Here is a 101,640-nt window from a genome sequence, read left to right as displayed (position 1 = left end):
TATGTTGTTTTTGGTCATATGTTGGTCATATTTTGGACCACATACTAAACTATGACGTTTTTGGTCACATTTTGGACGACATACTAAACTATGACGTTTTGGTGAAATTGTGGGCGACATACTAAACTACAACGTTTTGGTGACATTTTGGACGACATACTAAACTATGGCGTTTTGGTGAAATTGTGGACATACTAAACTATGACGTTTTGTAATATTCTGGTAATATTTTGGATGACATACTAAACTATGACATTTTGGTGACATTTTGGACAACTTACTAAACTTTGACGTGATGGTGAAATTTTGGACGACATACTAAACTATGACGTGTTGGTGAAATTTTGGACGACATACTAATCTAAGTCATTTTGGTGAAATTGTGGACAACATACTAAAATATGACGCTTTGGTGACATTTTGGATGACATACTAAACTATGACGTTTTGGTGAAATTGTGGACATACTAATCTATGATGTTTTTGGTCATATGTTGGTCATATTTTGGACCACATACTAAACTATGACGTTTTATAATATTCTGGTAATATTTTGGACGACATACTAAACTATGACGTTTTATAATATTCTGGTAATATTTTGGACAGCATACTAAACTATGACGTTTTTGGCCATATTTCTTACTACATACTAATCTAAGACATTTTGGTGAAATTGTGGACGAAATACTAAACTATGACGTTTTTGTCATTCTGGTCATATTTCGGATGACATACTAATCTAAGATGTTTTGGTGAAATTGTTGACGATATACAGCCATGGCCATAAGTTTGGACACAGCATGACTTACTATGTCTGTTTTGATGTCTATGACAGAACATAACTAATATTTTTTGACAGCACCAGTTTAATTAGTCAACAAATCAACAAGGGATATAATATTATCAATAAATTCCAACAATTGGAACAACTTTGTTCCCAAAACATAATATTAGAAGAAAATAACAAAAAAAAATGCTGTACTTTCACAACCGAATTTGGTAAGAATAACAACATGACACCAAAGTCTTTTGATATTTTTTTTAAATATGAAACTTAATATAGTTCTCAGGAGTTGTGTACTGTACTGTAAGTGACAATGTTGTGGTATTTCCTAAGATTCACAAGCGTCATGGTACTTGTGTCCAAACTTATGGCCATGGCTATACTAAACTATGATGTTTTGGTGACATTTTGGACGACATACTAAATTATGACGTTTTTTTCATATTCTAGTCATATTTTGGACGACATACTAAACTATGATGTTTTTGGTCATAGTTTGGACGACATACTAAAGTGTGACTTTTTGTTATATTTAGGACGACATACTAAACTACGATGTTTTTGTCATTCTGGTCATATTTGGGACAACATACTAAACTATGACGTTTTTGGTCATATTTTGGACGACATACTAAACTGTAATGTTTTTTTTGGCTTTACTTGTCAGGAGAGACAGAGGAGACAGGAAATGCGGAGAAGAGTTGGGGCAAGACATGCAGCAAAGGCCCGGGACTGGGAATCGAACCCAGGCCGCTGCGTCAGAGAATAGCAATATACACAATTCGCCTACTTAACCCATTGAGCTATACAGGCATCCCCAAAAATTATGATGTTTTTGGTCATATTTTAGACGACATGCTAAACTATGATATTTTTGTCACATTTTAGACGACATGCTAAAGTAAGAAGTTTTGGTGAAATTGTGGACCACATACTAAACTATGACGTTTTGGTGACATTTTGGACGACAAACTAAATTATGACGTTTTGGTGACATTTTGGACGACATAATAAACTATGACGTTTTTGGTCATATTTTGGACGACATACTAAACTATGACGTTTTTGTCATATTCTGGTCACATTTTGGACGGCATACAAAACTATGAAGTTTTTGTCATATTCTGTTCAGATTTTGGATGACATAATAAACTGTGTCATATTTTGGATGACATACTAAACTATGACGTTTTTCGTCATATTTTGGAGGACATACTAAACTATGATGTTTTTGTCACATTCTGGTCACATTTTGGACGGCATACAAAACTATGAAGTTTTTGTCATATTCTGTTCAGATTTTGGACGACATAATAAACTGTCATATTTTGGATGACATACTAAACTATGACGTTTTTGTCATATTTTGGAGGACATACTAAACTATGACGTTTTTGGTCATATTTTGGACGACATACTAAACTGTAACATTGTTTTTGGCTTTATTTGATAGGAGAGATAGAGGAGACAGGAAATGCGGAGAGAAGTTGGGGCAAGACATGCAGCGACCGGGAATCAAACCCAGGCCGCTGCGTCGGAGACCAGCCCCTATACGTGATTCACTTACTTAACCCATTGAGCTATACAGGCATCCCCGAAAACCATGATGTTTTTGTCACATTTTGGACAACATACTAAACTATGACGTTTTTGTCATATTCTGGTCACATTTTGGACGGCATACAAAACTATGAAGTTTTTGTCATATTCTGTTCAGATTTTGGATGACATAATAAACTGTGTCATATTTTGGATGACATACTAAATTATGACGTTTTTGTCATATTTTGGACGACATACTAAACTATGACGTTTTTGGTCATATTCTGGTTGACATACTAAACTATGATGTTTTGGTCATATTTTGGACGACATACTAAACTATGACGTTTTGGTCACATTTTAGACGACATGCTAAAGTAAGAAGTTTTGGTGAAATTGTGGATGACATACTAATCTATGACGTTTTGGTGAAATTGTGGACCACATACTAAACTATGACATTTTGGACGACATAATAAACTATGACGTTTTTGGTCATATTTTGGATGACATACGAAACTGTAACATTGTTTTTGGCCTTTTCGGCCTTACTTGATAGGAGAGATAGAGGAGAAAAGTTGGGGCAAGACATGGAGCAACAGGCCACAACCAGGAATCGAACCCAGGCCGCTGCGTCGGAGACCGACCCCTGCACATGATTTACATACTTAACCCACTGAGCTATACAGGCATCCCCAAAAACCATGAAGTTTTTGTCACATTTTGGACAACATACAAAACTATGACGTTTTTGTCACATTTTGGACGACATACTAAACTGTGATGTTTTTGTCACATTTTGGATGACATACTAAATTATGACGTTTTTGTCATATTCTGGTCATATTTTGGACGACACACTAAACTATGACATTTTTGGTCATATTTTGTACATCATACTAAACTATGACATTTTTGGTCATATTTTGGACGACATACTAAACTATGACGTTTTTGTCACATTTTGGATGACATACTAAATTATGACGTTTTTGTCATCTTCTGGTCATATTTTGGACGACATACTAAACTATGTCGTTTTTGGTCATATTTCGGATGACATACTAATCTAAGACGTGTTGGTGAAATTTTGGAGGACATACTAAACTATGACATTTTGGTGAAATTGTGGGCAACATACTAAACTATGACGTTTTGGTGAAATTGTGGGCGACATACTAAACTACGACGTTTTGGTGACATTTTGGACGACATACTAAACTATGATGTTTTTGTCATATTCTGGTCATATTTTAGATGACATACAAAACGATGACATTTTTGATCATATCTTGGACGACATGCTAAACTATGACGTTTTTGTCACATTTTGGACGACATGCTAAACTATGACATTTTGGTAACATTTTGGACGACATACTAAACTATGACGTTTTGTAATATTCTGGTAATATTTTGGATGACATACTAAACTATGACATTTTGGTGAAATTGTGGACGACATACTAAACTATGACGTTTTGGTGAAATTGTGGATGACATACTAATCTAAGTCATTTTGGTTAAATTTTCGACGACATAGTAAACTATTACGTTTTTGGTCATATTTTGGATGACATACTAAACTATGACATTTTGGTGAAATTGTGGAGAACATACTAAAATATGACGCTTTGGTGACATTTTGGATGACATACTAAACTATGATGTTTTGGTGAAATTGTGGACATACTAAACTATGATGTTTTTGGTCATATATTGGTCATATTTTGGACGACATACTAAACTATGACGTTTTTGGTCATATATTGGTCATATTTTGGACGACATACTAAACTATGACGTTTTATAATATTCTGGTAATATTTTGGACGACATACTAAACTATGACGTTTTTGGTTGCATTTTGGACGACATACTAAACTATGACGTTTTGGTGAAATTTTGGACGACATACTAATCTAAGTCATTTTGGTGAAATTGTGGACAACATACTAAAATATGACGCTTTGGTGACATTTTGGATGACATACTAAACTATGACGTTTTGGTGAAATTGTGGACATACTAAACTATGATGTTTTTGGTCATGTGTTGGTCATATTTTGGACGACATACTAAACTATGACGTTTTATAATATTCTGGTAATATTTTGGACGACATACTAAACTATGATGTTTTATAATATTCTGGTAATATTTTGGACAGCATACTAAACTATGACATTTTGGTGAAATTGTGGACGACATACTAAACTATGACGTTTTGGTGAAATTGTGGATGACATACTAATCTAAGTCATTTTGGTTAAATTTTTGACGACATAGTAAACTATTACGTTTTTGGTCATATTTTGGATGACATACTAAACTATGACATTTTGGTGAAATTGTGGACAACATACTAAAATATGACGCTTTGGTGACATTTTAGACGACATGCTAAAGTAAGAAGTTTTGGTGAAATTGTGGACGACATACTAATCTATGACGTTTTGGTGAAATTGTGGACATACTAAACTATGATGTTTTTGGTCATATATTGGTCATATTTTGGACGACATACAAAACTATGAAGTTTTTGTCATATTCTGTTCAGATTTTGGATGACATAATAAACTGTGTCATATTTTGGATGACATACTAAACTATGACGTTTTTGTCATATTTTGGACCACATACTAAACTATGACGTTTTTGTCATATTCTGGTCATATTTTGGACGACATACTAAACTATGACGTTTTTGGTCATATTCTGGTTGACATACTAAACTATGATGTTTTGGTCATATTTTGGACGACATACTAAACTATGACGTTTTGGTCACATTTTAGACGACATGCTAAAGTAAGAAGTTTTGGTGAAATTGTGGACGACATACTAATCTATGACGTTTTGGTGAAATTGTGGACCACATACTAAACTATGACATTTTGGACGACATAATAAACTATGACGTTTTTGGTCATATTTTGGATGACATACTAAACTGTAACGTTGTTTTTGGCCTTTTCGGCCTTACTTGATAGGAGAGATAGAGGAGAAAAGTTGGGGCAAGACATGGAGCAACAGGCCACAACCAGGAATCGAACCCAGGCCGCTGCGTCGGAGACCGACCCCTGCACATGATTTACATACTTAACCCACTGAGCTATACAGGCATCCCCAAAAACCATGAAGTTTTTGTCACATTTTGGACAACATACAAAACTATGACGTTTTTGTCACATTTTGGACGACATACTAAACTGTGATGTTTTTGTCACATTTTGGATGACATACTAAATTATGACGTTTTTGTCATATTCTGGTCATATTTTGGAGGACACACTAAACTATGACATTTTTGGTCATATTTTGTACATCATACTAAACTATGACATTTTTGGTCATATTTTGGACGACATACTAAACTATGACGTTTTTGTCACACTTTGGATGACATACTAAATTATGACGTTTTTGTCATCTTCTGGTCATATTTTGGACGACATACTAAACTATGTCGTTTTTGGTCATATTTCGGATGACATACTAATCTAAGACGTGTTGGTGAAATTTTGGAGGACATACTAAACTATGACATTTTGGTGAAATTGTGGGTAACATACTAAACTATGACGTTTTGGTGAAATTGTGGGCGACATACTAAACTACGACGTTTTGGTGACATTTTGGACGACATACTAAACTATGATGTTTTTGTCATATTCTGGTCATATTTTAGATGACATACAAAACGATGACATTTTTGATCATATCTTGGACGACATGCTAAACTATGACGTTTTTGTCACATTTTGGACGACATGCTAAACTATGACATTTTGGTAACATTTTGGACGACATACTAAACTATGATGTTTTGTAATATTCTGGTAATATTTTGGATGACATACTAAACTATGACATTTTGGTGAAATTGTGGACGACATACTAAACTATGACGTTTTGGTGAAATTGTGGATGGCATACTAATCTAAGTCATTTTGGTTAAATTTTTGACGACATAGTAAACTATTACGTTTTTGGTCATATTTTGGATGACATACTAAACTATGACATTTTGGTGAAATTGTGGAGAACATACTAAAATATGACGCTTTGGTGACATTTTGGATGACATACTAAACTATGACGTTTTGGTGAAATTGTGGACATACTAAACTATGATGTTTTTGGTCATATATTGGTCATATTTTGGACGACATACTAAACTATGACGTTTTATAATATTCTGGTAATATTTTGGACGACATACTAAACTATGACGTTTTTGGTCGCATTTTGGACGACATACTAAACTATGACGTTTTGGTGAAATTTTGGACGACATACTAAACTATGACGTTTTGGTGAAATTGTGGATGACATACTAATCTAAGTAATTTTGGTTAAATTTTCGACGACATACTAAAATATGACGCTTTGGTGACATTTTGAATGACATACTAAACTATGACGTTTCGGTGAAATTGTGGACATACTAAACTATGATGTTTTTGGTCATATGTTGGTCATATTTTGGACCACATACTAAACTATGACGTTTTATAATATTCTGGTAATATTTTGGACGACATACTAAACTATGACGTTTTATAATATTCTGGTAATATTTTGGACAGCATACTAAACTATGACATTTTGGTGAAATTGTGGACGACATACTAAACTATGACATTTTGGTGAAATTGTGGATGACATACTAATCTAAGTCATTTTGGTTAAATTTTTGACGACATAGTAAACTATTACGTTTTTGGTCATATTTTGGATGACATACTAAACTATGATGTTTTTGGTCGCATTTTGGACGACATACTAAACTATGACGTTTTGGTGAAATTTTGGACGACATACTAAACTATGACGTTTTGGTGAAATTGTGGATGACATACTAATCTAAGTCATTTTGGTGAAATTGTGGACAACATACTAAAATATGACGCTTTGGTGACATTTTGGATGACATACTAAACTATGACGTTTTGGTGAAATTGTGGACATACTAAACTATGATGTTTTTGGTCATATGTTGGTCATATTTTGGACCACATACTGACGTTTTATAATATTCTGGTAATATTTTGGACGACATACTAAACTATGACGTTTTTGGTCGCATTTTGGACGACATACTAAACTATGACGTTTTGGTGAAATTGTGGATGACATACTAATCTAAGTCATTTTGGTTAAATTTTCGACGACATACTAAAATATGACGCTTTGGTGACATTTTGAATGACATACTAAACTATGACGTTTTTGTCACATTTTGGACGACATGCTAAACTATGACATTTTGGTAACATTTTGGACGACATACTAAACTATGATGTTTTTGTCATATTCTGGTCATATTTTAGATGACATACAAAACGATGACATTTTTGATCATATCTTGGACGACATGCTAAACTATGACGTTTTTGTCACATTTTGGACGACATGCTAAACTATGACATTTTGGTAACATTTTGGACGACATACTAAACTATGATGTTTTGTAATATTCTGGTAATATTTTGGATGACATACTAAACTATGACATTTTGGTGAAATTGTGGACGACATACTAAACTATGACGTTTTGGTGAAATTGTGGATGACATACTAATCTAAGTCATTTTGGTTAAATTTTTGACGACATAGTAAACTATTACGTTTTTGGTCATATTTTGGATGACATACTAAACTATGACATTTTGGTGAAATTGTGGAGAACATACTAAAATATGACGCTTTGGTGACATTTTGGATGACATACTAAACTATGACGTTTTGGTGAAATTGTGGACATACTAAACTATGATGTTTTTGGTCATATATTGGTCATATTTTGGACGACATACTAAACTATGACGTTTTATAATATTCTGGTAATATTTTGGACGACATACTAAACTATGACGTTTTTGGTCGCATTTTGGACGACATACTAAACTATGACGTTTTGGTGAAATTTTGGACGACATACTAAACTATGACGTTTTGGTGAAATTGTGGATGACATACTAATCTAAGTCATTTTGGTTAAATTTTCAACGACATACTAAAATATGACGCTTTGGTGACATTTTGAATGACATACTAAACTATGACGTTTTGGTGAAATTGTGGACATACTAAACTATGATGTTTTTGGTCATATGTTGGTCATATTTTGGACCACATACTAAACTATGACGTTTTATAATATTCTGGTAATATTTTGGACGACATACTAAACTATGACGTTTTATAATATTCTGGTAATATTTTGGACAGCATACTAAACTATGACATTTTGGTGAAATTGTGGACGACATACTAAACTATGACGTTTTGGTGAAATTGTGGATGACATACTAATCTAAGTCATTTTGGTTAAATTTTTGACGACATAGTAAACTATTACGTTTTTGGTCATATTTTGGATGACATACTAAACTATGACGTTTTTGGTCGCATTTTGGACGACATACTAAACTATGACGTTTTGGTGAAATTTTGGACGACATACTAAACTATGACGTTTTGGTGAAATTGTGGATGACATACTAATCTAAGTCATTTTGGTGAAATTGTGGACAACATACTAAAATATGACGCTTTGGTGACATTTTGGATGACATACTAAACTATGACGTTTTGGTGAAATTGTGGACATACTAAACTATGATGTTTTTGGTCATATGTTGGTCATATTTTGGACCACATACTAAACTATGACGTTTTATAATATTCTGGTAATATTTTGGACGACATACTAAACTATGACGTTTTATAATATTCTGGTAATATTTTGGACAGCATACTAAACTATGACGTTTTTGGCCATATTTCTTACTACATACTAATCTAAGACATTTTGGTGAAATTGTGGACGAAATACTAAACTATGACGTTTTTTTCATTCTGGTCATATTTCGGATGACATACTAATCTAAGATGTTTTGGTGAAATTGTTGACGATATACAGCCATGGCCATAAGTTTGGACACAGCATGACTTACTATGTCTGTTTTGATGTCTATGACAGAACATAACTAATATTTTTTGACAGCACCAGTTTAATTAGTCAACAAATCAACAAGGGATATAATATTATCAATAAATTCCAACAATTGGAACAACTTTGTTCCCAAAACATAATATTAGAAGAAAATAACAAAAAAAATGCTGTACTTTCACAACCGAATTTGGTAAGAATAACAACATGACACCAAAGTCTTTTGATATTTTTTTTAAATATGAAACTTAATATAGTTCTCAGGAGTTGTGTACTGTACTGTAAGTGACAATGTTGTGGTATTTCCTAAGATTCACAAGCGTCATGGTTCTTGTGTCCAAACTTATGGCCATGGCTATACTAAACTATGATGTTTTGGTGACATTTTGGACGACATACTAAATTATGACGTTTTTTTCATATTCTAGTCATATTTTGGACGACATACTAAACTACGATGTTTTTGGTCATAGTTTGGACGACATACTAAAGTGTGACTTTTTGTCATATTTTGGTCATATTTAGGATGACATACTAAACTATGATGTTTTTGTCATTCTGGTCATATTTGGGACAACATACTAAACTATGACGTTTTTGGTCATATTTTGGACGACATACTAAACTGTAACGTTTTTTTTGGCTTTACTTGTTTGGAGAGACAGAGGAGACAGGAAATGCAGAGAAGAGTTGGGGCAAGACATGCAGCAAAGGCCCGGGAATCGAACCCAGGCCGCTGCATCAGAGAATAGCAATATACACAATTCACCTACTTAACCCATTGAGCTATACAGGCATCCCCAAAAATTATGATGTTTTTGGTCATATTTTGGACGACATACTAAACTATGATGTTTTTGTCACATTTTAGACGACATGCTAAAGTAAGAAGTTTTGGTGAAATTGTGGATGACATACTAATGTATGACGTTTTGGTGAAATTGTGGACCACATACTAAACTATGACGTTTTGGTGACATTTTGGACGACAAACTAAATTATGACGTTTTGGTGACATTTTGGACGACATAATAAACTATGACGTTTTTGGTCATATTTTGGACGACATACTAAACTGTAACATTGTTTTTGGCCTTTTCGGCTTTATTTGATAGGAGAGATAGAGGAGACAGGAAATGCAGTGAAAAGTTGGGGCAAGACATGCAGCAACCGGGAATCAAACCCAGGCCGCTGCGTCGGAGACCAGCCCCTATACGTGATTCACTTACTTAACCCATTGAGCTATACAGGCATCCCCGAAAACCACGATGTTTTTGTCACATTTTGGACGACATACTAAACTATGACGTTTTTGGTCATATTCTGGTTGACATACTAAACTATGATGTTTTGGTCATATTTTGGACGACATACTAAACTATGACGTTTTGGTCACATTTTAGACGACATGCTAAAGTAAGAAGTTTTGGTGAAATTGTGGACGACATACTAATCTATGACGTTTTGGTGAAATTGTGGACCACATACTAAACTATGACATTTTGGACGACATAATAAACTATGACGTTTTTGGTCATATTTTGGATGACATACTAAACTGTAACATTGTTTTTGGCCTTTTCGGCTTTACTTGATAGGAGAGATAGAGGAGAAAAGTTGGGGCAGGACATGGAGCAACAGGCCACAACCAGGAATCAAACCCAGGCCGCTGCGTCGGAGACCGACCCCTGCACATGATTTACATACTTAACCCACTGAGCTATACAGGCACCCCCAAAAACCATGAAGTTTTTGTCACATTTTGGACAACATACAAAACTATGACGTTTTTGTCACATTTTGGACGACATACTAAACTGTGATGTTTTTGTCACATTTTGGATGACATACTAAATTATGACGTTTTTGTCATATTCTGGTCATATTTTGGACGACACACTAAACTATGACATTTTTGGTCATATTTTGTACATCATACTAAACTATGACGTCTTTGGTCATATTTTGTACATCATACTAAACTATGACGTTTTTGTCACATTTTGGATGACATACTAAATTATGACGTTCTTGTCATATTCTGATCATATATTGGATGACACACTAAACTATGATGTTTTTGGTCATATTTTGGACAGCATATTAAACTATGACATTTTTGGTCATGTTTTAGACGACAAACTAAACTATGACATTTTTGTCATATTCTGGTCATATTTTGGACAGCATACGTATGTCGAAAAAAATGCCATTTTTTTCAAGATGTCGTAAAAACATGCCATGTGATGAAATAACGTAAAGTCGGCCGTGAAAAACACTATAGAGCAGTTTCTTTGAAAAAAGAATCATCATGAATTTTGTCCAAAAAAAAAAAAAAAACCATAGTTTTGTATGTCGAAAAAATGGAATGCTCCTTTAAGGTGGATGTGTGAGGACTGTGTAGGTGGAATACTTCCTTAAACCAACCTTTTAGGTCAACATTCAAAGATTTAATGCGGAATATTCCTTTAAACCATCTTAAATTTCATGTTTTGATCATTATCAAGTGAGAAACCTCAATCCAGACTCCTCATAATGACGTTTGAGATTTATGCTGCTGTTATTTGTTTAGTCCAGACTAAATGACAGAAATCCACAACTGTAATTTTATTTCAGGACTCAGTTATTAAATGTCAAAACAATCCATGTAACTAAAAACTCAACAGCTTTACAAACTCTAAGATTAAACTCTCCACAAGGATCCAAAATAAGTTGGACTTCTCCGTGAGAGCTTTAATTATTCTTCATCTGTTCCTGAAAAGTTTGGTCAATAAAAAAAGACAAAAACTAATATTTTCAGCTGAACTAAAGACAGATTTTTCTGCTGCGATGTGGTGTTGTTGTAACCTTACTCTTTCAAATAAATAGCCTCCTAACCCCCTGGAAACCAGCGTTTGTCCTGTTTTTGTGTCGCTCCTCGGTGACCCTAGACAGCCGGTTGTAATGTTTTTTTAAGCAACACACCATACTATGACGTTTTTACAGTGAAGGTTCTACTACAGAACCAGCTTGACATGTTCAGGTGTTCTTTGTGTGAAAGCTCAGATATTTCAGGTATCAGAAGGTGGTTTTCAACTTTCTTTGATAACTTTCTGCTTCAACTTTAATCTAAATTTACTTCACTAAGCCAGCCCTCTGGACTTCCAGTAAGCTGTGTTCCTATTGGCTGTCCAGGTGGCTGCTTGGTGTTATCACGAACACCTGAGCAGCTCAGTGTCTTCCTGCTTTATGTCTGCAGTCAAACATTTCCTCTGCTTCTCTTCACTGAACCGGGTTTGGCTCCAATGCTTTAGTTTGTTCTTTAGACGTTGGCTTGCAGCTTCCAGCAGTAAAATCCTCTTTAATGTGTTTCTTGGTGAGTTTTAGGGCTTTGTACTGGATAGTTGTCTTGGTAAATGTGGTTCTTTAGCCACAGTTAGCAAATGGTGCTAATGTGTGCAGTGATTAGTGGATTTGGTACAGCTGAGTTGTCTTTATCTTGGCTGTAGTGAGTCTTTAGAGGTTTTTGGTCAGACACATTCTGTATTCTTGTTTGTGAACCAACATTGGTTGTCCAGAAGGTAAGAGTTCCTGTCCTGATTCTCTGTTTAAAGAGCTTCTCTGGTAGGTTGCAGGAGACTTCAGCGTTTGAGTTTTGCTAGTTTGGTTTTTTTGTACGGTTTCATTTGGACAACTATCTTGAGGCCCCTCCATGTGGTTTAGTGAGGTTTTCTGGAACAGTTCTACAAAGCAACCTGCAGCAGAAGAGACTTTGAGAGTTTTTAGGAAGTTCTGGAGACCAGACTTTAGAGCAGCAGAAACATTTGTCAGTAGTTTGAGCAGGAGAAGGTGAGCATCAGAGTAGAAATGAGAAGGAAACCTTCTTGATCCGTGTGGTGAGGTCCTGTACCAAGAGTTTGAGCAGGTTGTGAAGAGTCTGTAGTTGTTTAGTCTGAAAGCACCAGAAGAGCCGACTCATTAAAGGAGAAAACGAGATATTGTTGGTTCTTCTGTCGCTCTGCAGTTTCCTTAGACTGAATATCAAATTTGTATTATAAATGATTTACTGTGCGAGTCCAAGAAGACTAAAATAAACTCCCTCCATCCCCTGAACATAACATATTTTCTTACCATGTTAAATCTCTTTTTTTTATGTTTTTGAGTTTTAAGCATAGTTTTTTCTTTGCTTGCTTATTTTTGTCATCTGTGTGAAAGGTGCTAAACAAATAGTTTTATTGACAAACTGAATAACTGACAACAGAAGGATTTTCATTGTGATTTAAGGGTTTGTTTCATTTGAAAGGTTGGGGTTAAAATCTTGACAGAACAAAAGATTGAAGAAATAAACTACATTAAAAAAGCAATTAAATCAAAGGAAAAAAGCATTTAATAAAGTAAAACTTTAAAAAAGAAAATTAAACATTAAATTATACTAAACAGACAAAATATATAATTAGATCATTAAACAGAAGATACAAAACATGTAATTATTAAACAAAATATTAAACATTAAAGATGAAATATTTTAGATAAACATTTAAAAAATACAATTAAACATTTAAAAAATACAATTAAACAAGAATATTAAACATAAAAAATACAAAACATTTACTTAGATTATTAAACCTTTAAAAAGAGAAAACATTTAATTAGAAAATTAAATCTTAAAGACAGTAAAACTTTAAACAAATACAATGAAGCATTTAAAAAGAAAATTAAACATTAAAAGGTGGTAAAACATTTAAAAAGAAAAACCCAAACAAAGATTTAATCTAAAAATTAAACATTGGGAAAGAAAAAGAAACTTTTTAAACAAGCCGATAAAACATTTGAAAACACAACAATTAAACATTAAAAAGACAAAACATTTTAAAATCAAATCAGACATTACAAAAGAATAAAAGGTGAGAAAAGAGCAAAACTGAACATTTAAGAAGAATCAAACTAAAGACAAAACATTTGAAAAGACACCAGTTAAATTTTAGAAGATCAAATTAAACAGAAGAGACGATAAAACGATCAAAAAGAGTAAAAACAGATAAAGGTCTTAAAGCGTTTTCTCGTCTGAAATAAAAACAAGTTGTTTCTTCAAACATTTCCTCTTTCTATGTTCTTGGTTTAACTGTGGACAGATTTATTAAGAACTCATTTCAGAAAACTGCTTTCCAGATAAAGTCTACTAGTAGTTGAAGGCATCGATCAAACTAATGTTACCTTCTGATCTCCTCAAACTTTATTGTTCAGTGAAGAGAATCAAAGTTTGTTCAGGATTTCTAAAGAACCCACAGGTGAAGGTCTGAGAAGAACTCAGATGGATGGTCTAAATGTGAAATCAAGACTCATGGTCACAAGTTTTAAGGCTTCTGTTAACCAGAAAGTTCACACTAACAGAGGAGTCCTGAGAAACTTTTAAAACTTCAGTCCTCAGACTGTCGAACAGTTCAAACCAACAGAAATCTGCTGTGGGACTTAGAAAATTTCAGCCCTCAGACTGTGTGAAAGCTCAGGTCCTGAGGACTCGGGAGGTCTCTAGGCTTTGGAAAGTCTTGGAACTGAGGGTTCAACCCTCCAGCACAAAGGCTGAAGTCCAACCTCCTGAGAAAAACGGTCAAGTCGAGACTCGAGTTGAAAAAAAAAACCTTGAAAACCACAAAAAATAAATGATAAATGCGCAAAAAAAGAAGTATCTGAGCAGATAGCTCAGGGGGATAAGAGGAGAGACTACCAAGTGGAAGGTAGCAGGTTCAAGACCCACCACTAGCACTTACCTTTGTCTAAGTTTTTCAAAAAATTAAAGAAGGGTCTGGTCTTGAACCAACAACCTGCAGCTCCATAGGCAAACCCTTAACTCACTGAGCTACAGATCAGATAAAAATATTATAAATTTGGCATCCCTTTGTCATCGTAGTTTCCAAGTGACCACATGGGTAGAGTCAAGGCAGAGAGCAGGATGGGAGGTGGGTGGCAGCCTCCCACCTCCCCCTCACTGCCACCCTCTACTCCCCCACTGCTCACCACACCTTCCCCCGCCCGACAAGTATTTTGAGTCTCCACGAGTTCTTCGAGTCTAAGATCTCCAGGCTGCTTGTTCGTGGTCTTTCTGCTCCAGAACACCTTCATCAACTACGTCTTCTTTTGAAGAGGCCCTCAGATGCTGCAATCTGTGACCTTAAGGAGGAACTGCTACTTTCACTCTGTAACGAGACAGCGGTTATTTTAAAGACCCAGCTCCTGGTGGCTTTGAGTGAAAATTTAATATCCATCAAAACAGAACTGCAGACAGTTAAATCTGAGCAGTCGGTCAGTATTTCAAACATCAAGTCCGACCCGGGTGTCCTAAAGCACGCTGTGGGTGAAACGGAAACTTCAGTCTCCACATCACCGATGACATCGTCACACTCCAAAGCAGAGCACCTGTCTGCTGAACTTTTAAAAGTGGACTATAAAGGTGAAGAATGTGAGCAGCAGAACAGATGTGATCAGAAAGAAGTCATTTTCTTTTTCTTTTCTGTCTGGTTGACTTGATGCTGTCTGATGTAGATGTTGGAGCTGATTCTGATCTTTCAGGAGAAAAAGCTGCTTTTCCTTCATAGACTTTTCAGGAAATTATTCTCTCAGGTTTTCTATTTTTATTTTTTATTATCTGGGATTATTTCATTATTGTGAAATAAAGTTGGAGGCATAAAGACTCATTTAGTTATTTTATTCCTGAAATCTTTAACGTAGCAGAACTAAACTTCCGTTTTCCTTCTTGTGCTTCTGATATTAGAACTAAATGTGTCTTCAACACGGATCATCTGGTTTTAATGAATCAGCAGCAACATCACAACAACGAATGAGACCATTTTCAACAAATTACTGAAACTGATGTCATTTAAAACTATCAGAGTCTGTTTTAGTGTCAAATTAAAGCTGATTACTGACAACTAGAACATTAACGTTACTGTTTTAATCACATTTAAGTTTCCTGAATGTCAACCAGCCACAGTTTTATCAACTTAATGAACCACATTACAGGAACAACACAAACACCGTTAGCTTGATGCTACATTTAGCTGCTAACCGGGACTGGTCAGCTAGCTCTGTTAGCATCGCTAATTCACATTAAAGCTAATATTTACTGGATGCTAACTCTCTTCTCTGGTCAACACACACACAAATAAACTCCACCAACTCCTGGGGTTCACTGCTCACATTATATCTGACTCTGAAGTTGAACATCGGTGTATTTTTATTTTAGAAATATTAATATTTCATTGCATCGTAGATTTCAGGCCAGTCAGAGACGATATGGAGCTGAAAGTCCGCTTTAATCCGTGTCTTTTTGCAGTGATCGTTTCTGCGTCAGTGCGGCTCATGTCGAGCGAGCCCATTGGTTCACGGAGACGTTGCGCTGATGACGCACCGTCTTACCTCTTCCTTGTGCCTGTGAGTCGCTTCGGTTTGACGTGGCTGTCGAGCTTCCTCCGTTTACTATTGCCAGGTATATTCCGACGCGGTCGCTGCATTTCTGGGCTATATTAGTGGCGCGTCTGATGCGCTTTCTGCTTTTTTAGCAGAGTCGGCCGGTATCTTGGCCGAAAGTTGGGAGCCGTGCGTAATAATCAACGCGCTGCGTTGGATTCACGACATAAGCTGGTTTGCTTCTGTCTGGCGTTTCTAAGCGCTTTTGTGGGCTGCACATGAAATGTGTCTCTGGTTTCTGTTGGCAGTTATCAAGCTGCGTTCTGCTGCCTCACTTGTGGCCTGGGAAGCTGCGTCGTCATTTACGGGCGGCTCCATCCCTGAAGCGGGCCGCTGCGCTGCTGCTGTTCTGTCTGGGTTTACCTCGGCAAGCGCACTGCTCGTCTGCAATTGTTTGACTGTTAAAGTGTTTTTTAAAAGACCAATCATTGTGTGTGCGCGTGCCTGCTGCCTGGCACACCTGGGGTAAATTCCCGATATTGGAGGGTAGGATTGAAAGCTGCACCTGGCAGACCTCATCAGCCAACCTGTTAACATTTAGTTATTCTTCTTTTGGTATTATTATTATTAGTAGTAGTAGTAGTAGTATGATGCAGAGGATACATCAGTATGTTTTTATCCTTGTTCCTGAGTTGTTTCCCAGTCTGTTTACACTGCTGGTCCTGCAGTTGATAGAACACAGATTAGAAAATGGATTATTCCGTTGGTATTTATCTCTGAGCATATTTAGTCAGTAACATTAATTCCACTTTTATTCGGCCCAAGAAAGATAAGATATTTCTACGTCTCCTTCATTACACTTCTTCAATATCACATGTATATAAATTAAGTTTATATACAAGTGTACAGCAGTCACATTAGAAATAAGTGCTTTATTGAAGGTCACTGAGCAGGACAATGCATACAGTAACTTCCAGCATTACCAGTTTTCTAGCAGCATTCCTGTCTTGAATCACCTGCAGTAGAATTTTTATATTCTCTTTATTCTCTTTTTCCATGTCTGTTTTCTGTGCAAGTTGATTTGTATCAGTTTAAAGTGAAATTGAAAAGAGCTGAAAGTCAACTATTGAGCTGAAGTCTGTCCTCTGTGTTGGCTGATGAACTTACAGGACATTGACACTTGCAGATAGAGTGGTATCCTAATTAAGATGTGTTTGATGTCACAGGTGATTGGGAGGAGGAGAGTCTGACGGAGGAGCAGAGGAATGTTGTCAGCATTGTCTGAGCTCAACAACGGAGGAAAAATGGATTCTTCACAAAAAGTGAGAAACATATCGCTGTGCTATCATCATTAATTTATTTGGAGAGATGGAGTTCTGCAGAAGCAGCTCAACTGAGGATAAAATGGTGGACAGCTAGGAAGTTGTTTATTTTTTGTCTAAGGCCAAACTAACAGCTTGTAAAACATTCTGCAAATGTGTTGCATGGTGACGTAGATAAGTAACGCAGGAAAGTCTTGTTTTTCAAGCCAGGTGTTCAGGAAGGAAAGGATCAGTGTTTTCTTTGGTAGAGAATAATACTTTTGGGCATTGTAAGTTTGCAGGCCTTTTTCCTTCTCAAGAAATTTAGACAGTTGAAACCAGAAGTTTACTTGCACTGTATAAAATGACACCTAACCTTTTTTTTTTTTTTTAACAATGTCTGACATTAAATCATACAACGCGTCTCCTGTTTTAGGTCATTTAGGATTGCCAAAGTTATCTCTATCTGCTAAATGCCAGAATAAGGAAAGAGTAATGCCATCCTTCTAGAAATCGACCGCCGCGGACTTAGCGGGAATTATCCGTCGGAAAGAGAACAAAGAACAGCTGATTAAATTGTGAGGGTGTTTCCGAGTCCCATCAATTCCTGCTGTCCGCTACATTTACGTCATGCGATTCAGTATCCGTGCATAATGTACACATGCACAACCCACGCCTGTGGTAAATTTTTATTAAAAATTTCATCTGTCGGAAATGATACGACTGAGCAGCCTTGGTGAAGTACTGCGCTCCCTGAGTGCTTTTCTTGTTTCACAATTGCACTTAAATCACTGCCTTTGTTTGTGTCTTTGTCTGTTGCTACAGAAACATGAAAACGGCAATGAAGTGAGACATCAGAAATCTGAGGAGGAAACCAACGGTTCCCCAACAGCATCAAACAGAGATGAATCGCTCGGTTGTGAACAATGTGGCAAGACTTTTATCACAGTAATGAAGCTAAGAATTCACCAGCGTAGTCACACTGTGGACAAACCGTTCAGCTGTGATCAGTGTGGGAAGACTTTTACTCAGAAGGGTCATTTGACAACCCATCAACTCATTCACAGTGGAGTTAGACCATTCATCTGTGATCAGTGTGGGGATGCTTTTACTAATAAGTGCACTTTAACAACCCATCAACTCATTCACAGTGGAGTTAGACCATTCAGTTGTGATCATTGTGGGAAGACTTTTACTCAAAAGTGTAATTTAACAAGACATCAACTCGTTCACAGTGGAGTTAGACCATTCAGCTGCGATCAGTGCGGGGAGACTTTTACTCAGAAGACCAATCTAAGAACCCATCAAGTCCTTCACAGTGGACTTAGACCATTCAGCTGTGATCAGTGTGGGAAAACATTTACTTCCAAGGGTAATTTAGCATCCCATCAAGTCATTCACAGGGGAATTAGACCATTCATCTGTGGTCAGTGTGGGAAGACATTTACTTTTAAGGGTAATTTAGCAAGCCATCAACTCATTCACAGTGGAGTTAGACCATTCATCTGTGGTCAGTGTGGGAAGGCTTTTAGTCTGATATCCAACCTAAGAACCCATCAACTCATTCACAGTGGAGTCAGAGCATTCAGCTGTGATCAGTGTGGGAGGGCTTTTACTACCAAGAGTTATTTAACAAGACACCAAGTCGTCCACAGCGGAGGTGAACCCTTCAACTGTGATCAGTGTGTGAAAGCCGTCACTGGACATGAACAGTTATTGATCCATCAATGCCCCCATTCTGGTAAAAAGCGGTACCACTGTGACTGCTGTGAAAAAACTTTCAAGCGTCCAGAGAGCCTAAAACGTCACAAACGCATCCACACTGGACAAGATGTGTACGTATGTGATTACTGTGGCAAAACATTTGTGAACCTCTCACAGTTCAAAGCTCATGCAGTTACCCACACCAAGGTTAAACCGTACCGCTGTGACCAGTATGGGAAAGGCTTCAACAACACTGGAGTCGCTCACCAATTTGACGACGCTGGAGACAGACCCTACAGATGTGACGAGCATAATGAGACTTTTACAACTTTGGGTTGCCTAAAACAACACCAGCAGATCCACACCAGAAAGAAAACATTCAAGCAGGGTCACAGAAAGGTACGTAAAGGTTGTCCCAGCAACAGTGCACACACTATTCTGCGTTGGATATTTTGGATATTGTTGTGAAATTTAGTGTGATACTATTTTGAACAACTGTGGCCAGTCTTGACACAGAAACTTGGTCCAGTTTAATCTTGGGGTGTACGCAAGATTGGAAATTCTGATGTGATCAGCGTTGGCACAAACTTGTCACCACACAATGTTGAAAAGACATGACATCAGTGTTAAATACTGGGATGTTGGATATTTAACGAATATAAATCCAGCTTAACTCGTCAGTTGCTTGCTGGCCTCATGTCAGTGAGCCTCGTATAAGTCTCTGTTACAGCGCTCCTTTATTAGCTAAGGTTCCACAATGATCTGTACTGTCCAACACAGAACGGTCTTTAAGGTCTGGCAAGAAGCTCCACCTTGTGGTGCAACTAGGTACTGCAGCTCAGCTACAATAGCTGATGTGTCTATTATGGACGGCTATGTTATCAGCAGATGCTAAGTATTTAATGACTCACCTTGGATCGTCGGCCAAAAGTACTTTATCGAGGCATCCTTTGTTTAAACCCCTGCAGCCAATTTCTTTCTATGCAAGTGTTAATCTTTCTGGAAGCTCAGACAACTGAATGTTAAATTACAACAGGTCAAAGTGTCTTCAGATGTCCAGGAAACCTTGACTTCCACTGTGTTTGTGTGTTTGTTTTCCAAGCAGAACGACACAGATATGCACACTGGACACAAACTGAATGCCTGCCAAGAAGACTTCCCCATGCCGGGTTCAGTACAAGGTCCTGAAGTCGTCCACAAACTTAAAGTCCTTGAGATCAGGCTCCACAGAATTCAGGTATAATCTCTTGTTTAGTGTCTTTGTTAAAGTTGCACTTGATCATATTTTAATCATCTCTCATCTTTCTATTTTCTGATGAGATTTCCTTAATTTCTACTACAAAGTAAAAATAAAGGATCAGCAAGTACAGTACATGTAAAGAGTATTCACCCCACTTAGAAGTTTCTCCCCTGTTACTGTTTTTAATCCAGTAAAGAATGAGTGACCAAGGACGAAAGAAGTGAGAGAGGCCACCAAGACACCTAATAATCCTCTGAAGGAGTTCCAAGCTTCAGCAGCTGAGATGGGAGAGACTGTTCAAACAACAACCGTTGTCTGTTCTTCACCAGTCAAAGCTTTATGGGAAGCAAAGAGAAAGACTCTGTCGAGAAAAGTTCTTATTAAATCTGGACTAGTGTTCAACAGAAGACATGTGGAGACTCTGAAGTCAACGGAAGAAGGTTCTTTGATTTGATTTTCTCTTCATACTTTGGTGCACTGCTGTAGGGAGCAAGCTGAAAATCCTGGTTTGAGCTTAAACACCATGAACTTAAAAAAAAACAACTAAATTGTAGCTTATGCACTGTTAAGTGTTGTCTTGTTCGATTGTTTTAAATGCTCATTCACTAAATTTTACTTCAGTTGCTTGATTTAAACCCACATCCATGAGTTCTTTAGCACAGTATATGAAATGGTCTATCAAACAACCAACCAATTCACCAAACAACCAACAGACCAATCAGCCAACTGACCGACCAACAAAACAAACAGATTAAGCAAACAACCAACGAACCAAAACAAGCCAATAGACCAAACAAACAAGCAAACAACAGACCAAACAACCAATTGACCGACCAACCAACAGACCAAAGAAATGAGCAAACAACAGAACAAACAGGCCAAGCAAACAACCAGTAATTCGTTAATACAAATTCGTGATAATCAACTCTGAACCCTTCAGATTCATCTTTTATGAAATGTAGTAAAATAGTTAAAAGTCGCTCTCTCAACCACCTGCAATGACAAAACTAACAAACAATAATATGCCACACGGGCTGTTTCTTCTTTGATAATGGATCAGACTACTTCTTCCATCACTGTGCATTGGTGTCTTTTCCAAACATATGTAAAAATGAATAAATCCAAAACAACATCAGCATGAAACCAAAGGCAGTCGTTGGTCTTTTTCTTTGTTACCTGCTGGTGTGCGAGTTGTTGTCCATGTACATGGCCCAGGCCTTGTCGTCCTTCAGCACATCGGCCCGGGTGATGCCCAGCGCTGGGTCGGGGTGGTTGTCATAGCGATCGATGGTCATCTCCCAGTAATGGAGAAGGCGGAGTTCCCCATGACCACCCGCTCGTCGTAGGTATTGCAGATCACTGTCAGGTTGTCGTTGGAGAAGATGATGTCTGGGTGGGTGGAGGGTGAACCAGGCAACTGTACACAAGAGGAGGTTAATCCACACCGTTGTTTAGTGTAAATACACAACCACACCAAGACCTGATGCAGTGGTGATGACTTTACAAACACAACATGATACTGGAGGTTAAAAGTTCAATGAGGTGGAGTTACAATTTGCTCATTTAAATACATATTTATCATTTCTTACAAGTAAAATATAGTAATAATTATCAAGAAAACTCAGTTCACCTAAAACACAAAACCAAAGTATGTAAAGGAAGAACAAATAGTGAACTCACACTTGGCAGATTGACAGAAAAACAAATGTTGCACAACACATAAGTTTAAGTTGATTGTATGTGATAAATCACTGTCAGTCTGTAGTAGGATCGCCATCATATGATTGTCAGAGGGTAACTGACAGTGTTCACGTCATGGTTACAGCTTCGCCGTGTCGGCAGCTATATCTCCCAATGGGAAATCCTTAAAGCTGTGAATCCAGATTATAAACTGCATCACTGTGAACATTTAATGAGGTGTTCCTTGTGTCAATTCTGACCTCTGAAAATTTAATCCAAATCTGTTAGTCCATTTTTGAGTAATGTTGCACACAGATAGACAGATTCGCAAACAAACGATCACATAACTCCGCCGTTCCTTGGCAGAGTAACTATGATGTTTTGGTGACGTTTTTGTGACTTTTCGGACAGCGTACTAAACTATCATGTTTTGGTGACATTTTGGATGACATCCTGAACTAATACGTTTTGGTGACTTTTCGGACAATACACTATGACTTCTTCAAATTTTGGACGAAATAATAAACTAAAGTTTTGGTGACAGTTTGGATGACTAAACTTTGACGTTTTGGGTATTTTTCAGATGACGACTATAATGTTTTGGTTAGTTTTTGGACGATATACCGAATTGTGACTTTTTTCAAATTTGGGACGACATACAAAACTATATTTGGTGAAATTTTGGATGACGTACCGAACTATGACGTTTTGGTGAGTTTCCCGCTGACATACTAAACTATGCCTTTTTAAAATTTTGAACGACATAATAAGCTATGAGGTTTTGGTGACATTTTGGACAATATACTAAATTTTGTTGTTTTGGTGATTTTTCGGACGACTACTATAATGTTGTGAGTTTTTGGACAACATACTAAATTGTGACTTCTTTTTCATATTTGGGACGACATACCAAACTATGACGTTTTGGGGACTTTTGGGACAACTTATTAAAGTATGACATTTTCATTTTGGACATCATACAAGAAGTCAAAAATGACATCTGTCATTTTTGACTACATCCTATGCTAAGGTGTTCTTCTGACACTGAACTTGAAGAATATAGCTGGTCAAATCTGGTTGTCTTCAGCTACCAACAATGAACTTTAGCTGCTATTGGTCACAGCTAAGAATATCAGGTCAGAGAGAAGCTGATTTTTTGAAGTTGGAAGCAGTACATCTAGGTATTTCAGTAATGCAATCCTGGAAGGTGGAACCTACCCCGTCAGCAGCTGATCCAATATCAGCTGACCCTCCTTGGTTCTGCTGGGTCAAGTCCAGACGTCCAGTAGGGAAACAAATCAGATCCAGATCCAGATCAAGAGTCGCTGGTGACACTGGTTTCCTTTCACGAGCCTGAAGATCAGAGACAGAAAAAGACTTCAAACCTCTAACTGACTGATGAAGACAAACTGCTGAGGTTGTTAAACTCACCTTTTCCACAAAGTCAGCTGGTTTCAGAACATTCAGGCCAAACATTTAGACCACCACCAGATATAGCATCCTATGAATGTTGTCCCAGATCAGGGATCACATATTGGACACAAGTCAATATATTTTTCTGAAGAAATCTTGAAACTGTTTCAGTCAAAACAACTTTTTACAGCATGTTCCTCCGATGTTTACAGTGACATATTTAAGACATACTCCCCTATGTGATGACATACATTAAACTGTTCGTTGACAATCTTGGAACTTTTGGACTAAATCTTGTCTTGTTTCAGTCAGAAGAAAACTAAAGAAACTGAATGTGATGACCTGTTTGTACAAGGTCCATATTTTTTCTGAAAACAGGTTGGTTTTTAAAGGAATATGAAAAATAAATATAATCTGATTTAAAACAATCAATAAAATGTCTGTTAATAGATGGAAATTATCAGCAAATAAGATTAAAAACAAAAAATGACAGAAAAAATGAAATATATATTCTTTTGCAAACACAACATAGTGAAATGAAATAACTTCAAATACCAGTAATTTCTTTTATACCATTTTATTGCATAAAAATGTAAAGTGAGTCATTTATTTTACACTTAAATGTAATCATTTCTTCACAATCATGCTGCCAAAAATTGCACAATGTTTTAAAAAAAGCTTCATGAAACATCAGAACTACATTTCTTTTGTCAGACGTTTCCAGTATGTAGATCTTTATCTATACATAAACAGACCTTTGAAACATTTGATCAGAGCTCAGTAAACGTCATGTGAACAACACGGACATGAACAGTGTCGGCAGGTTTTCGTTACTCAGTGCGGGACAAAAACATTCAATATTACAGGTTTTTCTTCGTTGGCACATTAAAAAAAATATTGATGAAAATTCTCCTTTCAGTTAGTTTTTTTAAATTACCAAGATTTAAATTCTCCGACTGAAGCTAACTGGCTGAATTTGAAATGAGTTCTGTAGCTCAGAGAAGTAAACGGTGAATAAACGCAGCCAGAAGAAGCCGAGAACAGCCGCTGTTTCCTCAAGAAACTTTTTCTGATATCGTTTAGAAAAGAAAAATGATCTTTTCTGGAGCTTGTTTACGTTCCGAGTAAAAAGATCCAACTCAAGACCAAAGAGAGATAGTTTCTATCGATACAGAACCTTGAAACTGATTGCATCATCTCCAAAGTTGTAGTATCTGAACCTCAAATCTAAGAAAATTCACCAAAATCCCAACTTAATTTACCTCCAAACTTTTAATCTGATTCAAACTCATAATCTTTTCCCTCCACAACATTTTAGACCTGATGCATCTTTGGTCCAAGTCTTGATTGGGGAACCAAATCTGCATTGATTATCTCTAGAGTTCTAGACTTCATCCCATTTCCGCGACCTTGAATCTAAAGAAAATAAATCCATAATCTTGACTGAAACCATCTCCATTTGATCCAAGCTTGGATTTTTTACACCTGATCTGACTTTGTTTGTAGTTTAGATTTGGTTACAAGATCTTCCACCAGATCAAAAACAACAAGCTCATGTTTCCCGCTTAAATTAAGTCTCAATTTTTGGATCCAGTCAAAACAATTTATCTTGCTTTCCAAGATAATTTCAGTATATGATTTTTGACTTTTTTTGTCTACAAAACTTCAGACCTAGTCAAACTTTTCATTTAGGTTGAGTTTAATAAACTCTTAATGAGCGACCGAGTCCGGTATAAAGGATCATTCAGGTTTATTTCAGCTGCTGTCTCCATTTATCTGTCCAATAAGTTCCTATTGATTTAAATATTTATCATTTATTGGACCAACTTTGTTCCATTAAGGACAAGTTTCAAATCACGGTGGACAATTTAGGGGGATTTTGGGCAAGTTTTCAATCATTTTGGAAAACATTTTTAACATATTTTCCATATTTTTGGTGAATTTGAGCAGGTTTCAGCTAATTTTAGATTTGGAAGTTTTTCATCACAGTGGACAATTTTTCAACAAATTTTCAGGAATTTTGGACGATTTTTTGTCATCTTGGGCGATCAATAATCAAACTGAAAGCACCTCTGACTATTTTTTAATGATTCATGAAAGAATCAGGGAGCTTTTGTCTTTTGGTGAAACACAGCAGGTAGAAATAAAGCAGAACGAGCCTTTAAGTGATTTAAGCGACAGACCCAGTCAAAGTTTCCATTTTGTCTTGAGACGATTTAATAAAAATCAACCAGCGACATCTCGGTTTCAAACTTTAGAGATTATTTCAGAGTTTGGAAGAAAATGCTGCCGTTTAAAACCTCACAGAAAACCAATAAAACACGACAACACCACAAACCGACGAGGAAAGTCATCGAGTCCTCACATTTTGTTCAGATACAAAAACGTTTCCACCAGTCACGGACAATCTGTCAAAGTCATTCCATAAAAACATTATCAAATGTGTAGATTTCTAGATTTATATATGTCATCTATCGATAGCACCAGAATAAAAAGAGGACAGTTTGACATTATTGTAGATTCACGTACAAAAAGACGACAAACACCAAAACAGACGACGTAAAAACAGCAGTGAAATTTAAAAAACAGCTACGAGTTCAGCGTTTGAGATGTTCCAAGTTCTGTTTAAAACACCTTCGAGTTCTCAAGTTTAAACACCAGATTTTAAGCCTTCAGACAACAAACATTCAGATTAGATTCATGTGGAAACAGGAAAAACTAAACCGAAGAAAATTCAGACATGACAAGAACCAAAAAAGTCAGCACAGTGAGTCAGAATGATTCAATTATTAGACATCGGTCGGTAAAAACAAACTTTTTTTGCATTACTGGGGTAATATGTAGAGACAAAAAAATAATTATATAAAATTCTGTAACACTCAACATGATAAATTCCAAAATATTTTAGTAATTTCGGCCAGTCTTTATCATTTACAAATTTTGAGTTCTTTAACATTTTTTTTGTAATTTTAGACGATTTTTGAGTGACTGTGGAGCATCTTTTGAAAAAAAAAAAAAACCTGACACGTTTTAAAGTCATTTTTGAAATTTTTTTTTATCACTGCAGACAATCTCTGAGTCACTTTGGATGATTTTTTGTCATTTTGGACAAGTTTTGACTAACTTTTTAAGTTATTGTTGCAAATTTTTTGTGATTCTTTTCAAGTCATCTTGAACCATTTTTAAAGTCATTTTTGCCATTTTATTTGTAATTTTTGACTATTTTTGAGTCACTTTGGTCCACATTTTTGTCATATAGGACAATTTTGGGGTCATTGTAAGTATTTTTTTTCACTGCAGACAACTTTTGGGGAACTTTAGATCATTTTTTGTGATTTTGGACCATTTGTTGGTTAATTTTTTAGCCATTTCAGAACAATTTATTGTCATTTTCTGAGCGTAACTTTAGCCATTTTTGGCAACTTGAGTATTTTTTGCACAGATTTGACATTCTCTGTACCTTACTATGCTAAGCACTGTGAGATGACATGCTGTGAATCTGCGCTATATAAAAAAATTGAATTCTTTTGGTTAACTAAAAAATGAAAACAGTTAAAGTCAAAATTACCAAATAAAATATGCTCAGAACAAAATCAAGAGGTAAGTTTACATTTCAGTGAGTTATTCTGACTAAGTCAACATTTTAGGTTTAGTTTTTCATCCGTTTTCTCTGTAAATCTGGTATTTTTACTTCCTAACAAACACCAACATTCACTGCTGTGTACAGTTAATTCAGTTTAATACAAAACTTCACAGACGGACTTTTCATTTTTCCACTTTTGACTCACCGACAAACCTTCACTACATTTCATCCACTAAAGCACATTAAATATATGTTTGTATAATAATGTAAAGTTTGAAATGGATTTATTTTTTATCTCCACAGTTGTGAATAAATCAACTTTATTAGTTTGTTAAACATCTGTTTTGCTAAATTAGACTTTTTTAGAATCTGATCATCTTCATTTGTAAATCAAATATAATCTTTCTACTGTTTGAAATAATCTGTTACATCAAATTAAACCCTTTTGTTTTCACACTTTTAAAAGCTAAAACTTCTTTTCATTCCTTTAAAAATTTTTGTGAGGTATCAATAGTTAGTAAATGAAAGATTCTTGTAGCTGCTGAACTGTTAAACTGGATTTATTTCAGTTTAATAAACTCTTAACGAACGACTGAATCAGCTTTAGAGGATCGTTCAGGTTTATTTCAGCTGCTGTTTCCATTTATCTGTCCAATGAGTTTATTGGCCCAACTTTGTTCCATTATGGACAATTTTCACAAATACACAAGTTTCAAATCATGTTGGACAATTTGGTGGGAAGTTTTTATGGCAAGTTTTCAGTCATTTTGGAAAACATTTTGAATATATTTTCACATATTTTCCACACCGAATGAAAGAATGAATTTGAGCAGGTTTCAGCTAATTTTGGACTTGGAAGAGAGGAACAGAAGCACATCATCTACATAAAAGCAGGTATTTTTGAATAATTTTTGACCAATTTTGAGTCATTCCAGAAAGATTTTTGTCATTTTGAACATTTCTTTTTAATTTGGGGTTTTTGGCAAGTTTTCAGTCATTTTGGAAAACATTTTAACATATTTTCTTTTATTTTCCACATTTTTGGTGAATTTGAGCAGGTTTTAGCTAATTTTGGACTTGGAAGTTTTGCATCCCAGTAGACAATTTTTCAACAACTTTTCGGTCATTCTGGACAATTAATCATCAAATTGAAACCATTTTTTAATTATTCATGTCAGAACCAGGGAGCTTTTGTCTTTTCGTGAAACACAGCAGGTAGAAATAAAGCAGAACGAGCCTTTAAGTGATTCAGGAAAACATTCTGATAAAACACCTTCAACCAAACTTCTCTCACATTTATGTGATTTTAAGCTTTCTATCAAATTCTCTGCTGAACTCCAACCATCTGAATTTCAGCTTCACACCTTCAACTCTGATATCAGAAACCAGGAAGTGAAAGACGAGCTGCCATGGCTCTGATTGGCTGGTTTTTCTCTCCATGGCATCCTGATGCTTCATCATCCAATCACACTCACACAAGTTTCTCTCATTTTGGACAAGTTTCAAGCCATTTGGGACATTTTTTTTGTTCATCTTGCACCATTTTTTACTCACGTTGTACAACTTTTGTGTCTTTCTGGACCAAACTGTTGCCATTTTAGACAATTCTCAAGTCATCTTGGATGACTTTCAAGACATTCTTTGAAGTTTTTTTTGTCATTTCAGACATTTGTCTGTCATTCTATGCATTTTTTCCACCATTTTGGTCAACTTTAGGGTCATTTTGGACCAATTTTTTGCATTTTGGACAATTTATGTCGTATTTTTTGTCGTTTTGGACATTAACTCAAACTTGAATTTCAGCCTCACGTCTCAAGTCTCTGAAGCTGAAACTGAAGTGAAAATCGAGCTGCCAAGGCTACCGTTGCTGGTTTTTCTCTCCGTGGCATCTTGATGCTTTGTCATCATTCACACTTGAACACAAACACACAGTGTTTTTAAATGAATTCATCGTGACGTCACAGTTTCACTTTAATCGCAGTTCTGACCTTCGAACACGAACACGGGTCGAGATCTTCGCGTTGAAGAACAGAAAAGTTTCTTGTGGTTTTTTTCCTGCTAATCCCAGAAGAAGAGCAAATTTGCTTCTTCAGCTTCTTTTTTTTTGGCTGTTGTTCTGTTTTTTGCTCTCAGGAAATGAACAGACAGAGTGAAACTGTTTGTGTCACAGTAGACAGACAAAGAAAGATGGATGAATCCTACTGAAACTGAGCAGAAGATCCGTTGGCTTCTGTTTCCGTCCTCTGAGCATCCGAACCTCCAACGTTCTCCTCCTTCACCTGAGAACCTGCAGGAACAAACAGGACCAGAACATTCATTAACACCACGATCCCTCTGCACAGTCCTAACAACAGAACACTAACTGCACAACCTGGTTTACCTGCCCCCTGGTTCCTTTCCCATTGGTTAATTCAATTCAATTCACTTCAGTTTTATTTATATAGCTCCAATTACAGTCAAATTGTCTCAACATGCTTTACAGAACCCATATGCCTGAACCCCCAGAGCAAGCCCTAAGGCGACAATGGCAAGAAAAAACTCCTTTTTAACAGGAAGAAACCTTGAGCAGAGCCCGACTCTTTATGTGGTGGGACCCATCTGTCTGCTGGTCAGTTGAGAGGGACAGAAGAGTTACCAGCCCCACCCCACTGACTTGCCCCCAGTTTACCTGCCCCCTGGTCATCGGCCCTACACCGCCTCTGTTACCTACCCACCTGGTTACCTGCCCCAACCCAGGTTACCTACGCTCCGGTTACTTGCCCCCTGGTTACCGACCCCACCCCGGTTACGAGCCCCCGGTTTACCTGCCCCGCCCTCGGTGCTGCTGTCCTGGTCGGTGGTGGTCGGTTGGGTTGCTGAGGCTGGAGGAGGGGGTGATGGGTAGTCGGGCGGAGTCTCATTCTCGTCTCCTGATAGGCTCCTGGGAACACCGGTTACCACGGCGCCCGAGAGGCTGACGGGGCGCTTAGCGACGGGCAACTTCCTCTCTGAGAGACAGGAACACGTTTAAATAGTAATCTGATTACATCTGACCGAACACAGAGCAGAGGAACATGGACACGATTATTCCAGGTTTATTTATTCCTGCCATTCTAACTGTGTAACTCTTCACGGCTGTTCCGTTTTCCTTTATATTGCGGGAGGAAATGAGTTCGCCAAAAGCACCCAGAAAATGCTGCTTGGAGTTCAGAGGGGTAAGCAACATCACAAACATCAGCTCAGCAAAACCGACTTCCTTCTGGGTTAAATTTGGGGTTTTATTACAGAACTTCACAGATTTTGTTATATCCAACATCTGTAACATCCAAAAACTATAGAAGCATATCATCTGTACAGAAGCGAACATAAGGAATTCATTCATTTTAGACCTTTTTTTTTTTTTTTTTTTTACTAATTTTTGACAACTTTAGAGTCACTCTGGTGAGTTTTTGAATAATTTTAGACCAGTTTTGAGACACTCTGGAAAGATTTTTGTCATTTTGAACAGCTTTTTTGTAATTTTGGACGCTAACTTGAATGGGAATTTCAGTTTCACACCTTGAGTCTCTGAGATGCAGCTAAAACTGAAGTGGAAGACGAGCTGTCATGGCTCTTGTTGGCTGGATCTAAGGAATTAAGAGGCAGCATGCAGATGGAAATGAAATGTTGACTAACATTTTGTTCTTAAATTTTCCAGTACTGAGAAAGTCGTACTTTATCTGTCGTAAAGAAATCCTTAAAGGACCTACTTTTCTTCTGTCCTTTGTACTGCTGAGATTTCTTCCTCTGTTTGTTTGCTGCTGACTGCAGATCTCTGGAGCCTGAAGACACAAACAAACACTTGTATAAAAGCTGATTACCTGCTCACAGCTCTGAAGCTCACCTGTCACTCAGGTGAGTTACCTGTGTTCACAGCGGGCGGCTGCAGCTGGTATCCGGTCACCTGACACCAGCCCACTGGGTACAGGTCAGGTGACTCGCAGTCCACCCATTGGTCGTACTCGTCCTCCCACCCGTCGAAGTGTATCCGTAGCAACCGGTGGACGATGCGGGTCACGGTGGCGACACACACGAGGCGGGGCTCCATGAGGTCAACAGCCTCCAGCTTCATGCCCGGACGGAAGCCGTGATTGGGGACGTTCTGATGGAGGATGGAGGTCAGGTTAACATCCACAGGAAAACATCTACAGGTAAACATCTACAGGTAAATATCTACAGGTAAACATCTACAGGTAAACATCTACAGGTAAACATCTACAGGTAAACGTCTACAGGTAAACGTCTACAGGTAAACATCTACAGGTAAACGTCTACAGGTAAACGTCTACAGGTAAACATCTACAGGTAAATATCTACAGGTAAATATCTACAGGTAAACGTCTACAGGTAAACGTCTACAGGTAAACGTCTACAGGTAAATGTCTACAGGTAAACGTCTACAGGTAAACGTCTACAGGTAAACGTCTACAGGTAAACATCTACAGGTAAACGTCTACAGGTAAACATCTACAGGTAAACATCTACAGGCAAACATCTACAGGCAAACATCTACAGGTAAACATCTACAGGTAAACGTCTACAGGTAAACATCTACAGGTAAACATCTACAGGTAAATATCTACAGGTAAACGTCTACAGGTAAATATCTACAGGCAAACATCTACAGGTAAACGTCTACAGGTAAATATCTATAGGAAAACATCCACAGGCAAACATCTACAGGTAAACATCTACAGGAAAATGTCTACAGGTAAACATCTACAGGTAAACATCTACAGGCAAACATCTACAGGAAAATGTCTACAGGTAAACATCTACAGGTAAACATCTACAGGTAAACATCTACAGGCAAACATCTACAGGCAAACATCTACAGGTAAACGTCTACAGGTAAATATCTACAGGCAAACATCTACAGGTAAACGTCTACAGGTAAACGTCTACAGGTAAACATCTACAGGAAAATGTCTACAGGTAAACATCTACAGGTAAACATCTACAGGTAAACATCTACAGGCAAACATCTACAGGAAAATGTCTACAGGTAAACATCTACAGGTAAACATCTACAGGTAAACATCGACAGGTAAACGTCTACAGGTAAACGTCTACAGGTAAATATCTACAGGCAAACATCTACAGGTAAACGTCTACAGGTAAATATCTATAGGAAAACATCCACAGGCAAACATCTACAGGCAAACATTTACAGGTAAATATCTACAGGTAAATATCAGCATAATTCAGTCTCTGCTGCTGAACTCAACAGAACGATTTTGGTGTTCTACAGTTTTTCAAACGTTTTGAAGAATAAAACAACGCACGCAGAAAATAAAATCTGATTTTTAAAGATTTCCAGCTGCATCATTTCTGTATCCAATACTATACTAGTTAACTAGTACCAGCTTACAATCAAGATAAATCCTCACAGACGTCTGTTGGCTGTTTCCAGCTGCTCTCACCTTGTTGAAGAGGTTCACTGGAGCTGCCACAGACTTGGTCTCCTTTAGATACTCAAACCATCTGAAGGGAAGGTTGGTGTAACCTGAGAAACAGAAGAAGCTTCGTTAAACAGGAGCCTCGACATGATTCCAGAGCAGGAGAACCAGTGTTGCAGGAACACTGAGAGCAGAGCATCACTGCAGAGACTTCAACAAGGATGGGGCTCCGATCTGAATCAGGTTTTAAATTTCTACAGTATCTATCTGAAAACGTCTTGATCACACCTTGCATACAATTGTAAGGATTCCAAAGACATCAGGTGAAGCTCAGGGCATATGTAGAGGCAATTTTTACGATTGTTTTTTTTAAATAGACTTTACAAAGGAAACCAGTGCTTTAAAAACATCCAACTTTTCATCCCAAGAACAGCAGAACTTTTTACAAATGTCTCACTTGTCTGAAGATGTCCCAACTTTCTAAGGCTGTCACACATTTCGAAAAAAGTACCCAACTTTCTAAAAACATCCAATTTTTTAAGGACATCTCAACTTTTTAAAATTTCCCAACTTCCTCAAGACGTCCAAACGTTAAGATGTGTTTCTTAGAACATCCCAACTTCTTAAGAATGACACAACTTCCTGAAAATGTCACCATCTTCTTGTGTAACTTTATAAAAAGTTCTTAACTTTCTTAAGATGTCCAAACTTTATAAAAAAAATAAACGTCCAAACCTTCTAAAGACGTCTTAACTTTCAAAAACTGTTCCACCTTTTTAAAAACGTCACAATTTTCGAAAAATGACCCAGCTTTCTCCAAATTTGCTAAATACTTCCAACTTTTTAAAAATTTCCCGACTTTCTAAAACAATTCCCAATATTCTAAAGACATCCCAACTTCTCAAAATGTCTCATTCCTCTAAAATGTTCCAACTTTCCACAAACATCTTCCTTGACCTTGCTGGTTGTGTATCTGTTTTAAGGTGGTCGTGTGTCTGTTGTACCTCTAGGGGGCGTCAGCTCGATGTTATTAATCTCACAGAAACCGGCAGGGAAGATGGAGGGGGAGGTGGAGTGATAGCAGAACCAGTCGGAACCGTCTGCTGCCTCCGATCCGTCGATGCCGATCATCAGGTATCCGTCTGCCAGCACCTGGCGGAGGAAGCAGCAGGTTACATGGAGCCAGCAGCGGACCGAGTCACAGCAGAACCTCAGCTCACCTTCCTGACTGTGGCCACGCAGATGGCTGACAGGTTCAGAGGGTCGATGGCCTCCAGCTTCATCCCGTCTTCAAACCAGGAGCCGCTCTGGTCCACCTCCTTTACCTGCAGGACGACAGCAACCACCAGAGAACTTTAGAGAACATTACGGGAACGTTTCCGTAGCTCAGATGGGGTTAAACCTGATAACCAGCCAGGAGACTAGTGATGACACAGTCAGGAGTTGTCATCTACAGCCCTCCTGTGGTGACAACAGGGAACTAACATACCGAGTCCGATGGAGCAAAACCATCCCACCTCAATAAATATCCCCCAACTTTTTACAAATGTCCCAACTTTCTAAAAAAAGAAGTCCTAGCCTTTTCAATACATCCCAACTTTATACCGATGTTTCAACATTCTAAAAGTGTTGCAACTTTCTAAAGACTTCCCCACTTCTTCGCCAACTTTCTCAAAAAAAGTCTCACCTTTCAAAAACATCTTGGCATTCTCAAAGTGTCCCAACTTTCTAAAAATGGCTCAACTTTGTCCCAACTTTCTTAAAGAATGCCACCTTTCAAAAAACATCCCAACTTTTTCAGAATGTCTCAGAATTGTTGGGATGTTTAACCTAAAACTTAAAAAAAAACAGCCAGGTGATGAAAGACGACTCAGAAACTACAGGTGAGAACAAAGTGAGCGGAGGAGCACAGTCAGGAGTTCTACCGCCCTCCTGTGGCGACAACAGGGAACCAACAATAACACAGTGAGGAGGACAGATTTGGAACTGTGAGGACAAAAACTGTGAATAACTGATAGACTGTTGGAATACTGGGGCTGAAATTTTTAATCATTCTGTGCGCAACTCTTATAAATTTATTCTTAGGATATACATTGCTCTTTAACATTTATAATGTTCATTTTTGTGGTTTGTGGTCATGGCCTGTTCCCATTTTGTCATTAATGCTCCATGTAAACTTGATATTGTCTATTATGAAAAAACTATCATGAAACAAACATTACATTTTACTCAAAATATGTGTTTTTTAGTACGTAGAAATACACTCAGATCTTGTTTTTTATACTCAGTTTATGAGTCATTTCAGAAGACAAGGTTTCATATTTTAAATCTTTGTAAATTTGGTATCGTTGCTTTTAAAAATGTCTTTTAATGCAGCTTTCTTTCATTCTCTATCTACATTCTGAGACAAAAATCAGAGGAACAACACAAATGTGAAGTAATAAGGACATCAGGTGACATCACCTTAGCGAACAGCTGTCCAGGTGCATCCATCTGACCGCTCAGCTTCTTTGACACATCTGGAAACAAACACACACTGCTGTCATATTTCACCTTCACCCTCATTAACCTGCTGCTGCTGGTTTAAATTCAATGTTTTTCAAATGGAGTCTTGTGCAGAGTTTGACCCACCGGAGCGTTTGAATCGGTGTCCGATGGATCGAGACCAGCCGATGCTGTGGATCAGAGGACTGTACATGTGACACCAGAAGTCGTCTGTTCCGTCGTCGCATTCCTCGTATACGAGCCGCAAGCGACCGCCGATCACCTGCAACAAGACAACATCCACACCTAAAAACACCTGGACACACGGTCAGCGGTAAAATCTTCACTTTTCTGTCACTGTCATAGGACCTCTGGTTGAACAGCAACTCAGTTTTAGCCTTACAGCTAACCTGACAGTTAGCCTCACAGTTGGCAGTTAACATTACAACTTGTTTGAAAGTAAGTCCGACAGTGAGCCTGACCTGGACCAGTTTAGTTTCCCAACACTAGCTTCCGGAGTAACAGGAACTGTGTCAGATTTCATTCCAGGATCCAAAACAACCTGACAGTAAGTCAGACAGAAGACTGGATTATTTCGTAAACTCGCTTTATGGAATAAAAACCTGGACACAAACACACCCACCTGTTCAACCAGAGCCACTCTGGTCCGACACAGGTGAGTCTTGTCCACCACCTCCACCCTCATCTGCTTCTTGAAGGGGAACTGCATGCTCTCCTGCACCTGCACCAAAGGACACATTCATCAAAGATCTGAGCGCAGTGTGAGGTTAAGGATTGTGGAACATACACGTTATCAATGTTGTATGTCCTCTGTGTGTGTGTTGTATCGTGTGTTTTGTGACCTTGGTGGAAAAGTCCGGCGGCAGAGTTTTGGATCCCGTCAGTCTTTTAATCAGGAAAGTTTTCCAGTTGGTGAACCTGTGAAGGATGGCTGTAAGACACGCACATAAATTCACATTAAACATTTGCAACCTGGTGATAAACATCCAGCCAATCATGTTACTGTCCTCTGGTCAGGTGACACCTGAAGCGACAGGTGGACTCCACTAGCTAACTAACCGGTTTACTTCACCAACATAAACAGTCGACAAACAGTAACTCTTCAGGTTAAGGGTTTTAAAGTTCGGCTACATACTCAGACGAGTGATGTTCGGCCATGTTTGTGTCACCATGGAAACACAGGTGAGAGTCCTTACTCTGAGGGGGGACCAGAGGTTTCCCACCAGCTGCACACCAGCCGACTGGATGGATGTCAGGAACACACAGGTTCAACCAGAAGTCTCTGGTGGAATCGCTGTCGAAGCCCTCGTAGCGAAGCAATGCCTTAAAGCCTGCACACACACAACAGAAAACATAAAGTAGAACACAAACAGGTCAGGTTTTAAGGGCACATTTAAATCTATTTAACATCTGTTACTCTGTGTGTGTGTGTGTTTACCAGCCAGTTTGATGATCCCAGCAATCCAGTAAACTTTCATCGGCAGACCACTGTCAGTGTTTGGAACCTCAACTCGGACTCCTTCCCCGATGTCGCCCCACGACTTCCCCATTGGCACCTTGGCAACAAAGACACACAAGTTATGTTTATTCCGTTTTCATTTCCACAAAAGACTCTATGGTTTATCAATATCAGGTTTACTGTGCTCATTTTAATACAGAACGCCAAAAGACATTTATGGAATGAAGCATTTTTAATTAGGCAACTCTTAATTTGCATACAAAAATTTTTTTTTTTGAAAAACTGTGATATCATAAAGAGCTGTTAATCAGCTTGACAGGTTTTATGGTGATATCTGTGTGTGTCTTTGTATACTGATGGTTGTTTCCTATCGTGTCTTGTCTTGTTTTGTCCTCTCGTGTCATGCCGTGTTGTGCTCACATGTTTGAAGCAGCTGACTGGAGCTCCCGTCACGTCTCCACCTCCAAGATAACGGCCCCAGTCGAACACCTCCACAGATACTGCAGCAAACAAACAAACAAAGGGAATGTCATGACAAACTGTCCGTGATTAAACCTGCATTCAGGACAGCATTTGACATGTGATTGGAAGACTCTCTCCTTCATTTAGGCCCAAACACACCTTTACCTGCATGTTCACCGCGGCTGCAGCAGACGATAAAACCGACAAGTTTTATCGTCTTTTATCTCTACCTTTACCGTAGGGATTGACCAGTTACCAGCCTACAGACTGTTAACGCTGACATTATATATTAATGGTATCGATGATATCTTTATCAACAAACTATGGTGAAACACATTAAATGTTCTCCTTTGGCTCAGATGCAGCTCCTCTCTATCTGCAGTCACTCTGTGGTCCCAGCAGTGTCCCGCCCACCACTCTGTCTGATTGGCTGTTACACGTCATGAGCGATTGTTTACACAGAGAGACAGAGGAGCACATTAAATGAAACTCATGAAGGCTTTTAATAAACACAATAGTATGACACAAACATTCCTGATGTTACACAGAATGACCAACTCACAGATGCACATCACCTGCAATCGACTCTGCTGACAGTGCTAGGCTAATGCTAACACTGAGACATTAGCTGTGCCTCGTAGCCTGCAGCTAACATCTCATCTGGAGCTCATTAACATCTTTTTTGAAGTCAGATTAACTTTTACTCTGTTCTAACTGACAGAAGAACAACCTGCAAAAACTAAAAGAGAAGCACAAACATCAACAAAAATGAGGACATCAGATGCTTTGACAGTGGCTGATGCTACGCTAACTGCTAGCAGCCACAGATTAGACTGAAACAAAGTCTTGAAAACACTATTCATGCTCAAAGGTCTGGACTTTAGTGGAAAATAAAAGTGACTGAACAGTGCTTACTGCTGCATCCACGACAGTTTTAACATTCAGACTTGTTTGCTTGTTTTTTTAACCTTTAACTTGTTTTAAACTCACCGCTCTTTTTGACGCCGCCCTGCTGGCTGGCTTGATGCTGAGCGTAGGCGGCCAGTTTGGTCATCAGAGGCTGCTTCTGGAGAACCTTGGCCTTCTTGGTGGGAGGCTTCCCCTTTAAAAAAATGCATTGGAAACAAGTGAGACAAAGAAAATTAGCATTTCTAGACACAAGACTCAGAATCTCAACAACAGCCCAGATTCCTCATATCTCAAGATGCACACCAGTAACTGTAAAAACAGAAAGAATCATCAGATTTTCAGTTTCCTCTGAATTGCTCATTTTTCACACAGTGTTCCTTCAGGAAAATCAATCAAATCTGAGATTAAAATCATCATCAAAATCAATTTATTCTACATTTCATTACAAAATTGCCAAAAACAAACCATTTGCTCAAATAAGATACTGTGAAAATCACAAATTCTTCCCTCCTCGACACAACTGTGAAACCAAAGTTGACTCAGCTGTTGCCAACAGTCACAGAATGACCATTCAGAGAATTTCAGCTGAACTGCAGGATGTAGAAACTAAACACAAAGTAAACAGTTAGACATCCTTACTATGTGGAACCTCCATTATTTCTAGTGTTGCTAACATCAGTGGACACTTGGAAACGTGTTGATTCCAGGTTTCTTACATTTTCTGGAAAATAAATAATGTAAGAACTTTTTTTCCTCTTTTCATTCTAACTGGTTTTCGCATAAAGTTATCCTCCAGTTCATCCAGTGAGTCTCTACCTGCAGCCTGGCGAGGATACTGGCCTTCTTGGAGTTGGAGGAGTAACTTCTGGAGCAGGAAACGCTGCAGAAACGTTTGGTTTTACTGTAGAAAGCATCTCTGACGCCGACCATCCCGCACATCTCACAGGTGGCTGAGGACAGCAGATGCACAAACGTTTCAATAATGTTGTTTTCTGGATGAACTGATCACCTGTTTGGTTTATAAAATGGTGAAAAATGTGGATCAGTTTCCTCAAATGTCTTATTTAGTCCAAAGATCTTCAATTTACTGATGCACAGGAAAGAAACCAGAAAATATTCACACTGAAGAAGCTACAGACAGAATATAATGTTTAAGAAATGACTGAAACTGATTATCAAAATGGTTGGTGATTCATGTTATCATTGACAGCTGATGGATAAATTCCTGCACCTCCAGTTCATTCCTTCCCCTCAACGATCGCACAAAACCTCCAGCTGAAGGTCACATGACAACCGACACAACTTCATCCTGATTCTAAAATCTTCTGGAGGCGACCAAACCAGAGCGAAAAATCAGGATTCATTCATCTGTCGGGCTTTAAATTTTCAAAAAGTAGTTTGATTAAAGTACATTCAACAGTTGCAACTAATAATTATTTTAACTTATCAGCTGGTTTCAGGATTAACTGTTAAGCTGTTTGGATTTTAGGATCAGAGTTTCCTCAAATGTCTTCTTTTATCCAAAGAAGCTGCAATCACAGAATTTAGGCTGTTTTAATAAAAAATTATTCAAACTGATTGATTCCTGGCTGATTCACTAACCCATGCCGGCCTTGCCGTCAGGATAGGTGTACACCTGTCCGTTGGTCTTGATGAGCGTCAGGGAGGACGAGGAGGACGGAGTCAGTTGCGTTACTCCTCCTAAGTCTTCGTCCTCGCTGTCCTCAGGGCTGGACGCTCCGCTGCCGCCGCTGGACTCGGTGCTGCAGCTGCTGCGGTCCTCATCCAGGCCATCCAGCATCCCGAAGGAGTCCCGCCGCTTCCTGGAGGGACGCTCCACCTGAGGAGGAGCTCAGTGGTTAAACAGACCTCATAGTAAAGCACCTGAATGTCACAGGGAATGACCTGAACCTCACCATGAAGTATCTGAACCTCACAACGAAACATCTCAACACCATAGTAACTCTCCTGAACAGGTCAGAGGATCACAATTGCAATATCTCATTTTTATGTCATCAAAAATGTATTTGATGCACAGAATGCACATTTATTGCAGTATTCTAATACAACCTGAATAACATCAGGTCGTCATTCTAAACATCTGTCTGTGAATGTGTTCTTCTGCTCTGATTTCATGTGACTTTGAAGCAGCAGCTGATCAAGATATTCTCCCTCCATACTCAGCGTCCTGACAGCTGTTGCATTCAGTGTCTGGGCTCAGTGAGTTTGCAGGTCGGTAACCTGCAGCACTGCAGTGCGGTGCAGACGGAGGCAGAGAGACGCTGACTGACAGCGGAGAGAGAGAGACTCTGCAGCCGCAGCTGGCGCCTGACAGAGCGGCCAGATGACCTCCACGATTCTGGAGATTTCAGCTTCCTTTCAGTCCTGACAGCATCATGCAGCCCGGCTAACACAACCCCCTGCAGGGACTCACTCTGTTGCAGCCTCCGTTAAATTCGGCTCTCAGGAACAACATGTACCGACACAGTGTGTTTCTGAAATCTTTTTTTTTTTTTCGTGCGGAGCAACCGTGACGCTCCGCGCCGTGAATGTAGATGACAACATAGCGGGAAAACAAGACAACGATAAAGAAAGTGAAATTTCACTAAATTTAAATATTTTATTTAGAGTTTATGTAAACCGAATAAACGGTAATACCACCTGATTTATCAAATAATTTAAAATACTGTCCACTGAGGTGTGTTTTTTTAGGAATCATAAAGGAAACCTAATATCGGCTGATTTTCAGCGGAGTTTCGACAGGAGACTTTGTGTACAACAGATGTACATGTTATGTTTTGTCACATTTTAAAAGTGCTTTTAGCAAAATGCACACGCCGAACCAGAACTCATCTTGGTTTCGTTGATAATTTGTTTAAATGTCTTCATAATTTTCACACTTATTTTGTCAAAGAGCGAAATAAATGTAAAGTAGCGGATTTCTCAACGGGGGTTTGCTATGACTTTCTATCGGCTCTGAAGCAGCCGCTGCCAGCCACAATAACAAAGCTCCGTACGGGCTGCTGGCGGTGAGACAGGCTGCAGGACTCACCAGGTCTCTGGGGTTCTCCATGAAGCGGGTTGTGCCGGACGGTCGGTGGTCTGAAGCTCCAGAACCCGCAGAAAAATTCATTAAAGCCCAGCAGCAGACATATCAACACGGCCAATACTGCTGCACTGCGCATGTGTGAGAACAGCATAAACGATCGCTGATTGGCTGCTGGTTCTGCTTCGTGTATTAAGATCAGATGAGCCGTTGAGTCCTGCAGCGACTCCTGCAGGTCAGCGGGAGAACAGCAGCTCAGGTTATCTGAGGTGACTGCAGCAGCAAGACTCTTTCATCTGTTCAATCAGCCTCAGTCTGCTGTTTCTGTAAAATATTAATGAAAGCCAGACATTAGACACTTGAAACCAAACTGGAAGAGAAAAAGAAGATTTAAACTGGTTTATTATCTTGTCAGATGTGATTTAGTGACACACTCTGATTCTGTTTACAGCTAATCTAAAACCAGTGCAAAACCAGTTTAAAACAGTACTTAACCCAGTCTAAATCAGTACAAAACCAGTCTAAACCAGTACAGAAAAAGGTTTTAAACCAGTACAAAACTGGTCTAAAATCAATACAAAAAAGGTTTAAAACCAGTACAAAACCAGTATGAAGCCAGTCCATAGCCAACATAAAAACCAGTCCAAATGAGTCCAAAACTAGTACGAAACCAGTCTAAGACCAGTTTAAAACTTGTGTAAAATGGTACAAAAGAAAACCTGTTAGGAATCTACAAAAGAACCAAAATGCATGATTATTTGTTGTAAGATGTCTTGTGTTTCAGTTGATTCCAGTTTTAGGAGTCATTGGAAATAAGACTGACACGATGAACCATCTTTACAGATGGAAGGACACTTTTGTTCACAACTGTGCAACCAGTTGAAAACTAACTTTAAAATCAAGTTCAAATCCAAATCTTACTCAGTCCAAAACCAATCTGGAACCCTTCTTACAACCAAGTCCAAAACCATTTTTAAACCCAATTCAGAATCAAGCCCAAATATGTTCAAAAATAGTACAAAAATATTTGGAAACCCAGTTAATTAACCTCATTAACCAAACCCAGCCTAACAACTAAGTTGAAAACCATGGATAAACTATTTCTAAATCAGTTCCAATCCCAGTTTCAACTGCGTATAAAACCAGTATGAACAGCAAAGTCTAAAATTAATCTTGACAATCAAGCCCAAATTCAAGTTTAGAACCAGTCCTAGAGGCCAGTGGGCAAAACAGTGAGGAAGGTTCCTGTCTGGGATCAGCTGTTTTCTCTCACGTTTGGTTTCTGTGTTTTCTTCTGTTGGTCTTGGCTGGATGAACCTGTGATAAAGTATAAAAGACTTGCTAATGAGGGGGATACACGGAAAGAAACAGAGAAATGCTGTAGAGTCACAGCTGACCTTTAAAGGTTTAACTGGCTTTTGTAGCTTCTCACAGAACGTTTGGCCTCCAGCTACAGGACTCAGTGATCCACAACAAACCAAAGGGCAAATTAAAGTAAAACACCAACTAGACCAGCCCTCAGTAGATGGCAGAACCACGCCCAGATATCTGAACGGACATACACACATACATATTACCCAGCCAGCCAGATACCGAAGCGAATGCAGTAACCCCGCTGGCGAGTACGTCAGGCGTGGTTAATAACATCAATTCAAAACCAATCTTAAACAAGTTCAGACCTGGTTTGATATCAGTTTAAACCCCATATCAAATCAGCCTGCAACCAATCTAAAAACCAAGGGGAAAAAAAATGTCCAGAGTAACCAAAATCCAAGTTTGACACTGGCATAAAACCAGTCTATAACCATCCCAAAACCAACTTTAAAACCAAGTCCAAATCCAATTCAGAATCAGTCCAAAGTCAAGTTTAAAATCTGGCCAAGGCCAAAATTAGTCCAAAACCAGTCTATAGTCAATTTTGAAACCAGTTCAAACCAGTATCAACACAAACTAAAATCAAGTTAAAAACCAAAGAACAGAATCAGTCAAAACCAGTCTAAAACCAGCTTAAAACCAGTCTAAAGCAGTCTAAAGCCAGTCTAAAACCAGTCCAAATGTCCATCCTGAGCAGGAGGACCAGTTCCAGCCAATAGAACCAGTTCCAGACAGTAACATCCATTTCCACGGACACTGTGGGGGGTTTGAAGCAGTGAATGTATGTGAGTGAAACAGTGAAGAAGGTTTCTGTCTGGATCACGTTTGGTTCTGTGTTTTCTTCTGTCTGGCCGGATGAACTGTGACAAAAAAAAAAAGCTGCTAATGAGGCCGATTACAGGAAAGAAAACAGAGAAATGCTGCAGAGTCACTGTTGACCTTTAAAGGTTTAACTGGCTTTTGTTTCCCAGCTTCTTGCTGAGCATTTTGGCCTCCAGCTACAGGACTCAGTGATCCAAAACACCTGAAGAACAAGTGACAACCTGACGGGCTGTATTGTGCTGAGAGCGTCATATTCACAGTCTGCAGGGCAGGGCTGCTGTCCTGCTCAAACCTGTTCTAAATAACGCGATTTAAAGGTTAAAATAAATTAAAGCTCAGCAGCATCAAGCCCAGACACACCTGAGACAGAAAACACCTGCAGGGCTGCGAGTCTCAGCTACTGGAGGATGAAGGTAGGAAGAGCAAGAGCCTGAAGAACCTGCGTTGGTGGTCGAATAAGACTCTAAAGCAGCAATTTGTGTTTAAATCTGCAGCAGGACGGTGGAGCAGCGATGAAAAGTCAACCATAGGGCAGCAGAGATGTCCCCGTGGCAGCTTCTTCGAGGGAGCAGAGCGAGCCAGGCGGCTCTGGGTTACCGAGTCCAGCATGGAGCTGCAGCCTCGGTGCATTACAGCATCGCTGCTGCTGCTGCTGCAGCTCCGGACCGCAGCCGCAGCTTCTGTTTGTCCAGTGAGAAACAAACGATGCAGCAGCTGAACGGGAGGCTGGCGTCATACCTGCAGCAGGTAGGACGAAGAGGAAACAAAGCAAAGAAAATGCGCTCAGTATTGATTCTAGAGCAAAAAAAAACACAACATTTCTTGATGGAGGTTTGAATTAACTGAGTGCAGGATTGTTTCAAATAAGAGCAAAGAAACACAAAAAATGTTGGATTTCACATGTGTGTCCGTTTTGCATTGACAGAGAGATCTGTTTTTTTCTGAATTATTATTACAAATATTTATTAAGGATGATTTATTATAGTTTTAAGACCATTACAACAAAAAAAGAGCAGATTTTTCTGATACACAATCCATCTGCGCATGAGGTAGTAACACAGCAACCTTCCTACGATGGATCCAGCAGCAGCGCACAAGCAAAGAAAATTTAATAGAAAATAAAGATAAAAAACGCAACATTTCTCAATGGAGTTTTGAATAGACATGAGCACAGTATCTGTTCTATGATTCTGAAATTAAACTGTCCTTCAAAGAGCAATAGAACACAAAATATGTTGGACAGATTTTTGTTTTGTCAGAAAACCCAGTTTGTTTTCTGATTCATTGATGATGGAGAGATTTATTAGGGATGATTTATTGTGGTTTGAGACCAAGAGAACACTAAAACATCCAACTTTTCAGTGGAGTTCTGCACAAATTGAAACACTCACAATCTGCGCATGAAGTGGAAAACCTTAAATCTTCCAAACTGAGAACAAATTGTCAAAATACAACATTTCTCGATGGAGCTTGATTTTTAAATTGAACTGAAAATCATACATGACCATTAATTATCCTTTAAAGACCAACAGAGCATAAAACATGTTGAATTTCTGAACAGAGTTTTGAATTGACTACAGGGCTTGTTTCTGACTAAAACTGAAGATTAATTAAAGATGATTATTTTATGATAAAACTTTAAAGTCACAGATTTCTTGTAGGAGTTTTAAATGGACTTGGTGTTTGTTTTGTTTTTTGCAGTTGTTTTATTTTTTTTACATTTGAGAAAAACATCTAAAAATGGTTTCACTTGTCTAACTGAAGGATCCAATAGCTGCACAGAAAAACACAATTATCATGAAATTCATCTGACAAGCAATTCTTGCTTTCAGGGTCAGAGAACATAAAAATACCTGATCTGTGAGTTTCAGGAACTTTACATGTTCAGATCAGCGTCAGGGAGGTGTCTCATAATTCACCTCCAGTTCAAAACCAGCTCAAAACCAAAATGTGACACTTCAAACTTAAATTAAACAGCTCAAAACCAGTTCAAATTATATGAAGCCATTCCAAAACCATTATAAAATCAGTTCAAAACGAATGCAAAATTGGTCCAAAACCATTATAAAACCAGTTCAAACCAGTATCAAAATGACCACTTCAAACTTACAGTATATGAAACCAGTACAAACCAGTTCAAAACAATATGAAAGTACAAAACATTGCAAAATTGGTCCAAAGCTGATCCAAAAATCCAAAATCAGTACAGAACCAGTATCAAACCAGTGTAAAACCAGTCCAAAACCAGACCAAAACCACTGTAAACCAGTACAGATCCCAACAATCTAAAACACCAGTCTAAAGACGATTAGAAAACCAGTATGGCACCAGCCTAAAAGTTAAAAATGAAACCAGTCAGAAACCAATCAGTAACCACAAAGCTGATTCAAACCAATCAACAAGTCCAAAACCAGTGTAAAACCAATATAAACACCAATACTAAACCAGTGTAAAACCAGATTAAAATTTAAAACTCACCCTGAGTTCTGTACTGACTAACAGTGTTTAACTGGTTAAAACTTGTTGGTTAAAGAACCAGAGGACATTAAAACAGCTGATCAGTGAGTTCTGTACTGAGGACTGTCTCCCTTTGGTGGATACAGGTGCAGCGTCTGGAAGCAGCCAATCAGAGGCTGGAGCTTCAGATCCAGGAAGAGCTGAACAGGAAGTGTCCTGGAGAGCTGAGGCAGCTGGACAGACACCTGAGGAGGGCGTCTCAGCTGCAGAACCAGGTGAGGTGGAATCAGAGCCAATCAGAGGCTGAGCCTGCAGCCGCCATGTTGGATTTTCCTCCAGGTGATCTGGTGGTTTTGTAGAACACAAAGAAGAAGCTCTCTGTAACTAACAGCAATTAATGAAAAAAGTGTATAATGCTAGCCTAGCCGCGCTAGACAACCCACGGCAACAAATTTAATTCTCTGCCAGGGTGGGTCTAGTTACCCTCCATAAGGCTCGAGGCTGGATTCTCCTAAAACTGGCCGGACCAATCACCATGAAGTGTAGAGTCAGAAGGCGGGCATAACTAAGTGACAACAGAGGCGCAACGATTCTGACAGAAACAACCGGCGCACAATAAAGAGTTATCTTTCGACTCGGCTTTGGCCACAGCCCTTAAAAACTTAAAGCTAAAATTCAACTTGAAAGATAAACAAAGGATGGCACTGAAGTGTTTCATTGAGAAGAAAGACGTATTTGGACTTATGCCAACGGGATATCCCAGAGGAAAAGAGAGATCTCAAAAATGTTTCATTTACTTCTCCTAGACAACTTTGAGATCTGTGTGACACCAAACTGAGACTAAGGCTTATTTCTCCTGTGTCATTTTTTTCTCCTGAGCAATAAGATGCACTAAATCTCAGTTTAGTCTCCTTTAAAGTTTCAGAAGAGATCTCAACAAGCTCTTGTATAATTCTCAGAGTTTCTCAACTTTTGTGTCTCTTTGTGATCTCAGGCTGAGAAATCAGAGAGCTCTCTCTAAGAACTCAATCTATTCTCATCCCAGCTTCAGTTCATGCATCTCATACTAAGCTCAGAGAGAACAAATGAAGAGATCTCCACAAGCGCTCATTGAATTCTCAGACTCAGATCAATGTTTTGGTTGTTTTTAATCATCTAGCATGTTGACTTTATTGTAATCCACATGATATTTTTTTTAATTAATTAATAAAGATTCAGATTACTTTATTCATCCCAAACTGGAAATTCATTTGTCTGTCAGCTCATCTGCTATTTGCTATAGAATTATAAAGCCTGATCACTGTGGGTACAAAGATCTTCTATATCTCTCCGTCCTGCAGTCCAGAGAGAGGCTCATCACGATATTATGAGTGGATGATCCGTGGTGTTTAGAATGATAAATCCAGTCAAGTGGGAGGAGAGGGTGACATGATTGAAGTCACCATATATTATTATAAGTGCCTCAAGATGTTTAGGCTGTATCCTGGCAACTTCTTATTTGTTGCAGCATTTGTAAGGTGTGTGTGTGCAGATTAATATATGCATAGGGTGGCATAGCTCAGTGGGTAGAGTGGCTGTCTCACACCCAGAAGGTTGTGGTTTGATTCCAAGTCTGTCGTGCTCATGTGGAGGTGTGAGTGAGTCTCACATATTGCTCCGTAGGAGCTCCACTATGTTCATTTTCTTTTCCAGAGGAGAAATAAAGGAGCCATTAAAAACACTGTATTGAGATTAGCAAGGTATCTCCCACAAGTCTCAAGTATGACTCCCTCTAATTATCCTGTCTCACCTATTTCTCCTAGTGAATTTTAGGAGAAACGTATGAGAAACCTTTAGACAAAATAGAAACTAAAATGAGGCTGACATGAGAATCTCAAATTTGTCTCCTGAGCTGTAGAAGAGCAAGCTTTGAGCAGTAAAATTTTCCTCTGGAATGGCAAATCCTTAATATGCCAGTTGGCTCCGCTGGTTGGGAAGCTAATGGGACTTAGCCACAATCCGGCGCTCTAGGAACTACGTCAGCCTATTCGTTGCGCTGATTGGTTGTATACCTACCCAATTGCTGCAGAGTGATTTGAAAGAAAACCTTTTAGCCCGCCTCCCTCTCTGTCGAGCATGCCTAGACCCTTGTGTCTTCAGAACATGGGTCTAGCGCGGCTAGGCTAGTATAATACTGTATTCAAATGTAAACATCCTCTTGCTCCTTATTTCATATAGTCCATCATTCAGCCCTTCCTTCCTTGTTTCCTTCCTTCATTTCATCTTTGTTTCTCTTCTTTGTTTTCATCTTTCCTTCTTTCTGTCTTTTTGCCATGTTACCTTTTAATTTATTTTCGTGACAGTATGAATATCCCACTTTATATACAGGTGTACTTCTACAGTTCTACAATATCATTTAGCAGATGCTTTTATCCAAAGAGTAGATACAACACCAACACCAGCAAGGATCTAGTCAGGTGAAAACAACCTGGATAAGAGCCATAAAACAAGTTCATGAGTGATAATAGGACTGTGGTGCCTTGAGGCATTGTAGACGTAATAGGAATTTATTTTAATTTATTAATTGTTGTTGCTTTCTGTCAAGTGCAAATGTGTTCACTTCAGCTGGGTTGTTAGTCTTTTCATAATACTTCCAGGTGTATCTCCAGGTGAAACCGCTCTAAAACCTCGTCCAGGTAACTCTCTCTCTCTGATTTCCAGATCGGTGATTGTCTCTCAGCCCAGGCTCAGGTGAAGCTTCAGCTGCTCGGAGCTCAGCTCGACGCCTTCAACCTCAATGTCAGGTAGATCCACACACTAACATCTGAGCATCACAGACACACACAGGTACGTGTATCCCATGATCCTCTGCTGTGTGACAAGGTGTGAGAATGAGCGTGAGCGGCGTGACAAGGTGGAGGCGGAGCTTAACGACCTGAAGGAACTGGAGGCAGAGCTAAAAGTTCACAAGCTGCCGGAGTTGCAGAGTTTGCTGGACAACCAAATGCAGAATCTGGTACAGCTGCAGACACAACACCAGCAGGTAAAACACCAACAAGTAAATACCAGCAGGTAAATTACTAGCAGATAGAGCAAGAACAAGTAAAACACCAACAGGCAGAAGATTAAGATGTAAAACATTTCAAGTAAAACACCGACAGGTAAAACACCAACAAATAAATACCAGCAGGTAAATTACTAGCAGATAGTGCAACAATAAGTAAAACACCAACAGGCAGAAGATTAAGATGTAAAACATGTCAAGTAAAACACCAACAGGTAAAAATGACAATAGGTAAAACCCAATGAATAAAGCATTCAAAAGGTAAACCATCAACACTCATCTGGATCTGGCATGAACAAACCATGTCGTGTTCCTGTCTACCTGTCCAGAATGTGCAAGTGCTTGTAGCTCAGGGTCTGGGGGTGTTAGCTGTGGAGATGCAGACTGCTGAGTCATCAGATCTGCTCCAACAGCTGGAACACCTGAGAACAAGGAGTGTGATGGCTGCTCGACAGAAACCCCAATGAGTCCTGGTTCAAGACTCAGGTAGACCCAACTCCAAGTGAACAGGGAAACATTGGTGGGAGTGGATTGGATTTGAGTGGATTTCAATCCAATAAACAACCTTTCACCAGGTGTGTTGTGTTCAGGTGCCCACAATGAGTTCTCCAGAGGTGACCTTTGACTCTGCCATGGGTTCAGATTTGGACCAGGTCGAGGTGAAGGAGCTGAGGAGGACAGCAACCACTCTGACAGAAGAACTGATCCGACTGCAGACTCTGGTGAGGTTAACCACTGTTCCTGATCTCTGAATGTTTACCTGCTGTGATGTTCCAAGATATAAGATCTGTCCCAGGAAAAGTCCATGGTCTGACCCAAGGTCCAACACAGGACTCAAACAATTCCATGTCAAAACTAATGAGTCCCAAAATCTAAATCCTAAGACTAGTTCCAGGTCTCCCAAGTCAAGACCAAAAAGTCTTCAGATATAAGCATAAACCAACAAGTTTCAAGAAATTACCAAAAACTGCAAAAACTACACTCAGTCACAGGTAAAGTCCTTGTCCGGATCAGCAAGTCAAGAGTCAGAACCAAGTCTTAACCTCTAACTAAAAACTAACAAGTCAAGACCAACATGCCCCAGGCCAAGTCTCAGTTCAGACTAATAAGATCTATAACAAAAATACAAACCAACCAGTCCAATGCTAGACGAGGAAGTTTTAAAATCAAGACCAAGTCCAGATTGCTCAATCCTAATATCTAAATATAAATCAGTGAGCCCCAGGTCAAGTCCAAGTCCCAGACCAGCAGGTCCCCACGTCAAGACCAAGTGTTAAGATCAAAGTGTAAGCAGACTACCAGATCCCATGTGAATTATAAAAACACCAAAAACTACAGTCAGCCCCAGGACCAAGTCCATGCCAATAAATCCCGATTCAAGACCAGCAAGTCCCAAATCAAAATAATGAAGTCCTAAGTTATATATATATATATATATATATATATGGTGTGTGTGTGTGTGTGGTGTGTGGTGTGGTGTGTGTGTGTGTGTGTGTGGTGTGTGTATATATATTATATATATATATATATAGCAAGAAGTCTCAAGACAAGACAAACTCCAGAGTCAAGACTGATAAGTCTCAAGACAAGCCTCAAGTCAAGACTAACAATTCTCAAGATCTTAGCCAAGAATTACAAGACAAAGCCAAGACGAATAATTCTCAGATTTAAGCAGAAACTAAAAGGGCCCAAGACAAGGCCAAAAAGGCAATGTCTTGACTCAACACCCAAATCTCGATCAGGTAAGTCATATGCCAGTTCCAACGTTATCAAAAAATTCCTGTAAGTTCGCAAGAAGAAATACAAGTCATGACTAAAAACTTCCAAGATCTAAGCTCAGACTACTAAGTCCAATTCAAGACTAATACATCTAGATCTAAATCTGAATCAACAAGTTCCATGTCATGACTAAAACTAGAAAACAAGCAAACCAAAGTCAAGACCAAGAAGCCCAAGATTGTAACTATGAAGCAACAATCTCAAAACCAGTTCAGACCAACAAATCCTAAGACAAATCCAAGTCAAAACTTACAAATCCCAAGATCTAAATCAAGACTAATAGTGACTGAAGTACAAGCCATCATTCTCATATCAAGGTCAAGTCAAAACTAACAGGACCAAAGACCTAAAACAAAGCCAGCCAAGCTCAAGTCAAAACCCAAAAGTTCCAAGACCAAGTCAATGATTTATTTTTACATTTTAAAATTTGAAAAAAAAAATCAGAACATTCAGAAGTATCATTTGTCTTGTTGTCGGTGCAGATCTCAGTTTTGGAGGTCTCTGGTCAGGGGCAGACTGAGTCATTTGTCCTCCAGCTGGAAGCCCTGCAGCAGAAAGCGACGGCCTTTGCAGAGACCTGGACTCGGTGCTCCAAGCTGCAGCTCAGCAGACAGCAGACTATGATGCCCTGCTGGACATCAAGAGCCGGCTGGAAGCCGAGATCCAGGACTACAAGAGGCTCCTGGATGAAATGAACACCAGAGGTACATGATAATGGAAATCCAATAGAGAGACCCAGCACTTTTCAATGACAAACTACATCACAGTAGTCAGGAGTTTCACATCATTTGCCTTTTTACTACAACTCTAACATGCTTTACCTCACAATAATTCTTCTGCTGTGTGTAAAATATATATTTTTGCCAAGCATTTGGTAGTTTTTAACCAACATAAGCATTCTTCAGTGAATAATCAACTGATAAAACTAAATTTATCAACATTTCCAGAATGTGTTCAAGCTAAATATTAAGAAATTTCAAGCCCATTGTACATGTCTTTGTTTATAATCTCAACATTGTTCTTTTTTTGTATTTTTAATATCCCAACAGGGTTTCAAGTGTCCACTTAAACTCCCAGCCTGTGACCACATCTCCCTGCATTACAACCAGTCCTTCTACATTCAGGAGAAATGTCACAGTGGACAAAACAGTCAGAGTTCTAAAGGGAAATCTCAGGACCCCAGAGGTTCAGACAGGCTCTAAAGTTGTATCCGCACTGTTGAATTGACACCACAATCAGAAAAAGTAGCCACAGTCCAGGTAATGAGGGACCAAAGCAAACATCTAAAGAACTCACCAGTAAGATCCATTAACACTGCTAATGTGACACACTCCTTCTCCCAGAGTGTAGGAGCTCTTCCAGAACGTACTGGGACAGAATCCTTGATAGTTAAAACCACAGTTGAGAAAGAGAGCAACCCAATGGGATCTAAAGTCCATGCTAAAGATTGTGATCTGCCAAACACTTTGATTGTCAAGGCTCAAATTAGCCAAGGCTTAGGCAAAGAAGTTTCTGTCAAGACTTCTCAAACAGAGACAGTCACCACTCTGGTTCATGACAGTAGTGCTGCCATCCAAACCAAAATAGAGATTAGTTCAGGAATGACTAAAACAGAGACAAAGAATGAAATAGACATGATCCAAATCAGTCCTTGTGTCAAGCCTGAAGTAAAGCCAGAACCTGATTTTGAAATATCTGATCCTGGCAAATCTACGGCTGCAGAGGAGACAGAAACTGTGACTTTAGCTCAGATGGCATCTAATGAAGACCCTGTCCATGCAAAGAACAAAACACCTGTACAGATAAGTACTTATGAGTTGGAAACTACATCAGAAGCTGCCCAGACATCCAGCGAGGAGTCTGGATCTCACATTCATAGGCCAGCATCAGTTCAGGATAAGGTCTTTGATGAGGTAACTCTAATGGAGGACAAAGGTCAAGTAAAACAAGGAGAGAAGGAAGAGAAAGTAGCAGAAGTAGAAGGTGTCCCAGGATTGGGTCAGAGTTTTGTATTGTCCAAGAAATTTGAGATTGAAGTGGAGGAAGTGGAGATAATCAGTGACACCACTGAGGTAAAGGTGCAACCTATCGAGTTGGGTAATGAGTTGGTTGGCTTAGCAGGTAAAGAGGCCTCAATGTCCACAAATCTAACAGATTCTGAGGTTGCTTTGAGTTCCTCTGGCTCTGAAGAGGTTCTGAGTCCAAAAGAAGCTGATGTATTGACCAACCCAAGTCCAGAATATGTCTGAGTCAAGTTGAGAACAGTCAAATAGAGACGATCAAAATCAGTCCTTATGCTGAGCCTGAGATAAAGCCAGAACCACATTTTGAAATATCTGATCCTGGCAAACCTACAACTACAGAGGAGACAGAAACTGTGATTTTACCTCAGATGGATCCTAATGGAGACTCTGTCCATGCTAAGATGTCCCAGACATTCACTGAGGAGTCTGGATCTCATACTCATGAGCCAGCGTCAGTTCAGGTTGAAGTGTTTCATGAGGTAACCCTGATAGATGACAAGGATGTAGAAATGCAAGGACAAAACCAAGTGGAAGTAGTAGAGACAGAAGGTGTCCCATGGCTGGGTCAGAATTTGGCATTGTCCAAGAAAATCGAGATAGAAGTGGAGGTAATCAATGATGCTGTTGAGGTAAAGGTGGACTCTACAGAGCTGGGCAATGAGTTGGTTGGTTTGGCAGGTAAAGAAGCCTCAATGTCCACAAGTCTAACAGATTCTGGAGTTGCTTTTAGTTCCTCCAGTCCTGAGGAGGTTCTAAATCCAAGAGAAGCTGATGTATTGACCAGCCCAAGTCCAGAAATATGTTTGAGTCCAGATGAGACAGATGTGGTAATGAGCATAACTGATGATCAACTGTTTTTCCCAGTTGACCTGGATGACCATGTTGGGATTCCTGATTTGCTTCTGAATCCGAATGACCCAGAAATGTTTGCCAGCCCAGATGACTGTGACACATGTTTGAGTCCAGTCGAGACTGAGACTTGTCTGAATCTAAATGATGAAGAAGAAGATGAGGACGCGTGTCTTGGTCTAACTGAGGCAAATGTACATGTCAGACCTGTTGAGAAGTACATTCTGTCAACAAAAGAAGAAGGCCAGTCATTATCATTTGATGGAGATCAAGAAGGGGACAGAAATACCAAAGTCATTAAGTCAGGCAGAGAGGGTTTGGTTATTAGACCATTTGAATGTAACAAAGAAAAAGAAGTCACTTCGAGTGGAACAAACATTGGTTCTAGCACTCAAAGGAGCAGGAGTCCGAGAGGCGTGGAGTTTGTAGATCCAGGTGTTCAGAGCATCATAGCAGAGAAAGAGGAACAGCTTGGTTTCGGAGGTCTGTATCAAAAAAGTGTAAGAGATGTAGAAAGTGGTGTCGCAAGTGAAGATAAGAAAGAGAGTATGGAAGGTGATGAGATGGCACAGAGAAAACATGATAGGCAAGTTGTGAATAAGCCAGGTAATAGTGACAGCTTTGGAAGCTCAAATGAACATGCCACCTTAAGTAGTGTGGCTAGTAAGTCAAAGGCAATGATTGTTAGCAGCAATGATAACGTACAAGCTGTTACAACAGGAGGAAGATTTGTACGTGGTAGTGGGGAATGGATAGTTAATGGTGGAAGTTTGGGACGTACAAGTACCAGCAACACAGGGGGTGAAAAAAAACAGTCAGTGTCCATGGTCCCTGAAACAAGCCAACCAGATACAGGAAGGTTTGGCAGTAGAGGAAGTGGGGAGTGGATGGTTTATGGTGGCAGTCTTAGACGTAAGAGTAGCCTGGATGGTAGATCCAGTAAGCAGAATGAAGAAATATTATCAGTGGACTCAAAGCTTGCAACAAGTGCATCAGAAACAGGGAGATTTGGCAAGAGGGGAAGTGGGGAGTGGATAGTTTATGCAGGTAGTCTTGGACGAAAGACCAGCCTGGATGGTGACAGTACCTTATCCAGCAAAGGGAACGAAGGAAACCCATCAGTAGACTCAAAGCTTGCAATGAGCCCACCAGAGAGAGGAAGGTTTGGTAGCAGAGGAAGTGGAGAGTGGATGGCTTATGGAGGACATAAAAGCAGCCTGGCAGGCAGTAATAGCTTACCCAACACAGAGGCCAAAGAATACCAATCAACAGCTATGAACCTGTCAACAAGCACATCAAAAACAGGGAGGTTTAGCAGCACAGGGAGCGGAGAGTGGAGAGTTTATGGTGGACGTATAAGTAGGCGGGCTAGCAGCGATGGTCCACCCAGTGCAGAGAGGGAAGGAAGCCCATCAGTGGCCATGCAACGAGCATTCAGCCCACCAGGAGGAGGGAGGTTCGGCAGTGAAGGGAGTGGGGAATGGAGGGTTTATGGTGGGAGTACTGGACGTGTGAGCACTGCTAGAGGCAACAACGGTGTGATCAGTCCACCAAGCAGCTACACAACAAGTGGATCAAGACGTAGCAGTGCTGGTAGTGGCAGCAAGCTGAGCTCCAGCTGTGTTGTTAAGCGCAGCAGCAGTGTGGGAAGTGGTGGTAGGTTAAGCAGCTCAAGTAGTGGCAGCATGCTCAGCACTTCAACCACGAGCTACAGGATTAGTGGCTCTGGGAGATACACTAGCACTGGCAGTGGCGAATGGAAGCCGGTTTACAGCTCAGTTAGTGGACGGAAGAGCAGTGCGGGAAGCACAGGGTGGCCGACCACCAGCCAAAGAGCCCCAAGTCCTGGTGGGAGGATGGGGTCCAGTGGGGGCAGCGGTGGGTGGCTGAACAGTTCAGCAGCTGGTGGGAATCGAATTAGCGGCACTGGGAGTGGGTCTAAACTCAGCAGTCAGAGTCCAGGGAGCAATGATAGAATCAGCAGCATAGGTGGAGGAAGAATCAGCAGCTCCTCAGGGTCAGGGAGGACAAATAGCACGGGGGGCCGAGTCATCAGCAGCAGCGAACGGCCAATCAGGAGCACTGGCAGTGGAGCCGGAGGCCACAAGGAGAGAATCAGCGTTTGTAAGATGGCTGCGCTGACGATATCAGCAGCTGTAAGGAAGAAGAGTAAGGAGAAACAAAAAGATGAACAGAGATCACAACAGCAACCCCAACAGGCTGCAGGTAAGAGCTTTAAATTCACAACTACTACAACAAAAACATGAGAACAAAACATCCGAGGACACATACAGACCAAATGTTTTTTCAGGACTGATATTAATACCCATGATTAGTGAAGATACCAATAACTGACATTTAGAACCTGAGTATTACCACGCAAAAGTATCAATAACCACAATTTTAACTCACAAAATGTCAATAATCTGGATATTAATGCACAAAAGTGTCAAAAACCTGGACATAAACACACAAAAGTATCAATAATCTGAGTGTTACAACTGACAGTGACCTCTAGTCGTGAAACAATCAACAAACTGTAAAACATGAATACAGATTTGCAATGAAACAACTCATTCAGACAAACTGAAACTTGAAGTGATGACAGTATAAAAAATAAAGAATCATGTTTTTTCTTGTTTGCAGTTTCCTCTCCTCTCCTCCAGCGATGGCTGACCTCAGCTGACCCCTAGGGCCTCCATGACGTCATGGTTCTCCAACTGGCTAACGGGGCGGCGTTAAATTGACCACATTCGCAATATAATCTGTCTGAAGACAAACCTGCTCTAATGAACACAGAACATGTATCAGTTTTACTAATACAAAGACATATCTGAAAAACAACTACAGTTATCAGGTAAATGTAGTGCAGGAAAATGTCCCCATGAAAGTTAACAGAAATCAGCTAGATTGTAGAAAGTGTACTTTCCACTACTGACAAACACAGTAAAAAAAAAAAAACAACAAACAAAAAAACATTCTGAATGTGTTTCTGATATTCACTTGTTATTGCAAAGAATCTGGAATCATTTTAGCATCATAATCAGCAATTGGATTGTATTTAACCCACAGTTTTACCTGGTGTATTTTTCTGAGCTGTTTTGCATCTTAACTGGTGTGTTTCTGGTTTACAGAGATGTTTTGGTGTCACCACCTTCAGCATTCAACCCTGAATATGTTTCATTTTGATTTAAAAACCTGAAACTGAATTTTGTTGGATGACTTTCCATTTTACAGAGTATGCAGGTGTTGCTTATAATCTATCACTGTGCTGGTGGACTCTGATCTATTCTGTACATCTAAATCTGAAAATAAAGCTGATATATAACCTGTGTCCATGTTGACTCATGTTAAATTGAAATACATAATTAATGCATATGTATGTGAATACGAATAATCTGATATTAACTCACTACAGTGTCAGTAACCTGAATATTAAAGAACTAATCTATCAACAACATGGACATGAAAGCATTGAACTATCAGTAACCTGAATATTAAAGCTGCAAGTTTGAATCGCAGCGTCTCCCAAAACACTGTTGGTTCCACCCTCCCTCTGATTTCGCCCCTTTATTTGTGCACGCGCGCAGTACATGAGAGAAGTGCCCGGAGTGCTGCAGCATCTTGCCTGTTTTGCTGTTTTCCCCTCTTCTACATTTAGTACATTTAGTAAATAATAAAGGAATTACGTTAGAATGCTGTATTGAGTCTAACTTGTCCTAATACCAAAATAACATGAATCTGCTAGGACGAACGAGTAAAGTTTCAATATGTGATTACACTCGTGTATCCCTCTCGATGACGTTGTTTATCAAACTTAGTGCATTTACGCGTGTATATGTGTTACATTGTTTATTTATTTCTATCTAGAGTTCAGAATTGCATGACTCCTCTGACAAAGAGTATGTCCCAGACGCCCCAACATTTTCCTCCAGAGGTCGGGCATCTAAACGAAGCCGTCAGGCGGGCTATGGAGGCCGTGGTCGGGGAGCGACGCGAGCACCCCGAGCCAAAAAACGTCCTGCAGTCTCTTGGCCTGAGAAGCCGTGGGACTGGTAACTTTTCTGGAAGTTGCTGATCCCTGATGCTCTCTCCTCCACAAGCAAAACAAATGTGCGTGCGGTTGCGTAGTGCGTAGCTCGCCCACCTCTGCATGGGCTTGCTTGCTGTGCGCGTAACCGTTGATTGACAGCATGACAAAGCTGAAGCTCGAACTTGATTGGTCGGCAGCAACCGGCGCTTTTTGGAATAACATGGGGGTCTATGAGAGGAAGGCGGAGCTCAGGAATAAATTTTCATATCGCGTTATACTAACTTTATATTATAGTATCGAACTAGACTAACACATTTAAGCTTTGTTAAAAAATGATATATAAATTGAAAACAAACGGAAACTCCGGACAGCAGCTTTAAAGCAGTAAATTACCAATAACATGGATATTAATGCATTAAGCCATCAATAACATGGATAGTAAAGGATTAAACTATCAACATCATGGATGTTAAAGTATTAAAGTATCAATATCTTGGATATTAAAGCATTAAACTATCAATTACTTGAATATTAAAGTCTTAAGCTATCAAAAACCTAAATATTAAAGCATTAAACTATCAATAACTTGAATATTAAAGCATAAAACTACCAATAACCTGAATATGAAAGCAATAAACTACCAATAACCTGAATATGAAAGCATTAAACTATCAATAACCTGGATATTAATGCACAAAGGTGTCAAAAACCTGATAAATTAACACACTAAAGTAACAATAACTTGGATATTAATGCACATAATGATACATAATGTAAATATTAAAGCATTAAAGTATCCTAGATCTCAATATTAATGTACAAAAGCATCAATAAAATGGATATTAACACAGAAAATATCTTTTTAACCTATTACATTACAGCAGGTGTTCGTGGAGTTTGCTGACATAAACTAAATGCTGTGCAGCAGATGGTCAGCAGGGGGCAGTAAAAACCACCACGTCTTCATATGAACCTGACTTTCCCCAGATGAAAGAGAAGCTGCTGCCTCACCTGTGCAGGTAAACGAGATCCAGGTGCGTGTTGACTTCCAGTTTGACCAGTGGGGGGCAGCAGAGACCCAGAGCTCAGTCCAATTACCACTTCTTCAGAGATATGACTCTGTATATATGAGAATACTTTACACATGCATATATACAGTAGATAAATACAGATACATTAGATACTGCATGGATACTGTATACTGGAGCCATTTAAAGGTTGTTTATCTCCAAAAATAAAAACAACAGCCATGAAATGTGTTGGAGACTCAGAATAGTTTCATCGGATCAGAATCACTGAATGGATCCAGCAAAGAACACATTTGATAGCCTAGCCGCGCTAGACAACCCACGGCAACGAATTTAATTCTCTGCCAGGGTGGGTCTAGTTACCCTCCATAAGGCTCGAGGCTGGATTCTCCTAAAACTGGCCGGACCAATCACCATGAAGTGTAGAGTCAGAGTCAGTTAGGCGTAACTAAGTGACATCAGAGGCGCAACGATTCTGACAGAAACAACCGGCGCACAATAAACAGTTATCTTTCGACTCGGCTTTGGCCACAGCCCTTAAAGATTTGAAGCTAAAATTCAACTTGAAAGATAAACAAAGGACGGCACTGAAGTGTTTCATTGAGAAGAAAGACGTATTTGGACTTATGCCGACAGGATATGGCAAATTCTTAATATACCAGTTGGCTCCGCTGGTTGGGAAGCTAATGGGACTTAGCCACAATCCGGCGCTCTAGGAACTACGTCAGCCTATTCGTTGCGCTGATTGGTTGTATACCTACCCAATTGCTGCAGAGTGATTTGAAAGACAACCTTTTAGCCCGCCTCCCTCCCTGTCGAGCGTTCCTAGACCCTTGTGTCTTAAGAGCTGGGTCTAGCGCGGCGAGGCTACACATTTGAGTTACTGGACCTTGAAATAGAAAAGTGTGCAGAATGTTCAGTTGATGCTGGTATTATGTACCCAGAAAGTGTTTATGTATGGATGGGTCCATACTTCTACTCAAATACAGTCTTTGGTCAACATTTTGCCAAAGATGTGAAATCTTTGGTGAATTGATTCGCATCTGTTTCTCCTTATTATCAGGTTGTCCCAATCTCAAAAATCTACAGCTGATCCGAAATGCTGCAGCCAGAGTTCTGACGGAAGTTAACAAGAGAGATCATATTTCTTTTCTACTGGTTTCTCATCATTGGCTTCCTGTAAACTCTAGAACTGAATTCAAAATCCTTCTTCTAACATATAAAGCTCTCAACAACCAACCACCATCATATCTTAAAGACCTGATAGTACCATATTATCCTAGCAGAACTCTTCGCTCTCAGACTGCAGGCTTACTTGTTCCTATAATTTCTAAAAGTAGAATGGGAGGCAGAGCCTTCAGTTATCAGCTCCTCTTCTGTGGAACCAGCTCCCAGTTTGGGTTTAGGAGGTGGACACCCTCTCTATTTTTAAGACCAGGCTTAAAACCTTCCTTTTTGACAAATCTTAAAGTTAGGGCTGACTGACTGACCCTGAGGGGGTCAGTTGGAGTTTTCATTTGCTCAACTGACTTCTTCATTGTCCCTTAGTTCTGTCCCTAGTTATGCTGCTATAGGCCTAAGCTGCTGGGGGACCTCTCTTCATGCACTGAGCCTTTATCTATCTACCGTTATATTTAATACATATACCGTTATGGCATTACTAATGTAGCCGCAAGGGGACACAAGCCAGTGTCTTATTGTGCCAGTCCCAAGCCCGGATAAATACAGAGGGTTGTGTCAGGAAGGGCATCCCACGTAAAACTTTGGCCAAATCAAACATGCAAATCAAATGTATGACTTCCATACCGGATCGGTCGACGCCCGGGTTAACAACGACCGCCATCGGTGCTGTCGACCTACAGGGTGCCGGTGGAAAATGGACGACTGTTGGTCGAAGAAGGAGGGGAGGAAGGTGTGTTCATAGGTAAAGAGGACATGAAGGTAGTTGGTGTGAGAGAAGAGGATGCAGCAGACAGGGTTAGATGGAGGCAATTGATTCGCTGTGGCGACTCCTGAAGGGAAAAGCCGAAAGGAAAAGAAGAAGACTGTTATGGCACTACACTCACTCTGTTTCCCCCTGTGTCCTTTCTCCGAGTGTCCCTGGTCTCAGAGCTGGATGCTTCTGATCTGTGGCTGATGTCCCACCAACTGGTCTAGTCTCCATCATGTCCACTGCAGGATGCTGCTGCTGACCTTCCTCCAGTCCACTGCTTCCAGCTGCCCATTTCTACCAGTCTACTCTGCATCACCCTCACTATACTTGATATGCTCATCACATACTGTTTGAATTTTACTAGAATCAGAATCAGAATCAGAATCACTTTTATTTGCCAAGTATATGAGCACATGCAAGGAATTTGACTCCGCTATTTTAGAGTACCCTCTTGTACTAGACAAATAGAAAATTAAATGATAAATATAAATTATGTAACAAAAAATACTAACATAACTTTAACATTACGTAATAAGAAAAATTAACATAACGTAACATAACATAACGTAACGTAACGTAACGTAACATAGCGTATCAACATAACATAACATAACATAACAACATAAAATAACTTAGTTTAAAGCTGTATATGTAGTATATTTAATGTCAGAGCCGTACATCATAACAGTAAACTCTGAATCAACTTCAATGTCAGCTTGTACTTTGTATGTATCATCTATCTTATCATACATGTATCCCACTGTCTGTTAGATGTTCCTTGTTCCCCACCCTCCTCTCCTCCCATCCCTCTACCTCTTCTGTCCCTCTCAACCCAAACGGCAGCAGATGGATCCCTCCATATGATCCGGGTTCTGCTCAAGGTTTCTTCCCATTAAAATGGAGTTTTTTCTTGCCACTGTCGCCTTAGGGCTGCTCTGGGGGTTCAGGCATATGGGTTCTGTGGCTGTTAGTTTTATTTATGGAGACAAAGAATTCTGAGAATGACTTCTTGGTTTTTTCAAGGGTGAAACTGGATGCCGCAGCCTTCAGGGTCTCTCAGGTTGGTTTGCTTTACAGTAAAGGGAGGAGGCGTTCAGTGACAGGAACATTTTAAGGCTCTGTTGTTGCAGCAGCAGTGAAGCTGTCAGAGCTGCAGGTGTGTGCAGGTATTTCAATGTACGCAGGAGATTCTCTGACAGATAGGCGTGTTGTGACTGACAGGAGCTGGCAGCAGAGCAATAAAAGTCCTGCAGGATAATTAGACTAAAGCTGGTCCATCCAGTCTTCAGTCCACCTCCAACTCCCAAACATCAAAACTTGATGAACAAACTGGTGGAAAGACATAGATCATTAAATGCAAACAGACCAGAAATTCTCTCTAATTGTTTTATATTTGTCTGTGTCAGTTTTACATTCAGATTTAGTCAGTTTGTTGTGTTCACTGTGCATTTGTTTCTTTCATTTTGCATCTCTTGGTCATTGGTTTTGGTCTCTTTCTGGTTGTTTTCTGTCTCTAGCAGAGGTTTTATGTGCCTTAGATGCTGCTTTGTCTTAGTTTTGTGTTTACTCTATCATCTCTTTTCATCAGTTTGCATCTGGTCATTTGTGTGTCTCTCTGGCTGTTTTGTGTGTCTTTGTCATTGCTGTGCACTGGTTTCTGGTCATTTTGTGTGTCTGTGTGTTCACTGTGCATTCATTTCTTTTCATTTTGCATCTCTTTTTCCGTCTTTGCAGTCCGTTGACATCTCTTTGCTGAGGTTGCGAATCTCTTTTTCCTTAGGTTGCAACTCTTTCTTGTTTTTTGTGTCTATTTGTGTCACTTTTGGATTTATTTGTGTTCATTTTGGCTGTTTTGTGTCTCTTTGCAGGTGTTACAGTTGTTTCTTTGCGCCTCCTTGCTGCTCTTTTTAGTGTTATCCATCAACGTTTTATTGCTGGTTCTGTATCTCACTGATCTGTTAGCATCTGTCTTGTGTTTCTCTGCGTCTGTTGTGATTGTTTTTTGTGTCTTTGTGTTCATTTTCAATTCCTTTCTCATTGGTTTGTGTCATCTTGTTGTTTGTGTGTCTTTGCTGTTATTTTGCACTGGTTTTCTGCTGATTTCACATCTCTTTTAGAATCTCTTTGTTGTCATTTTTGTCTGTTTGTTTGCAGTTTAATGAACTTCAGCATGTCACAGACTTCAATTCTTTGATGAATATTTTTGTTTCACTCCCTGCTAGGCAATTCAAGTAGAATGTAAACTAAAGCGTGTGCTAATAACTCATCCATCTGCAGGAAAGCGCAATAAAACTGTTCTGAAAATCTGAAATAAGCTTGAGAACAAACCGATTTCTGAATGTATGTGTTCCACAACGAGGACAGACTGCAGATCTCTTTCTGCTCATCAGCTGCCAACGTTCTGTCTTTTTAATCATCATTTAGCTTTACTCTTCCTCTGTTCGCTTCATCAGCTCAGAGGATTACTGCACTGACAGATGTACAAAACCACACAGAAATATGTTCAGACGTGCCCAGCTTTACAACTTTCCACTGAACTTCATTCAGTTTTCACCCAATTTCAGTGATCTGTTCAGACACAGACATGTATAGCAGAAATTTTCCTCTTTCATTGCTTTTCAACATGAAATCATGGTTATTATAATTTGGCCTCTTGGACAAGTCAGTAAATGGATCATCTGAGGCCAGTGAATGCATCTCAATGATTCTAGTACAAAGACTCCATTATGTGGAAGGTCCAGTCACTGGTGGATCAGCACTAATGGATAGAACTACACCATGAAGACTAAAGAACACTCCAAGAAACTCTGAGAAAAGGTTGTTGAAAAGCATCAGTCAGGAGATGATACAAGAAAATCTCAAAGTTACTGAATATCTCTTGGAGTCCAGTTAAATCCATCATTAAGAAATAGAAGAAATATGGAACATGAGTAAATCTGACAAGAGCAGGACGTCCTCAAAAACTGAGACACCGAGCAAGAAAGAGGCTAGTGAGGGAGGAAACCAAGACACCTATGAGTCCTCTGAAGGAGTTCCAAGTTTCAGCAGCTGAGATGGAGAGACTGTTCATGAAACAACTGTTGTCTGTTTTTCACCAGTCAAAGCTTTGAAGGGGGCAAAGAGAAAGACTCTGTTGAAAAAAAGTTCACATTAAATCTGGACCAAAAGACATGTAGAGACTCTGAAGTCAACTGGAAGAAGATTCATCAGATTAGATGCTATGTTTGGCAAACACCAAACACTGAACATCGTCACAAACACACTGCCCCCACTGTGAAGCATGTTGGTGATGGTATCATGATGTGGGGATCCTTCTCAGCAGCAGGTCCTGAAAGTCTTGCAGACTGCTAGTCTGAAGAGAACTGAGACTTGGAGAAGATTTTTTTTCCATCCAGCCCGATCTCACGGGGATTCGTGAAACTGTCACGTAAGTTTTAGTTTCGGTTTCGTGCGCACCAACACGATTTCGTCATGTTTTTCGTGCCGCTCACCACGAAATGCGCACCAATGTATTTTAAACGGCGGACTTTTCGTGCCACTCAAAACGTATTTCAAAAGAATGTGTATATTATATTTTTAATGTAAAACCGTGGCGAATCCAACGCTATATTTTGCATGACATCGTCCCTAAACATAACCCTAACCATAACCCTAACCATAACCTAACCATAACCTAACCATAAGCCGGTGGTACACTTACCAATTTGCATAGGAATTTCAAGAATGTCCGGCGGCCGGCGGCCGCAAACGCGATCACACAAGCAGTATATGCCGATGGACAGCTTAGATCGTCATGAATCCGCCGGTATAAACCACTTTCAGATGTGATTACCACAGCGAAAAACATTTCGTGGTGAGCGGCACGAAAAACATGACGAAATCGTGTTGGTGTGCACGAAACCGAAACTAAAACTTACGTGACAGTTTCACGAATCCCCGTGAGACCGGGTTGTTCCATCAAGACAATGAGCCGAAGCAAACAGCTGAAGATCAACAGAAACAGTTTAAAGACTACAAGGAGAAAGTTCTGGAGGCCGAGTCAGAGTCCAGACCAGAATCCAACTGAAATAAGTTCTGTTCACTCATGATCCCTGTGGAACCTGACAAAGCTTGAACAGTTTTATAAAGAATGTGGTAAAATTTCAGCATCCAGATGTTCAGATTGATTGAGAATTCCAAAAGGGTTAGAATATGTTTTATAGATGCTGTATATTAGTCATGTATTTGGTTTATTAAAATCACCCTGCTTTACTCCATGTCCTCTTCCTCATACTGAACCGAGGCTTTAATGTTCCAGCAGGTTAATAATTTGTGGCTGTAAAACTCTTTGTGGAGATTTGTTTTCACGCTAAATGGACTTTTCGTTATCTGTCCAGCAGCTTTATTTAATCTAGTTTAATCCCAAACCTGTGTTAGCACTGAGTCACCTGCGCGTTAAGCCTTTATTTTCTTTAGTGATCCAGCAGAAACACTTCTGGGTGTTTGGTGTTGATCCAGGTCCAGTTGTTCAGGTGTGTCGCAGCCTCATTATCGGAGGGAGGAACCAATCAGTTGACATGAGAAAAAACTCTGCGATTAAAGAAGAAACAAAAGAGATCAATGGAGAGATTAAAGACAGGCATGTGATTTATGTTGCAGGCCTCTGGGAAATACCTGCAATAACAGCCGTCAGGCTCATACATGCAGGAACACACCCCACACTTACATAACCTCATTATACGTTCTACTTATGTTCAGTGTTCCTGAACAAGTTTGTGGTTTAATGGAACAGAAAGGTGCAGAAGCAGTTATAAAATACACAAAATGAACAGAAATGAATGATAATAGATGCAAAATCAACTAAAAAGACTTCTTGCATGAACACAAATGAATGCAAAATAAACACAAAAACTATAGAGGATGACTGTAAAGAGATCAAAACTGATGAGAAGAGACAAAAAATAAGCATAAATAGATGCTAATTCGATGCAGAGATGAAACAATGTCTAAACCACAGAAAAACCACTGCAAGATGTAAAAACGATGCTGACCCATAAAAAAGATAATATAGAGCTAGAAAAGCCCTCAGAAAGTGCAGTACTTCACCAAGCCTGTTCATGCCCCCCATATGGGATCATCAGAAATGCAGTATTTTGAAAAGAAATACAGCATTTGTTTATTAGTTATCGATGATCAGAAATCACAGCAACATAGAATGTGGTCATTAAATATAGATGGTCCCACAAACACAATGAGCTTGCTTTGAGCACAGGCGTGTGTTCTACATGTTTACGTTATGTACGGATACCGAACTGCATGACCTAAATATGTAGCCGTGGATGGAATTGATGGGACTCAGAAACACCCCCACAATTAAATCAATTGTTCTTTGTATCATTTCCACAGGATAAGTCCCAGTAAGTCCACAACGGTCAATTTGTAGTAGGACTGCAATCATGTGATCATCATCAGGCAGCTGGGAGTGTTCACTTGTTGTCATAGTTACAGTGATGTCATGTCGCTATCTTGAAATAATACAGAAATCTTTAACAAATCCGTAGATCCAGACTATAAGCTGCATCACTGCCAAAATCTAATCACTTGGTCCTTGTGTCATTTCTGACCTTCCCTGAAAATTTAATCCAAATCTGTTTGTCTGTTTTTGAGTAATGTTGCTAACAGACAGACAGACAAACAAATTCATGCAAAAGAACAGAAAGACCCACAAAAATATGATCATAAAGACTAAAGTTCATGAAAAGAGACACAAAAAGAGCACAAATAAACACTAATTCAAGGGAAACGGACATAAAACCACCTTTAAGACACAAAAATGGACCTAAATCAATAAAAAGACATTTGGAATGACCACAAATGAATGAAAAATTACCAGAAATGAATTAAAACTGATGAAAAAAGATGAAAATGAACAGAAACAGCAAAGAGACACAAAACACTTCAGCATCATGGTTGTGCAGCTCGTTTGCTTCAGTTGAATAGGTGTAGAACCCAGAGGGGCTGTTACAACTTTTACAACTGTTGTTGGAATCTGTCCATGACTGCAGGTAGGAAACACCTGGATGTTTCCATATATGGTAAAGACAGCATGAAATAGCAGCAGCGGGTAAAGGAGAAGATGAAGGAGGAGATAAAGGAAGAGATAAAGGAGGAGATAAGGGAGGACAGGTTGAAACAAAACTCTGCAGAGTCAAACTCAGGTTTCAGAGCAAGAATCCCTCAGAGAGCTGCAGGATCTGAGTTTGTTAAAATCATCTTATTATTGACAGAAAGTAAATTTGTACGCTGTCAAAACATGACTTCAGGTTTTAAAAGGTCTAAAACATTTCAACATAACATGTTTTTTTTTTTAGCAAAAACCTTTAATAAATCTAGAAAGAAACAAAGTACAGGATTGTTTTTTGTGTCAAAGATTTATGTGTTTCAGTGATTCCATCAGTTATAGGAGTCATTGGAAACTAAAGACCGACGTGACATACACGGACTTTAAAGGTGGATGGAAACTTCTGTTCACGTCTGTTTATAAAGATAAAGATTCGTTCTGAACTTTTTCAGGACAAACCAAGCATTAAGCTGCTTAGGGGCTTTCTGATGAAAACTGTAAAACACGGAGATGAGTCAACGCTGATAGTGAAGTGAAGGATTGATGGTCGAATAAAGAAGATATATGAGGAGTTCAAGCCAACAGGCACTTAGAGGAAACATGCAGAGAATTCAGTCACACCCCGAAGAAGAGTTTTCACCTCATCTTAAGAAACACAGATTTTTATTTTTGAAGTTATTTTTTTGGCCATTTGTTGACTTCATTTGACAGGTTTTTAGGGCTGGGCGATATGGTCAAAAAATAAAATCTTGATTTTTTTTAGTCATCTTGGACGATTACGATTTTAATCGATTTTTGTTGTTTCTTTGCGGTCTGTTTGCTATGGCTAGTGCTAGCCATGCCACACTCCCGTAGCTGCGAGCACTTTTCCCATTCTGTAGGATGCCTCTGCCGGAGGAGCTGAAAGAGGTTACTTCGTTTTCACAGTACTTTTGCAAGCCTTGCACATGACTGTAGTTTGCTCTGTGTCAGTCTTGTCAAAGCCGAACCACTTCCATATAATCGATGTAACATGAGGCCCTTTTCTCGCCACCAACTCTTCGTCTGCTGTTCTGTCCGCCATGACGGGGTTTTGGCAGAAGGAGATGAGAGGCAGAAGCAAACACCAGTGCACAAGTCGTGAAAGGCAGAAGAAGAATCTGTATTGTTATATATTTAAGCTCGCTTTGATTTTACGATTTGGCAAATTTTCAAATCGTCGGGTTTTAAAAAGGCGAATTAATCGAATTAATTCGATTTATCGCCCACTGCTATTCTGCCTTAAGAAAAAACATAAAAATGTCACATTTCTACAGAGTATACAGCAGAAGTAACATGTTTTCTGCTGTGTTCAGTCCTGCTTCAGTCCCTCTGATGTATGTGTTTTATTACATATGAAACCATTTGATTAGTATTAGCTCCCTCAGCTGCTTTACAACCAGATGAAACAGCAGAATCAGTAAAATGATTCAGAGTCTCAGCCTCCTTTGATAACCTGCAGTGACTCCAGCAGATTGTTTGCAGCCGATAAGTCGTATTTTCATTCGATAACGTCAGAATGTTTGTCTTTATTATAAATGTGGAGTAAAGTTGAGGTCAGGTGAGGGAAGTCCAGCAGAGTTAAAGCTCCTTGTTTGCTCTTCGGGTGTGTTTGGTCTCATTGTTCCACATTTAAACCAAACAGGCTGAATAAACTGAAGACTTTTGGGCGTTCTAATCCACATTAAACCAGAAACTGTTTCTCTCTTTTAATAAAACGACGTCCTGAGGTGAGAAACGACAGAATCATGAAGACTCAGTTAAAGGTTCCAAATTTAACTGAGACATTAAAGCTTCATTTAATCGATCAGTGTGCTTTAAAATTATCGATATTAGCCTGAACCAGATCCTTTATTTCTGTCTGCTGTCACACAGTTTGCAGCAGGACGATTAATGAGCCACGTGGACCGGCAGAGACATACCTGTTCTAAGCTCCGCCCCCCGGATCAGGTGAGGGCAGGTGAGTTGTGTAAAGCTGCTGCTGCAGGTGAAGGATTCACGTTGGCGAGTGGACGTAAAGAACCTGATTCCCTTCTTCTAAACATCTAGCGTTTCAGTAAATGTTCCGGCAGCAGAAATCTGAGAGTAAAAGTAAAAACAGAATTCTGAATTTAGTTTGATCTTCTGAACAACTGGATATAAATTAAAGTAGCTCCAACACTAACATGACACACCAACGATTGCAAAATATGCAGAAACATTGAAAAATATTTAGAAAATATCTTAAAATCTCAGGAAAAATGCCCCAAAAATTGCAATTCACTTTTAAAAAAACTATAAAATGACCCAAAATGTTTAAAATGTGTAAATAAAAAGTTGCACAAATTTTTAAAAAAAATGCATGAATTGTATATACATATAAAGAAGAGTATAATAGCTCCAACAGTAACCTGCTGCTGAAACACAGAAGTGTGAAGAATATGCTGGAAAAAAGAAAAATATTCACAATTTATAATAATAATATTTTTTTTTTAAAAATCTCTCACAAATGATCAAAAAAATGCCTGAAAGAGATGTAATGAAACGTGAGGGATTGAAACTTTAAAAGCGTTTCAAAATGTGTGAAAAACGGGCTGAAAAATACAGAAAAATAATGCATCAGACACAGCAGACATATTTACACTTTTGTTTTTGCTCCCATTTTTTATGAAATGAACTCAAAGATCTAAAACTTTTTCCACATACACAATATCACCATTTCTCTCAAATATTGTTCACAAATCTGTCTAAATCTGTGATAGTGAGCACTTCTCCTTTGCTGAGATAATCCATCCCACCTCACAGGTGTGTCATATCAAGATGCTGATTAGACACCATGATTAGTGCACAGGTGTGCCTTAGACTGCCCACAATAAAAATAAAGAGAATGAATGGATGGATGGATATTTTAGCAAATAATTTATTTAATATTTTTTGCTAAATTATTAATTAAAAACAACTAAAAATTATGTATGAATAAGAAGGCGCACTAATCTATAAAATAACTGTATAAGCTGAGTTGAAAAAAAGGCTTGAAAAAATGCCCCAAATTATAAAATATGATTAATATTATTTAAAAATATTGAATAAAATGCTAGAAAAAAGTATAGTATGTGAGAAAAATGTCAGTAAATGTGTGATAAAAATATGTAAAAAAAAAAAAAAAAAAAAGAAGAGACAAACACTCATAAAATGCTGCCAAAATTTCAGAAACAAAAGAAAATGTAAAAAAACAACATAAAAATAAAAAAAATGGACAAATAATAAAATCTCAGAAATATTACAGAGAAAAAAGAAACAAATTTTAAAATAAAATATGAGGAAAATAATGCTCCTAAATCACTGAAGAATCTAAAAAATGTGTCAAAAATATGCTGAAGAATATTCATGAAATGATCTAATATGGTCAAAATGTTAATAAAATGTGCAATAGTTTAATAAATACACCAGTGATATATGTATGAATAAAAAGCCCAACAAATATTAAAACAAATGTATAAAGTGCACATAAAGGAGTGTAAACAAACCAGCACTTTTCCTGCAAACTACTTTCTGCTGCTGTGTACTTGTACATATAATGGAGTAATATTAGAATCTAAACACTTCTTCTACTGTAGTTTCTCCTTCAATAATCTGTGTAATGATCTCTGTTTTCCACCCTCGTATTTACCATTTAATTCATTTTGTGCACCGTTTGAAAAGCAATTTGTGGTTTTCTTTGGAAGTTGCCGCAGAAATAATTGACATGGGAATCAAGTTAAATCTAGTTTGGTTCAGTTGACTCAGAGTTTCTATTGACATTAATTAAAACATTTAAAACACCACAAAGAGCCTTTTGTCTGTCATTGGATTAATGTCGGCCACATCTCAGAAACTCAAACTAAAGAAAACAAAGTCTTTTATCTGATCTGAAAGCTAGAAAACAACTGGAGGTGAAGCTTAGCTAAACTTGACGGAGAAGTTTTTCAGCATGAATAAAAGTAAACAGCGACTGAAAGTAAAAGTAAAGAGTGACTAAAAACACTGACTGAAAACTCAGCAATTTATATCTGAAAAGTAAACAGCAACTGATGACACCAGAACAAAAAACAGCAACTAAAAATGAAAGGAAACCACAACTTAAAATGACTTGTTGTCATAGTTACAGTGACGCTGTGCCGCTATCTCGCAATGATACAGAAATCTTTAACAAATCCATGGATCCAGATTATAAGCTGCATCACTGCCAAAATCTAATCACTTGGACCTTGTGTCATTTCTGGCCTTCCCTGAAAATTTCATCGAAATTCATTAGTCTGTTTTTGAGTAATGTTGTATACAGAACAACACAAAACATGGTGTCATTTTGTTGCCGTTTTGTATCATTTTGTTGCCGTTTTGTGACTGTTTTGTGTCATTTTGTGGCTGCTTTGTGTCATTCTGTTGCTGCTTTGTGTCATTTTGCTGCCATTTTGTAGTTGTTTTGTGTCATTTTGTTGCCTTTTTTGGCTGTTTTGCTTCTGTTTTGTGCCAATTCATTGCTTTTTTTTAATCAATTTGTGTCATTTTGCAGCCTTTTGTGTTGTATTGTAGCCATTTTGTATCCCTTTGTTTTTTTGTGCTGTTGTGTTGCCATTTGTGTCAAGTTGTTGCCATGTTGTGTAATTTTGTTGTTTTTTGTGTTGTTTTCTTGCATTTTGCGACATTTTGTTGCTGTTTTGTGTTATTTGGTTGTTGTTTTTTGTGTTGCTTTGATGCTGTTTTGTGTCTCATTGCAGTCACTTTGCATCTTTCAGTGTCAGTTTTGTGTATCTCAGAGGAGGTTTTTATCTGTTTGCAATCATGTATTTGTGTTTATTTTTCATCATTTTTTACTTGGCTTTGTGTTTCTGTGGTAGATTTGTGTCTCTTTCTGGCCATTTTCTGCATCTTTGTGATTGTCTTTCTTTTATTTATGATCATTTTTGATTTTTTCATCTTTTTATGGTATTTCTGTGTCTGTCTGTGGCAGTTGGCTGTTAATTGTGCTCATGTTGGTTGTTGTTCGTTTCTGCAGCACTTTTGTTTGTCTTTGAGGTGGTTTCATCTTTGTATTGACTCAGAATGTGTTTGTGTTCACTTTGCATCTCTTTCTAGTTGTTGTGCAAACAGCAGTGTTCCTGTTGTGTGTTCTTGCTGTCCTTTTTAATCATAGTGGTTATATCTATGTTTGCATTGGTTTTGCTTTTGTGTTCATTTTGAATAATTTTCTGTTTGTGTTTTTATGTCTTTGTCATTAGTTTCATGTGTTCCTGGTGTTTTTCTTGTTCTGAGTCTTTGTTTGGTTTTTGTCTTTGCATCCTTCAGTGTTAGTTTTGTGTGTCTCAGAGGAGGTTTCTATCTCTGTTTATTCTGTGTTAGCATCTGTTTGTGTTCGTTTTGCATCTTTTTGTGTCTCCTTGCTGTTGTGTGTCTCTTTGCGACTGGTACAAGTCTTGACGTCGACGTTGTTCATCCAACAGTGTTCCTGTAGTGTGTCCCTGTTGTGCTTTTATGTGGTAGTTGTTTTATTTGTGTTTGCATTGGTTTTGCTTTCATTTGTGTTTCTTTTGCATCATTTTTCAATCAGTTTTGTGCCTCTGTGGTAGATCTGTGCCACTTTCTTGTGCTTTTGTAGTTGTTTTACATTTTTGCATCTTTCTCATCGTCTTGACCAAAGTTCTCATCGAGTCTGGTCATTTTTTGCAGTGTCTGAGTTTCCCAAGCTAGCAAAACTGAGTGCTAAGATGACCTCATGACCTCTGCCTGATTATTAACAAAGCTAATTAGCTTGCTAACAGACAGTTAACTAACAGTTAGCAACATAGTTTTCACTTAGAGATTAGAACTGACATCTTTTCAATGAACTGTCCCATTAGCAATCAGGCTAATTAGCTTGCTAACAGACAATTAGCAGGTGTAGATTAATACTGATAAACTGTCCAGTTAGCAACAAAGCTAACTAATTTGTGAACAGTCTGTAATGTTGTTAAAATTGTTGTATACAGGAGCTGATGCCTGTTTAATAAAACATTCCGCTAGCAGCAATTTAATGAGTTTGCTAACTGTTAGCTGCCATCTGTTTAAATAATATATCCCATTAGCTACCAAGCTAATAAGCTTACCAATGGACAGTTATCAAGGGCAGAGTTTCCCTGATAAAGCACCTGGTTTGCAATCATGCTAATTAGCTTGCTGACAGACAATTAGAAGGTACAGGTTTGTGCTAATAACTGTAGAGCTACAAAGCTAATTGATTTGTGAACAAACAGCTAACAGTCAATAACATTGGTAAATGTTGCTGTATACAAGAGCTATTTTCTTTTAAATAAATGTTCTGCTAGCAACAATTGAAGTAGCTTGCTAATAAACACTTAGCAAATTAGCTGTTAGCTTGCCATAAGTGTAGAGTTACCCTAATAAACCAACAATCAAGCTAACTAGATGCTAGCAGACAGTTACCTATCAGTTAGCAACATGGTTTACCCTCGGACAATGCTGCAATCAAGCTAATTAGCTTGCTAGGAGGCAGCGAAGTGATGTTTCTGACTGTGCATTCATCATGTTTTTTGTGTTTTCTCTGTGTTTATTTTCACTGCTGCAGCTAATGGATCCGCTTGACCCAAACACAGTTTCTGACTTTATTTTGTACCATTTTGCATTTAGTTTGTGAGACAGAAAATCTCCTGCCTGCAGCAAACCTTCACACAGCTGCTGAACACACTGATGATGATTGAGGTGTTGTACATTCATGCAGCAGTAAGACGGGAACAGCCTGCAGCACAAACCTCTCCCAGCTTCATTAAATCATTAAAGCTAGCTCTCATGCAATTACCTTTGTTACACATTGACAAGTAATGACAGATGACACACAAATATTTTTTGTTCTGCATTCAATAAGAGTTAAACAACCACACTGAATTAGTCTAAAGAAAAACTTCACACACATTTTGAAAGTTCTCTTCTCAGCTAGGGTTCTTCAGGTTCTGTCTGATCAGTTTGACAGTAAAGTCTCACATTTTCATGCATCACAAAACGTGTTTCGTAGAAAATCATGACAGTTGTCTTGCAGAAACTCATGATGGACAGCTACAATTAGAAACTCCTTGTCTCAGTTTTTGCTGGCAGGGTTGAGGCTAATTCATGTTGTCTACATGCACAAAGGTACACATGAGTCTGCAAGAGTTCAAACTAGTCACTGTAGGACTTTGGCTGAGCTTTGTGGACATGACTTCCATCGACGGAGTCCAAACACAGTAATAAATGGTAAATGGTCTGTATTTATATAGCACTTTGCTATACCTGAAAGATACCCAAAGCGCTTTACATGATATGTCACATTCACCCATTCACACACCGATAGTGGAAGCTGCCATGCAGTTCGGTGTCTTGCTCAGGGACATCTCCACATAAGCTCTCCGGGCCAAGGATCGAACCAGCAACCCTTAACAAGCTCTAAGTTCTCCAAATATCAGCTACAGTCCAAGCTACTGACTAATAAGAAAAAATGTTTCCTCTTTTGGATCCATTCAGTCATTCTGATCTGCTACAATTCTACAATTCTACAATTTCATTTAGCAGATGCTTTTGTCCAAAGCAACGTACAACACAAGCAAGAATTCAGACATAAGGAAAAACCTTTAGTAAGTGCAAAAAGTGCTTCAAGTGCGATTGGTCAAAGGTGCTGCCATCAAGTTGCAGAAGAAGTGCCAACCCCCTCCCCCCTTTTTTTTCAACTTTGTCAGTGCTAAATAAGTGCTGGGTTTTGGACCACCTGACTTATTCTGCCCCTAAGGTGGAGTCGGATTAAGTGCCTAGGTGTTCTCTGAACAATTGAGTCTTCAATTGTCTCTTAAAAGTAGAAAGGGACTCAGCAGAACGCACAGAGTTTGGTAGTTTGTTCCACCATTTGGGAACAACAGAGGAGAAGAGTCTGGTTAGAGATTTCAAGCCGTGCTGGGCTGGAAGCACCAGGCGTCTCTCACATGCAGAGCGAAGTGGGCGTGAAGGGGAGTAGACCTGGATCAGGGAATCCAACTGGGACCATTCTTTTAAATGTTTTGTAAGCCAGGAGGAGAGTTTTGAATTTGATTCTGGCTGCAACTGGAAGCCAGTGAAGGGAGACGAACAGGGGAGTGACATGAGCTCTTTTGGGCTGGTTGAAGACCAGACGTGCTGATCTGATGAAACAATTCTGTCTGTTCTCACCACATTTCATGGTTGTAAAAGTTTGATTTCTGAAGATATTAAACCCTTAAAATGGCTTCACAGGTCTGGAGACATCATACTCAAAAATTAATCAAAAATATTTCACAGAATTTAAATTTTGGTCCCAAACTTTTACTCATTTCACATAAACAATGTCTTAATGAACAAGTCAGTAAATCAGTCCAGATGCAGGATTTCTTTTAGATTGGATCTCACAAGGATAAAACACCAGAACTATCATTTAGAAATTGTATGTTTAGAAACACCAGTCAGATCTGATAATTACTAGTTTAAAAGTATTTCCCCTCCAGGTTCTACTTTTACAACATCACACTGGAGTCAGTGCAACAAAACAGATGGTGGATTTTTTATTCCAGATATCTGGAATGTCATTCTGACCAATCAGACCACAGCGAGAGTTTCTGCAATTCAGTTTGGACTTTAGCTAAAATGATACTGACAGCTGAAGGATATTTGTGGTTGTTTGTGTCTCTGTGGTTGTTTGTGTCTCTTTGTTGTCATTTGGTGTCATTTTGTGGCTGTTTTGTGTCTCATTGTGGTTGTTTGCTGTCTCTTTGTGGTTGCACTTATCTCTTTGTGGTAGCTTTGCATCAATTTATGGCTGTTTTGCAAGTCTTGGTGGTTGTTTGGGTCTTTTTCTGATTTAAATATGTGTATTTACATTGTGGGCTGCACAGTGACGTAGTGGTTAGCACTTTCGCCTTGCACCAAGAAGATCCCCAGTTTAAATCCCGGACTGGGATCTTTCTGCATAGAGTTTGCATTCTCTCCCTGTGCATGCGTGTGTTTTCTCCGGGCACTCCGGCTTCCTCCCACAGTCCAAAAATAACTCTAAATTGCCCATAGGTGTGAATAGGGCTAGGCGATATGACGATAGATATCGTCTGGACGATAGAAAATGTCTATCGTTTTATGTGAAGATCCTATCGTTTATATCGCAGTGTCGCAAAACACGCTTTACGGCAGTATTTTACGTCACCGAGGTGCCTTACGGCAAGCCCAGGCACGCGGCAGTGTTGTCAACTTAACGACTTTCTCGCTAAATCTAGCGACTTTCCAAAGCGTCCTAGCGACAAATCTAGCGACTTTTTGTGCTGTTTTGGAGACTCTGACAGGAAAACTCGGCTCATTCTGCAGTTACTGTCCTCAATGAGCAGCAGGTGCTGCTGTGAGCTTCTCCCTGTCTCAAAGCACATGCTGTCAGTCCAGTAACCCCGCAGCAGTCCCAGTGTCTGATTAGAGGACACATCACTCCGCGGCCAGACGACAGATGAATCGCGCATGCGCAAAGTCACTACAGATCCCATCCAGACTTATGGAGCGGAATATAAATGAAAATATTTTTCACTGTCATACTAAAATAAACCACAGCATTTAGCCTAGAATTCAGTTGGTCATTTTTGTCTCTTTTTGATTGTTTTTGTGTCTTTGTGATTGTTTTGTGTCTCTTTGTTTTGCATTAATTTGTGGCATTTGAGTCTCTGTGAGTGTTTTTTTGAAAGATTTGTTCATGAAAAACTGCGATAAACATACAGTCTTGATGTTTAACGCTCAAACAACACTTAAGCTTTAATTAGCTGTTTTTTGCTGCATGTTTTTTGAAAAACTGTGCTGATGAACAGATGATAATGACACTTCCGTTTGTTGTGTTTCTCCAGTGTTCTGGTCAAACATTAGTTAACTTGACTCTTTTGAACGGTGATCTCACAGTTCAGTATATCAGCTCCTCACCCTCTAACTGTTTACTCAGGATTAACCAGCTAACAAAGCCCCATCACTCAGCAGTTTACTCCTCAAACCAGCAGCTTCAGGGCAACGCCACCCGCTGCCAAACGCTGCACAAACTGGGTCCATCTCCAGCTGAGAGGGAATCCTGTGGGCTGAACCATCGTGTCTGGACTGGTCCTGCGGTGTTTCTGAATCTTTCTGCTGCAATTCATTTATTGTGCCGCTAATAGCTCCACATTCTGACACACCCAGGACCATTAAGGTTCTGCTTTATCGAGGACAGGTGTGTCCTCGGAGGCTTGGTGCCAGCTCAGCTCCCCATCCTTCCTCCTCCTCCTCCTCCTCCTCCTCCTCCTCCTCCTCATCTAGCAGAATAAAACTGCAGCCGCCGTTACAGCTCCTCAGTCTGCTCAGCAGCTGCAGCAGCTACATCTCCTCCAGTCCTCATCCACCACGATGTACACCAGAGCCAGCCAGTCAGTGGGCGGCGGCGTCTACATGGGCAGCAGCAAGTCCATGTCCAGCACCATGGGAGGCCGAGTCAGGATGTCCACCGGTGTTTCCAACATGTCCATGTATGGCGGCGGTAGCGGTGGTGGCTACAGTGGCTATGGAGGCTATGGTGGTGGCCAAAGCAGTGGTGGTGGAGGGATGAGCTTTGCCTTCTACAGTGGAGGTGGTGGTAGTGGAGGTGGTGGCGGTGCTGGCGGGGCAGCATTTGGCGCTGGCGACAGCATGGACATCTCAGCCAATGAGAAGGCCACCATGCAGAACCTGAACGACCGATTGGCTTCCTACCTGGAGAAGGTTCGCAAGCTGGAGGCTGAGAACGCCGAGCTGGAGCTGAAGATCCGCCAGTTCCTGGAGAGCAAAACCTCACCATCCGCCAGAGACTACAGCGCCTTCTTTGCCACCATCGCAGAGCTGCAGGGACAGGTAGGCTCACCTGAGACACCTGACACCAGTCATGTGACCAGCAGCAGAAAGCTAATCCATCAGGGGTAAAAAAAAAACCCCAAAAAACAAAAAAACAAAACATAAAACGTCATGAGTGTAAGAAAATATCAGTTTAACAGATGGACTGAGCATGTAGTTAGATCTGTTATGAGTCACAGATTATAATAAAAAGAATAAAAATATACAGAGAAGGAAATACACACGTGGACAAAATTGTTGGTACCCCTCAGTTAAAGAAGGAAAAACCCACAATTCTCACTGAAATCACTTGAAACTCACAAAAGTAACAATAAATAAAAATTTATTGAAAATTAAATAATCAAAATCAGCCATCACTTTTGAATTGTTGATTAACATAATTATTTAAAAAAACAAACTAATGAAACAGGCCTGGACAAAAATGATGGTACCCATAACTTAATATTTTGTTGCACAACCTTTTGAGGCAATCACTGCAATTAAACGATTTCTGTATTTGTCAATGAGCGTTCTGCAGCTGTCAACAGGTATTTTGGCCCACTCCTCATGAGCAAACAGCTCCAGTTGTCTCAGGTTTGATGGGTGTCTTCTCCAAATGGCATGTTTCAGCTCCTTCCACATATGTTCAATGGGATTCAGATCTGGGCTCATAGAAGGCCACTTTAGAATAGTCCAACGCTTTTCTCTCAGCCATTCTTGGGTGTTTTTGGCTGTGTGTTTTGGATGGTTGTCCTGTTGGAAGACCCATGACCTGCGACTGAGACCAAGCTTTCTGACACTAGGCAGCACATTTCTCTCCAGAATGCCTTGATAGTCTTCAGATTTCATCGTACCTTGCACACTTTCAAGACACCCTGTGCCAGATGCAGCAAAGCAGCCCCAAAACATTACTGAGCCTCCTCCATGTTTCACCGTAGGGACACTGTTCTTTTCTTCGTATGCTTGGTTTTTGAGTCTATGAACATAGAGTTGATGTGCCTTACCAAAAAGCTCCAGTTTGGTCTCATCTGTCCAAAGGACATTCTCCCAGAAGCTTTGTGGCTTGTCAACATGCATTTTTGCAAATTCCAGTCTGGCTTTTTTATGAGTTTTTTTCAGCAGTGGTGTCCTCCTTGGTCGTCTCCCATGAAGTCCACTTTGGCTCAAACAACGACGAATGGTGCGATCGGACACTGATGTACCTTGGCCTTGGAGTTCACCTTTAATTTCTTTGGAGGTTGCTCTGGGCTCTTTGGATACAATTCCAACGATCCGTCTCTTCAATTTGTCATCAATTTTCCTCTTGCGGCCACGTCCAGGGAGGTTGGCTACTGTCCCGTGGGTCTTGAACTTCTGAATAATATGAGCCACTGTTGTCACAGGAACTTCAAGCTGTTTAGAGATGGTCTTATAGCCTTTACCTTTAAGATGTTTGTCTATAATTTTTTTTCGGATGTCCTGGGACAATTCTCTCCTTCGCTTTCTGTTGTCCATGTTCAGTGTGGTACACACCTTTTCACCAAACAGCAGGGTGACTACTTGTCTCCCTTTAAATAGGCAGACTGACTGATTATGAGTTTGGAAACACCTGTGATGTCAATTAAATGACACACCTGAGTTAATCATGTCACTCTGGTCAAATAGTTTTCAATCTTTTATAGAGGTACCATCATTTTTGTCCAGGCCTGTTTCATTAGTTTGTTTTTTTAAATAATTATGTTAATCAACAATTCAAAAGTGATGGCTGATTTTGATTATTTAATTTTCAATAAATTTTTATTTATTGTTACTTTTGTGAGTTTCAAGTGATTTCAGTGAGAATTGTGGGTTTTTCCTTCTTTAACTGAGGGGTACCAACAATTTTGTCCACGTGTGTACAACTAATAAAATTCAGGACAGAAATAAAAAGAAACTACAACAAAACCACACTTCTGGCTGCACAACATGTGACTGAGAACTGAGACTGTTAATGTTAGAAACAAAGTTTATGTTCACTTCATGTCTGGATCATATTATAAATTTTCTTCTGTAGAACTTTAAATACTAATAAAATTTTTTTGTCTTTCAGATCCAGGATGCCACCAAAGTGAACGGTGGGATTTACCTGGCGATCGACAACGCCAAGCTGGCTGCTGATGACTTCAGACTCAAGTGAGTTTATTTGTTTGATGTTAATATAATCTCTTCATTTTTCTCTTATAAAGACAAAATATAAGTAAAATATTTTAAGAGTGATATTAAACCCAAATCAGGTAGTTTCCTCTGCTTTGCATAAATAGGAATATTTCTGATTTGCAGTTAGATGAGTTTATTTGATGTGACAGTTTAAAATTATATTTTCAGCTGGTAAAAATTTTTGTTTCTAAAAACTGTGTTAAACTACTTGGTTCATTTTCATTCTCATCTAAAAGCCACATTATGATTTTCCAATGTCTGTATTTAGATTAAATTTATTTTATAAGGGAAGTTTAAAAAACAGAAACAACATATATATATAGTTAAATCCAAACCACAGTGTCTCAGTTTCATGATTCTCAAGATCCATGACCTCTGCCTGATTATTTACAAAGCTAATTAGCCTGCTAACAGACAATTTACAGGTATAGATTTATGCTGATAAAATGTCCAGCTAGCTAACAAAGCTTAATAGTTTGTGAACCAACAGCTAATAGACAGCATTATTGTTTAATGTTGTTGTATACAAGAGCTGATGTGTTTTTAATAAAACTGTCCCACTAGCAACAATTAGTTTGCTAACTCTTAGCTGCTGTCTGTTTAAATGATATGTCCCATTAGCAACTAAGCTAATTAGCTAACCAATAGATAGTTAGCAAATGCAAAGTTACTCTGATAAAGCACCTAGTTAATAATCCAGCTAACTACGTTGCTAACGGACAGTTAGCAAAATGGTTTACACTTGGAGAAAGGAGCGGTACCCAAGCTAATTAGCTTGGCAGGAGACAGTTAGCTAAGTGACAGAGACATGACTCTGGTTCACGAGAGTTATTTTGTAAGAGTTTGACAATTTTGTCTTGTTAGCTAATGAGCTAACTGACAGCTATATTCAAAATAGCATAAAGAGTTGACAAAACAGACAAGCTATTATGAAACTGTGCTAGCAAATTCGCAATTAGCTCACCAGCTAAACCAACAACTGTAATGGAAGACGTCAAAGACATTATTTCTTCTTATGAGATATTTTAAACACTTTTCACTATTCATTTTTATTAACTTGGAAAAGCCAACTAAACGGAAATTAAATAAGGAAACAAATGCTATGCAAGAAAAATAGTAAATCACTGCCATGTCAGCCTGTATTTCTCTGATATTTTAGTCAGGTTTGCTTGTGGAGAAACAGAAATGAAAATGTTGTGTTGTCCTGCAGGTATGAGAATGAACTGGCCATGCGTCAGTCCGTGGAGGCCGACATCGCCGGGCTCAGGAGGGTTCTGGACGAACTGACTTTGGCCAGAACTGACCTGGAGATGCAGATCGAAGGCCTGAAGGAGGAGCTGATCTTCCTCAAGAAGAACCATGAGGAGGTGAGAAGCTCTCTGAAGTGTTTAAAGTTGTCTGGTTTGTAGGCCAGTAAGTCGTTGAATGCGTCTCCTTGTTGTACTTGCAGGAACTGCTGGCCATGAGGACCCAGATGAGCGGTCAGGTGAACGTGGAGGTGGACGCTGCTCCTCAGCAGGACCTCAGCAAGCTCATGGAGGAGATCAGGGAGGACTACGAAAACATCGCCGCCAAAAACCGCAAAGAGCTGGAGGCCTGGTTCCAAAACAAGGTAGGCTGTGCTACCATCAGATCAACACTGGTCTAGTCTGAAATATATCAGCAACTCCAGGATGAAAACTTTCTGCAGACACTTGTGTTACCTACAAGATGAATCCTGACAGCATTGGTGTTCCAGTTTAGTGCCACCATCAGGTCAACACTTTAAGGTGTCCAGTAACCAAACATCTACAAACCTGACTTTACTATTAGTGACTAGATGGCACGTCAGCATGTGTGGTCAACATGACCACAACATCCACGGCTCAATCCAGAAAATGCCAAAAAATAACAAGTAACAAATATTAAGCTAAGATAGTAAACCAAATGTTAAATAGCAAAATTTAACATGTTAGCAAGATAGGCTTAGATGGTGACATATACTACCTAGAAATGTATTAATAACTTGCAAACATTAGCATATTATCCCACTTAGCAATGATTGCAAACATAAACCAGAAAAATAATAATACTGACTGACAACCATTTGCGTTTGTTTCAATATGTTAAAATTTACCTCTAAAATTAAATTTTAAAAAAATCAATACCATGGTAGCATGCTAGGCTATAATGGGAACGTACACCTCCTAATAATAATACTAATAATAACAATAATGATGTAAACACACTTTAGAATGTTAGCACATGTCAATAGATGTATTAGTAACTAGTAAGCAGTAGCATGCTAAGCTAGATTTGTGAACAAATACACCCAAAAGCAATAATATCCAGAAAGGACAAGGCATGTTATCATGTTAACATACTAAGCTGCCAAATCCTCAAAATTAATAATAATTAGAAAATGTTGGCAATATGATGAGAACTAGGTTAAAATAGCAAATGCAACATCTTGAAAACTGCAATAATACTTTTAATACCTGGCAAATGTTCGCATTTTAGCATACTGTGCTTCAAAATTACATCAGCTATATGCATATTCATCATGCTCCATCTGTACATGAAAAAATGTGCACTGTTTTATTGTAAGTTTAATTTTAGTCCGATTTTAGCCCTTTTGTATTTTATGTCTTGATCCTTCGTCATTTGTGTTTACCTGCTGTAACATGTAAATTTCCCTGTTGAAGGATCAATAAAGTTTATCTTAAGTGTTTTTTAAAACTGATTTTTCCACACAAAGCTATTCTCTGCTGTTAATATCCAAATAAATATAACTACAGAATGGCCTACTGTATAAATACTGTGTGTAAAATGTGACTTTCTTCAGTAATAAACTGCAGGATGTGGAGCGAGTTGACATGTGAACAAGCTGCTGTGTTTTTATCACTACAGAAAGACGCACTAAATAAAGAAGTCGCCGTTAGCACAGAAACCATCCAGACGTCCAAATCCGAGGTGACTGACCTGAAGAGGATGCTGCAGAGTCTGGAAATAGAGCTGCAATCACAGCTCAGCATGGTGAGATTCACAGGAAATACTCATATCTGCTGCTTCCTGAGCTGATGAACTGACTGAGACACTTCCTGTCTGGCTCCTGCAGAAAGCCGGGCTGGATGGAACCCTCGCCGACACCCAGAGCCGGTACGCCATGATGTTGGGAGGTCTTCAGAACCAGGTGACGTCCATGGAGGAGCAGCTGGTGCAGCTGAGGGCCGACATGGAGAGACAGAATCAGGAGTACCAGATGCTGCTGGACATCAAGACCAGGCTGGAGATGGAGATCGCCGAGTACAGGAGGCTGCTGGACGGAGAGGGAGGCGGCAGGTAGAGTTTTTACATTTTGTGGTTATTCCTTGTTAAATTTCATGGATCGGTTTGGCCTTTGTATCAGGTGTAATTTTGGGTTTTATTACCTGTAATCCACTGATATGTTTTAAAGGTATGTTATCTGTAAAACAAAACCTCCAAATGTGCATGAAAACAAAAAAAATCTTTGGATTTCCAACATTAACAGACCCAGAACTATTCATCTGAAAAATAAACCAAAACTATGATTAATAACTCAGTGTTTTATCAAAAATCACTTTATCGACAAATCTCACTTAAAAATTCACCTAAAATAAATTGTTCACATTAACCAGTCTGTAAAAAACTCAAAGTTCTGCATTCCTCACTGCAACCGTGAAGCCATGAGTTATTCAGCTGGGACCAACAGTCATGTGACAAAAATTCAGAGTTTTCAGGATAACTGCAGGCAGTGTTTCCATAGAGTGAGTATGGAAGCAAACTAACATGTCATGACTATGTATGGTCAACTTTGTCTGATATATGTAACACCTGTGAACACATTTCTGAGTTCTCTCTCCTCTTGTTGTTCTGTTTCCATAGAGCAGCAGGACTTTAGACTGAAGTGAAAATTAACCCACAAAAAATTGCGGATATTTATAAAGTCAAAGATTACAGAGAGGAACAGCAGCACATCGTCTGCATAGAAGCAAATGCCAGGAGCTAAAAGTGCCAATTGAGAGGCTGGATGACATCAAATCACTGACTTATAGTGTGTTATCAAATTAAACAATTGTCCTAAGACAGTTGTACCTTTCCTGGAATAGAAAGGATTTTAAAATAACGCAGGCAGACTCTAAAACAGTCAAATGAAATCAAGGAAACTGGAGGAAAACTTTTCACAAATTAGCACTTTGTGTAAAGATACAACAAAGATACAAGTATTGAATGAAATGATCATTACACTGTTTCTCCTCCTGCAGCGTCTCCTCCTCCTCCAACCTGGTGTCGGTCTCTTCAGCCTCGGCCTCCTCCAGCTCTGGCTCTGGTTCCGGCTCCGGCTCCACTTCCACCACAACCAAGAAGCAGATCGTGATCATCGAGGAGGTGGTGGACGGGAAGGTGGTGAGCACCAAAAAGGAGGAGGTGACCCTGTGAGCTCCAGCAGGAAGCACCATCACACAAACCAGCCAATAAAAACTGCTGTGGTGTTTCAGTCTGAAACTTTGAGTGTTGTTTCATTCATTTATGAGGCTGCAGTTCCTCTCGTGGCCACCAGGTTGAGCTGCAACAAGAACAAATGATGAGAGTCATGAATGAAATCACTGGAAGGAAAAAAGAAAAATAATAGACTTATGCAAAATCTCCTCACATGATTTCACTGAATGTTTATGTATCTTACAAAAATCTAATCTTTTATTTCAACAACAAAAAAATATTTCTGACTTAATTTACATTCACAGATGACAGATACTAAAACAGAACAAGTAGAGTAAAAAGATTGACTAGATTAAAATGGAATAGATAAAAAGAAAAGTCAAAAAATGAGTATGAAATCATAAAAACTTGCAAAGATTAGATAAAAAGTTATATCAGAAAAATGCAATAATTTTTCAAGGTAGGTTAAATAAGACCGAACAAAAACTGTAAAAAAAAACAATACAGTAATGAAAACTAGATAAAATAAGATGTAAAAACAAAGCATTAAAATAAATGAAAATGAAAAGCAAATTAATACCAAGACAAAAGACAGATCATAAAAATAAACAAAAGGACAAAAGTACAATAAAAAGATAAAACAAGAGATTAAATAAGACTGAAGTAAACAAAGCATAAAAATAGAATAAAAAATGAAAACATGAAAACAAAAACCAACAAAGCATAAACATATAATATAATTATTTAAAAAATGGATTAAATAAGATTGAACAATACAAAAATAATAAAATATAATAAAATAAAAATCGAGATTAAATTAGATTTAAAGACAAGTTATACAAACAAAATAAAAAAATGAAAATGATAGACAACTGGACAATAATACAATAAAAACTAAATAAAAAATAAAATGACATTGTAAAAATGCTGAAAATATTATTATTATTATTAATGACAAATAAAAGTACGATAAAATAATAACAATTACATGAATTACATTTAAGACAAATTGTAGAAATAATATAGAGTAATAAAAACTAGACTGAATTAGTAGTGGTGTTTCAATCAAATTGTTTTGCCCCGATCTCATTCCAATCATTTAATATTCACTTTCTGCCAAATCAGAGTTCCAAACTGATACTGTTTCACTCAGTAACACAGTTAACGTTTTTAAAATAGATCAAACATATCTGCTGACAATTGTTAGAGGATAAATGTAGTATTAAAGGGTAAATGTAGTACTAAAGGGTAAATGTAGTGTTAGAGGGTAAATGCAGTATTAGATGGTAGGATGTACTGTATCTCCACAAGCTCCAACAGATGTAGAAAACCTGTTTTCTCTACATGATGTCAGTAAATGTATCATTGATCAGCTGTAGTACCTGGTTGTTCCACCAGGTGGAGCCTCTTACTGTTTAATACTGTAGAGACCAGAGGATGGATGGATGGATGGATGGATGGATGAATAGATAGATAGATAGATAGATAGATAGATAGATAGATAGATAGATAGATAGATAGATAGATTATTGGCTTGTTTAAGAGTTGAGTTGTGTCAGTGGAGCGTAGCAGCCAACAGTCTGTTTGAGGTGTTATGATGCCTGAAGGATGAAGGATCTCCTGAAGCAGTCAGTGATCCACCACTGTAGCTGATTCTATCCAGGATGTTATGAAGATGGTGGCTGACATTGTTCAGGATGGACTGAATTAAGGTAACTCAATGAAACTGACATAAAAAAACTTTTTTTTCTTCATTTTGAGTTCAGGAATTCAAGTCCCTCCTGTATCTTAATGTTTCAGATGATAATTAAACATACTGTTGATCTAAGAGGAAAAGTAAATTCCCAATGACACCTGATGACCTTTACTGATCCCACATTTCTGTTATGTTTTCATTATAAATGTAGTCCAAAGTCCCAATTTTGACACTTTTCTTAAAGTTTTCTCATACAACAAAGATTTAAAGCATCACAAATATTCATCTTTTACAGCTTTGGCCTGTTTTCTTACCATTAACAAGTGATGCAAAACTTTAATTCTGTGACTTCTATTGTTAATTATCTGTAATTTTAAAGAATGAAAAAATGGTGCGGAAAATTACAGATAAAAACTTAGAGAGATCATCCCACTTTATCTAAGACACATGAGGTCTGGTTGGAGGTCATTACCCAACACAACGGTCTTTGTCATGGTGCCTCTTTACTGCCTAAACTATTCCCTAAATGGTTTTATTCTGCTTACATGCTGCTCCTTAAGTGCTCACGTTATTGGTTTACATCCAGTTTTACAATGGTAGTTTGTAAGTCATTATTTTGATATTATTCCCAATGTTTTTTTTCAGAGAATCAACATTTATCCATCCATCCATTATCTATTCACCGCTTAGTCCTCATTAGGGTTGCGGGGGACTGGAGTCTATCTCAGCTGACTTGAGCGAAAGCAGGAGACACCTTGGACAGGTCATCAGTCAGTCGCAGGTCTACATATACAGACAAACAATCACACTCACATTCACACCTTCGGGCAATTTAGAATAATCAAATAACCTCAGAATGTTTGTGGACTTTGGGAGGAAGCCGGAGTACCCGGAGAAAACCCACACATGCACAGGAAGAACATGCAAACTCCATGCAGAAAGATCCCGTGAAGGCCAGGACATGAACTGGGGATTTTCTAGCTGCCAGGCAAAAGTGCTAACCACTACTCCAACGTGCAGCCCAGAATCAACATTTAATTAAATTTAATTTCATGAGTGTACATTGTTTACAGCTTTGGCTTGTTTTCTTACAGTTAACATGTCATGCAGTGCATTAATTATGTGGCTTCTCTTCAGCACATGCAGAAGGCGTGTCTGCAGTGCTGGAGGCTAAGTTTTCAGGACTTGGGGCCGGATGAGTCATAAATACCTGATTACTAGCTTGGAAAATCCAAACTGAATCTCCATGTATTCTCCTATCTCCATGTTAGGAGATACAGGAGTGTCAGTTTGGCATTGTGCGAATTGAATCGCGTTTCCCTCCCGGGAAAGTTTGGTACAACCAATCATAGCACGGGAGGCGGGAGTTAATGCTGCATCATCTTCAGCGCCTGGATTACCCATAAAACACCTGCGCACCTCCCGTAACCAAACACAAGCATTAACAAAGTTATTCCTAATACCGCTAATTGTTCGGAAGGAGTCTTTTGTTGCGTAGCCTTTTCAAAAATAAGCTTTGTACTTTGAGAGTACCCCATGTATTCGCAGATTTTTGTGACAAAAACGGCAGTAATCATTCACCGCGACGCTTTCTTGGCTGCATGCCATAGTTGTTTGGACTACATGGACTTCAAGGTCGATTTGTTTGTGCGTCACATCCGTGTTACGCTGATTGGTTCTTTCTCGTTCAAGATGCATTCGTTAGCCCCTCCTTTTTGAAATCGTCTCCTCTCATCACAATGCCAGACTGCCTTTATTTGTATTTATATTAATACATAAATAAAGTCAGTCTGGATTTTCCAGGCAACCTGATTACTGGCTAACATGAATGACAGTGTGCAAGCTGGGTTGAAATTGGATGTAAATCGGGTTTAATTAACCCTTTAAGCTTCAGTCAATTCCAGCCGTTTTCAGTACAAAAAATCGCTAATATTCTATTTTTAAATAAAAAAATTACGAAAAATACGGGGAATATTGGATGGGCATCACGAGGTGCATTTCCTTGAAAATGACCGATTCGGGGATTTTATACGACTTCAGGACATGTTTTGGACAAAACAGTTTACTGGCTTGTGTCGACTGGATGTAAAAGGTTGGATTATGGCCGTTTTTTTGTGGAATCTTTTTTTTTGTGTGTAGTAATGAACCCGGAAATGTGAGTCGTGCTGTGTGCGTTGAAGCCGTGTATAGAGAACGGATGGATGAATATTCGTTTTTGTCGGACAAATGTGTTTTTCTCACCCGCTGTAGTAATCGCATCTGAAAGTGGTTCATACCGGCGGATTCATGAGAATCTAAGCTTTCCATCGGCGTATAGTGTTTGTATAATCGTGTTTGCAGCCGTCGGACATTCTTGAAATTCCTATGCAAATTAGTAGGTGTACCGCCGGCAGTACACCTACGACGCACTGAAGCGTAAAGGGTTAACATCCATCCATCCACTTGTTACAAAGTATTATTTGGGTGGAATTATCGTTTAAAACTGCAAGTGCTTTGGCTGAAATAACCTTTGAAATTCTGAGTACTTGCGCATCAAGTCGTACTTTCTGCAAAATATTTCTGAAAGAAGTCTTTGAAACTATAAGTGGTTTTTCATGTGCAAACAGCCTTTAAATTCATGCACTTTCTTCTATTGCAGTAGGTGGCGCTTTCTGAAATGAAGGACAAAGTTAAAAACATGAGCTCTGGTTGGAGGTTATTAATCTGCACAGGAGTCTTTGTCATGATGCCCACTGCTAGCTGAACACCCGCAATGCTCTCTGCTTGTTGTAGGAGCTTCAGTAGAAATCATCTGGACCTCTCGTAGGTTTTTGAAGATGTTTCACCTTCACCCAAGAGGCTTCTTCAGGTGGATCAGCTCCTCCTTCAGACCTTCGATCTGCATCTCCAGGTCTTGCCAGAGTCAGTTCGTCCAGCAGCATTCTGAGCCTGGCGACGTTAGCCTCCACACCCTGACGTTAGTTCATTCTCCTATCTACAGGGGGCAACAGAGGCATCGATCACATGACATCTGTTTATCCAAATGAGAGAATTAGAATTTGATGGTGAAATTATCCATTAAATGAAATGATGGGAATAAGTCGCAAAAAACAAGTGTAGTAATAAAAGAGAGCAAATTAGCAGTAAAAAGGCAAATTAATGAACTAATTAACACATTTGGAATGAATGCAACAATTAAGATTTGAGACTAAATGAATCATCAGAAGAGCCGCTGGTAAAACAAGGTGACATTAATGACCTGAACAACCTCGAGGACAAATATGAGTCAGATTCTTCCTCAGGTGCTTTCAGGTTTACAGCAAATAAAACAGCCAGAGCCTCAGAATGAATTAAAAAATAAAAGTGTTTGAGGCAGCCAGGTCAGTCATTTGGTTCATAGTTTTCTGATCTGTTATTTGGATCAAAAAGAAAAAAGTTCTGTCAAATATTTTGGCTGCGTTTTAAAACTTTTGGGAGTTTTCAGATGAGTTTTCAGACGGGAACGAAGGAAGTTCTCCCTCTTGAAGCAAAACTTTGAAGCTCCTCTAAAGTTTGCTGCTGATCACATGGACAAAGAAAAGGTCGTCTTGAGGTAAATTCTGTGTTCAGATGGGAAAAAAAACTGAGCACAAATATGTTTGGAGGAGAGAAGGGGTTAAAGGTGAGGTCTTTAACCCCAAGAACACCAAACCTACCATCAAGCATGGAGGTGGCAGTATCATGCTCTGTGGAACTGGAGCTTTACACAAAGTAAATGGAATAATGAAGAAGTATAGGATTATTAAAAATATCAGCAGAAAGTTGATGTTGGACATAGATGCTGAAGAAATGGTTCAATCAGGTTAGAATGAAGATTCTAGACTGGTCTCCCCAAAGTCCTGACTTAAACCCATCAAGAACCTGTGGACTGATGAAGAAACAAGTCGGAGTCATATAGACAACAAATTTAGTTGAACCACACCAACTGACCCTTCGTTAAGTCCCGCCCCCCTTGGTTACTGTTGCTACGCCTGTCAAGCTTTCCCTCCAAGCATGAAATATGGAGTTTTTAGCCGTACCGGTGAGTGATATTTCTCACGAGATATATGCAAATTTCTGGACATATTCTACAGCGATATCAGAGAGAAGCAGACCGAAGGCTGTCCAATATGCTTTTGAGAACTACATTTACCAAATTAAATGTTGGCGGAGTGCAAATGAAGAGGACATTAAAATAGAGGGAAAAGCACACAGATCTCAGTGTAAGCGCCAAACACCCCATGTATTGTCACTTCACATCAAAAATAATCATATACAAGAGCAACAATGTTCTTGTACAGCAGGGTAAGCCGATATGTATTATATACATTTAAATTAATGTTATGTCAACTGTCATTATCATGTGTCTGCCCATTTCTTGCTAAGCTAAATTTGTGTTTGTTTACAGCGCGCCAGGATATTGCTCACATATAGTGGGGCTGATCTATATACTGGATCTCATTAAGGCACAGCAAAGCCCAGCAATATCTTGCACAAGTTTGCCACAACAGTGGCACAAACCAAGGGGTTACAACATTAATGCAGTACTGATCTCATCTGTTGTTGTCGCCAAAGCCAGACGTGAGCGTAAGCGGAGACCCGTAGATTGCTAGTATATATATGATATACCAGTATGTCAGAAGTTGTCTCTATATATCACCAGTATTTATTTTGCTCAAATAATACACAGTAGCTCAAGTTTTAAGAGAAGTAACCTTCCATTGAGACGTCTTTCTTTGCTAATGTTATCTGACCTAACACACAGAGCTACGGTTAGCTAATGTTAGCTAGCAACTTACCTTAGAAAAGATGTAGGTGTTCTTATTGATTTTGGAGGGATTCAGCTTATCATGCGGTCTCCCACACTGCTTAATCCACACGCGGCATGTTTCTTCTTGTGTCTTTGGCTTGGGGAATGCAAAAAAATCAACACCACCCTCCAAGCTTTGCGGATAACGAGTGTCGGACTTGCATGTACCGTACGCACACCGCTTCGGCATATTGTCTTCTGCTGAAAGCTTGACAGACCTCTCGTGCCTACTTACAGTTGCTAAGGTAGGATTGGACAGTAGCCATTTGTGGGAGGGGCTTAGCGAAAGGTCAATTCTGTCCAGAGGAGTGATGAAAAACCAGACGTTCATGGACGGAAAACCAGAAGACCTAGATCTTGTCACATTTCCAGAAGACCTTTAATAAATCTATAAAAGAACCAAAATGCAAGATTGTTTATGTTGTGACAAAGATTCATACGTCTGAATGACTGTCTTGTTTTGTATCTTGTTTGTACTTTTTCCATTTTCAAGGACCAAAAAATTAAAAATATGTTCTCTGTTGAAAACTATTCTGTCTGTTTCTACACCAAATTTCAAATAACAGAATCTAAGACGGTGCAACAACTTGTTTCCTGTATTATCAGGTCTGACATAAAGTTTCAGTCCAGATTTGAGTCGAGTCAAACTGTGCTGCAAAAAGTCAGCCAAAACTCTGAAACTCTCTCAAACTGCAGTTCATAGAGGCCTGACAGTGAAATGAGCCTCTGACAACCTAAATACGGAAACTGAGCCGAGGCAACCAAAGAGATGGAACAAACCGGAACAACCGGAACATCCAGTGCAGGAGGCTAAACACATAGAACACAAAACTAACCAGCAAGCGAACCACTATCATCACAGTTTACAGTCACATTGACTCACTAGCTTCAAAGAGTCCAAACCTTATTATGACAATAACTTAAAGTCCACAAAGTTCAGTAAAACCAACATTTGAACCTGATAGGCGGGTTTGAAAGGCAGCGTATCATTAAAAAAAGAAACAGTTAAATTAGAAAGAATCATCATATTTTAAACTATCCAAAACTACTCTTCTGTGACATATAACTGAATCAGAAAAAAATATTTCAACTGAGCTGAAAATCTGGAGATTTCATCCAAATCCCTTTCCTTTACATGTTCCTTTAACATTTTACCAAAAGTGAACGATTTGCACCAACCAGATTCCGTAAAAAATAAAAATAAAAATTGAAACTTAGTGAACTGTGAAGCTAAGACCAACAGTCACATGACAGACATTCAGAGAGTTTCAGATGAACTGCAGGCAGTGTTTCCACAGAGCATGTAAACAGTAAGATATCTATAGTGTGTGGAGCCTCCATATTTTATAGTGTTGTAACACTTTTGGTCATGTTGATGACAGGTGGAATGTGAGGGATGGTGGTGGCATCATCATGATGTGAAGCATGGTGGTGGCAGCATCATGATGTGAAGCATGGTGGTGGCATCATCATGATGTTTCTCAGCAGCAGGTCCTGGAAGGCTTGAAAAGGTAGAGGCTGAAATAATGCAGCAAAGTCTAGAGAAATCCTGGAGGACAACCTGATTCAGTCTGAGACTTGTGGAAGATTTGTTTTCCATCAATACAATGATGACAATATTTTATACTGTTGTAACACCTGTGGTCATGTTGATTACAGGTGTTTTGCATTTTTGTGAAACAAATAACATACTAAATTCTTTCATCTTTAAAATCCAACATTGATTTTTGTCAGATTAAAGCTCCTACTCAAAACCATAAAGACAGAAATATCTTGTGTTTAGTCTTTGATTGTTGAATGTAAATACCTCCTCAGACTTACATCCTGTAACAAATCACAAAGTCGCGGCCTTAATAAAGATAAGACTCTTCTGTCAATAAACCAGGCGTCAGTCGAAGTTAATCTTCCACTTTCTGTTGCTGTTGAAAGAGGAACGGTTGAACCAGTTGTGGCTCATTAACATCAAATCGTGTGACTGTGAGATTAAAAGCATCCAGCTGAAATGTGGGCCAGCCCTCTGTCAACAGAGTTACACAACACGACTGCTAGTCCAACATTTTGTAATAAACTCCAGCTGAAACCTGCCCACCCACCCGAGGTGATCTCCGCAGTAATTTGGTCCTGGGAAACATCTCACAGCATCAATCAGTCAAACAGCAATAATTACTCCACCAAGGAATGTGATGGAGTTATTTGACGATCGACGTATGGTTGTCTGGTAATCTTTCTTTCCGTCTGTGCACAACATTAATCAAAAACAGAGTAACAGATTCGTATGAAATTTGCAGGGAAGGTCAGAAATGACACGAGGACCAAGTGATTCGATTTTGGCAGTGATGCAGCTTATAGTCTGGATCAACGGATTTGTTAAAGATTTCTGTATCATTGTCTTAGTTATAGCGTCGAAATTTCACAACGACTGAGCAGTCTTGGTGGAGTACTGCGCTCTCTGAGTGTTTTTCCTGTTCAAAATGCAGCACTCATAACTTTCATTGTGATCACTCTGAGACCTTATTGTATTGCAAGTAAAACACATATCACAAGTGAAAAAGAACCTTTGCAATTTTATTTTTTTTATTTTTGTTAATTTTACTAATAAAATTGCTAATTGACAGTTTTTAATAAGAACAGACTGTTTAAATAGAAATGTTTGTATCCAATAAATGATACTGTTAAATTCAAGTGTAAAATTGTAAATATATTTCGAAAATTAGATATGATTCGTGACAGTTAACAGTTAGCGGCACACTGGTTCTGTAATTTCATATAGAATTGTTTGTTAAATGAGAGATATCTGGTATAATTAAAGAAGCTCCACAAGAAAAACGCTGAATGAATGCCATCTGCACAGAGCAGAATGTCCTCAAAAACTCAGTGACCGAGCAAGAAAGAGACAAGTGATGGAGGCCACCAAAACACCTCTGACTCTTCTGAATGACCAGAGTTCACCAGAAGATATGTGGGAGACTCTGGTTTTGGCATCATCATGATGTGAAGCATGGTGGTGGCAGCATCATGATGTTCCTCAGCAGCAGGTCCTGAAGGCTTGTAAAGGTAGAGGGTGAAATGAATGCAGCAAAGTCTAGAGAAATCCTGGAGGACAACCTGATGCAGTCTGAAGAGAACAGACTTGGAGAAGATTTGTTTTCCATCCAGACAATGAGTCGAAGCAGACAGCTGAAGCTCCACAGAAATGGTTTAAAGACAACAATGTGAAAGTTCTGGAGATCGAGTCAGAGTCCAGACCTCAATCCAACTGATTAGTGTCTGGACTTGAAAGTTTTGTTCACTCCTGAACTCTGAAAAGTTTCATGAAGAAGAATGAGGTAAAAATTTCCCTGTCCAAATGTTTAGACTTATTAAGATCAACACAGGGTCGTTGACGGAACTGCAGCCAAAAGTTCATCTACAAAATACTGACTTGAAGCAGGAAAAAACTGATGAAATCGGTTATTTTACGTTGTGTATTTTTAATTAATTGACATTATGTTGTAGAAATCTGTTGTCATTTTGGCATGAAAGGGTCTTTTTAGTAAATTCTAGTACATAAAGCCAGATTCCGTTGACTTGTGATTCAATGTTGAAAAGCAATGAAGGGAGAAAACTTCCAGAAAGGAGAGAATATTTGTTATTAAGTGTGTATTAAGGTTGAAAGGAAAATTTTTAGATGTATTTATCCACCTAAATGAACACCTGAGTGGAGCTGAGTAAACCAGCCCTACAACAAACAGATAAGTATCAGTGTTTGGTCGGCGCAAACAGCGACTGAAAGAAGCAGCTCATTGTTTGGTTGCACAATAAGTGAGCAGGGGGGCGAAGCTGAGTCTTCAGGGCCAGAAACAGCCGACAAAAAGACATGTTGCCACAAGACAGGAATCCAACTGCGACAGGGAAGTTTCCAGATAAGAGGCCAATGACAGAAGACACCGGCTGCGTCACCTCAAAGACATTCTTAGACTCCCACAGGTACGACAGGTGTGCACTTTAAATTCCTTCCGTGATTTGTGGCTGCTGGTCGTCCTCCGGCCCCGAGGCAACACTGAACCCCTCCCCACTTCCAGGAGGCATAAAAGCTCCCGAGTCCAGCCTCTCCTGCACTCTCTCCCTCCAGAGCAGCAGACTCCTCCACCATGTCCTTTACCAGCAACCGTATCTCCAGCCAACGGGCCTACAGCGTCTACGCCGGCGCCGGAGGCAAAGATTCCCGGATCTCCAGCGCAGTGGGTCCCAGAAGCTTCTCATCCGTCCAAAGCTCAGGCTTCTCTGGCTCAGGATACTCTGGAGCAGGCTTCTCCAGGTCTGGCATGTCTGGCGGCGGAGGCTTCGACCTGAACGACGCCATCCCCGACATCAACGACAACAAGAAGGCCACCATGCAGAACCTGAACGACCGCCTGGCCTCCTACCTGGAGAAGGTTCGCAAGCTGGAGGCCGCCAACGCCGAGCTGGAGCTGAAGATCCGGCAGTTCCTGGAGAGCAAGACCAAACTCGAAGGCCACGACTACACGGCGTACATGGCTGTGATCAGCGGACTGCAGGACCAGGTGAGTCCAGGTTCTGGTTCTGTGGGAAGACCTCTGCAGCTGGATAGATCAGGAGATTGGTGGTTTAAATCCCGGTCAGATAGCTGTCCAGTGAGGACACTTAGGCAAGGTCCTTAGTGCTGCCCCGCCTACCTATCTATCTTAATCAATTCCATGTTATTTATATAGCGCCAATTACAGGCCAAATTGTCTCAAGATGCTTTACAGAACCCTTATGCCTGAAACCCCAGAGCAAGCCCGAAGGAGACAGTGGCAAGAATATTCCCTTTTAACGTCAAGAAACCTTGAGCAGAACCCGGCATCTACTCTCAGATGTAGATCATTTTGGATAAAAGCGTCTGCAGATTTAAATTGTAAAGACTGAGCAGTGAAAAGATGCTGAAAGCTTGACTCCTGCAGCAGGTGGAACACAGGTGCAGCCACACCCTGAACGCTGCAGCTCTGCTTTACATGATGAAACCACCGACACAATGACTGACATTTGACTTCAATTTGCATATTCTTTTTATCTTTGATTAATCAGTTTCACCGCTCGTATCAAATAGGGTTAGAACAGGATACAGGTGCAGCCATGCCCGGCGCCCACCTGAAATCAGGCTGCTGAAACTGTCCCAGTTTAAAGCCTGAACGTTCTGTCCTCAGATCCTCGATGCCACCCGTGTGAATGGAGGTCTGTACCTGGGCATCGATAACGCCAAGCTGGCTGCTGACGACTTCAAGGTCAAGTAAGTATGCCAACATTTTAATCCTGTAAATGACAACCTTTAAAGAATTCATCGATGTGATCGGTGTCTCTGTCGCCCCCTACAGGTATGAGAATGAACTGGCCATGCGTCAGGGCGTGGAGGCCGACATCGCCGGGCTCAGGAGGCTGCTGGACGAACTGACTCTGGCCCGATCGGACCTGGAGATGCAGATCGAAGGTCTGAAGGAGGAGCTGATCTTCCTCAAGAAGAACCACGAGGAGGTGAGCACAAAAATCTTAGCTTTTTTTTGGTCTGCATTTATTCTCATTGTTTAACTCCACGGAAGGGGTGTCAACATTTTATGTGATTAATGCATATTTTAGTGTTGCAACCAAATATTTTAATATCTTACTTTAACGGTTTCATCCTTTAAACGATTCACTGGTATTTTACAGGTTTCCCTGTTTTACAAAATTACAGAAAATCTTTAAGGTATTAAAAACATATTAATTTAAATGTTGACTGTACATCAAAACATCCAAAACTATAAATAATGTCCATGTCAACAAACATATTTTCCTAAAGGGCAAAAATCAGCAAAAAATACTGATGGTTTCCAGATTCTTGTCATTATTTGAAACAAAAATATGTTAATTTAAAACTAAAACACTGTGGATGAAAAAATACTTTAAACAAAGGACTGTAATGTTTGAAAACTGCAAAAACTATGAAAACAAATCATATTAGCTTGTGAAAGAAAAAACTGATATTTGAAAAATTACTGATTTTGTCAAAATTATTTAGTTTTACATTCACCATGTAAATTAAGGACTTTTTTCTGTGATTATAAGAAATATTATGTATAATTTACCAAAACAGAGGAAATCTGTAAAATAAGAGTTTCAGAAGTTATTTGTCATTTTCCATTTGAAATAATGTTACATAAAATTTCTTTGAAATAGTGGAATATATCTGTAAAAGAGCATATTTTGTGGATTTACAAGCAGTAAAACTGTGAAATTTTGTATATTGTAAAAGAAAAAAATGCAGATTTTTGTGAACATTGTGTAGATGTTTTTTAAGGTTAACATTTATGCCTTTAATTTTACTAGATACTATCTGTAATTTACAAACAGTAGGAATCTGCAAAATAACAGTAAAATCACAGCTGAAACCACAGCAAAAAACTGATTAGCGATTATTATTTTAGCCAAAGTCAAAAATGTATCTTTTGATTTGCTCGAATAACAACCAACAAATTTAGATAATTTAGATCCGAATTAAAATTATAGGCTAAAAGTCAACAGAAAATGTTTACTTCTGCTTATAATTTTGCTGATTAATTTGTGGTTCTGTAGGATCTGCTCGGTCTGAGGACCCAGATGAGCGGTCAGGTGAACGTGGAGGTGGACGCTGCTCCTCAGCAGGACCTGTCCGCCGTCATGGCCGAAATGAGGGAACACTACGAGGGCGTCACCAGCAAGAATCGCAAAGACCTGGAGGTCTGGTTCCAGAACAGGGTGAGGCCAGGAAACACCTGAAAACACAAATGCCTTTAGCATCCCCTAGTGGTAAAAAATAGAAATATGTAATTTACCATTGTTGAATTGAAAATTGTGGGATTTAACAGGATTAAATGTCTCAAATGTAAAACAAATGTTTATAATTTCTGATTAATTTAGCCTCATTTACATATTTTGAAAATGGTTTTGATTCAAAGTCAAATCGGCTGTACAAGAGGCAAAACATAATATTTGTTTGCTTTTAAAATCAATTACATAAATCCAATAACTCATATTAAGTCAACAGAACAATCTCAATGTCAAATAATAGCAATGGAAAGCAGTGTCATTGTATCGTTTTAGCGGTTTAGACTTCATACCTTTCAGCTGAGTTTTCTCACACTGTTGTGTTTCTGTTGTTTTTGCAGACTGAGACCCTGAATAAGGAAGTCGCCTCCAGCACAGAGTCCCTCCAAACGTCTCGCTCTGAGGTCACGGAGGTCAAACGCACGCTTCAGGCTCTAGAGATCGAGCTCCAATCACAGCTCAGCATGGTGGGTTTCTAACGTTTGCCTGGACGGTTTAAATTCAGACTCAGATTCTGTAAATCTGATCGCATCTGATTTGTTTCCTCCAATCAGAAAGCGTCGCTGGAGGGAACCCTCGCCGACACCCAGAGCCGGTACGCCATGATGCTGGCGGGTTACCAGAACCAGGTGTCCATGCTGGAGGAGCAGCTGGTGCAGCTGAGGGCCGACCTGGAGAGGCAGAGACAGGAGTACCAGTTGCTGCTGGACCTGAAGACACGGCTGGAGATGGAGATCGCCGAGTACAGGAGGCTGCTGGACGGAGAGCTGGTCAGGTGAGCCGACGGGAGTTTTAAAAAGCAGAAAATGTTAAATTATTAGGACAACAAAAGAGAACTGAGGACAAAAAACATGCAGACACACAGCAGGATGTGATCTTACTCTGACTAAATCCACTGTTACACCATTTTGAACTAACTTTAAGCGAACCTCTGATTTTCCCGGCAGCACTCCTCAGTCCCCGACCACCACGACTCGCCGTGTCGTCATCATCACCAAGGAGGTCACCGAGGACGGAGAGACAACAACAGAAACCACCGAGATCAGCTGAGAAACATCAGAAAAACTCAAATAAAACACTTCTGATGAACCTACATCTTCTGTTTCTGTATTTTATTACCTTAACTCTGGCTCAAACACTGTGTGGTTAAATGTGGAATAAATTCATGACATATCACATGAAATTAAACTCAGAAATACAGGAAATAGAAAGTGATTAAATGCTGAAGTTCTCAAATAAACGCCACAAGCATCATTAACTTTTGGTTTGGAATTATTAAGAGAAAGTACAAAAAGGTAATATTAAAACGTGTCCACTGGGGGGCGCTGTCATGTTACTGCGACCTGCAGCTATAATAGTCATGGAAAAAAATATTAGAACACCCTTGTTTTCTTTAATTTCTTGTTCAGTTCAATTTTATTGATATAGCGCCAATTACAGGTCAAATTGTCGCAAGATGCTTTACAAACAACATATGCCTGAATCCCCAGAGCAAGCCATAAGGTGACGGTGGCAAGAAAAAAACGAGCTTTGAACAGTAAGGGTGCTTTCACACCTGTTAGTCTGTTAGAGTGGATCGTTTTGACCCAAAAGTTGTTACAATGTTGCTAATTTCAACTGGTTCAGTTCGCATTCACACCAGTGTTTTCACAGTTGAACCAACTACGATGAATGTTATATCTCCCCCCAGTCGTTTGGCGGCGCTGTTCACAAAATAAGGTGTTTTAGATGACGTAGGTGAACGCTGATTGGCGCAGCATGTGAAGAGGGAAAAATCCCGGAAGAAAACAACAGGCTGTGTTTATTCCATGGATCGAGGTTTATTCGTAAACAATGAACTATGCTCTCCTGTTCGTTCTTGTTGCCATATATTCGTATCATTGCTTTATGCAGCAAGCACAGATACTGCTGTTGTTCCAGCATGAAGCTCACATTCGGTACGAGAACATTACACAGTCGTTTTTGGCACAGAGAAGATGCATTGCAAGACGTTATCGGAGAAAGCGGGCGGTTGCTACGGAAGCTCCTGTAGACCAAAAAGTCTGCTGCACCATCAAGTCGGTCTGAATAGAGACAGGTTTGTGTTCTCACCAGGAGCAAACCGAACTGGAGTTCACATAGAAGTGGACCGAGACCACCTCCCGAAGGTGGTCTCGGTTCGGTTCTTTAGTCCGAACCAAAAAAATCTGGTCTGCTTTCACACCAGCCCAAACGATCCGTACTTGCTGGTGTTGCGGACTCCAGTCCAGTCCGTAGGTGTGAAAGCACCCTAAGAAACCTTGAGCAGAACCCGGTTCTTTATGTGGGGGGGACCCATCTGCTGCTGGTCGACGGGTTGAGAGTGATAGAAAAGGTAAAGAGGTAGAGGTAGAGAGGAACAAGGAACATGAACACACAGTTCGATACATGCATGATAAGACAGATGATACATACGAAATACAAGCCAACATCGAAACTGATTCGTTAGTTTACTGTTATGGTGTAAGGATCTGACATTAAATATACTACATGTATAGCTGGTAGTAAAATTCAAACAGTATGTGATGAGCATATCAAGTATAGTGAGGGCGATGCAGAGTAGACTGGTAGAAATGGGCAGCTGGAAGCAGTGGACTGGAGGAAGGTCAGCAGCAGCATCCCACAGTGGACATGATGGAGACTGGACTAGTTGGTGGGACATCAGCACAGATCAGAAGCATCCAGCTCTGAGACCAGGGACACTCGGAGAAAGGACACAGGGGGAAACAGAGTGAATGCAGACGCAGATCTGGGTGGGAGTAGCAAATTACCCCCGCCTGCGCTTCATTGAGTCAACTGATAATGTTGTGGGCCGATCTGGGCCAAAAATGCCAGTGTTGATTTTTTGCCCCAGTCCACCCCTGACTAGGAGACTAGGGCTAGTGAACTGAACTACAACCAGTAAACTGAGTCTGTCTGAGTAGAAATAAAAAGTCTGACTTGCACTTGGACATGAAGTAGTACTTTCTGTGGAATACTCCTGGAATAAACCTCCTTGAAAGTATATTTTGAGTGAAATTATCCATTAAAACCACAAGTCGTGCACTTCAGTGATTATCCATTAGAGTAGGTGGCGCTGTCTAGAATAAAATGCTACAAAGGTGGACTCCTAGAATTGCACATAGTGGTGGAACGATGATAAAACTCATCCATCAGTCGAGTTCGTCTGGTTTGTGACTGCTGGGGGCGCTGTGATGCAGTAAATACACAACAAACGGGCCTTTACTGTAACTACACACTCAATTCTGTTCATGTGGACTCATCGGATTCTGGAGAAACAATTTGTTCAGACTAGAAAACAGGATTCAGACACCTCAAATTACAACAAAAAAGACACCAATATTCTCATTATTATATTGTTTTATTAATTTGGTTTTATCACCTTTTAGGAATTTGAATGAAGCAACATTTCAAATTAATTTGAAGAAACTTGTCAAACTCTATGATGTTTTACAGGATGATAAAACAACAAAAATACCGTATAAATATACTAATAGAGTAAAACTGAAAACTTCCTGCAGTGATCCGTGAGATACACGTTTGAACCTTTGCTGAAAATAAAAACAAATCTGGATTCATCCTCAGCATCATCTGGTGCAGTCAGACCATCCTACACAACACAATGTAGGATCTGACTGCACTTCAATATCGCTCTGCTTTGAAAAAAATATTAATATTTAAAATTAACAACAAGACATGTAAAACCACCACAAAAAGAAACAAAATGAATACATGCAAACATTAAGCAATGACAAAGATGCACAGAACGACCACAAAAACACACGCAATGATGACAAATAGACAGAAAATGAAGGCAGAGACACAATGACATAAAATGATCACAAAAAGATGAACAAAAATGTTTGTATTGAGTGTGTTGTTGATGATTTAAGGTTAGAAATTCAAGTACCTGCTCTGCATCCTCTGTTAATGCTATTAGCACTGATAAAACTGTTGTCACTCCTATCACTGTTATCTCTGTTGG

At 39.3% G+C, this 101,640-nt stretch overlaps 6 protein-coding genes across 8 annotated transcripts; 5 read left to right on the top strand and 1 right to left on the bottom strand.

Annotated features, from left to right (window-relative positions):
- Window positions 1-16,664: 16,664 nt before the first annotated feature.
- LOC110966421 (zinc finger protein OZF-like) lies at window positions 16,665-22,066 on the top strand. Of its 3 annotated transcripts, XM_022215775.2 has the most exons (5): window positions 16,665-16,752; window positions 17,900-17,995; window positions 18,800-20,077; window positions 20,781-20,915; window positions 21,110-22,066. In XM_022215775.2, the coding sequence occupies exons 2-5, from the start codon at window positions 17,939-17,941 to the stop codon at window positions 21,110-21,112; spliced, it is 1,473 nt and encodes a 490-aa protein (XP_022071467.2). In that variant the 5' UTR covers window positions 16,665-16,752; window positions 17,900-17,938; the 3' UTR covers window positions 21,113-22,066. The 3 variants fall into 3 exon arrangements, with proteins under 3 accessions (XP_022071467.2, XP_051797366.1, XP_022071469.2); XM_051941406.1 differs by having other exon boundaries at window positions 16,689-17,995; XM_022215777.2 differs by having other exon boundaries at window positions 16,695-17,995; window positions 20,784-20,915.
- A 2,506-nt stretch (window positions 22,067-24,572) lies between these two features.
- Window positions 24,573-41,542, bottom strand: mbtd1 (mbt domain containing 1). The gene is made up of 18 exons (XM_022215768.2): window positions 41,399-41,542; window positions 39,949-40,186; window positions 39,163-39,296; window positions 38,428-38,539; window positions 37,396-37,475; window positions 36,955-37,072; window positions 36,713-36,847; window positions 36,359-36,447; window positions 36,139-36,237; window positions 35,643-35,778; window positions 35,475-35,530; window positions 34,232-34,336; window positions 34,016-34,163; window positions 33,036-33,118; window positions 31,477-31,714; window positions 31,323-31,394; window positions 30,399-30,581; window positions 24,573-29,881 (listed from the first exon to the last, which is right to left on the bottom strand). The coding sequence occupies exons 1-18, from the start codon at window positions 41,477-41,479 to the stop codon at window positions 29,793-29,795; spliced, it is 2,196 nt and encodes a 731-aa protein (XP_022071460.1). The 5' UTR covers window positions 41,480-41,542; the 3' UTR covers window positions 24,573-29,792.
- A 1,608-nt stretch (window positions 41,543-43,150) lies between these two features.
- Window positions 43,151-49,555, top strand: LOC110966418 (keratin, type I cytoskeletal 17-like). The gene is made up of 6 exons (XM_051941490.1): window positions 43,151-44,001; window positions 44,083-44,335; window positions 46,192-46,320; window positions 48,746-48,828; window positions 48,908-49,067; window positions 49,418-49,555. Exons 2-6 carry the CDS (start codon window positions 44,129-44,131, stop codon window positions 49,553-49,555), a joined length of 717 nt encoding a protein of 238 aa, XP_051797450.1. The 5' UTR covers window positions 43,151-44,001; window positions 44,083-44,128.
- Window positions 49,556-51,920: 2,365 nt separating this feature from the next.
- On the top strand, window positions 51,921-57,073 carry LOC127531654 (uncharacterized transmembrane protein DDB_G0289901-like). The gene is made up of 2 exons (XM_051941401.1): window positions 51,921-55,966; window positions 56,387-57,073. The coding sequence occupies exons 1-2, from the start codon at window positions 53,260-53,262 to the stop codon at window positions 56,431-56,433; spliced, it is 2,754 nt and encodes a 917-aa protein (XP_051797361.1). The 5' UTR covers window positions 51,921-53,259; the 3' UTR covers window positions 56,434-57,073.
- Window positions 57,074-77,176: 20,103 nt separating this feature from the next.
- LOC110966423 (keratin, type I cytoskeletal 13-like) lies at window positions 77,177-83,200 on the top strand. The gene is made up of 6 exons (XM_022215780.2): window positions 77,177-77,721; window positions 79,769-79,851; window positions 81,086-81,242; window positions 81,326-81,487; window positions 82,765-82,890; window positions 82,973-83,200. Exons 1-6 carry the CDS (start codon window positions 77,242-77,244, stop codon window positions 83,198-83,200), a joined length of 1,236 nt encoding a protein of 411 aa, XP_022071472.1. The 5' UTR covers window positions 77,177-77,241.
- Window positions 83,201-94,879: 11,679 nt separating this feature from the next.
- LOC110966425 (keratin, type I cytoskeletal 13-like) lies at window positions 94,880-98,730 on the top strand. The gene is made up of 7 exons (XM_022215782.2): window positions 94,880-95,362; window positions 96,005-96,087; window positions 96,173-96,329; window positions 97,407-97,568; window positions 97,979-98,104; window positions 98,192-98,412; window positions 98,585-98,730. The coding sequence occupies exons 1-7, from the start codon at window positions 94,949-94,951 to the stop codon at window positions 98,685-98,687; spliced, it is 1,266 nt and encodes a 421-aa protein (XP_022071474.1). The 5' UTR covers window positions 94,880-94,948; the 3' UTR covers window positions 98,688-98,730.
- Window positions 98,731-101,640: the final 2,910 nt, after the last annotated feature.

Source organism: Acanthochromis polyacanthus, chromosome 21, assembly GCF_021347895.1.
Source record: "Acanthochromis polyacanthus isolate Apoly-LR-REF ecotype Palm Island chromosome 21, KAUST_Apoly_ChrSc, whole genome shotgun sequence".
Lineage (NCBI taxonomy): Eukaryota > Metazoa > Chordata > Actinopteri > Pomacentridae > Acanthochromis > Acanthochromis polyacanthus.
The sequence above is the reverse complement of the archived record's forward strand: the minus strand, read 5'-3'. Positions and strand labels throughout refer to the sequence as shown.

Coding starts and splice junctions, on each gene's coding strand:
- LOC110966421 (XM_022215775.2), top strand. CDS start 17,939: ATGTTGTCAGCATTGTCTGAGCTCAACAACGGAGGAAAAATGGATTCT. Junction 17,996..18,799: donor AAATGGATTCTTCACAAAAA/GTGAGAAACATA, acceptor CTGTTGCTACAG/AAACATGAAAACGGCAATGA. Junction 20,078..20,780: donor TCAAGCAGGGTCACAGAAAG/GTACGTAAAGGT, acceptor TTGTTTTCCAAG/CAGAACGACACAGATATGCA.
- mbtd1 (XM_022215768.2), bottom strand. CDS start 41,479: ATGAATTTTTCTGCGGGTTCTGGAGCTTCAGACCACCGACCGTCCGGC. Junction 40,187..41,398: donor TGGAGAACCCCAGAGACCTG/GTGAGTCCTGCA, acceptor GCTCCTCCTCAG/GTGGAGCGTCCCTCCAGGAA. Junction 34,164..34,231: donor GCGTGGCCACAGTCAGGAAG/GTGAGCTGAGGT, acceptor TTCCTCCGCCAG/GTGCTGGCAGACGGATACCT.
- LOC110966418 (XM_051941490.1), top strand. CDS start 44,129: ATGTCCCCGTGGCAGCTTCTTCGAGGGAGCAGAGCGAGCCAGGCGGCT. Junction 44,336..46,191: donor TGGCGTCATACCTGCAGCAG/GTAGGACGAAGA, acceptor TGGTGGATACAG/GTGCAGCGTCTGGAAGCAGC. Junction 46,321..48,745: donor CGTCTCAGCTGCAGAACCAG/GTGAGGTGGAAT, acceptor TCTGATTTCCAG/ATCGGTGATTGTCTCTCAGC.
- LOC127531654 (XM_051941401.1), top strand. CDS start 53,260: ATGGATCCTAATGGAGACTCTGTCCATGCTAAGATGTCCCAGACATTC. Junction 55,967..56,386: donor GCAACCCCAACAGGCTGCAG/GTAAGAGCTTTA, acceptor TCTTGTTTGCAG/TTTCCTCTCCTCTCCTCCAG.
- LOC110966423 (XM_022215780.2), top strand. CDS start 77,242: ATGTACACCAGAGCCAGCCAGTCAGTGGGCGGCGGCGTCTACATGGGC. Junction 77,722..79,768: donor TCGCAGAGCTGCAGGGACAG/GTAGGCTCACCT, acceptor TTTGTCTTTCAG/ATCCAGGATGCCACCAAAGT. Junction 81,243..81,325: donor TCAAGAAGAACCATGAGGAG/GTGAGAAGCTCT, acceptor TTGTACTTGCAG/GAACTGCTGGCCATGAGGAC.
- LOC110966425 (XM_022215782.2), top strand. CDS start 94,949: ATGTCCTTTACCAGCAACCGTATCTCCAGCCAACGGGCCTACAGCGTC. Junction 96,088..96,172: donor GCTGACGACTTCAAGGTCAA/GTAAGTATGCCA, acceptor CGCCCCCTACAG/GTATGAGAATGAACTGGCCA. Junction 98,105..98,191: donor TCCAATCACAGCTCAGCATG/GTGGGTTTCTAA, acceptor TCCTCCAATCAG/AAAGCGTCGCTGGAGGGAAC.